At 41.7% G+C, this 144,179-nt stretch overlaps 2 protein-coding genes across 2 annotated transcripts; both read right to left on the reverse strand.

Moving 5' to 3' along the window:
* Positions 1-1,784: 1,784 nt before the first annotated feature.
* Positions 1,785-94,428, reverse strand: LOC149289489 (epidermal growth factor receptor substrate 15-like 1). Its single transcript, XM_089490542.1, has 24 exons — positions 94,348-94,428; positions 72,275-72,316; positions 71,651-71,740; positions 67,259-67,306; positions 67,064-67,159; positions 66,427-66,489; positions 65,719-65,844; positions 65,101-65,160; positions 63,909-64,145; positions 63,597-63,754; positions 62,774-62,930; positions 61,891-61,953; positions 54,395-54,480; positions 53,351-53,423; positions 45,532-45,693; positions 45,092-45,289; positions 40,986-41,150; positions 40,738-40,861; positions 40,512-40,678; positions 39,753-39,813; positions 37,872-37,954; positions 30,042-30,162; positions 11,051-11,256; positions 1,785-1,931 (listed from the first exon to the last, which is right to left on the reverse strand). Exons 1-24 carry the CDS (start codon positions 94,426-94,428, stop codon positions 1,785-1,787), a joined length of 2,814 nt encoding a protein of 937 aa, XP_089346668.1.
* Positions 94,429-100,278: 5,850 nt separating this feature from the next.
* On the reverse strand, positions 100,279-101,298 carry LOC149289490 (N-acetyllactosaminide beta-1,3-N-acetylglucosaminyltransferase 3-like). Its single transcript, XM_089490543.1, has one exon. It carries the CDS (start codon positions 101,296-101,298, stop codon positions 100,279-100,281), a length of 1,020 nt encoding a protein of 339 aa, XP_089346669.1.
* Positions 101,299-144,179: the final 42,881 nt, after the last annotated feature.

Genomic DNA, 144,179 nt, shown 5'->3' on the forward strand with positions numbered 1-144,179 from the left:
ATTTTAACTAGACTTTCATGTTTAGTCTTATAGCTTTCAAGCTGTACACTGAATGCCCATTTTTCCCCCAAGCGTTCGTAAAGAGCTACTGCTGTGGTGATTTATTAACGGCTTTAAGATAACATTCATGATGATTGGCGAAAGAGACAGTACCATTAAAAATTTTATGTTTCCTTGGTCTTTTTAATGTGTGTGTATACATATAATAGATATATTTTTTTTAAATGGACTGCTTACTAAAATACTTTGTTTTACTCATAGCCTGCATGCTGCCATTTTGATATATATTTTGGGGCATTAACTGCCCTTCACCCCCCAACATGACAGCACAGCACTTCCACCTTGCTATGGGATTAATCCACTAACGGAAGAGTTATCGGGAAAGTTGTGGTTTTACCTCCGTCACTTGACTATTATGAAGGATTGAATTAGTGCTATCAAATTGGAAGTGTCGATGCACACAAAGCTTCCTGGAACAATTTTAGCACAGTGTAAAAGCAGAATCAGTATACATTAAGTATACTGTATAACTTTTCATTAAGAGTCTATTATGACCTTAAGACATTCCCCTGCCACCACCCAACTAACTGGTTTTTAATTTCCGTTTTTTGGATTTAAACATGCTTGCATATAGAAACATAGTGGAGTTTAATTTCACGAGCGCTGTAAGAGCTTGCCAGCAATTTTACACAGCGTAATCATTTAATATGCTGGAGTATGGAATCTCATCTGCATATTTGTTGGGAGCAGCTTCTATTCACAGAGGTGTTACGCTCAAGATAACAAAGACTGACCCAGCTTTCAGATCCAGTTTCGCTGGGCCCTCATCCAAGCTTGTGATTCATGAGGGATGAAGTAGCTTGTTTAGTTTCCTAAATATTTGGGGCTTCACAGAACAATGATGACAAGCTAGCAAAATTATGACAGTTTATATTTGAAGTTGTTTAAGGGAACCACATTTACTTACTTTCCATTCCAAAGCATCCATCTGCTAAAAAAACATTAAAATAAAAAGGTGAAAGGGATCCCATATCTCAAATTTGCAGTGAAAGTGCATCTTCAAAATATTTTAAAACTTTAAATAGTTAAAAGAAATCCTATATTTTTACCACTACTATTAAGAAATAGATGGAACCATTGAATATCATCTGCAGAAAACATAAAATATATACTGATAATCACATTATCTGCTACCAATGAAGTCCTTCGTCTTAAGCACATCATAACAGATTATTTGCTAATATTTCTTTTTTTCCCCAAACTTGCGTGGTTTTCTGTTTGACTGTTGAATTAGCTGCCATTTGCTCTAAATGAAGTCCATGTGAATAAAGGAAAGTTAGACTAAAAAATCCAGATCCCATTACGAACGCTGAAAATGCAATGTTGAAAACGTCTAACAAAGAAACGCTGCTTTATGACACTTGTTTTTACTGGTGATCATGTGTGTAGCCGTCATACCTGGTGAACGCTTTGTACAAGCTGAGTGCAGCTGATGGGATAGGGGTTTGTAGGTTAAGGAAAGGACAATAAATGAATGGGGCTACCTCCCTGATATAAAACAATAGGATAAACATGAGATGATTCACTGAATAATTCCCATTGGGTAGTTTAAGAATGATATTGCAGCCACAGCTCCCCGGTAATTGGCTAATAGTTCAGACATAAAAGAAGGCTAGCTTAACATTGAGTCATTTTGGGGTTCCTCGCCCCTCTGCCCAACTTGTAACACAATTGCCGATGGGTCCCATGGACACAGGAAGTGGAGGAATTGGTGGATTTGATTTTCAAGAACTGGGCATCTCTGCTTTGCTGAGGGCAATTGCTAGCTCCAGGTCTTCTTGCTCTTGTCGTTTTAATCGGTCTAGTCTCTCCTTTTCAGCTCGCTGACTCTCCCGCTTGGCCCAGGCTAGTTGCTGCTCTTCGTTCCCAAACTGTGGGGCAGAAACATGGAGGCATGGGTAACTTGTCCCTTTAAAGCTGAATATTAAAATGTACAAATGTAACTGATGGGTGAAGACACTTACTTACCCAACACTAACATTTTGTCACTTGTTCTATAATTTAATTAGCCTTTAGGCTATGTCCTATTAGCTGTGCAATTATTCGCATTCATGACTTATTTCATCTTGATTACATTTTGACTAGTTAAATATTGCCTTGTCACCCATATCCTAAGAGATTGCCAATCCACTCTAATTACGGTATTTATCGGCGTATAACACGCACTGTTGTATAACACGCACCCTCATTTTAACAAGGAAATTTGAGTAAAAAAGTTTAAATAATAAAAAACTCAGACACACACACTAATTTTATATATTGCCAATATTGCCAGTATTTGAGAGGCCCATCAAGACTCCCTACCTTTTCGGAGATCTGGTATGGGTCCTCTTTTATCTTCCAGAGTTTTACTTTTTGTGCTCATGACGGGGCCGGAGTGACGTCATCACCCGGCTCCCGGCATCAGAGGGGGAGCGCAAGAGAGCTGTGCAGGGGAAGATTGTGCAGCGGAAGATTGTGCAGCTCTAGGATTTATCGGCGTATAACATGCAGGTAGGGGTTCAGCTTCATATTTTAGTTAAAAAAGTGCATGTTATACGCCGATAAATACGGTAGTCGTTTACCTTTTTTTATTGCCAAGAATTAAAAAGAAAAATTATATAATTTTCAGTTTAATCCCTAACAGATAATTCTTGTTCAGGAAAAGGATCAACAAATTCTAGCAAGGCAAGATCATACAAAAGTATCACTACCGCAAGGTCTTGTGATGAAGGTGTGCCCCTCCACATTGGTGTATAAGATCTTGTAACAGATCACATTTTCATGGGTTTCACTTTACTTTAAGGAACAGGCCCAGTAAAAAATGTTGGATCCCCTAGGAAGTCATTGGGATCAAAATGTGACCAGACCTTTATATTCACTTCAATCAATAGCAAAATGATTACAATTTCATATACACTTCCTAGATTGTATTAGGGGCAAGTCAAGGTATGACGCCAAGTACAGTTTCCTTCTTAATAGTCCTTAATGATGGTTAACACTTGGGCCAACACAGAAAGAAACCTCAGAGGTCTCTTCTTTAGATTAAATGGCAGCCTGAGGCTAGGTTTCCACTTGGTTTTTTTAGCTAAAAACGCCCATATAAACGCCAATAGCGCCACCTGGCGTTTTTTTTGTGAAAAAACGCAGCAGCCAGATGTTAGCTGTTCTTCAATAGGAAATCGCACAATGCCATATCCACTTGGCGTTTTTTTGTTTGGCGTTTTTTCAGTCCTCTTTGGCGTTTTTCTGCTTTTTTGGGCTCTGTGGCAGTTTTTCAAAATCGCAGCATGTTGACACTCTGGCGTTTTTTGCAAGGAAATCTTGGCGTTTTTCTCCAATAGAAGTCTATGGGAGAGAAAAAACGCCATGAAAAAGCCATGTGGGTTTATTGCCTTGGCGTTTTTTATGGCGTTTTTTCCACAGTTACAATGCAGAGGATGGACCCAGTATCTGTGTGTCCTACGAGAAATAGGCTGGAAACAAACAGTTTCACACAAAACAAAGTTCATATTGAATTCTACACCATTTGGAACAAACATGCCATTACAAACAAACATAAGCGACACATCAACTGGATCCTGCGTGCCAAAAGCAACAGCAAACAATTTGCACCATCATTTGGGGCCAATCTTCCTAGAGGAGCAGACATTCGGAATAAAGTATGCCTTACAAACCACAGAAAAGTGACAAAAGGGTCCGCCGGGGCGTTTGTGTAGAACTCTACCAAGTAAATGACATCAGGAGGGGGCAGATACGTGCCATTTATCCTAATCCCTTTTAGCTGGGTGAAACTTCTAACTTGTAAAGGCTGGAAAAACTGCCTAAGGTCAAAAAAAGCAATTTCCACAGAAAGGCTAAAACGCCAGAAAAAACTCCAGAAAAAACGCCAAAACGCAGAAAAATGCAGTGGCAGTTTTCTTGGCGTTTTTCATCAAGAAAAAAAACGCAGGACAAAAACCCAAGTGGAAACCTAGCCTAAGGACTAAGCAATGTTACACACATAGACATGCCCCAACAGTCATTACATAGTATATTAGACCAGTGTATCCTAAGCTATCATAAAACTGCAAAGGCATCTACAGAAAGCTGCTCTAACCCTTCTGCCTCAAACCAATTTTAATACAAAAAAAAAAAAAGATAACTGACATTTGTTACTACTTATGGTAGGTCCCATATTTTTGTTACATTTTTCTTTTTTGTAGATTATAGATTACTTCATTCCCTGCACACGTCTCTGTCTATCTTTCTCGCTCTTTCCTCTATTTCTGTATGTGTATGTATATCTATCTATAGATAGATATATATATATATATCTAACACCTATAAATACACAAACATAAACTTACACATCAAGTAGAATAGTAGCAATGGAATAGATAGTTTGCATTATTACATCAAAATGCCATGTTAAGATAAGAGTTAGATTGCATGTGTGGTTTTGTGGGTATAGTTGAATGGGTCACTTGTGATTAGTCAATCACAAGTGTCACTTAGGAAGAGCACGAATTATATTTTTGAGGGGGAAGCAAAAGCCAAGCAGGAAGCAGTTGTACAAATGCGGTTCAATGGTTAAAGCAAACTGCTTCCCTGCCCAATCTCCAAATTTAACATTGGATCTTTACATATAAAATTCCAATACATCTTTTATGATCAGTGATTCTGAAGACACCTGAAACTCTTTTCTTTTGACAGCTTTCTTTAACCTACCTGTCCACCTCTATTGGTTAATCTTATTTCTCCTTTTTAAGGTATAATCCTTCCTACTACACATAACCCTGTCTATAGGTTCTTTCATTGCTTCATGAAATCCTTTTCCCTAATTCTGTTTATAGGTTTGCATTATCTATTGACGGATTAGATGAACTTTGTCCCGTATTAGCACCTGCCACTTACTGGAAGATTTATGATGCATTTGCGATTTATACTTAAGGCGGACTTCAAAACAGATCAAGCGTTATTGATGCATTAAATTGTATAAATATTCTTTTTGCAGATCATGTTCACATGAAACATTTATATAAATGTGATATGCTACCCTTAGAGTGATTTAACACATTGATGGGGCCTATTTTTTCAATAATTATTTTAATAATTTTATTATAATTCTTAATTTATGATTATAATTCTTGTTTAGCCATTTCGATGTAGCCATATAGAAGACCTTATTGAATAACCTAGCGATATAATTCATACTGTGTTTGATCATTGCCTCTCATTGCTGCAGACATTTCGATAACATTTCCTTTCAACTCACTATAGCTTACCTCCATCTTTTTCCTGCTAGTCTCTGAAGCGACACATTCATTCTGATTTTAATTTAAGAAGATGACCCATTGCATTTTGTATCATTTCTGTCTTACCCAGGGTTCCCTGCACCACTGTTTAACAAAATACCCATTGGTAAAACATACATACATATACATTATATATATCACACATACACTCAATGTCACTTCAAACTGGGAAGTAAGCAGATTACTAAAGTAGCCATAAATACCACGAGCTATACCACATTGGAGAAATTAGGGGAAAACCTACATAAAAATTACCAAGCAAATACTTGTTAAAGATCTGTACTGACTGGACATAATACAGAATGGTAAACTAAAAGAAGACCAGAATGCTTATGTGGATAGATGGTACAAATACCAAATTCTAATACATATTTATATATCCTTTGCCAGTTCTTCCACCTGAAGTTGATCTTTGAGATTGAACAGAATGAATGTTTTAGCAGTACAGATTTCCATTTTAACTTTTTCTTGCATGTTGACCTCTAGTAAACTAGGGTCCAATATAAGAAAAACACCTTAGCCTGCAAGCGTTAGGACTAGGGTGAGGATGTGTAATAATGAGGTAAAAATGATTACCAAAGCAAGCACATAAAAATACTTGTTCACCTGAATGGGAGCATGACAAAGGATACAGACTCAAGGGGAAATTGTGCTGGATCAAAGTTGTCGGTAAGTCTTCCTGACGTCAAGCTATATAGGGAAGTCAGTGGGGTTTCACCATTAGAAGGCAATGTATACCGAGTTACCCTGGTCCAGCGAGATTCAGTCTTTGATATTCCAAGAGAGATTAAATTTAAAAATTTTAGCACAATTATTTTAGAGAACCTACCTGAGACAAGTTTACTGTAATTAGTCTTAGGCACATGATTTAATGTATCATTATATATATTCTATATATTAATACAGTCTTACTATTTTTTTTTTATTTTGAGGATTCTGGCAGGGTATCAGCAGCACCTAATAGAACTTTGCCGAGTATCACCTCTAACATATATTGATCATTCTTTATACTGTGTTAATTGAAACAATATATATATATTGTATATTAGTGATAACACTTCATCATACATGTTCCAAATGTCTCTCAAACTTTTCTCATATATAAAATATAAGGATATTTATATAAAATATATGTAAACCGAGCAGCCAATCAAGAAGCAAAGGATAGATGCATGCTGGTAAATATGTTCCAAGCACAAGAAAAGAAAGAAGGGGTGAAAAATATTTAGAAAGCAAAAGTATGTTAATTCATTTTCTCAGAGTTACCTAGACCTTACGTCTTGTGTTTTTAGTTCAATCAGTGTATGGAAACATCTGGTTAAAAATATAAATATATAAGCTGAGATAAGAGATGACCACATTAGGATATTGACTTCCTGTTTTTAAATAATCTGCTTTTCCCTTGCCTCATTCTATGTATGAAAGGGGAGTACTGACTTAGAAAGTGAATCTGCTTTCAGTGACAGATAAATCTCTGGACACAGAGAGTGACATCACATATACCGCATTACCTTAGGAAGAAAAAGTGGCATGTTTTATTAGGTAAATGGCTAGTATATAATACAGATTTTTCAATTTATGCTGATGAGAGGTTCTGGAAAGAACAGATGTTCACTTCTTTAGTAACAAATTATATATGCATTTAAAATTTACATATAAAAAAAAATCAATTTATTTTCAAACATATTTGTCGAGGCTAGAGAGGGCCTTCTCCCACACAATACCATTTTCTATTTAAGTATGTGTAACTTGTCCATGTAGATTTTTGTTTTACCTTTTCATGCCTGCAATATAACATTTATCAGGTTCCTGTGATTCTCGCTTCTGAGCTCATATAAACTCAAATCAAAGGGGACTGTGCTTCATTTGACAGATGGGACACAACTATCGTGGTTAGCCATGTTTACGGCAAGTTATTCTTTCAAATAAAACACGATTTACTGTGGTTATGTACAAAGAGAATAATTGCATAGCACCCAATGAAACATCCCTTAAATCTAGTACAATGGTAAAATGTTTAACCCCAAAAAATGTTTTGGCTCGGTTTACTGTTGTGTGCACATTTACACAGTAATAGCCTAGGTGGATGGACTTAAGAATTTAGTTTATGAGGGTAGTACTTTTTTTTCAATCATTAAGTAAACGGTACAGGCAAGGTTTGCGCAAAAATTTCCTTAAGGTTTTCAGAAGAAAAAAAAAAAGGAACTGGCAGCATGTTATGGGCTCTGACAGCACAGGTCGTCGTTGAGAGAGAAGACACTCGACTGAAAGGTACCTTAAACTGAATAAATGGGATATTGGGGGCTGATTTCTGGATGCTGCCACAAAAGATATGATACTGAAATCTCCATGTACATTATTCAAATGACAAGGTCATTTGAGGTACAGCCTGTTTTGAGGAAATCACGCAGTTGCTCCACAGGAGAGCTGAAGATTACAATGGAAACAGCAGCATGTTTTAGGGAGAATAGGCAGTCACTTCGAAAGTAAGTAATGTTAATATTTTAAAACAAAATCCTTTAATACAAAAAAGGATCCCTTATTAGGGATACTGAATTTCTGTATTGTGCTGCAAGAGAACTGATATGGTTGGGGTGCTGTGAGGTGCAACATGTTTTGAAGAGATCACTCACGCCACAACTATGGATTATAAGAAAATAACAGAATGCTACGGACAAGGACGGAACCTGTACTACCAATCACTCCTGACAGAGAAGACATTCAACTGGAAGATCGGCAATGGTTTTCATTTTTTTTTTATATTTTAATCCATGTAAGGTTCCCTTATTTGTTTTAGAAAGGGCTGGAAGAATATTGACACCTTAATCTGAAGAAGTAGGATATTGTGGGGTGGATTTCTGTATTGTGAGGAAACTCTTTACCCGCCCAAGTTCCTGCTTCCCTTTAGGTGGAAAAGAGTGTTTCCTCAAACAGCTTGTGGGTGCCAAAGCAGTAAGCTGCAGGCCTGCGTTAGGTGGCTGCCAGGCTGCATTGACATCTGCGTGGCCCCGGTGCGTGCCTCACCCCGGACCAGTAAAATCTACAAGTGAGGTAAGGGGGTGCAGGAGGGGGATTGAATGAGTGAATGCCCCCTGAACGTGTTTAGGGGCAGAAATGGGCCAAGCAGGATACCTAAGGGCCAGGTGTAGCACAGACAGGCTGCCTTCATGGCCAGGTGTAGCACAGACAGGCTGCCTTTAGGGGCAGAGGCGGCACAAGCAGGCTGCTTGAGTGGCAGAGGCGGCACAGGTAGGCTGCTTGAGTGGCAGAGGAGGCACAGGTAGGCTGCTTCAGGGGCAGAGGCGGCACAAGCAGGCTGCTTGAGTGGCAGAGGCGGCACAGGTAGGCTGCTTGAGTGGCAGAGGAGGCACAGGTAGGCTGCTTCAGGGGCAGAGGCGGCACAGGCAGGCTGCTTCTGGGGCAGAGGCGGCACAGGCAGGCTGCTTCAGGGGCAGAGGCGGCACAGGCAGGCTGCTTCAGGGGCAGAGGCGGCACAGGCAGGCTGCTTCAGGGGCAGAGGCGGCACAGGCAGGCCGCTTCAGGGGCAGAGGACCACTATGTCAATGTCTGGATTAGTATATAGTGATAGGGTGTTATGCTATACTACCGTCAATGTCTGGCTCAGTGTATAGTTATGGTACCAGCATCAATGTCTAGCCAAGTATATAGCGATAGGAGTTAGGCCATGCCATAATTGTTCAGTAAATGTTATATATTTAAATGTATTTCATTTATTTATGTAATTTTTTTTTTCAGATTTCTAGGTTTTTTTCCAGTTGACATACAGTTTACAAATTGGTGAAATAAATATTCTTGCCAACATAAATTTTTGTGGGTGTGTTTACATTTTAAAATGGGAGGGCGGTGCCACATACAGGATCCGCCTGGGGAGTCAAATAGGCCCCTGCTGTGAGGAGCAGCATTTTTTAAAGCTATGGACTATAAGGGCCAAACACAACAAACATCTTTTGCAAGAATAATTTAGCTGGTCGTATATAATTCACATATAATAAGCAAATTTTATAGTGGCTAAGTGGATTGCAAGTTTGAGACTACGTAAGTCTCTCCTTCTATTACACCCATTAATCAGTGAAGTTTCCCAAAAGATGCCTCACTGACTGAAATACACACTAGAAATAATATACAGGGCCAGCTCAGCTTCCACTTGAAATAGGTACTTGCCAGAGGTGGCCCAGAATAAGCATAACTCAATACTCTCCTGCTAATTGCATATTTAGTAAATAAACCCATGAGAACTTATCTTATGCAAAATGCCCCATGCAGCTAAATAGATTGATTGTTATTTACCAAAAACATAAAGAGAACCCACGTGATTTAAAAAAAAAATCTATGGATATATATGTTTGGGGTTGATTATCAACGAAAGCTTCTTAATGTTAACTACTGTTATAAAGCAGCAAAAGATGATAGCAGAGACATAAAAGGAAAAGACCCACAGAGAAATAAATAAAAGGAAGGGGAATGCTGGAAACGATTTTCATTTATTGGAAAAAACACACAAATTATTACTGTACACATAAGGAAAGTACAACATAGCAAGGCAGACAGTGCATGGAACATTAAACCAGAAGTAAAGATGAAGATTTAAATAGGCTACTAACAGCAGCACTGCCAGATGTGGTAACAGCAACACACCCAAAACAAGTTAAAAATTGTTTTGTGTACAGTTGAGATGGAGACAATCCTAGGTATCCCAAAGAACGCATGTCAACCTTGATCGTGAACATACTGCAGCTCTGCTGGAGGTAGACACGTGCATGTACATAATATTATGCTCAACACAATCAAAAATGGCCATGGCTAAGGAAAAAAAAACATCTTGCAGACAAACAAGGCATTCTAATTTCCTGATTTATTCAGGCCAGCATCATCTATAACTGTACCCTCCCTCCCACAAGACTTATTTGTGAAAAGCTAAAGGAGACCAACACAGAAGGGTCTTTATAAAATAAAGTACAATGAACTTGGAATGCTGACCTGTAATTAATATTTTTCACATTATAAACTACATGAAATTGGGTTTTACTAAGAACATTGAATGTCCCTTTTGAAGCATAGTGATATCTATGGCATATCTATGAATGAGTACCTGTCATGGCTAGGTTAGTTTAGAATGCTAAACATTACTTTCATCTTATAATAAAACAATTAGGCTTATTAAGGCTTTAATATCTGAAACCTTAAGTAGAACTTTAAAACTATCGTGTGTGAGTGTACACACATATGTATACACACTCTCATGCAGACTATGAAATATAAATTAAAAACACAGAATCACAATATCATTAGAATACAAACTTGAATAGGATCACAAGGAATGTGGCAAGACAGGCCTGATTTAGCTACCATGAACATGGCCAGTGCCTCTGGTGTATGGTTGCTTTCAATTAAGTGTAAAAGCAATATTAAACATGTTGATTGATACAGAAAAGCATAAAATTTGACTTGTTTTACTTCTGATACCACATCATTATTAAAGGTGTACACGGTAGTTAGTCAACTGCCAGATGCAAAATATAAAATGATTTGGGATCAGAAGTGGCTTAGAGCTCTTCAATGGAGTACATAGAGATCCAGCCAGGAAACCATCCAAGCATTCACTATTTTCATCCACTTCAGCAGAGAGGTAGCAGCATTTTATTGGGCTACAGGATCACAGGCCTCTATACAAGGGGAGGAGAGATTCAACTTACAGAGCCAAAGTTTGCAAACCCGGCAGATGTTCCCTTTGAGTGTTTTCCTGGCTGCGAGGAGGCGAAGGGGTCTTTGCCACTGAAGGGGTCTGCAAACGCCTTCCGACTCTGAAACGGGTCTCCAGGTTCTGTTCCAAATGGCTGAAAGGGATCATGGGTCTTTGGGAAATGAGATGATCCCAGATGGCTCACTGGTGTGCTTTTACCTGAGAATAGACAAGCAAGCAAAAAGAGTAAGGCAATTAGTGTTTTTCTTTACCTAAGCTAGCAATACTTGAATATACAGAAGCACCAAGAGTCATTTTTGAAATAATGAGCCATGTGTAGCATCATAAAATTAATAATAAATCATATTCCATTTTTCTTTGGTTAATTGACTTTCAATTTATTTGTCAGTTTTTCAGTTAATTGCCTCCACAGTACAGGATGAAGTATAAGAAAGAGATGTATGGTTTCATAAAATATAATAACTACTGACGTAGTTTGTAAAATATATACGGATCTTTTAACCACAGTCGAAGACTGTTTCATCATATCAGTATTTTAAGCCAATCCTCCAATTTCAAGCAATTGTTTCAAATAATTGTTGAAATTGCCAGTGTTAACATTCGTGGCAGACTAACCACACTTTGAGGTTCAAATGGTTTGGTTCCTTTGTGATAGGCAGACTTTTAATGATATAATGGAGCTTTGAGTGTTTGTTGGGTATGAGAGTATCACAGTCAGTATCACAGAGTTCTACTGACATGAGTCTTGTATCCTCATAAAGAGGAAAACTTGGAAGGTATGCCACAAAATACAAACAAAATTATTACTTATTGACTTATAGTGCCATCATATTTCACAATGTTGTAAATCAGCAGCTTAGCTCTGCCTCATAGTATTTAGACGTATTTTACCGACATTCTAGACATGGAGGGCTGACTAGAACAGAGTTGTTCAACTTCATTCCTTTTTCACTTTTCTCATGCTTTCATTTGAAGGCACTGAATTACCCCGATTACCAATTAGTTGCTACCTGATGACACACAGGCCTAGAGAACACGTGCCCTTAATGTGAAAACACTAAAATATGTTGATGCTAATGTTTCTCTGGCGATTGCTGCTATTCCCGTTGCATCGTCATTTTTCACAGGGGATGTAAACAAATACATACATAAATGAAAAACATTGTGAACTTGTGGCAGCGATGCACAAGCACGGAAATATGAGTTTCCTGGCCCTTCCATAAGTGTCCTTTCCAGAATGTATTTAGCATTTTATTTGTAAAACTCATATGCTGGCATACTATAAAACATGACATTGGAACAGTTCTAGGGCTGCAACTAACGATTATTTTAATAATCGATTAGTTGGCCGATTATTTTTTTGATTAATCGATTAATTGGATAAAAAAAACAATATGCACGTTTTTTGGTTATTTAAAATAATTTAATGAACTGGATGTTAAAAAACAACTTAAAATTTACATTAACATTCTTATTTTGTTATGATGTAATAAAAAACAATATTTTCAAAGTACAAGAACCCAAACACTATTTATCAAACTAGTTTTGTTGGGTTGCACACTTTTTTCAGCGGTTGCCTTGCCAGAACCCTCAGCCATTTTTATTATTATGTGCGGTGTTCTTTGCAGATAGAATACAAAAATAAGTTTGGTGTATTAATTATTGCAATGTAGTTTTCCCAGCACCCATATTTGCACCTGCCCCAGCGCTTTGCCCAAGCACTCTGGTCCCAGCACTTTGTTCAGCACCCACACTTAGCCCCAGCATCAGCACTTTGCCCCAGCCCTGGCACTTTGCCCCAGCACTCTGCCCTACACCCAGTCTCCCACTCTGCCTTGCACCCCCACTCTGCCCTGCACCCAGTCTCCCACTCTGCCCTGCACCCCCACTCACACCCAGCCCTGCCCTGCATCCCCACTCACACCCAGCCCTGCACCTGACACTCGCACATAGCCACTTGCACATAGCCACTCGCACATAGAGAATCACTTACCTCAGCTATGGACTCGTTCCACTTCCAACCTTCAAGAAGTTGAAAACTTTATTCGAACTTCAGACCAACACCCTTTTCTTAATTGAAGCGCGTAACATCCGAGGTCACGAAGGCGGAGACTGCAGAGCGAGTAGCAGAAGCGGGGAAACGCTCGTGGAGGAGGTAAAACGAGCCGAGTGCTCCAACAACGAATCGATCACTCGATTAATTGATAATGGAAATCGTCGACAACTATTTCCGTTATTGATTATTATCAATGTTATCGATTCGTTGTTTCGCCCCTAAACAGTTCATACGGCACGTAAAGTAAAATTTCAGGTGTTATTTTTATTGTGTTTTAAATAAAATGTATGCTTTATTTTAACTTAAGCTGCAGGAAAATCTCATATAGTGCATTTGGATTTGTACAAACAAATCTACAATAACGAGGAGGGTTCCTAATGAAATAAACGAAACTGCAAAACCTCCCAAATTTCACATAATAGCAGCAGAGCTATTTTTAAGCTACAGGAAAATGAGGGAAAAAAGGAAGGTCTACTCTTGAAGCAAGAGTGGACCTTAATCCGCCTTGTGTGGAAAAGGATATGGTCATGGAAAATGTTGATGATGATGACCTGGACTAAGATTATGAGCCAGAGTGAAGCCATCAAGCAACACACTGCTACCCAACCTGGTGGGCAATGTCTTAGTGAAAGGTGGGAGATGGATGCACCGTAAGGTTTAAGTTGTGTTGTAAGGAAGTGAGACGGGTAAGGTGTTAGGGAGATCCCACAACTTCTGGTGTGAACCAATACCTACGTACACATCACAGTGAAGCTTTGCTTCAGGGGTGAACTGGAAGCATTGGCACCAACAGCAAAGAAACAGATGCCACCAGCAGCAGCCGCCAGAATAAAAGTTGTGGTAAGACCTCAGCCTTTTCTAAGAGTGTGACAGGTGTGGCAAGGACATCTACTCAACTAGCCTATCCAAGAACATGTTGGTGCTTTCCATTCAAAGGGAATGTGAAAGCACTAGTCCAATAAATTGAGGGGAACGGGTATTACTGTAGTAGGAAGTGACAGTCCAAAAGCCTTTCAGAGATTTGACAGAATTTAAGCCAGGTCATACCCCTACTTACACAGCTGATCTTGACACTCCTGGAGGTGGAAACACTGATCTGTAGGCTAATAGAGGAGCTGACAGATCCCATGAAAGTTATCACGGAGATCCCAAAGTACAGGCTGGCCACCCTCTGTGACCCAGAGAGGAAGATCCATCCGGCGAACACTGCGCAATGCACACAGACAACCTCCGCCGCTGCTGGCCGGTACTTCCGCCGGGGCTTCTATGGTGGAGCACCGGAAGTAGAGCTGCACTGATATATCATTGGCCTAAATACAATCGGCCAAAAAGGGCATTATCGGCAAAATGCAGAAATAAAAAACGTCCGACAATAATCATCCGGAGGGGCCGGGATGCCTACCGGTGTGCTTGCCGTGAGGAGCGTCTCTTGTACCGGCCAGGAGAACAGGAACCCAGCAGAGTCACGTGAATGCTATAGTGGGAGTGTGGGAGCTGAAAAGGGTATTTCCTAGATCCTTTTATTAGCATTTAAGAAATTTAAATGAAACATTTTTTCTCATTCACTACAGTTGCCCTTTTAGGGGAGAAAAAATTGGACATAACTGCGTTAGAAACCTAGAAGCACTACCACATTTTTGTAAAGCTGACAACTAACTTACCATCTATAATACAATCATAGTATGGCAGGAAACCAGAGAGGGTTATTAAAAATGTAAACTTAAAATCTATTACTTCTTGGTTTTAAGTTTCTGACTGTACCGGTGCTTAACTGTCTTAACTTTGCTGGTGACTGGTAGCCCTTGTCTAGATGATGGGCTTTCTACCACAAACTGAAGTGCTGAAAATAGTGCCTCTCTGCAAAACAACATCTGAATTCCCGGCATTGAAGTATACATAACCTAGGATGTTTATTTGCCGATATTCATATTAACAAAAAAAAAAAAAAGCAATGCATGTTTCTTAAACCACAAGAGTTTCAGCACCTAGAAGAGCGGTACTGTTTAAAACCACAGTTTCCATCATTTTGATATTAAAACACTCGTACATACACAAGCATTAGCAAGGATGAGCTAACTGCCCATTCGATAAGCATTTTCTTGGAAAATGAATTGTCAAATGATGCCGACTGAATAGATAAACCTGTACAACAGACGGTGGTGTGCTAAGATATCAATTGTGGAGCTTAGTTATTATAGTGCAGATGGAACAGCACCTCAGCTCCCTGTTCTCCCCAGGAAAAATATCACTTTTGATATTCTACTTAAAAAGATTTTTTTAAAACCACTATTGGAGTCTAGTCCTGACATTACTACACATGAATGGCACCACAATATGCTAATTTGTTCATAGCCAAACTGGAGGAAAACTACATCTCCGCTTGCCCCACCGAACCACTGGTATATCTCCGCTACATAGACGATATCCTAATCTTCCACACTGGGTGCGAAGAGGAACTGCTCAGATTTCACGAAGAATATAATGCCTTCTATCCCGACCTGAAATTGAAACTGAGCTACTCCTACACAAACATCGACACTACCATTTACATTAAGAACTAGTCCATTCAGACTTTACTCTATCGTAAACCAACAGACAGGCCAACCTACCCAAAACACAACAGTTTCCAACCCAGACATACCAGAAACTCAATCATCTACAGTCAAGACATTAAAAAAAAAATCTGAATTTGTTTGGATTCTACAGACCAAGATAAACACCTCCAGAATCCCAGGAAGGAGTTCATCAACCATGGGCACACTATGAAAGCCAGAAAAAGTGAGCCAGGAATTTCTCCAGAGAAAAAAAAACCTGAGATATCAGCAGCCACAAAAGAGAGTTTGAGTGCCTTTAGTGGTAACCTACGATCCACAAATGGAAGCCCTATGCAAGATCAAGGGAACTACAAGCAATCCTGCACACTGATTAAAGACTTCAGACAATATTCCCACATCCCCCACTACTTTCATTCAAATAGCCTCCCAATCTCAAACAACAGATTGTGAGGAGCACCCAGCACGGACAAACAGTAAATGGAATCTCTCCCTGCCAACAAAAAAGATTTGAGAGCTGTTCACACATAAAATACTAAGACCAGGCTCACACTTGCACCACAAAATCAATGGCTGTTTTTAGGGCTGCAACTAACGATTATTTAAATAATCGATTAGTTGGCCGATTATTTTGTCGATTAATCGATTAATCGGATAAAAAAATACATTATTTTAAATTGAAGAAAAATTGCAATAAAAAACGTACAATTTACACTTTCATCTCTTTATTGCAATGTTCTCTCTCTATTCACCTTCTTATTTTACTGACATAATAATAAAAGCTACAAGAACCCAAACACAGTGTTTCTCAAACTAGGTTTTAATATAAAGTTATTAGTAAATATTAATACATATGTTAACTATTTTTCATATTTAATAAAAACTGAGAAAAAAGCCTTGTTTACATTTTTTTTTATTTACCAAACTGCCCCCAGTTATGCACATCTGACCCCCAGCTTGCCACTCTGCCCCCATATATGCCTTATACCTCTTATATGCCAGATTCCGCTGTGCCCCTGATATGCCTTATACTCCTTATATGCAACTGAGCCCTCTGATATACCTTTTACCCCCAGATTTGTTTTATACCCCCCTGATATGCCTAATATCGATATGCCTTATACCCCCTGTATGCCACTGAGCCCCCTGATACCTTTTACCCCAGATATGTTTATGCCCCCTGATATGCCTATATGCCCTGAAATTCATAATACCCCCCATACACCACTATAACTCACCCATACACCACACTGGCTCCTCCCCCTCCCATACACCACTCTGGCTCCTCCCCCTCCCATACATGACTTTGGCTCCTCCCCTCCCATACATCACTTTGCCTCCTCCCCCTCCCATATACCACTCTGCCTCCTCCCCCTCCCATACTCCACTCTGCCTCCTCCCCTCCCATACATCACTTTGGCTCCTCCCCCTCCCATACTCCACTCTGCCTCCTCCCATACACCACTCTGGCTCCTCCCCCTCCCATATACCACTCTGCCTCCTCCCCCCCTCCCATACTCCACTCTGCCTCCTGTGAACCTCCGTTGCTGACAAGACACCAGGGAGCCGCGTAGAGAGGCATAGTGGCGTATGGGAGGGTGGCTCCCATACACCCCTCTGACTCCTCCCCCCTCCCATACACCGCTCTGCCTCTCTACCCGGCTCCGTTACTGAAGGCACTTCAGGTGAGTAACGGAGTCTGTCTGTGCGATGCAGACCCTCACCGGCTGACAGAGAGGATGATTCTTTGTCAGCCGGTGGGGGTCTGCATCGCACAGACAGACTCCGTTACTGCCCTTCACTTACACTGAGGCTTCTATGAAGCTGCAGGGAAAGTGCCTGTCAGTAATGGAGCCGGGTAGAGAGGCAGAGTGATGTATGGGAGGGGGGAGGAGGCAGATGGGAGGGGGGAGACGGAAGTGAGAGACCGGCCGACAGTGAGGAGAATCCAGGTCCCCTGCAGCGTTGCGGGGGATCTGGATTCTAGTGTTATAATCCGATCTCTGTTTGAGGTCAGATTATATAAGGAGAGGAGTTTTTCAGAGCATTTGCTCTGAAAAAAACTTTTTTTAATCGATAAAAATCTATTCGATTAATCGATAATGAAAATCGTTGACAACGATTTTCATTATCGATTATTATCGATTTTATCGATTAGTTGTTTCAGCCCTAGCTGTTTTACATGCAAATCATCTAATGTGGTGTACCTCATTGTGTGTGTGTGAAATGCCCAACAGCAATGTGTGTGGGAGAAACAGGCCACGCATTACACAAACAGTTTAATTCCCACAGACATACCATCAACCAGAAAAAAATAGACCTATTGGAGAGCACTTCTGTCAACCTGGGCACAGCATACAGGATGTAAACTTTTTAGTACTGATGGGATTGTTTCGCGCCCAGAGGGAGAGAAAAATATGGGTGGTCAAACGGATATGTCGGTTTAATGCTCTACTCACCGGCCTAAATAAACACAGCGAATTCACCTCCAGATACAACCTTAGAAATTAATAATACTCTTACAAACAGTGTATTACTACAACCAACTTATTCCTGCTAACATTTGACTTTCTTTGATCTGGCATCTGTCAAATGGTTTTATAGCCCCTCTAACCAGGGAGTAAACTGACCAAAGATGCTAAACTTTTTAACTGTGCTTTTGTATGTAGGAAATTCTGTTTAAGCTTCATTAATACAAAAACCAAAAACTGTCTGTGCTTCTCACCCTAATAAAAATGGCAAAAAATATATAAACATAATATAAATGAGAGGTTTTGGTTATATGAATTGGCCAAAGCATAATTAAGCTCACCCGCCACATCAAGGCACACTCTCAATAGGGTGAGAACCCTCCGAGCTAACCCCCTGGTGTCTGGGATCTCTGTAGCGGGTGTTCATCACAAGGTGGCCCTGTATGCTGATGACATGTTGTGCTTTGTCACACAGCCCATGTCCTCCCTGCCCCATCTACTTTCGGAGCTGGACCTATTTGGCCGCCTCTCAAATTATAACATTAATGTCCAGAAGTCGGAACTCCTCTGTACCGGCATTCCTCCCTCTGATGTGCAGCAACTCGGCCGTGAGTTTTCCTTCCGTATCTGCGAAGGATCATTGACTTACCTGGGTCTTAAAATCTCCACTGATCCCACTCGGTTGTTGTCCCTTAACCTGTTGCCGCTCCTCGACACTGTTTCTGCGGACCTCCGCAGGTGGGCTTATTCGCATATTTCATGGTTTGGCAGGATTGCCGTTCTAAAGATGAATATCCTTCCGAGGTTTTTATATATATTCCAATCCTTGCCGATTTTTTTGTGCCAAAGACATTTTTCAAGAAGTGCGCTCGGGTCTTACATATGGTCCGCGAGGTCGCCAAGGCTGGCTCGCTCGCATTTAATTCGCCCTAAACTCAAGGGAGGCATGGGTGTCCCTGATCTAGAGCTTTATTGGAGAGCCTCCCACCTGCGGAGGATCGTGGAGTGGACTATAGGTGTTCCTAAGCAGTGGTTGGCGATAGAGGAGGCCCTTTTGTCTATACCCCTGAACGTCCTTCCCTGGATCCCTGGCCCGAGTCCTTGCCCGCATATAGGTTGCTTCACGACGATATCCCCTACGTTTCAGGTAATCAGACATGCCATGAGGGGTGGCGTAATATCACCCACGCCTTGCCCCATGTTCCCACTGGTTCCTAACCCGGCGTTTCCGCCAGGATGGAAATTGCACCGCTCGCTACCTCTTCGCTCGGTTACCCCTACGCTACCATCATGTCTTCTTGGGGACTCTCGCTGTCACTGCGGAGGTTGTTTTTGCCTCCTCTGATACGACTCAGGCCCAGCGTTTCTTTTTGCACCAGCTGCGACATTTTATTTCCTCTATTCCCCGGTCCACCCTTTTGACCAGACCGCTCTCCAATTTTGAGACCCTATGCACTTTGCCGGCCGAGCCACCGCACCTCCTTTCGGCACTATATGCTATAATACTGGATTCTGTTTCGGCTACCAAACCATTTTTCCTCAGCCTATGGGAGAGTGATCTGGGTATTTCCCCCTCTCCGCAGGAGTGGGACAAGGCACTACTGGCCATTCACAAGGGATCACTCTCTAGCAAACTGCAGGAGTGCTCCTACAAGGTCCTTACGCGATGGTACAAAGTCCCTGTGGACTTGCACAGGTTTATTCCTTCGGTCCCGGATGCCTGCTGGCGATGTGGAGCCGCGGGAGGTACGCTCCTCCACCTATGGTGGTCGTGCCCTCCGATCCGTTCCTTTTGGGACACGGTTTGGAGGGTCATTGAGTTAGTGTGTGCTCCTGACATTCAATTCGACCCGGCAACCATGCTCCTGCATTTAAACCCCCTTCCCCACGCTGCGTATAAATGCTCGTTAACAATACATTTACTTAACACTGCTAAATCAATTGTGCCGCGGTTCTGGAAGTCTCCCAATCCTCCTCTGTTGCAGGCTTGTCTTAAAAAAATAATGTATGTGGCTCAAATGGAGGATTTAATGTGGTCCGCTAGCGGTAAAGGTCACCAGAATGATCTCAGGTGGTTTTGGTGGCATTCGTTTATTTCGTCGCCTGATTTCCGTCTTATTTTTGGAACTCACTGTGATTCCCCATAGACAACTCCACCTTTTACGATGCTCCAATACACTAAGTTGGTGTCCCTAATGCGTGGTACATTGCTCTATCTCGCTCTCTCACACATACACCTTCACACGATTTTGATGGCATGGTATATATATATATATATATATATATATGTACTTTTTGTTTATGTTTTTATTCCTTATGGTGACCTATGCTCTTCACTACTATTATTTACGCTGCACATATACTCCCTGCGGAGCATTTTTTTCTTGGTTTCTGTTAATATACGTGGCGTCGTTTTGATTCTCTGACGCTCTCTGTGACATCGCCGTTTACCGTTTGCCCCGCGAGCTGATTGATATGCACTATGTATTCGGATGCTACTGAATTTTGTTCACTTTGTCTTTGTGACACTTCTGTCCTTTTTTACTGATGCCTGTATTACCGCTTCTCATTTGTACCTCTGAATACCAGTTTTGTACTCTCATTGTATTTTTGCAATGTGTATATCACTGTTCAAACCTGTTGTCTGATTGCTGTTTGAATAAACGGTGAATTGAAGAAAAAAACAAAAAAATAGGGTGAGAACCTACTCTCACCTCCTACATAGTGGGCACACAAAGCAGTTTATACTGCTACCAAAACCTTATTAACCCTTTTGGTACCTCAAGTCCCGGAGCAATTTTGCCATTTTTGCAATCGGTTCAGCGATTATTCTCTTTTCCTGTGAATAGTGTACCCATGTAAACTATATTTTTTTTTTAAGGAGAGATAGAGCTTTCTTTTGATACCATAGTTAGATGATTAGCTGAAAATTTAGAACGAACTAGCGAAAATTAAAAAAAAACCTAATTGTTTTACAATTTTCCCTCTAAATCCTCACAAAATTAGGTAAAGTGATGGAAAATCCCCTCCAAGTTTATCAATTCAGGTGTCCTGATTTCAGAAATACGTAATTTATATAGATTTTTCCATACTTTCCCAGCACCAGGGAAAATACTATAAGGTGTACATTTTTTGTAGAATTTTTATGCTTATGGCTCAACGGGTTTGGGCGTTTTGAACGGGGGCAGGAGGGTTATACTGGGTAGATGCAGTGGCGTATATAGGGTATGGCAGCCATGGCACGTGCCATGGGCGCCATCTCAAGGGGGGCGCCGGTGAGCAGCTTTTAAATGCCGCTCACCGGCATTTTTTATTTTTTTTTGATGCGGAGGAGAGAGAGGGGCGCCTAGCAACCGCTCGGCTCCCCTCATTCTCCTCCACGAGCCCTCTACCCCCATCCCGGTGCCGGCATTTCATGCAGAGCGCCGCAATATGCCGGCATATTGCGGCGCTCTGCATGAAATGCCGGCACCAGCGAGCGGCTTTTAAACACTGATGCGGAGGAGATAGAGGGGCGCCTGGCGTTCTCCCCCGCATCAAAAAAAAAGAAGACAGCGTTTAAAAGCCGCTCGCTGGTGCCCGCTGCTTCACTGCTGGGCGCCGAAATATGACGTCATATTACGGCGCTCAGCAGTGAAGCAGCGGGCACCAGCGAGCGGTGCAGGAAGACAGCAACATCGTGCTCCGGTCGCTGGACTTCAAGGTGAGAGAGGGGGGGGGGTTAAAAAGTGATAAGGAAGGAAGGGAGGGAGTTAAAAAGTGATAAGGAAGGGAGGGGGTTAAAAAGTGATAAGGGAGGGAGGGGGTGGGTTAAAAAGTGATGAGGGAGGGAGGGGGTTAAAAAGTGATAGGGGAGGGAGAGGGTGTAGATATAAGTAAAGAGTGTGCATTAATGTGTGGATGCATTGAGTGAATGAGAGAGAGCATGAGTTAATATGTGAATGTATTGTCTGAATGAGGGAGAGCATGAGTTAATGTGTGGATGAATTGTCTGAATGAGGGAGAGCATGAGTTAATGTGTGGATGCATTGAGTGAATGAGGGAGTGCATTAGTTAATGTGTGGATGAGTTCTCTGAATTAAAGTGTGAATTAGTGAGTGACTGTAAAAGTATTTGTGTATCATAGATGTATAATTGTGGAAGGGCAAAGATGGCACTAGCAGGAGGTTTGAGCCTTGGGGACCGAGATGGCACAGGCAGGGTGTATATGGGACAAAGATGGCACTGGCCGGACTGTTTGGGGACAAAGTTGACTTGTGGTGGGCTATTTGGGGACAAAGATGGCAAATCTTATGTGTGTAATCTGGGTGCTGGCCAGGTTCTATGTGGGCAGTGTGGACGCCAGGGCTGGCTTTGCGGCGTGCAACCTGTGATCTATGCCTGTAATTTAGGGGTTTTTAAATATACCTTTAATGCCGTGTTTTTATGTGAATTCCAATTGATCTTTACCTGCAAAGCTGGGTTTTTGTGTTATTCTGTAGATCCATATCTGCTATGCTATGTTTCCATACATTATTTATGTGTACCTGCAAATACAGGGTTAATATGTCTTATTCAGTTGATCTATACCTGCGATGCTACGTTTCATATATTATTATTGTATACCTGCAAATACAGGACTTGTATGTCTGATTCTGTTTATTTGATATATACCTTCAGTGCTGAGATCACAAGTGAATTTAAATTGATCTGGGTTTGCGTGTTGATCTATACCCGCTATCGGCAGCAGGGACTAATATATATTATATATATATATATATAGGCAGCAGGGGCTAGTAAATGGGTTTTTATTTGGACAGGGGCGCAATTTCAGTGCTTGCCATAGGCGCTATTTTCAGTAGATACGCCTCTGGGTAGATGTTATGCTAGGGCAATGGGATGCAAGGTTTTTTAATTTTATTATCTTTTTTATATATTTTATTTTTTATATATATATAAAAAATATAAGCTGTTACAGGAGATTGCCGGAAGCTGTTACAGGAGATCAGACAGCAGAAAGCCGGCTTCTGCTGTCAGGGTGGAGTCCCTGCCACTGCAAGAGGAGCTGTATGTACCAGTACGTCCATAGGGGATTGTTGGGATGCGTTTTTTGGACGTATCGGTACGTCCATAGGGGACTGAAGGGGTTAATGTGTAGGGGTGGTGCAATTAAACCTCCTCCCAATTAACCCCTGGACAGCAAGTTGCAACCAGACTGATGAGGGGCCAACAAGCTCAAATATGTGCAAACAGGGAAAAGAAAAAATGTTGGTGCGCTAAACTAGTCTCTGGCTCAAATAATACAAATGTGTAATATGAAGCCTACCTCTCATTTATGTTATGTTTATATATTTGTTGCCAACTTTAATAGGGTGAGAAGCACAGACAGTTTTTGTTTTTTGTATACATTGTACAGTTAAAACACTGTATTTGCAGCATGCTCACACCTGTTTGGTAGGCCTCATATTACACATTTGTATTATTTCAGCCTGAGACTAGATTAGTACACCAACATTTTTTCTTTTTCCCGTTAGCTTCATTAATGCCTGAGGAAGGAACCTAACAACTTGGTCTTGAAACCTTGCAATTAAACAGTCAGCCATGTTAACTATACGTTTCTCCTATCATTGCAACATGAAACATTATATTTCAGTTTTCAAAAATAAATTTCCCCATATATATTAAACATAAGTATGTATGAGGGGTATCCATATATACAGTTGTAAAATTTCATTTTCATAACAGTAGCAATACTTGATGACAAAACGTATACTCTATCACTTCGCTATAACGCTAAACCTTATTATCTGTGAAAAAAAACTTTTTTTTTTTTAACCAAATGATAATCACCACACTACTGATGGGTGATTGTGGCACATAGTTAACACTATCGTATATGCTTGAGAAAGAGAAAAAAAATCGTGAGAACGGAACTCAGAGGCTTAATTTGAAGGGAGAGGTGTTAACCACATAATGATGGCATAGTCTTGCTATGGTGGCAGATCTAAAGAATTAAATTAAGGAATAAAATGTTTATTTGATTACTCTAAAACAGGGTCATCTGGGTGAGCCTCTTGCTGGTTATACATTGGTCTGTTGTAAGCCTTTTACATTTTAGTCACTAATTTTATTAGAGTAAGAATCACCATTGTAATGCACCTTTTTTTTTCCCAGTAATTAAGCAAAGAATCATGGGTGAAATATTACACCTTTTCTGGCATGAGTTCATCAGTGCAAACTTAGAGGTCAATGTCATATAGCAAAAGTTCACAACCCAGGCCCTACACAGTTTCATAGGTGCTGATTGGACTTTCTTCTACTACTTTTAACATCTTCATCAGCCTACTTTCTGACCATCCTTCTTTTAGTTGCCATCCATTAATCACAACGTAAAAGCATTAAACATCTTTGTTTCTAGTTCAAATATCCGACCTGTGAAGATAAGTAAAGCCAAGGTCCCTTTTTCTACCTGGCTTTGATTTGTGGATCTATCTCTTGATAAATACATCATAATCTTTATACATATTTATAATGAACAGTCCAGTTTCCAGTTACTTGGCTTTCTATTTTCAAACAATCCCCTAAACCATTGTCCGATATGGGCTGCATCCACACAATTCGTTTCCAAATTTGTAATTTCCACATAAGTCTCTGAAGAAGAAATTCTTACATTTTTTGTCATCAAAGAAGTGAAAGAAGGATTAAGGGGAGGGGTAGAAGACACAGTAAAGACCTCCTATTGTCTTAACTCCCTTTCTTCTAAGTAGATGGAAAATGTCCCTGTTTTGATTTGTGAAAAGTGTTGTATTGGGTAAAATTGCACCACATTCAATGCCGTTTCTCAGTACAGATTAGGGCAAAGGGTTAGTTATTTTTTCTCTTACCGAAGTAAAGGTAAAAGTTTATAAACTCTGCATAAAAGGTTACAAGCTGGTCAAGATGGGTACGTGGCAACACGTTTCCCACAATTGCCTGACAGCGCTAGCTCTTGCAGAAAACGAAAAAAAACAAACAAAATGGGAAGTGGTCAGGGTGGGGCACTGCATCCTCCCATCTGCAACCAAAGCAGGGAGACCACGAGATGTTTGTATTAATCTCTGGCACCCACACACATGCTTCCGGAAAGCACAAAAAAAAATCTGTTCCTTTCTTTTGCTAGTCAACAACTCTTACCTCGAAATGTAATAGCAAAAGACTTTAATAGAAATATAAAATGCTATCACGGGTCAATCTCTGGAGCAAATGAGCAGCGCGCTCAATGAGAACAAGCAAATGCTAGAAATACATTAAACAAAAATACCAAAAGTGCCACTGAAATTGTATTTTCTGCTGACAAGCATGTTAAAATTAATATGCAGTGTGTTTAGAAATGCAACTGACACCTATATAGAATAATGTGGTGGGGTGCTTTGTTCTAACAAATATACCACTCATCAAAGGTATTAAAAATCCAGTTTCGGGGATTGCATGCTATGGGGGATTTTCATTTATCTGAGCTGGTAAAATACCTTTGAGATGAAAATCTTTATCTTAGGTTAGTCTGTAAAATCTCTGAAGGGTCAACTAGCCCATTCTCACTAGCTCAGCACCGGAGAGCTCCACTGAAATACACAAGTGTCCGGTCCGCACTAAAATAATCACTTCCTGAAATCTTTTAGAGGTTAAAGTATCTATCAATGAATCTCTGCCATATACCCCTACATTACACTATACATATGTAAAGATAGGCTTAGCATAACTACAGAAAGATTTATTTGGTTTTATCCAAAAGGCTTCAGGTTCACTCTGTAGGTAATATATGTCTAGTTTTACCTAACATATGTATTAGCAACCTGTACAAATGCGGATGAGCAATGTACTATCTTGAAAATCTGTTCCAGTCTTTCATGAGTGAGCTACATTTCGGAGGTCATTATTATTTTATATAGTGCCATCAATTTTCACAATGCTGTAAAATGTGCAGGCAAGACATAAGTAGTATATAACATACCGTATTTGCTTGATTATAAGACAAGGGTTTTTTCAGAGCAAATGTTCTGAAAAATACCCCTCGTCTTATAATCGGGGTCTGACTATGAGACTAAGACCCAGATCCCCGCAGCACTGCAGGGGACCTGGATCCCTCCTGTCTTATCCACCACATTTAACCACCCCCCCCCCCAAAAAAAACCAAAAACTTACCGGTGCTTCCGACTCCCTGCTGTGTAGTCGGGGCAGCGGGTAGACGGAGGTTCGGTTAGCAGCGGGGGCTGTCTGCGTCCATGGCGCAGACCTTCCCCGACTGTCATAGAGGAGAGTTCAGGTGCGTCTACCCGCTGCCCCGACTACACAGCAGGGAGTCGAAAGCACCGGTAAGTGTGTGTGTGGAGTGTTAAATGGGGGGCATAAGGCATTTCTGTAGGCAGAGTGCTCTATGAAATGCCTTTTAACCCCCTTAATGCCACCAGAAATGCCTTTTAACCCTCTATACGCCACTCTGCCTCCTGAAATACCTTATACCTCCCTATATACCACTCCTGGAGGCAGAGTGGCACATAGGGGGTCAAAATGCATAGCATGGGGCACAATGGCATTTTGTCACTGTTAGGGATGGACCAGCCATACTAGTATAAAGTAATCTTGGAAGCGCGCATGAGAACTAGAAAACAGAACAGATGGAGATCATCACATAAGTGGAGAGGCCGAGTAGGAGTGTACTTTGAGATGACTGAGGAGATGTAAGTTGTAGTATTTGGAACCGCGGTAAAGGACTGCAAAAATAAATCCTGAAGTGCACAGGCAGCCATTGAAGAGACTGACCCTGAGTGATGGTGGTCTTCAGTGTAAAAGTTTTTTTTTTCTTTAATACAAAGCTCACCAAGAAATTAACTAAAATTATATCACTTTGTAATTTGGGGCACCTGTTTTTGTTTTTTCCCAGACAATCAGTTTATACATACAGTAGGTTAAATTAACAACCAAAGCAAAAGGTTGTTATTTTTACAACAGGAATACTTTTTGAAAGAAAAGAAAAAACCAACAAAACAATGCTCTACATGTCAAGTATAGGACATTATGAATCCAGGTGAGAGTGCACCTGTTATATTGTAAATTGATGAAAACCTCTATTTCGAACAGCAAGGTTCTTCAACTGTTATTCTGATTTACACAGAACTTTGCAACTGAACTTTCGGTTTTACTCATTCCTTAACTTTTCAGGGTAACCACAGATTACCTGCAGGATGCTGTTTTTTTAACGCCCCGGCAAACTAGAAAGAGACCTGTTTTGTCAGTTAAGAAGATGAACACTGGCTTAGACTAGTGTTTTTATTTAAAATAATAGTATAATTCTGGTGTGTCCATGGTGTTTATTCACTAAAGTTTAAGTTGCAAGAGATGTTGAACAGTCCAGCTGCCTGATAGCACTGTGCATTGCAAAGGGCCAACACATGTCAGTTTCTCCTGCGAGACTGACAGATTGGTCTTGTATAATGCACAATCACTGAGAGTTCTTGAAAATAACCTTAGATAGGACTATGTATTATGGAGGGACAACCCAGCTCTTTTTCAAGGAGAAACATATTATTAAGGTTGACCCTTCATAAAGCGTAATGAAGTTGGTGAATTAAAAAAATATACATGCAAACTCCCTGCTTAGTAAATTGGGGGTTAATTTTAAAGAGCCATTCTGTGGCAGAATTTGTAGGAATTTGTGCCCATTCAGCCAAAAGAGCATTTGTAACTTCAGGCACTGATATTGGATGAGAAGGCCTTGCTCCCAATCAGGGTTGCAGTTCACCCTATAGGTGTTAAGTGGTGTTAAAGTCAGGGAACCGTGCAGGTCACTCGGGTAGCTTAGCATTGGTCCAATGGACCAGGGCAGATCCAGCGGACCAGGGCAGATCCAGCGGACCAGGGCAGATCCAGCGGACCAGGGCAGATCCAGCGGACCAGGGCAGATCCAGCGGACCAGGGCAGATCCAGCGGACCAGGGCAGATCCAGCGGACCAGGGCAGATCCAGCGGACCAGGGCAGATCCAGCGGACCAGGGCAGATCCAGCGGACCAGGGCAGATCCAGCAAGGCAGATCCAGCAAGGCAGACATTGGTGGCATTTCAGAAGTAGCTAAGTACTCTTCAGTACGACCCATTGTGCTGCCAGAGATGGTAGCTTACGTGCTTGATTTTATACACTGGTTAGTTATGAGTGTGGCTGAAACCCCTAAACGCGATAAATAGCAAGGGTGGCATACAGCGTATATGCATTTCTTCCACATGAAAATCAACAGCACTCCCCATTAAGTTACTTAAGCAACATCCAGTTCTACAAATAACCATCTGCTTTTGTAAATGATGGCAAATCTACTGCAAGACAGTGAAGAACAAAGCTGCATCAATTTGGTTGGTGCCAATGCATATAGGGAAGAAAGAGAGAATTTGTTAAAGATCTACCTCAATATACTAAGGGCTGTGAGGGAGGTTGCCACTGACATTTAAGCTTGTGCAAAGTAAAGTTTTGGACATCCTGCATCCACTACATATTTCTCTGAACCATTGGCAAATTATTATAATCTGCAAGCAAAATATCAGTGTTCAGATAGCATACATGTGATTGTCTGCTGCTATTACGTTGCTTTCAGTGTAGAATGGGAGTACCTCTGACCAAGTGCAATAAGCATACCAAGGTAAACTCCCCATCTTCAGGAGAGCCACCTGTAAAGAGCGAAAGATGTGTGTCATTTTCTAAAGAATGCCTGCACCAGTTGCATGCAGTGAAACGCCATGCAAAACATGCTCCAGTATAAACGCAACATGCAAAAAAGCCTGCTATACACATTTAGGTATTATGCAGGACAAGCGCCGTCTTTCCTTGCAGAAAATATGTACCTGTGAGGGCCCTTTAAAGGCACAGTCGAGTCAAAAATGTTTCATATGATAGATGCATTCCACAAATTATTTATAATTAGCTTATTTTGTTTCCTGAACTAAAATGTGAAAAACCTAATACTCAACAAACACTGCAAAACCATTGGTACAGAATTGATATAAATATTCATTTGCAGTTTTTTACTTTTAGTCTTTTATGCCTATTCATGAAATTTGCAAAATTCTAAAGACTACATTTAAATATTTTTATATATTTGCAATGTACTTTGTTTTCCCCCCACAATTTATTGTTTGTTTTTGTTATGTTGTGTGACATATGGATTTATTTATATATCGCCAGATGAAAAAAAACAATATAAAACTAGTGTTAAGAAACTTTACTTCAACTTCAGAACACTGTCAAGCTGCCCTTCTTCGGGTACAGTGATGTATCCAGCTGCTTTTCACACAAGTTCAGAGATCACAGAGGACTCTGAAAGTGAAGTGGTTTTCTTTTGTCTGATGCATTTCTAAATCAGATGAGATATGCATAGATGTCAAAGCTGAAACACTGAAAATAACGTGGGGTTGTTTTGCAAAAGGAAAAATGTGTTGCACACCAGAATACCAAAATTCCTATTAATTATACAATTAAAAAAAAATATTCAATATTCAGACTGTTATTTAAAATTTAGCTAGAATCTTGTGTTAAACAGACTTCATGTTTGCTGTTTATTAAGGATGATATAGTAATTGTAAAACCAGCTGATTACAAATGTTGTCTTCTGCAACATCTTTAGCATACCTCCCAACAGTCCCATGGGAACAGTCCCATTTTGGAACCCCTCTTTCCTTGGAGCTAGGCCAACTGGTAATTGCTGGTGGGCCTCTGGCAGAGAGCAGAACACACTCACCTTATCTGTCTCCTCCACTCCACAGCTAAATGCACTGAAGAAAATGTGTTTGTCCACACATCTGTCTGCATGCGATATACTCACCTCCAACTGTACCCAGTTTACTGGCTAGCAAATGTTTTAATATTACAACAAGTTACTGTTTTGTGTTATTTTAAGCAACTTACCACTCGGAGGTTTGGGTCGTGGTGGAACACTCCTTTTGGGGGGCAGTGCTGGGGTGTCATGTTTGCTTTTGAAAGGGTCTTCTGTGAATCCAGTGCCAGAAAATGGGTCTGATGTGTGAAGCTGCAAAAACAAGGTTATACAAAGATTATTCAAATGTCATAACATTTAAAAGCTATCAAAAGAATATCAAAGCATGTATATAGGAATATGCCTTAGAAATAAGCAGTAGCAGTAGCTTAATACTGTTAATATGTAGTGTCCCTCTACAAGCTATATGATGTACACCAGACATCCATTAGATGCCCTTCTTTTCATGTGTTTAATGTATGAATGGATATATAGCAGATACAGTATCAACAGAAAACTAATTCTTATTCTGAATTCTACACGGTGCTGATTAATCTAATTTTGACCCAAGGTCTAACTGCACTAGTCATATACAATTCCTGCAAAGTGAAGTATTTTTCTATTTCTTTCTAAATAAGGTTGTATTCAGATGATTGTTATATAAAAGAATAAACTGTACAGCATTCCTTTTTTTCCTATTTCCGACAAACTACACGCAAGTCAAATAATCCTCTTGGATCCTCCTGTGTAACTACAACATTCTGGATGGTATAATTTTTTTTTTTATTATGCATGTATTTGTGGGCAGGTAGAAATGTTTATCATGAACAGTAGCATTTTGATGATACTCTTATTTATAGATGCATGGCACAAATATAGAAATGGGTCTCCCAGCACCATGTTTTTTTGCCACGGTCTAAATGCCGTATAAGAGCAGAACATTTTAAACTTGATAATCTGGGTTCAGATCATCCATTCATCATATCAAAACCTTGTACTGTGGAATATGATGGAGCTAAATAAATCAATAATTCTCTTTCGCTTGAGGTAACCCAATATGCCCAGATAAAAAATCTTAGGGCGGCAGTGAATTGTAGTACTAGGCTGAGTGTAGGACGGATTTTTAGTGGTTTATTTGGTGATTAGTGGGAAAAGTAACAGGTAACCAGGCATATGGTGTTCACTGTTGCACTATAGCCCTCACTTGTGACAATGGTTGCAGCCTTATACAGAGGCTATCCTCGCCATGTCACATTTTGTGGCAATCACTATATAAGCCAGGTCTTGAAAATCTTTAAAGATATTTTTACCAAAAAAAATACAAAAACCTTGACAACTTCTTCATGCAAAACAGCTTGGCACCGACTTCAAAACATGTCCTGTTGAGTTTATCTGTCATCAGCAGAGCAGTATAATTGTGGTTGTGCTGCCAGTGATGAGAAAATTCTCACAAGACAGAAGTGAGCATCCTTCTTTTAAAGACCTTAAGCATTTAGAAACTTAAAGACTTATGTGTATCATAACATGGGGGGGGGGAGAAAATGTACTTGAAATATACTTATGTAATATGTTTAAAAGAAATAAAAATAAAATAGGGCTGAGTTAACAAGTACTTGTTGTCCCAATTTATTAATACAACAAAGTATTAAGAGGTGGACTTTTGCCAAGGCATTTTACGGTGGCCCGAATCGCAGCTACATAACTTGACTCTACAGCCACCTCAGTAGACCAGAGACCTCAGCATTGAAAATGCTAGTAAAAACATAGTTTCTGTCAAAAAACTAATGATAGGTGAGTGTGTAAGCTTGCGCGAGGAGACTGGGAGCTCCCACAAAAGTGCATGCAGGAGGTAGTCAACCAAAGCCGTGACCAAAGTCATGCGGCTAAGATGTATAGGACGTCTGAACAAAATCCTATTATATCAGAAAACCACTGTTTACATTAAAAAAATCTAGCTATGCTCCACACCTCTTGGGAAAACAGCAAGCACTTTATTTGTTCCCTCATGAATGATCACAACACACATGAAGGCAGAGGCGGTGGTTAAGGAAAGATGTACTATTGTAAAATGAAAAGTATAACACGCATCTTACTTTTCTTACAAAGATTCTGCTCTACACACAGCACATTTGCATGTGGTACTGCAGATGATATCTGGTTATAAAATAATCGCTTTAATCTGTTAAAATAACAGCTCCACAGAAAAACATGAACAGCATGAAACCATAACACTACTACCACTACAGAATTTAGTTATGAACCATTCAAATCCATATTGATACTTCTAAGAAGATGCTCTCAGCAGCTCACATGTAGTAACCACAGATAATAAGGGACTTATTTACCTAATTTAATTTCAGGTGTGCCATATGTGGGCGGGGTTTGCCGCAACACATTTTAAGATGCACATTTGCATTAGGGTATTTGCAATAATAGTGTTATTGGCGACATCATAGTTAAAAACAATCTCTAGCACTAGAAGCACAAGTGCCGTCTGTTAAAACAGATGCCCCCAAGGATACATTATCCTCCTCTGAATTATGTTTGTGACATACACTATATGGACAAATGTATTAGGACACCTGAGCATATACAAACAGGGACTTTCATGACATCACATTCTAAATACATAGTGTATATGATTAGTTCTTCATAAAAGGGCTTTATATTTTTTTGACCGTTTACTTTTACTATTCTTAGCAACATCTCGCTTAACGGGGAAAACTGTATACTACGTATGTTTGATTACTTTAAAGATATTCCCAGCAACTTGCTAATGTGTTTTGATTCAAGTGTTCCTATTTTTCCTTCTCTTTTATGGTAACACATACATTTAACAGCTCTTGCTCCATTATGTTCTTTGTATGTATTTACAATATAAAATCACAAACAGCTGTTCAATGTCCAATGTCTACATTTATAATCTCAACGTCTGTTTTAAATAATAACCCGCAAATAATTTGTCTCTTGTCCATATCAAATACATAATTTTAACATTCACTGTGGGGGGGTGAAAAAAAATGTACGTTAATGCCTAGGCTAATCACCTCAAAAAAGCTAATTGGAGCCAGGAGTTAGAAAACCTGGAGTCCACTCAATGAAACGGGCCTGGAGGTGCGTTTTAGAGCTACTCTGACAAAAAAAAAACATAAAACAGCTTGCAATTCTCAAGTAGCATCTTCTGATGTTAACCACGCATCACAAAAAAAGGAAAAGGGACATTTTTAGAAGACCTACAATCATGAATTGTTGATTATTATAAAGCTGGAAAGGGTTACAAAGAAATATGGAAACTCTTTAAGATTAATCAGTCCACAGTTAGACAAAGTGTTTAGAAATAGGGACTATTAAGTACTGTGGCTACTCTCTCTAGAAGTGGGCGCCCACGTCAAAGGCACAACACAGAATGCCCAATGCAGTAAAAAATAATCATAAAGTTACAGCAACAGGCTTGAAGGACTCATTTGAACTACTTAACAATTCAGTTCATGAGTCTACTAAAAACATTGAACAGCACGGAGTCCATGACAGAACACCAGAGAAGAAGCCATTGCTCTCTGATTTAACACCGCTGTTCGTCTGAACTTTGCCAAAGAACACTTACACTCCACAATGCTACTGAGAAAATATATTTTGTGAGAGGTAAACTAAGGTTCAATTGTTCAGGAAGAACATACAGCACTATATATATATATATATATATATATATATATATATATATATATATATATATATATATATATATATATATATATAAAGGGCACTGTATAGCCACATGGAAACATCATCACAATAGTGAAGTATGGTGGAGGGAGCACGTAGACAATGTTTAGATTAGAGTATAAATTTGAATAACTCACTTGAATAGTTATAAAGAAACCAAAAAGGACCTGCCCGGGAGAAACCTTAGTTCAAAAATCACTGAATCCAAATGCAACACGTTTCAGCCTTGCTGTACCTTTCTAAAGCTGGCACGTATGAAGATGAATAAAATAAATTTTATTAAAATATTTTTATCAAAATATTCAGTACCTGCATATTTGTTTTAAATATTTTATATTTAGTGTTGTCCATTTTTTTTTTTAAATAGGTATCCAGATAAGGCTTTAAAATTGGTTGAGTCTTATTTGGGTTAACTGCAATGCAGTCCCAGTGATTTAGCTCCTTCGTAAGCCATATATAGCCATGGAAAATTAGACAGGACTTTGCCGTAGTGGGGGTTTAAGCAATTTGTGGCCATATTCATGTGAGATATAGGTGTTTTTTTAACGGTATCCGCTAAGTATGCCCTAAATTCTTGCATTTGTTTTATCATACAGGATAATGTCAGGGTGGCTGTCCGCCAGCTGAAGCTCAGTAGAAAGTGTGTAACACAGGAGGACAACGACCCTAAGCATCAAAGTAAATCTACTACAGAATGGTTTCAAAAAAGAAAATCCACCTTTTGGAGTGGCCCAGTCAAAGTCCAGACCTTAACCCATCAGAGATGTTGTGGAATGACCTCAAGAGAGATGTTCACACCAGAATGTCAATTTCCACTCCCCTGGTAAAGTGTCTATACAAATTGTGTTCATTTCCAATAGTGTGTTTTCTTGCAACCCAGTCATGTCAATGGGTGTACATGAATACACTCTTGCACAACGCCTATTGTGTACACGCAAAAGAGAATAAACCTTGTACTTTTGGTTGCTATTTTTGCACTGTCCCAGTGCCCCCCCTCTTAACAATTAATGTATATGATAGTACTTTGTAAGTACTTTCATATACATTCATTAAACCTAATGCAGCCAACTAGTGGAAGGAATAAAGTCCCATTGAAATCAATGGGAGTCTGTAACAGATGCTGCCCCCCCCCCCCATTTTACAAAATGTGAGACTACAGTTATATATTAACTTGCAGGAGTTACATTGTAATATTTTGTGTTTTCACTCTGTGCATGTATTGAGAATGACTCACGTCTAGTCAAGTTTAAGTGTTACTTCCCTACTCTCTTCACCTCTGTTGTGTATTCGGCATTGTTGAATGTGAGGAATGTGGTTGAATGTTGCCAATGGTGTCTGCATAATCCCATGCTGCTGTGCTATGTGTTAATTATGTGAATCCTTTCCAGGTTCCTGTATATGTCCAAAAAAGACGTTACATTCCAAAGCAGGAGGGTTTTGTATCTCTTTTAGACATGAGCATCTCCTACACATGTTTTACTTCAACAAGTACTTTGTTCATATTCAATAAGGCTTACATACAAAAGTAAATCTAATGCCAGATTCTGGTCCAATCACAGAAACATTCCAGTGGCATCAACCACTGCACCTGTATCACTTATAAACCCCTTATATATCCCCTCCGTCTCATGCATACTCATAAAACCAATTTATTAACAGCAGTGAGTATGGGGTCTGTAAGTTTAGTAAAAAATGTAAAAAAATTTGAGGGTTGCTTTGTAGTGTAACTGCTGGGCAGACATCGCTTTGATGTGCAAGCAATATTACATTTCCTTCATAAACAGGTGCCTGTGTGCAATTTTTAAAAAAAAAAAAATCTAAGAATCAAAGCTGCTTGTAACAGCTACACCCTTTTTGATGTCTATCATTACCACAATACATGGCAAATAATAGTTTATCTTTCACTGTAAACAATTAACTCAGTTTTAGAGATATGCTTTACAAACCTTGAATGGTTTCCAGTTCCTAAATGCGTATGTTTGCAGGTGGGAAATACCTGGCTTAGGCCCTTCTCATAGCAACTGGTTACATAACTCAAGAGCAGAGAACAGACTTCTACCAGAAGCTTATATTTTATTGTAACCGCTCTTAGCTGTTAGCACTCCATTACAGGAAGCATTATTTGTCCATCGTTACATTTTGCACTGTGGCATTGCGTTTTGGATGCCCTTACAAGATGGCTTTATGTGGTTTATATATATATATATATATATATATATATATGCTGGAATTGAAGCACAAGGTTGGAAGCATAGTATTGTCTAAAATGTCTTGGTAAATCCCCTTCAGCATTCCAATATACCGTATTTGCTCGTTTATAAGACAAGGTTTTTTTCAGAGCAAATGCTCGTCTTATAATCGAGGTCGTCTTATAATCAGACCTCAAAATGTCCGCTGGGGCCAGGCTGCTTACCGGTGCTTTGGTCGCGAGCAGCAGGAGAACAGGAAGCTAGAAGAGTGTCACATAACTCTGCCTCCCCCCTCCTTCCTCTGGGGGCGGGGCCAAAGAAGTTGCTTGCACAGCCGGGCCCCTGCAGAAGTCTTCGAGTGAGAGATCTGCAGTTCAGGTAAGGGGGTGGGGGAGGGGGAGGGTTTTTGTGATTAATGTGTGTGTATGTGTGATTAATGGAATGAATGACTATTTAAATGTTTGTGAATGAGTGTGTGTTAGTATGGATGTGTAATCGGGGGTAGTGGTGGTAGCATGGCATAGGGAGGCTTTACTCACACTCCTATCATCCCTAGGTTCCAGCATGTACTGGCTGCCTTGGCTTGATAGGAGTGTGATTGCTGTTAGCAGTTATATATATATATATATATATATCTCTCCAGAAATGCCTTTTAACCCCCTATATGCCACTCTGCCCCATGATATGCCTTTTAACCCCCTATATGCCAGAGTGGCATATAGGGGGTTAAAAGGCATATCATGGGGCAGAGTGGCATATAGGAGGGTAAAAGACATTTCTGGGGCAGAGTGGCAACCCTGGGGGCAGATGTGCATAACTGGATGGGCAGGTTGGCAAATAAAAGGAAATAAAAAAATATATATATTTTTCTCAATCATAGCTTTTATTAAATATGAAAATATTGTTTACATGAATTAATATTTACTGGTAAAACTTTTTTTCCTATAGGGTCGTCTTATATTCAGGCTTTTTGTTTTTTTTCCTAAATTAATATTTAGATTTTGGGGGGTCGTCTTAAAATCGAGCAAATACGGTATTTTGGATAATGCTGTGCTAAATACAGTTTAGAGAAAGCCTTTTTCCATTTCAGCATGACTGCGTCCCAGTGCACAAAGCAAGGTCCATAAAGCATGGAATAACTTGACTGGTCTGCACAGAGCCCATGTCTTTGTATTTAGTCATAAATGTCCCTGTTGGTGTAATAGTCAAGTGTCCCAATACTTTTGTCCATATAGTGTATATATACAGCTAAAATGGCATAGGGGTCTATTCACCGAAGACTTCACCTTACACTATAAAGGTCCAGCAGCTTCTCCTACAGGAAATGCTTGATTTGCCCAGCATAATGAATAGTTCAATCAGTGATACACTGCATAAAAATGTCTTCACCTTTTACACTACATATGGCCAGCTTGGACCTTCTTAATGGAGAAAATTGCCAGCTTCATAATGAATTGTGAAGCAAGGGAGCTGATACCACAATTTTTCTTCAAACACTCATTACAACTCTCCTGTTAACGTATAGAACCCATTACCTCAAAATAGACAATAGGAGCCTACCCCCTAAATGAAGAAAGCCCCTGTGACAGTTATGTACAAATTTGTTTGACATGAACAAATTGAACATACACTATTCTTTCAACAGGCAATATAAAATTAATTTTTATCTTTAATGTTTCTTAAAAAACATTAAAAAGGCTGAATGGAACAAGATGATCATAGAAACCTATTTTTTTTTTACTTTGTAAACGCTAAAATCTTTGTGAACACAAAGTAGGATCCAAAGGTTAAATGGGGAACAAAAAGGTTAAATGAAAATCTATGTGGCTTGTTTATTTCACCTTACACTTGTGGCTTTGAAGTGGTGGTTTGGATACTAGAGAGCTGCTAGTTTTGTTATGAGGTATAAGTAGGTGCACCACATGTTTACCCTGACCCCTTTCGGGGACAGTGCAACATTACAAGCAGCCCTAGTAAAGATTCTGTAAGGCTTTTTATGTTGTTTCATGCGTGCCTATGAAGAAATCAAACAGTAGAAAATAAAACCAACACAGCATTACTTGTAATTACCTTAGACATGTGGCTGAAGTCTGCAAAACTTTCATTGCTGCTGAATGCACTGCTCCCAAATGGGTCTAAAGTACCAAACAGATCTGAAAAGAGAACAGCAAAATCTGTTAACTTTTTAAGTCACGCCAGTGTAAGGTCACTCCAACTACCACATTACCAAGGGATGGGTTCCAGAGCACTATGCTGCCTCATCAACAAAAAAATGCTTATTAAAGTACTTTGTAAGTAACCTGTTAAAATAATAAAATTACTTACCTGCACCCCACATTCTTTCATTTTTGTGCAACTGTTGGCTGCTAAAAGCGTTTGTTTTTGGTCAGGTCGTCTGACGCTCTGAGCCAAAACTTTATGGACTAAAGACCAAAAACAAACGCACGGAGACAGCCGGAGATATCCGAAGACGTCCGAGGGTGACCGCATTGGAGACGTCAGAGTATGCGACGATACAAATATACGAGGGATATAAAAAGAACAGCGATACCGAACACGAACGAATACCGACCAAAACCTTTTCTCTTGAGGAAGCCTATACGGCGAAACGCGTCAGAAGGATCACACGGGACACCCCTTTGATTGAGTTTTTTGGCGGACTTTAACACATCGCTTTTATATGCACCTAGTGCATGGATGAAACGTGAGTGCATTTCTATTAGCCACATGCACCATGTTCAGTTTTATTTTTTAGATTCTGTATGAAGACTCATTAAAGATATTTTTCAACACATTTTGAAGGGCCTGAAGCATCTTATCCGTTTGTGAGTGCAACCACATCACTACTTATTTTTTCAATATTTATACTTTTTACACTATATATTTATTTTCTTCCCTTACATGTACCTGCGCCCCAACCATTTGCTTATGTGTATATTTGGACCCTGAGGAAGAGTGCCTTTTGGGCTGCCGCGGTCATTAGGGAAGTATAGCACAATTTTATCACTTTTTATTCATTTCTTAACACACGGGAATTAGGCATACTGTATTTTGTCTAAAATTGTTTTTGTATCTTAATTGAATTGGCCAGCTTCAAAGATGTCCCAAGTAGCTACTAATTAATTAATGAATGTTGCATGCAATGTTCCATCTAAATTTTCTTAGTTGGTGTGCGCAGAAAATTTCTCTTGTGCAAAAATTTTCACAGAGCAAAGATTTTCTGCGCACAAAGTTTCAAAAAAATTATTATTTTTTTCTTTTTTGGGGGAAAAACTGTTGTGCGCACAATTTTTGGACATGTGCGCTCTCTTAAAAAGCTATGTGCGCGCGCACAAGCGCACAGCTTAGAGGGAACACTGGTTGCATGTTGCATTTAGTTACAAGTGTTAAATTGGGTGTAAATTTTTTAAAATCTATTTCTACATTGTTTTTACCAAAGTATCAAGATTTTGATGATGAACAATGAATAGTGTTCACCAAGACACAATATAATTCAATATTCTGTATGCATTCTTTTATCAACCAGACTTGCGTTAAGAGCCTGATTTAAGATAACAGAGAAAATATCGTTTGAGAAGCCGGTCTTCTGTTTCTACTTTTCACTCACTTAGAGTGGCAGATATGAAAGTGAGATTTTGGCAATGCGCAAGTATGTAATTATTCAATAATGAGACACAATCACCGAGCAGGTACACTGCAGTATAGCTGTATCATAATACAAGCCACTGCGCTAGGTCTGACCCAGGGCAGCAACCCCAGTTGCCTCCCAGGAGTCACATCAAACAGCGACTCCTTTTCTCACATCCTTTCTGCTAAGCACCATATCATATCCCAAAGTATCAGCTCAGGACGTGTGGCACAATGGAGGGGATACTACAAAGGCTAAACATGGTTGGCACAGACCAATGTAGTGTAAACAGTTAAGTTACAAGAGACATTTTCTTTACTCACCTGGCTCTTTTCTAGGCAACGTGGAAGAGGAAAAAGGATCGCTGCTCTCAAAGGGATCAGACTGATGAGAAAAAAAATGAAAATAAAATGTGTGTTCTACAAGAGGGTCCCGATTGTTCAATCTAATTTGGTCATGGTCAGCCTTAAATGTTTAGTTATCAGTGTTAAATAACAATTGCTGTATTGTATTTTTTTAGATATCTAATAACTAATCAACAATGCCAACTAGTTAAATAACCAAATAATGCTTTTGGTGATAAATATTGGACTGGGGGAGACAGAGAATCAATAGGGTAAACTGGTTTCAGAGCTTCACATATAAAGTAATAGAAGAAATTAGAGCAATATTGGGAAAATACAGATCAATGGCGTATGTAAGACACTCATGCAGCGACAGGCATTAGTAGCTCCAAGAAAGAGGAAGATGAATATAAGATACCAAAAGGCACCAGCAGTGTATCTTTAGGATACATTAAACCTTGCACTTGAGATTTGTCTGGCTCTGTAAAAGAGGCTGAGCTTTATGGTAGAGGTGTGCCCTGAATCAGCAGAGTAAAAGTTCATCTTATTAATTTAGCTTCTTTCTAGGTGGCAAGTCCCTTCTTCCCTTCTTAACAGTCATCATTTCTATAACACTGACATGACTAAAACAGAATATTTTACAACATAGCCAGTGACTCTAGTACCGTAGAAACATGAACAGTAGCTGTATTTCAAGAACACACACCACACACTATTAGTCACCAATATATATCTCACCTTTAGAGGTAGGGTCATTGAGTGGACATTGTTTTTAGTGAAGGGATCAGAGGAAAAAGGGTCACTTTTTGAAGGCTTCTGAAATGGGTCATCTGATGTGTGTGCGTGAAAGGGATCATTTTCTTTAAAAGGGTCATCTCCAAAAGGATCTACGGAGCAAAAATCTGCTTGTAAAATCTTAACAGTTCATCTGGCAGACATAATGACATCACTTGCATCGACTTACTGCTTTTAAAAGGGTCAGCTCCTTTGAAAGGATCAGATGTAAAGGGGTCTTCAGTCTGGAATGGGTCAGAGTACGGTTCCTGACTGTTGTTACTGAAAAGAGTTTTGTTCTTGAAAGGATCATCCTAAACAAACAAAAGTAGGTCTCATTTACATAATATGTACAGATTGTATCTATTTCAGAAACGGACATGATTATTTGGACGATCACGCAAGCATTCTTGCAAAATACCAAGTCTTGCTTCTCACCGTTTTTTTGGAAGGATCCATCCTCTCTCTTGCAGGAAAGGCCTCAACCTCGGAAAAACTATTGAGGCTGTTCCCATGGTCTCCGTTTAGTGTGCTGTTGTATTGCTCTATGCATTTGTTCATTTCCTGCTGACTTTCTTGCAGCTGTGACAGTTTGCTTCGGGCCTGAGCGGGGAAGAATAAAAAAGGGAATATAGAGATATTGTGAATTCAATAGGCGCACTTTATGCAAGTAAGCACATGGGGTATCATTAGACTTTAACCACCACCAACCCTGGAACTCTTACTGAGCAATCACAGATTGACTGGCAGTAGGCAAGTTCATATATAGGATTCTGTAGACGCTAAGGGGACGCTTAGCGCTCATATGCTTTAAAGGTTATAACTGTCGCTGGGTGCACATTACTGCTTAAACCGGGAAGGTAAACCTTAAAGGGAGGTGCAGACAGCTAAATGGATTTACCCTGATTCCCATTCAATCATGCAACATGACTTAAAGGGACTCACGATTTAAATGAATGATATTTTTTGTTCCAATGTTTTGCCCTGCAATGCATTTGTCAGAGGAAAAAAAAATCTTACAGCCATTTGTAGAAATGGACCTACCTTCTATTTATACAGTCTGGATGTATATTCATACACAATCAATTAAAAATAATAGAAAGACATCTCAGAGCAATACCATTTCCAGAAATAAATTGATATATATGTTTCCATGGTAACTCATAAGATGTAATTCCAGTTAGTAAACGCATCATTTATATGTTATAGTCCAATTTAACTAGTTTCTACAAATCTATTATCCACTCAATACTCTTCTATAAACGTATAATTCAATTGATATTTACCATGGTGACTCATTTTGTGCCAAGCAATAAATACAGTGAATTCCTTACCATTCATAAACAGCTTCACTTAATTTTTACCAGTTCGAAACAGTGTGAAAAAAACTACCTTCTACAATGCAATATGTTTAATGTTCAATCTCTTACATTCTAGCCTGTGTTGAAAATTCTTAATATGTAAGATTTATTCCAAAACCCCAATCTCAAATATCCATTTATAAGGAAACAGCCTCGGAACCCTCAATATGAAAGAGGAGGATATGCGTGAGGATTCTGAATTCGTTAACGTGTATGAGAACATTGTTGGGAAACCGGTCACTTAGGCAAGGGACAACTGCAAATAAAAATTAACCCCTTCAGTACCGGGACGTACCTGGTACTTCCTGGTTAACAGTCACTGGTAGACCGGGACGTACCAGGTACGTCTCCTCCAAAAAACGCCCCCACATCACCACAATCGCGGTGATCGTGGGGGCGCTGCAATCGCGGTTTCAGCTGCCACAGGCAGCTTCAGGGAAGGGGAGGGGGGTGTTGAATGGGTCACCACACAAGTGTGGGGACCTGATCCAACACCCCCCTGCTGCCTGATCGCTCCATGAGAGCGTCAGTGCAGCGTTAACCCCTTCAATGCCGCGATCGCGGCATTGAAGGGGTTAATTCCCGTTTTGTAGGGGGCTCTGCTGCTGGTGGTCTGCCTGGAAGCCCAGGCAGACCAGCAACAGCAAAAACGACCCCCCAGAAGTCCTCTGATCAGTCCTGTAGGACTGATCAGAGAGACTCCTCCCCTACAATCTCCAGTCTATTGGAGATTGTGTCCCAGCTGCCAGAGGCAGCTTCAGGGACAGGGAGACAGGGTTCTTTGGTCTCATGTGGAGACCAGACCCCCCCACCCTTCCTCAGTTAACCCCTACCCCACCGCTTCCTCAATTAACCCCTTCAATGCTGCGATTGTGTATGACCCCCATCGCAGCACTGCAGGGGTTAATATTAGTCCCCACAAGCTTGTGGGGACTAAATATCAGTCAATGCTGTGCTTCAATGGAGCATCAGCATTGAAAGAGTTAAAAAAAAATGTAAAAAAATTTAATTAAAAAAATAAATTAAAAAAATTAATAAAATAATAATAATAATAATAATAAAAAAATAACAGCACTGACCTGAAAGTCCAGGGTGCTTCCAGGTCAAATGCTGGGCTGGGCTGATCAGATCGCTCCTGGCCAATAGGAGTGATCGGATCATTATGGCAGCCCACGGATGACCCTGCTCTACAAAGAGAGAGGGGTCATCTAGGGTAATAATGAAAAAACACAAATTATTAATAAATGAAATAATCATAATTATTACCTGATCACTTGTCGGTGACATTTTAAGTCGCTGATTATTGATCGGTCTCCCTGATTGATGTCAGCGGCCTAAACCTGTCACTTACAAGTAATCTGATGAAAAAAAATATTTAAAAAAATGTAAATGCACATGTTCCAGTTTTGCCCTGATAGCTTCCTCAAAAAGTGCTTGAACCATGGTCTTGTTGGAATCAGGGGATCTTGGTGAACAAAATGTGGTGTTTTCTTCCACTGTTGCACTTATGGTGTGCAAGAAATTCAGTGTAACGTTGAAATGTATGCGTTAAAAACGCAATAAAATAATTTCCCTGTGAAGTTTGGCAGACGTAAGTGAAGAAATGGCTAGCTGAAAACTGTCAAAACTACCCTAGTTGAACACCTTGACTTGTCTACTGTTCATAAATATATACTTTTATGGGGTAATTTACAGTGGGGGGCTTCCAAAATGTCCCAAATGGGATATGGGCCCAGGAAACCAATTTCTGAAAATTCCAAATGTGAAAACGAAAATGCGCATGTTCCAGTTTTGCCCTCATAGCTTCCTCAAAAAATGCATGAACCATGCATGTGAGGCCTTGTTGGAACCGGGGGATGTTGGTGAACACAATTTGGTGTTTTTTTCTGCAGTTGCACATATTCTATACAAAATATAATATGAAATCTAAAGCAACATATGCAAAAAAACCAAAAAAATATAAAAATACCTCAAAATTTGGCAGCAATTGGCGATAAAATCCCTGTTTGAAAAGTGTCAAAATGACCCTAGTTGTACACCTTGACTTATCTACTTTTCATAAACATATAATTTTGGGGGGATAATAACTATCTGTGACAACTATTGCAGTTATTAGACTACCATGCCAAATTTGAAAAAATTACATTTCAAAAACGTGATGCATGCCTTGCAATATTTGCCCTATACTGGTCAAAATAGATAAAAATCCTGGCCATGTTGGGTGGTTTCCAAATCAGGACAACTTAATGAATATATTTGGGATAATTTTTTCCCATTGGTTCAATGTGTGTACAATTTGTATGTATACAAAACTGTAAAAAAATGCGTTTTTTTCATTTTTTCCCCACTTTTTCCAGTTTATTTCAAACAAAACAATGTACTACCCAGCTTAATATGGTTTCAAATGAAAGCCCTACTTGTGCTGAAAAAAACAATATATGATTTGTGTGGGTGCACCAATTGATAAGAGAGAAATTACAGTTGAAGAAAGACATGGCAAAAACACAAAAACGGCTCCGGTCCTTTAGCGACACATTAGTATCAAAATCCCGGTCCTGAAGGGGTTAAAAGATCAATGTAGTTTTAGGAAAATTTAATTATATTCCAGAAAAGAACAATATCGCACCATGCCCTACCAAGCGGAAGTACTACCAAACCAAAAGACATTACACGGAAAAAAACATAATATGGGCTAACGTATATAGAGTATGTCCGTTCTTATAACAGGGGACTAAGCAGAGAGATATTTCTACTAACGAAGGAACAGAAAGAATGTTTCCATTTCCTGATGGCTTTAATGATGGCTATAGCTTCTCTTGTTTTCTAGAAGATCGTTAATGCATCTACCCCTCCTTTTGTCGTTGCCTCTTTTGTGCAGCCATATATTGCTTCCACTTTGTGAGACATGGCGTAATATTGTCCATTTCTGGATTATAATTAACTCTTCCTAAAACTATTTTTTTTTTATGTTTATTTGCAGTTCTCCCTTGCATGGCAGAAATGCTGGCAGAATAAATATAACAATTACTTAATTTAAATCTTGAGAGTGCATGGTATTTCTCTTTAAATCTTGGTATGCATTAATGCGGTGTAGGAATACTTGTATATACACACACACATACACATTATATATATATATATATGTATATATTATTTGGTATCAATCTCTCGCTTTATTTGCACCTGGTTAATTTCTTCCTGGGTGGATTTCAATGATTTTAAAATGGTTTCCAGCTGAACTCTGCCCGCCTGGATGCTCTGTTCCAGCTGATTCTCCTCTTGCTGCAGTCTGTTGAGCTCTGATTTGGCTCGGTTCAGTTCCTCCTCCTGCGCTTGGACATCTGACTCCTGAGACTGAATCTGTATTTTCAGTGAGGAGATCTGCAAAAGAGAAAGAGGACATTGGGGAATTACATCCTCTGCTAAGGAAGTAACCGCTTTTTGTTTAGCCTGTTGTCTACAAGAAGATGCGTGCATCCAGACACCGATGTATCCTTGTTGCTTTCCGTCAAGTTCTCGAATCTTATGGTTGTATTTGCTACACATAAAATAAGATGACAACAAATTGGCCATGTTTGGTCTACAGGTGAAAATATCAGGAGCAGGATGATTTTCACACTCACCATTTGCCCCTCCTCCTGACATTTCTGCCTTACATCAGTTAACATATCCTTTAGCTTTGCTTTCTGCTGGTCCATTTCATCCAAACGGTCTTGGGCATCTTGCTTCTGGGCTTCCAATTCTTGAAGTGTAGAGGCCTCTCGGTCTAGGTCATTTTGTAGTTCCTGAAAAGAGAGAATCCATATTAGTCACAAGTAAAAGGGTTCTAAAAAAAAAAACAAAACTCCAAACACGTCAATCTTGCGCAAGGATGGTACCATCACTGCACCATCAGACTCTTGGAAAGTATGCATGAATCACTAGAAGTACCAAGTAAGTGATATTATTATTATTATTATTATTATTAAAGCAAGAAATACTTTAAGAGGCCAACAAACTGAGCTATAAGACATATAAAACCGTGCACACAAAGTCCAGTCAAATGTACCTGGGTGGAGTACAGCAAAAGTGTGAGATGCGATAAAATGAAATGTTGAGTTTTCCATCTGTATCATGATACTATAGCATTATTGCATGTTTAAAGCTCTCAGTATGCCGCCTTTCTAGTTCTGTCTATAAATGGAAAGTACCGTATTTGCTCGATTATAAGACGACCCTGATTATAAGACGACCCCCCAAAATCTGAATATTAACTTAGGAAAAAAAGAAAAAGCCTGAATATAAGACGACCCTAAAGGAAAAAAGTTTTACCAGTAAATGTTAATTCATGTAAACTATTTTTTTTAATAAAAGCTATGATTGAGAAAAATATTTTTTTTGTTTTTATTTCTTGTATTTTCCAACCTGTCCCCCAGTTACGCACATCTGCCCCCAGGCTTGCCACTCCAATATGGCACTGTGGCCCATGATATGCCTTTTAACCCTCTATATGCCACTGTGCCCCATGGTATGCCTTTTGACCCCCTATGTGCCACTCTGCCTCCAGAAATGCCTTATACCCCTATATGCCACTCTGCCTCCAGAAATGCCTTATACCCCTATATCCCATTCTGGCATTTAGGGGGTTAAAATGCATATTATGGGGCAGAGTGGCATATAGGGAGGTATAAGGCATTTCAGGAGGCAGAGTGCTCTATTAAATGCCCCCTTAACGCCACTCCAGAAATGCCCTATGCCCCCATTTAACACACACACACACACACACACCCTATACCCCCATTTAACTAACACACACACACACACACACACACTCTCCCCTCCCCTCCCCTCTCAGCCCTCTCTTACCGGTGCTTCCAGCCGGGGCAGCGGGTTGACGTCGCCTTCTGCTGCAGCCGGAAGGAGGTGGAGTTGGCAGCGGGGGTTTGTATCCGTCCGTCGCGTATACTTTCCCCGGCTGTCAGAGATCAGAGTTCCCCGCACCGGTGCGGGGAACTCTGATCTCTGACAGTCGGGGAAGGTTTGCGCGACGGACGCAGACAACCCCCGCTGCTAGCCACACCTCCTTCCGGCTGCAGCGGACGTTGTCTACGCGGATCGCGTAGACGTCAACCCGCTGCCCCGGCAATACAGCAGGAAGCACCGGTAAGTGTGTGTATGATGGGGGGGGGGGGGGGAAGACAGGAGGATCCAGGTCCCCTGCAGCGGTGCGGGGGATCTGGATCTTAGTCTCCTAATCAGACTCTATTTGAGGTCTGATTAGAAGACGACCCCGATTAGAAGACGAGGGGTATTTTTCAGAGCATTTGCTCTGAAAAAAACCTCGTCTTATAATCGAGCAAATACGGTATTTAGCACTCTTCCTACTCTGCCTAGGAGTTGGCTTCTCGCAAAAATAACTGCAAAAGTACAGTGCAGAATGCTCCATGAAGTTAAGAAGAATCCTGGGAGACAGTTGAAGACTTGCATACATTTCTGGAATATGCTAACATCTCTGGTGACAAATCCACTATAATATATCACGGGAGGACACCATGCAAGAAAGCCACAGCTGTCCAAAAAATGTCTTAACCCCTTAATGACAATTGCCGGTCCTGGCACGGCACGGAAAAGCATGTGCTTTACGACAATTGACGTGCCAGGACCGGCACGTCTTTAAACGGGTGCAGAAAGCGATCTACTATCGCTTTCTGCACCCAAAAAGCGTTGCTGAATGCCTTGACCTCGAGGCATTCAGCAACGCCGCGATCGGCACGAAGGGGCCATCTCTGGCCCCTCCACGGGGCGTCAACATCCGCCATACTTTGTATGGCGGCGGACGCCCGTTTTAAAAGCGTTTAGGAGGCGATCGACGATCGCCTCCTAAACTTAAATGGTGTCGCTGGAATGCCTCGATCAGGAGGCATCCAGCGACACCAAACACTAACCTTTTGATGGGCTGTGACCGCTCCGGAGAGCGGTCACAGCCGCAGCTGCCGGCAATCTTCGCCATCAAGGAAGATGGCCGCCGTCCTGTAACAGGAACCACAAATTTTAAAAGTTCGCTAGATGGTCCAGACCATCTAGAGAACTTTGGCTCCACTTGCAGGTTGAATACAGGTACTGCATTCACCATGCAAGTCAATGGAGCCCAGCTTTCTAATCACAGTGTGATTAGTAAAAATAAATTAAAAAATAAAATAAAATTAATAATAATTAGAAAAAAAATAGTAAAAAACAGTAAAATGTAAAAATCATTTCCCACTGATGTCACTATCAGGGGAACCTCCAAGTTGAAAAAAAATGTTAAATTTTTTTTAAAAAAAAATAATAAAAAAAAAATATATATATATATAAAAAATATATTTTTGTGAGCAAGTCCTAAAATTAGCATATTAGCTTAAAACAATTCTCGCATGGAAAGAGTTAAAATACTGGCATATTAAATGCCCGTGGGGTGTCTACTTTTAAAAAATGTATGATTTGATGGGGTAAATTGAATGGGCCAGGTTCAACAACGTCCCAATTAACACGGGGGGAAGGATGGCCACACATCTAATTTCCAATTAGAAAAATGCACACGTACCAAATGTGGCCTTTTAGTTCCCCCAAAAAATGACACACCCATGCATGTGGGGTATCACTGCACTCAGGAGATGTTGCTGAACACATTATGGGGTGTCGTGTGACAGCGGCATATACCAGGAGCTGTAAATTCATACATAAAGTAGGTGTGTGTGGGAAAAATACACACAAAAATATTACTGCAAACTTTGAAAAAATGCTGGTGGTAAAATATGTGCATGCAAAGAGTTAAAATACCAGCATTTAAAATACCCTGTGGTGTCTAGTTTTGAAAAATATATGGTTTTGTTGGGCACACTGAAATGGCCTGGCTCAAAGATGTACCAAATAGGGCATGGGCAGTGGATCCCAAATGCCAAAGTTCAACATTGAAAAAAGCGCATGCCCCAAATGTGGCCCTTTTGCCCCAAAACAGCCAGGCAAAATCATTCATGTGAGGTATCGCTGTACTCAGGAGATGTTGCTGAACACATATTGGGGTGTTTTGTGATAGTGACATATACGAGAACATTTTAATTCATACCTGAATTAAAATGTGTGTGGAAAACCAAATGCAAAAAAATGACTACCACAAAGTTTGACAAAGACTGGTGGTAGATATGGTGCATGGAAAGAGTTAAAATACTAGCATTTGAAATACCCTGGGGTGTCTAGTTTTCAAAAATATATGGGTTTATTGGGCACACTGAAATGGCTCGGCTCAAAGATGTACCAAATAGGGCATGGGCAGTGGATCCCCAAATGCCAAAGTTCAAAATTGAAAAATGCGCATGCCCCAAATGTGGCCCTTTTGCCCCCAAACAGCCAGGCAAAATCATTCATGTGGGGTATCGCTGCGCTCAGGAGATGTTGCTGAACACATATTGGGGTGTTTTGTGATAGTGACATAAACTTGAACATTTTAATTCATACCTGAAGTAAAATGTGTATGACAAAACAAATGCAAAAAAATGACTACCATAAAGTTTGACAAAGACTGGTGGTAGATATGGTGCATGGAAAGAGTTAAAATACTAGCATTTGGAATACCCTGGGCTGTCTAGTTTTCAAAAATATATGACTTGATGGGGTAAATTGCATTGGCCGGGTTCAAAGATACCCGAAATGGCACATGGGGGGAAGAATTACCAGATTTGGAAAAAATGGCTTTGAAATAGCAAAACGCTACCTGTACTTATTGCCCCATAATGGGTAGAAAAAAGCAAAAAAACATAAAAACATTGGGTATTTCTAAACTCAGGACAAATAGTAGAATCTATTTAGCAGGTTTTTTCATTACCTTTTATAGATGAGTAAAAGATTTTTCAACTAAAAGTTAGAAACAGTCATTTTTTTCTAAATTTTTCACCATATTTTATAATTTTTTTAATAGTAAATAATATGATACAATCAAAACAATGTCATCTAAAGAAAGCCCTTCTTGTCCTGAAAAAAACAATATCTAATGTGTGTGGGTTCAGTAAACGGGAAAGAAGAAAATTACAGCTAAACACAAGCAGCGCAGAAATGTTAAAAAGGCCATTGTCACAAAGGGTACAAAAAGTAAAATCAGCCTTTGTCTCGAAGGGGTTAAAGAGCACAGCGCTACTGTGGACAGATGAGCTGTTTGGAAAGAACACACAAGGATGTGTATGGAGAAAAAGAAAAAAAAGGCACAGCACACAAACATCAAAAGCTCGTCCCAACTGTAAAGTATGGTGAAGGGTCCATTTTGGTTTGTGGCTGGGTTTTCCTTTTTTTTTTTTTTCTTAAGCCACTTTGCAGAACAATATAAGGCCATCTTTGCCTCTTGAAGCTCAAAATAAGTTAGAGGACATGAAAGGTCAGTGACTCAGTACACAGGAGTAAATCAACAAACTGTTTTCAACAGAAGAAAGTACGCCTTCTGGGGTGGCACAGTCAGAGCCCTCTTTACTACTTGATCGAGATGCTGTGGAGGGCAATTCACGCCAGACAGCTTAAGAATATTGCTGATTTGAAACAGTTTTGTAAAAGCAAATTGTCCAAACTTTCTCCAAAACCTTGTGTAGGTCTGATCCATAAATACAGGAAATGTTTGCTTGAGGTTGTTGCTGCCAAAAGAGGGTCTAGAAGTTAGGCAGTTATCAAGTCCAAGGCCTCACGTATGTTTTCCACCCTGCACTGTAAATTTTTGGACAGTCTGTTTGATAAAGACATAAAAATGTTTAATTCTTTGAGTGTGGCTGTCTATTGTTGTGGCTTAGTTGAAGATCAGATCAAATTAAATGACCAACATTTGCACAAACCCAGGTAAATTCAAAAGGTTTATATAGTTGTTTTTTTTCACGACAATTGCTTATAATTTACACGGCTGCAGTCATATTTAGAATACTTTTCATATTTTAAAGACAAATGTTAGGTTTTTTTTGTTATTTTGTGTTATGTAAATTATATTTAAATAAAGGAAGTACTTTTTATTTTAAGGTTTTGACAGATGTGCTAACTAGGCATGCAGAAATAGCATTTGGTTTCGGGGGGCTGGGGAGGGTCATTCATTTTCCAGTTGACTAATCTCTCAAGAAAATCTTTCAACTCAACAATGCGTTGCATACATTTCTTCTTTGTAGAGCTATTATTATTATTTATTGTTTTATATAGCGCCATCAAATTCCGTAGCGCTGTACAATGGGTAGACAGAACATAAGTAGTATGTAACATAACAAATTGACTAACAGAGACAACAGGTGAGGAGGGCCCTGCTCAAACGAGCTCACAAGCTATGAACTGACTAACTGGTGAGCCACACAGCACGAGCAGGAACTGTACTTACCGTATATTCCGGCGTATAAGACGACTTTTTAACCCGAGAAAATCTTCTCAAAAGTCGGGGGTCGTCTTATACGCCGGGTAGTAACCGAGTACCGGGTACTTACCGAGCCGGAGATTCCCACGAAGCCACGAATCTCTAGGGGAGGGGCGAGTGGAGAAGCCGCCTCCCCTGGGTCTTCAGGGCCGCACTGAGGTAGGTGCAAGATCGTGATCTCCCCAACTAGCCCTGATCAGCAGGGCTGGTTGGGGAGATCACGGCCTCCCTCTAACTAGCCCGACATTAGGGAGCTCGAGGTCTGGCATGTCAGACCTCGGCTTCCCTGCTCCCTAATCACTACGCGTCGGCTATTGATGCCGAGCGTGGGGATAACGTCATGTCCCGGCGCTCGGCATCAATTGCCGGCGCGTAGTGATGAGGGAGCAGTAAAGCAGAGGTCTGACATGACAGACCTCGCGCTCCCACGACTGGATGGAAGAAGATGAGAAAGGTAAGAGATGGGGAGAAAGGGGTGTGAGTGCAGTGTATGTGTATATGTGTTAGTGTGAGATGGTCAGTGTATGTGTATGGTCAGGTGTGTGTAAGAGCAGTGTAGGTATTTGTGTGTTTGTGTATATATATATATATTTATATACACGCACACACACATGTATGTATATATATATATATATATATATATATAATATGTGTGTAAAGGCAGGGGTGTGTGGTGAGGGCAGTGTATAAATGTGTATGTATGGACAGGCGTATGTTAGTATGTGTAGTTATGTGTAGTATGTTGTACGCCCAGTCGTCTTATACGCCGGAATATACGGTAAGTAAGCTTCCTACTTTGTGTAGGGATGCCAGTATCCAATTTAATATATTGAGTGGAGTGGTCATGAAGTTGAACCGACTTATGGAAAGTAATAGCAATTTTGGCAGAAACTTCTCTGACTTGGTATGTAGCTTTTGTATCTTTATCGGATTCATGGGCCTTTGAGAACATGTATATGAATTGTTATTGAAAAATTACTTTGAATAAAAATTCACCTGTACTAACCACATTACTCTGTGTATTAAACACAAGGCATTAATTATGCAGAGCATTGTCACCCACAAATGCCGATTTATATATGCAATACGCAATGGATTGATACAAAAAGCAAAGTAATTCCCTTGACTGGAGTGTATGAAATGCAGCGAAAGGAAATACACCTTACCATAAAAGCTGTATCAATCAAGTAGTAATAGTTTATCTTATACACAGATATACAGTACCGCCCACTAATATTGGCACCCTTGGTAAATATGAGCAAAGATGGCTGTGAAAATTGTCTATTCTTTAACTGTTTGATGTTTTCTTCAACAATACACAAAAATACTGTTCTTATAGATATAAAACAATTTCAAACACAACACTGGTTTATTAAAAACATGTTGAAAGTGTGGCACAATTATTGACGCTCCTATGAATTTATATGAGAAAAATATATTTAAAGTATATTCCCATTCATATTTTACACTTTTTAGTACCCCTGGGTGACTATGAACAGGACACTGTTCAACATAACTTCCTGTTTCACAGGGGTATAAGTATTCGGTAATATATGAGCCAAGTTCCCTAATTCATTCATCACAATGGGTAAGAGAGTAATATATCTGTGATGTGCGGCAAAAGGTTGTTGAGCGTTCAGTAACGGTCAGATGAAACCAAAATAGAGCCTATTGGCAATAAACACCAGAAGTGGGTTTGGCGTACACAGTGATGTAAGTCCACTGAAGTCGACCTGGAAATTTGAAAGATCCAGAGAGATTGTGCATGGTGGAATGCCTTGCCATGTATTCTCCAATCTCAACAAGCATTATAGGAGAAGAATCAGAAGTTATTTTGGCAAAGGGACGTAACACAAAGTATTGTTCCACACATTTTTAACAATGTTTGTTTTTTTGGATAGACCTGTGTTGTGTTTGCAATTGTTTGATATCCATTAGAGCAGAGTACTTTTGAAGAAAAGATTTAAAGGTTAAACAAATAGACATATTTACTATGGCTGCCAATATTAGTGGAGGCCACTGTAACAAGCACCTGGTCACATATTAAATGCACATACTTGAACTTCTGTAGTCTTGTGCCTTATGGAGTCTTCTTTGTCTCGGATGTCCTGCTCAAGAGCATATTTCTCCCTAGTGGGAAAGGGAAATCACATTATTGAGAGTTCAGTTAGCAGGCTTTAACTGCAGGTAAGGACATAGTGGGAAAATCTGTTAATATCACACATTCATTTACAAGAGTTGTCTGCTCAACAAATTACATACTAATTAGTCAAATTGGAAACACACAAGAAAATACATATTTTTCCCTTATATATACATGAATGGCTCCATATATATTTAAACCACAGGTAAACACAGCCTGTAATGTTTAACACAAGGGTATATGTACTTTAGGGTATAGGGTCAAAAAGTGACAGTCTCTTACTATGTTTGTGTACGATTATACTTAAAAAGAATACAATAGTAGTAATTAATAATAGTTAATAGATAAAATTGCATTACTATATAAAAAAGGCTTTATACTGCACATATATAACACACAAATGTTGATTGTTCTTATATATAATTTATATTTTGCTAGAATTGGCAAACGTATTTAATGTATTACAAAAAGAACGCAAGTGCGCTAATCCATGCAAGGTTTTCCATGCAATCAATGAAAAACTAACCTTTGATTGGGGGTAAAGGAATTTGGAAATTAAAATCAGTTGATAAAATATATGAGAAAGAGCAGGAGACTGCTTTTGGTTAACCAATGTACTTATACATGTAGCAATTAACCATATTTAGAGAAGTGATATCTTCCATTAACTGTGATGCATATATTTCTACTCTCCTATACATGCTCAAAGCATTATGTTAACATGTACATCTTTGGGCAGGTCATCAAGTCGCTTGATCAGGACCCTCCTTATCTTTTGTTTCTGTAAGTCAAAATTGTTATGGTTATTCACTACTTGTATATCCTGTTGTACAGTGCTGCAGAATAGCAATAATAGTAATACGTTTTACAAAAACATTCACTATTTTGCTGAACAGAATAATTTGTTCTCATGGAACGCCCAGGCAATCCTAATGGGTTACAAAAATGTCCCAAATACCTCTGCAGCTGTGCAATTTCCTGACTGATTTCATCCAGTTCTTTCACACCAGTAAATTCTCCAGATCCAACAGAGCTGGAGCTATCCTGAGAGAAGAGCATAACGGAGGGTTAATTACCAATAAACTAAGAATGGACCATTTTGGAACACAGGTTTAAGATGGGATCTGTACATTGGGATAGTTTCTAAGCATCAAACATAGTGGGTATGTGCATGCATGAGTGTTGTTTTAGGGTGGTTTATAGAGATATTACAAGTGCCTAATTTAAATCCTAAAACCACTTGTGGCATAATAATACAGGTATATCACATTACCAACATTTCTAAATGCTTTTTGTCTCAGGTACAATACTGACATGACAGATAAGGGTGTTTATTTTTTTTTTGTAAAACCACAGTTTTTATGGTATGATTGTGAGCTTCATCTTATTTTGGTCTCTCACGTTTTGGAAAATCATGAATTAAAAAAAAATCCTCCTTTATCGACCACCTACTTTGTCCCTTATTACTTATCTCATTACCTTGTCGAACGTAATAACATCTTTCACATCATAATTTTGTCCTGTGGATCATTTTCATCACAATGCCTATTTCTTATGCTTTGCAATAAGTGACAGTAAACTACTAGTAAGACTTGATTTCTGCAATCCATCACAATATAAATGATGGTGGATTTGTCCTCAATTGGATGGGTGGCAGTAACAAAACAAGACAAGCACTTAACCCCTTCGTGACAAAGGCTGATTTTACTTTTTGTACCCTTCGTGACAATGGCCGTTTTAACATTTCTGCGCTGCTCGTGTTTAGCTGTAATTTTCTTCTTTCCCGTTTACTGAACCCACACACATTAGATATTGTTTTGGACAAGAAGGGCTTTCTTTAGATGACATTGTTTTGATTGTATCATATTATTTACAAAGCCATTTTTTCCAAATCTGGTAATTCTTCCCCCCCTGTGCCATTTCGGGTATCTTTGAAGCCGGCCAATGCAATTTACCCCATCAAGTCATATCTTTTTGAAAACTAGACAGCCCAGGGTATTCCAAATGCTAGTATTTTAACTCTTTCCATGCACCATATCTACCACCAGTCTTTGTCAAACGTTGTGGTAGTCATTTTTTTGCATTTGTTTTGTCACACACATTTTACTTCAGGTATGAATTAAAAAGTTCTCGTATATGTCACTATCACAAAACACCCCAATATGTGTTTACCAACATATCCTGAGTACAGCGATACGTCACATGAATGATTTTGCCTGGCTGTTTGGGGGCAAAAGGGCCACATTTGGGGCATGCGCATTTTCAATGTTGAACTTTGGCATTTGGGGATCCACTGCCCATGCCCTATTTGGTACATCTTTGAGCTGGGCCATTTCAGTATGCCCAACAAAACCATATATTTTCGAAAACTAGACACCATAGGGTATTTTAAATGCTGGTATTTTAACTCTTTCCATGCACACATTTTACCACCAGCATTTTTTCAAAGTTTGCAGTAGTATTTTTGTGTGTGTATTTTTCCCACACACACACCTACTTTATGTATGAATTTACAGCTCCTGGTATATGCCGCTGTCACACGACACCCTAATATGTCTTCAGCAACATCTCCTGAGTACAGTGATACCCCACATGCATGGGTTTGTCATTTTTGGGGGGAACTAAAAGGCCACATTTGGTATGTGTGCATTTTTCTAATTGGAAATTAGATGTGTGGCCATCCTTCCCCCCCGTGTTAATTGGGACATTGTTGAATCCGGCCAATTCAATTTACCCCATCAAATCATACATTTTTTAAAAGTAGACACCCCATGGGCATTTAATATGCCAGTATTTTAACTCTTTCCATGCGAGAATTGTTTTAAGCTAATGTGCTAATTTTAGGACTTGCTCACAAAAATATATTTTTTAATATATATATTTTAATTTTTTTTTGCCTTTTTTAAAACATTTTTAACATTTTTTTTCAACTTGAAGGTTCCCCTGACATCAGAGGGAAATAATTTTTACATTTTACTGGTTTTTTACAATTTTTTTCTAATTATTATTAATTTTATTTTATTTTTAATTTATTTTTTCTAATCACACTGTGATTAGAAAGCTGGGCTCCATTAACTTGCATGGTTGAATGCAGTACCTGTATTCAACCTGCAAGTGGAGCCAGAGTTCTCTAGAGGGTCTGGAGACCTTCTAGCGAACATTTTCATCTTTATTATTTTTTTTACTGGGCCGCCGCAGCCCAGGCAGCTGCGGCTGTGACCGCTCTCCGGAGCGGTCACAGTCCATCAAGAGGTAAGTGTTTGGTGTCGCTGGATGCCTCCTGATCGAGGCATTCCAGCGACACCATTTAAGTTTAGGAGGTGATCGTTGAACGCCTCCTAAACGCTTTTAAAACGGGCGTCCGCCGCCATACATTGTATGGCGGATGTTGACGCCCCGGGGAGGGGCCAGACATGGCCCCTGATTCCGAGCATGGCGTTGCTGAATGCCTCGAGGTCGAGGCATTACAGCAACGCCGTTTGGGTAAAAAAAAAAAAAAAAAAAACGATCACGGATCAATTTTTTTTACCCAGTTTAACAAATGACGGTCCTGGCACGTCATTTGTCGTTAACGACATGTTTTTCCGTGACGTGCCCGGACCGGCAATTGTCATCAAGGGGTTAAAATACAAAGAAGGAAATGTGTAAATATATCTGGGGAGCTGGAACTGGCTCATAAATAGAGGTCTAGTAAGCAACCTCGAACCACGCTGGCTGGAACTCCTCCTCTCACTTAGTACCGTATTGGCTCGGATATAGGCCGCACCCTAAAAGTTAGGTGCTTTTTTAAAGAAAAAAAATTCTTAGTAAAAAAAAAACACTTACATATGCTGCCACCCTGCCCCCGCGAAATATGCTGCTACTCTGCCCTCCCCAGATATGCTGCCACTCTGCCCCGCCGAGATATGTTGCCACTCTATCCCCCCCTGAGATATGCACTCTGCCCCCGAGATGTGCTGCCACTCTGCCCCCAAGAGGTCCCCCCCCCCCCTAGACTTACCGGTGCAGACTCCCCGAGGTCTTGCAGGGCCGGCGGGGGACAGCTATGCAGTACGCGTACTCAACTTCCGGTGATGGCGCTTCCGCCGTGGGAAGGCCCGGCAAGGAAGATTGTTGGCGTACATCGCGCAGACGTTCACCGGCTGCGGCGATGCAAGCGTTAACAACCTCCGCTGCCGGCACGTCTGCACAATGTGCTTTAACAAACTCCCTTGCCGGGACTCCCCCAGTGGGAATTCCCGGCAAGGGAGATTGTTAAAGCACATCGTGCAGACGTGCCGGCAGCGGAGGTTGTTTATGCTCGCATCGCCACTGCCAGTGAACGTCTGCGCGATGCGCTTAAACAATCTCCCATGCCCGCACTCCCCCCGTGGGAAGTGCTGGCAGGGGAGGCTGTCTGAGCACATCCGAGAGTAGGATACAGGTCCCCCTGCACCGCTGCGGGGGATCTGTATCCTAACCCCGCTGCCTACCCGGCGCCCGGGCGCTAGACCCCGAATATAGGCCGCACCCCCACTTTAAGTCTTTAAAGTGGGGGTGCGGCCTATATTCGGGGTCTAGCGCCCGGGCGCCGGGTAGGAAAAAAGTGCAGCCTATATTCGAGCCAATACTGTATTTAGTTCTTGGGAGTGCCCATGTCTTTCACATAGATCAAGAACACATATGGGGAATGTTATTGAAAGTTACCTTGAAGACGATAAAAAATTCACCTGTATTAACCACTATACTCTGTATGTAAAAACAAATGCCATTTTTCCCAGTAGTCTGTTTATATCTTATGTTACCAGCATAGTGCTGTGAATAAATGTATTAGCCCATTCATGATTGCTTGTATTTTTACATATTTGTCACACTTAAATGTTTATATATGTTAATATTAGTATTAGAATTAGACAAATATAACCTAAGTAAACACAGCATTCAGGTTTTAAATGACGATTCCATGTATAGAAGGAAAGGGTTATCCAACCCTACCAGGCCTAAACATCAATCAAATAGAACACATCTTGAAATGTAAAAGTAGGAAAAAGGTCACAAAAAAGCAGCACACGATGCCGCGATCTAAAGAAATTTAAGAACAGACAAGAAAAAGTCAAAAGACATCTTTCAGTCTGGAAAGTGTTACAAAGCCACCTCTAAGGGACCAGGCCTCCAGAGAACCTCCAAAAAAGTGATCCAGGAGGTCCTAGACTAACATGTAAAGAACTGCAGGTCTCACCTACCTCAGTTAAGGTCAGTGTTCACAATTCTACAATAAAAAGGACTGCGCAAAAAGAAAAAAAAAAAAGGCATCCATAGGAGAGTTGCAAGGCTAAAACAACTGCTGACCATCTGACCAAAAAGAACAGCAAGGCTTGTCTCAGATTTGCCAAAAAACAAACATTGATGACCTCTAAGACTTTTGGGATAATATTCTGTGGACTAATGAGTCAAAAGCGGAACTTTATGGAAGACATGGGTTCTCTAACATCTGACATGAAACTTGTGACGGGACAGAGCTCTCCAGGGGCCCCAGTGATGGAGGGTTCTGTCACAAAACTAACACAGCATTCCATAATAAGAACATGATACATCAAACATGGTGGTGGTGTGATGGTCTGGGGCTGCTTTGCTGCTTCAAGACCTGTGCAACCTTTCATAATTGAAGCCACCATGAATTCTGTTCTCTACCAGAAAATCCCGAAGAAGAATGTCTGGCCATTAGTTTGTGACCTAAAGCTCATGGCAGGAACAATATGAATGTTTAGGAGTGGCCTGGTTAAAATACCGACTTGAATCTAATTGAGGTACTGTGGCGTGACTTTTCATACTTGAAAACCCTTCAATGTGGCAAAATTCTACTAAGAAGAGTTTGACAAAATTCCTCCACAGCAATGTAAAAGTCTTCTTGCCAGTTATCACAAACATTTGACTGCAGTTGTTGGCAACCAGTTATTAAGTTTAGGGAGCAATTACCGTATTTTCCGGCGTATAAGACGACTGGGCGTATAAGACGACCCCCAACTTTTCCAGTTAAAATATAGAGTTTGGGCTATACTCGCCGTGTAAGACTACCCCTCTACCCAGTATACAGCCAGCCAATCACGGCAAGCAATGTACCTTACCAGTGATTGGCTGGTTGTTGTATACAAAGCCTGCTTGGATGGGTGGGTCAGCTCTCCCTAACATATGCCTGTCCACACACACACATGTATAGACATACACTGCCCTCACACAACCCTTCCTTTACACACATAATACACGTACACACCAGCTTACAAACACCGATATACACATACACTGCCCTTACACACACCTGTCCATACACATACACATACACTGCCCTTACACACACACATATCTACACATACTAACATACGCCTGTCCATACATACACATTTATACACTGCCCTAACCACACCCCTGCCTTTACACACACACACACGTATATATATCTACACATACTAACATACGCATTTATACACTGCCCTCACCACACCCCTGCCTTTACACACACACACACATATATATATCTACACATACTAACATACGCCTGTCCATACATACACATTTATACACTGCCCTCACCACACCCCTGCCTTTACACACACACACACATATACATGTGTATATATAATACCTACACTGCTCTTACACACACATACACTGACCTTACACGCACACATATATACACATACACTGCACTTACACCCCTTTCTCCGCATCTCTTACCTTTCTCATCTTCTATCTTCCATCCAGTTGTGGGAGTGTGAGGTCTGTCATTTCAGACCTCTGCTTCACTGCTCCCTCATCACTACGAGCCGACAATTGTTGCCAAGTGCCGGGATATGACGTCATCCCCGCGCTCTGCATCAATAGCCGGCGCATAGTGATTAGGGAGCACGGAAGCCGAGGTCTGAAGTGCCTCCCTAATGTTGGGCTAGTTAGAGGGAGGTCGTGATCTCCCCAACCAGCCCTGCTCATCGGGCGCCCGCTGATCAGGGCTAGTTGGGGAGATCACGATCTTGCACCTACCTCGGCGCGGCCCTGAAGACTGGCCCAGGGGAGGCGGCTTCTCCGCTCGCCCCTCCCCTAGAGATACGCTACAGTTTTAAGGGCTTCATGGGGAATCGTGATTCTCCGGCTCGGTAAGTTTTAGCACCCGGCGTATAAGACGACCTCCGACTTTTGAGAAGATTTTCATGGGTTAAAAAGTCGTCTTATACGCCGGAAAATACGGTACTTTCTCACATGGGTGATAAAAGTTTTGATTAACTCTTTACCTTTAACATTTCAAATAATGTAAAAGCTGAATTTTGTGTTTACGTACGTCTTTGCCTCATTAAATGTTTTAAATCTGACAAAATAAGCAAACATAGAAGAAACTGGAAAGAGGGCAAATCCTTTTTTACAGCACTGTCCCAACTTTGCCAGTACACATGCATACAATGATTGCAAGAATCTTTTATCTTATCTTCCCTCCTATCTTTGTCTGCATTTCCAGGGACATAACCTTGCATGAACTTCCGCCAAAATGGTTGTGCTTCCGATGACCAAAAGAGCCACCATTCTGCCCGAAAGATGAACTTTCAACAAAATCGCAGCACATTTGACGATGGCCTATGCCTTGATCCTCCAGGATCCGGGAAGAGAACATCAACGAAAGCACAGCCATTTTGGCGAAAGTTCACACCAGGTTATTGATAGAAGAACAAGAAGATGCAGAAGTGGTCGGCAGAAAGAGTCCCTGCCTACATCTAGAGAGCGTGGACCAGAATGAGAGTGTGAGTGAAAGGACTGGTCGTCTGTTTGTGAGGGGTCTGGTCTAATTTTCGTGGCTTCGTACAAATCGACAAATTTGCCAGAATTCTGTAAAATACTACTAAAAAGGTAAATATTTGTAAGACTAAAAACTTACTTGGTTTGTGAATATTGAGTCTGTTTCTCTTATGCATAATTAACTTTAGAATTTTAATACAGCTATAATACAGGCTTAATCTGTGCAATGAATGTTAAAACAAAAGAAAATACCCAGCAATTTACAAGCGTGAAAAATTCAGTCATGCTAACTGTTGTTTTTAAATAAAGAGACACTTCATGCGGGATATTCTCATAAAGAGCTGCATGCCATTTTTCTTTGGTGCTGCAAAACCTATAGTTTGGACAACAGCAAAATGTATGGCCATGGCAAAAGCCAGAGGCATTTGGAGATTTTATCAGGAAAGGGTAAACACTATAGGATGAGTAAAACCATGAGTGAAATAATTTTACTGTTACATTTAAATAGATATTCAAACTCCTAATTTGGTTTACTGTCCAGCTGGTTAAAAGCAACCTGAAGCAGGGATACATAAAAAATAAACTAAACTTATTGGCGTGCCATGTGAAAGCGTGCATGGGTGCCAGAAGTGTCAGCATGCCATGCCAAAGGTGGAGGACAAAAGTGAGGAGCTCCAATAACAAGGTTCTACTCACACGGCGCATTTCTGTTAGGCTTGCCATTTCATTTCCTACTGGGTTCATGTAACCCGAGATGGTCTGGAGAGGAGGAGAAAACCCAGGCAGAGGAGCCACAGACTGAACATAATGTAACACAGCAAAAGTCAAAAGTTACTATGGTGTTTTGTTGGACTACATCTCCCATAGCCCAGTTGCAGTATGAGAAATAGTAGTGCATTAGATCCATTGAACTTCAAACACAGGTTTCAGTGACAAATTCATGAGCAAGCTTCTATATGTGCCTCAATATTTCCCCCAATCTAGTACCACTAATAATAGACCGTTCCAATAGGGTCGACATTTTTTACTTTAGAAATATATTTATAACCACTAATTTGAAAATCAGAAGTAATCATACATCATCTGGCTTGGACCACCTCCCCTAATATGTCATCTTCTGATGAGTTACCCAAGCTCATAAAACAAGGAGGACTGGAAAAGCATTTAGGGGATACAAGGACCTGTTTTGCTAGGTGGTCTTCGGTATAGTTCAATTTAGAATGTTTCATTTAACTGTTTCTGGAAATTTCTTTTAAAAGATCAAGGAAAATCATCTACTGAACTGAAGCAATGGTGTTGAATTTCATCCTTGAATGGCCACATTCTAGACAGCACACTATCTTTAAATGAAACCATTAACAATGTGCAATGAGTGGAGCGATAATTCTTAAAGTCTGCTGTTTTTGCACCCCTGATAGAATGTAGGGGGGATACCTTTTCTCACACTAAATCAACACAGTCCTTGAAAAGATTTAATTAACCAAGCTATTTAACAAACGTGTGCTTCGGTCTTACATGCTGTACTATATTCATTAAATTTTCAGTTAAGTATAATATATATATCTCCATATATATATACCTGTAGGGGTGGGTTCCTTTCTGATGGGGGTACCATGTCAGGTGACAAGACCTGTGGGGGATCAATCCCTTTGCTGACCTTCTGTTGTATGAGATACATTGCCAATGCAAATTGATCTTTGCTAAGTTTTCCAATCTGCCTTGTGTCAGCGAGAGCCCTACAAAAGATTCATTTAGTTAGACAGATCTCCTCTGCATTGTCACCTCCCAGGCATGGGGGCCGTTTTATTATATTCAGAATATGTTCACATATCAGTAATCCACACAACATGTCAGTAATCCACACAATACCAGTTAAAGCGCTAAAATATGGGACCAAACTATAATGTCAAAAGTGGCCTAATCCTTGGCAAGGTGCCCAATTTGGAGCAGTCACTGAGGAAACCAATGAAACAATCCTGCTGGTTACTCTACTTTAGGAATTAATTTCAGAATTGATCCAGGTTTACAACTGTACATATAGACTTACTTTAAATACATACTTTGTTTACCTTTAAACTGTATGCATTTTCCAATACACAGTGCACACAATAAAAAGTGTTTGCAAGAGGTGTAAAAAAAATAATAAATTAAGATTGAATGTGATATTAATAAGGCTATTGTAAGATTACCATTGTCATCCTGAAACATTTAAAAAAAAAAAAGTGAAACAGTTCGTTAACATTACATGACATATGCAATGCAACGGTACAAGTAAGTAATGCGTCAGAAAAACAAAAAGTATTTGTTTAATGGTTAGATTGGAGGATCATGGTTTCACTCTAACATACTGGCTTGCTAATAGAACACCAGGATAGATTTGTGGTTGCACTGTTCTCTCTTACCATATGTGCGCAAGTATACTTTGAGGCAATCCAGACTGCATAAAGATGTCTTTTACTTCCAGCCCACTCACATATCCATCCATGTCCAGGTCCGTCTGCAGAAAGATGTCATCATAGCGCATCTTCTCGCTCAGGGGAACCACCCAATTTACTGTAGGCTTTAATAAAAAAAAAAAAAACAATTGCATTTGACACTGTTGGGTTCAGTGGTTTCTCGTTCAGTCTTTTACAATGTTTTGTGATATCTGCAAGCCATCTTGTAAACTGCCCACGTAAAATCCCATTTTTCTTTTCTCAAGGCACAATAAATACCTGTGTTGGTTTGGAGGAGTGCTTTGGAGACAAGCTGCCGGCACTATTTAAACTACTCATGCTGCCATGAGACGGGGTAGAACGTAAACTGTCCTTAGGTGGAGGACTGGCAGGAAGTACAGGGACGGCTCCTGGAAACGTTGGAGTCTTCTTCCTCTTACTTGGCGGGATCAGAGACTGAGGTAATACGGATGGCACAGGCTCCTTTTCAAGAGCTCTATATACAAGATGCATGGCCTGTAATGTACACAGACATCATGTCAGTTAATAAACCTCACACTGGGCAACAGTGAGCCAACACACAAGCACACGTAACGTGGCACATTCTGGTTTAGACCAAATGTGCCTAAGACTGCAGGTTGGTGGCAAAAGGGCAGATCGCAAATTCAGTAAAGATAATCACTTTATTGGCTAACTGAAGTATAATGGATTGCAAGTTTTAAGACTATCTAGGTCTCTCCTTCAGGCATATTATACATTTGAAGCAGAAATTGATCGTACATTTATACATTAACATACAGTCACAGCAAAATACAAAGATTGTGAATTGAGATTACATTGGCACAGTGATGTCAAAAGGAAATGCTAATTTATGTCTTGCTTATTTATTATTTATCTTGCTAATTTATGTCTCTTCTGGTGTTGTAGACTGTAGATTGATTGTGCGGATAGTGTGACAAATTTATCTCAAAATTTACACCCTTAAATAAGCCTAAATCATGATAAAGAATGTCACACTATCCACAAAAATCAATTTTGTACACAGAAATACAGAAATATAGCATGTGGCACTTTACAACACCAAAAGTGACTTCTTAGGCCAAATGCTGCAATTCACACTAACGACATTTTACACAAATGTAATATCAATTCACAATCTCTATATCTTGTCGTGGCCATCTCTATGTTACTGTATAAAGCAAATCTGTGAGCAAATTCTGCTTCAAAAGTATAATACGCCTGAAGAAGAGAAAGCTTGCACTCCAATAAAGGTTTCATATTTTATGACACACAGACATGCACAAAATTCCTAAAAGTCATATGCTGCTCATTGCACACTTCCTGCAACAACGTCAATCGGCTGCTTGGTTTTAAAGAGACTTGTGGATTGTTAATTTTAGAACATTCTTCAATGCAGTGTGGAAACATCATTGGCATTTATAAAAAAAAAATAAAAAAAAATTGAACTTACCACTGCAAACTCATCCCTGTCCAAATGTCCATCCTTGTCTATGTCACTCAGCTCCCACACCTAGGTTTAAAGGACCATTTTTAATACACCAAAATCCTCAAACTATTGATTGTTACTGTTAAAAGGATAGTAAGTCTGGTGTACACTACACAATAATGGAGTGTCTTCTATACTATATAAAACAGCACAACTTTTTTCAGATGCTCTCAGTCTCCAGCAGTTATTTGACTCATAAAGTTCAGGCATGTTGAAATAATGAATGGGATGCCTTTTCCAGTAATAACACATACATCAGAACATTTAACTATTTAATTCTAGTCCCAATAACAAAGTTAGTAAATACATCCAAAAGGCAAGTTATGTTTATACAATTCTTGTTTAGTGGGAGGTGTCATGTATTCTTAATTAGATTCCGTTTAAAGTATTAGTGGCAGATCCATACCAATACTGCTTACAGACAACCACAGCATTTGGGGCTAAGATTGCATCACAGGAAATAAGTATCTTACACTGCAGGGGTGTAGAAGTTGGATTCTGTATCAGTTAGAAATTATGAGTAATATCAAGCAAGTGCTGACCATTTGTGATTTCCAAAGAATACAGACAAAGCACACTTACCCTTCCCAGGATGTCCAGAGGTAGCTTAGAGTTAATAAGCACTGGTTTCACCTTGTCTCCAGAAAGTAAGCCATTGACTGGCAATAAACTGTCAAAAATACCATCAAATATTGATTTCTCTTCTGTCTGGATAAAATAAATATGATTCTAGTTAACTTAGAATAATGATATTTGAAGCATATAATAAAATGTAGTCTTAGCTTAAATCAGGAATGCCACACACAAGAAGCTTTTTACAGGCTAGAAATAAGTTTAGAAATGAAAGGTCAAAGTAGTAACATTTTGAAAATGCAAAAAGTTATTTTAAAATGAACACTCTTCAAAAGTATTTTTTAAGTTTACAGTAAAAGGATTTCGCTAATAAGCCATAATGTACACCTAAATTTGAAGATGACAGGAAAATTGTTAGGATTACTATACATATCACAAATGTCCTGATTTTAGGACAATTACTAAATAACATCTACATAGAATAGAAAAATGTTACTAAAATATATATATATATATATATATATATATATATATATATATAAATTATTTATAGTATTTATTTTTAGGCTTTCCTGCAGTTCCTTATGCTTTTGCCACTGCAGAGATTTTACAAAGTATTTTAAACATATTGATTTATGACATATTTTGATTTTAAAATAGTCCTCAGCTGCTTACTGCATATATTTTGCACGTATTTTTTTTAAATAAAACTCTTACCCGAACTGACCAATGTCCATCGGCAGGTGGAGGAGTAATTAAAAGCGGACTGCTGGTGTCATGCTAAAACGTAATACAATGTAGGCATTTTAGGAACAGGAAATACAGAACATTGATTGAATAACAAATAGCAAAACAGCAGTTATAAGGTGAGAAATTAATGCAACAATGATATTGACTCAAATAATAATCAAATAATTCCCCAATAGAGGTAGAAAAAGCAAATTAAAATATGATTCAAAAAAACGAAGTGTAAACGTATTCGAACACCAATGCAAAAATCACCAATGCAAAAATCACCAATGCATGTAGGTATTACGCTTTACTGAGTGTTGCAATCTCGCATTACTACACAGTGCACACCTCAGCCCTATTTTCCATGGCTGGATACTCCATGACAAGCAAGTTTATCTATCTTCTTAAGTGTATCTACAAAAGCTATGTCTTTAAGGGCTGGAGATTATATTTTAAACATGACCTATTAGACGCAGTTCTAGATAAAGTGATTAAAGTGCCAGTGCAGAAACAAGGGTGGCTTCATACAAACAATGAGGATGGACAAAAAAAAAAATGCATTTGACACCACAAAAAAAAAAAAAAAAAAAAAGGGAGATGCCATTTCATATAAGACACTTACAAACTTAGGAGGCGGCACAGGGACGTTTAAACTGGCCAAGTTCACTTCATGCCCACTCTGTGCACAGGCAACTAGCCTAAGAGCTACATAAAACCCCTGGGAAAAGAACATAAGGTGAATTAAAAATGTTATCAAGGAAAGGCAAGCACAAGGCTGTTCACTGATAACTATCCCTGAATGTTGTGTTCTATATACCTGCTTATCCAAATAGCCTTTCCCTTCTGGATCAGCAAGGTCCCAAATCTGTTGAAAAACAAACACACTATAGCGGAACACAACTCCAAAAATAAAGCAATACGCCACAAGTAAAAGTTTACATAATAAGCTGCTCTCTAAACATGTTGTTTAATCGAGTATGTTCAAATAAAAGATTTAAACAAAGAATTGCTCTGATTTACTTATTCCTCAAATAACGTATTACGGTAAAATGCCAGCCGGTGGGGAGGATATGTGTTATGTGGAAATATTACTTCTACAGCGTTATGCTACTATTTGCACTATTTCCAGAAAGCTGTCACTATATAGACTTTTTTGACTTGTTAGTACCGTATTTGCTCGATTATAAGACGACCCTGATTATAAGACGACCCCCCCCAATCTGAATATTAATTTATGGGGGGGGGGGGGAAGCCTGTATATAAGACGACCCTATAGGAAAAAAGTTTTACCAGTAAATGTTAATTCATGTAAACTATGTGAACAATTTTTTTTAATAAAAGCTATGATTGAGAAAAATATTTTGTTTTTATTTCCTTTTTTTTCAACCTGCCTCCCCAGTTATGCACATCTGTCCCCTGGCTTGCCACTCTGCCCCAGAAATGCATTTTAACCCTCTAAATGCCACTGTGCCCCATGATATGCCTTTTAACCCTCTAAATGCCACTGTGCCCCATGATATGCCTTTTGATCCCCTATGTGCCACTCTGCCTCCAGAATTGCCTTATACCCCTATACGCCACTCTGGCATTTAGGGGGTTAAAAGGCATATTATGGGGCAAAGTGGCATATAGGGAGGTATAAGGCATTTCAGGAGGCAGAGTGGCGTATAGAGGGTTAAAAGGCATTTCTGGAGGCAGAGTGGCATTAAGGGGGTGAAAAGGCATTTCACAGAGCACTCTGCCTCCAGAAATGCTTTATGCCCCCCATTTAACACTCCCTCCCCCTCCCTCCTCCAAACTTACTGGAGCTTCTGAGTCCCCGGTGCGTGGTCCATGCAGTGTGTGTGAAATGCCTTTTCACCCCCTTAATGCCACTCTGCCTCCAGAAATGCCTTTTAACCCTCTATACGCCACTCTGCCTCCTGAAATGCCTTATACCTCCCTATATGCCACTCTGCCCCATAATATGCCTTTTAACCCCCTAAATGCCAGAGTGGCATATAGGGGTATAAGGCATTTCTGGAGGCAGAGTGGCACATAGTGGGTTAAAAGGCATATAATGGGGCACAGTGGCATATAGAGGGTTAAAAGGCATATCATGGGCCACAGTGCCATATTGGAGTGGCAAGCCTGGGGGCAGATGTGCGTAACTGGGGGGCAGGTTGGAAAATACAAGGAAATAAAACCAAAAAAATCATAGCTTTTATTAAAAAATGTAATAGTTTACATGAATTAACATTTACTGGTAAAACTTTTTTCCCTATAGGGTTGACTTATATTCAGGCTTTTTCTTTTTTCCTAAATTAATATTCAGATTTTGGGGGGTCGTCTTATAATCAGGGTCGTCTTATAATCAAATACGGTAATCTTAAGGAAGAATAATAAAAAAAAAAATGATATGCACATGTATAAAGAAAATTCTAGGTCAAGATATTACCGTATTTGCTCGATTATAAGACGAGGTTTTTTTCAGAGCAAATGCTCTGAAAAATACCCCTCGTCTTCTAATCGGGGTCGTCTTCTAATCAGACCTCAAATAGAGTCTGATTAGGAGACTAAGATCCAGATCCCCCGCACCGCTGCAGGGGACCTGGATCCTCCTGTCTCACCCCCCACACACACACACTTACCGGTGCTTCCTGCTGTATTGCCGGGGCAGCGGGTTGACGTCTACGCGATCCGCGTAGACAACGTCCGCTGCAGCCGGAAGGAGGTGTGGCTAGCAGCGGGGGTTGTCTGCGTCCGTCGCGCAAACCTTCCCCGACTGTCAGAGATCAGAGTTCCCCGCACCGGTGCGGGGAACTCTGATCTCTGACAGCCGGGGAAAGTATACGCGACGGACGCAGACAACCCCCGCTGCCAACTCCACCTCCTTCCGGCTGCAGCAGAAGGCGACGTCAACCCGCTGCCCCGGCTGGAAGCACCGGTAAGAGAGGGCTGGGAGGGGAGGGGAGGGGAGGGGAGAGTGTGTGTGTGTGTGTGTGTTAGTTAAATGGGGGTATAGGGTGTGTGTGTGTGTGTGTTAAATGGGGGCATAGGGCATTTCTGGAGTGGCGTTAAGGGGGCATTTAATAGAGCACTCTGCCTCCTGAAATGCCTTATACACCTATATGCCACTCTGCCCCATAATATGCATTTTAACCCCCTAAATGCCAGAGTGGCATATAGGGGTATAAGGCATTTCTGGAGGCAGAGTGCTCTATACAATGCCTTTTAACTCCCTTAATGCCACTCTGCCTCCTGAAATGCCTTATACCTCCCTATATGCCACTCTGCCCCATAATATGCATTTTAACCCCCTAAATGCCAGAATGGGATATAGGGGTATAAGGCATTTCTGGAGGCAGAGTGGCATATAGGGGTATAAGGCATTTCTGGAGGCAGAGTGGCACATAGGGGGTCAAAAGGCATACCATGGGGCACAGTGGCATATAGAGGGTTAAAAGGCATATCATGGGCCACAGTGCCATATTGGAGTGGCAAGCCTGGGGGCAGATGTGCGTAACTGGGGGACAGGTTGGAAAATACAAGAAATAAAAACAAAAAAAATATTTTTCTCAATCATAGCTTTTATTAAAAAAAATAGTTTACATGAATTAACATTTACTGGTAAAACTTTTTTCCTTTAGGGTCGTCTTATATTCAGGCTTTTTCTTTTTTTCCTAAGTTAATATTCAGATTTTGGGGGGTCGTCTTATAATCAGGGTCGTCTTATAATCGAGCAAATACGGTAAGTGGTACTGTAATGCAGGCTGCTATGTCTAGCACTTTCCTCCATTGTTCTTTATACCTTTTAGAAAATCTGACCAACTGCTTCCTCAGATTTTAAGTAAAAGAGCAAAAAATGAAACTCAAAGTTGCATATTAAATTGAGGAGGATTGCCTTATTTGATAAAAAAAAAATGAAAGACATTGTCTCTTCATGATGTACAACATTTATGAGGTTTTAATACGAATTGCATGGTTTTATACAAAATATAAAAAATGTGAAGCACAAGTAGTGAGTTTTTTTTAGTTGCTTGGTACTAGAGGACTGCATTGGGGGCACGGGCGGTCAGACACTGTACCTGTGGGTCCCGGTAATCCCGCAAGGCTGCCTTCGAGTTGCTCCCTCACAGAGTCTCTTCTCTTGCTCCACCCAGGAACACAGCAGAGTCACGTGATTTTACGTCACTTCCTGTGACTCCGCTGTGTTCCTTGGCGGAACAAGAGAAGAGACGCTGTGAGGGAGCAGCGCGAAGGCAGCCTTGCAGTTCAGGTAGGCGGGATTCGACACACATGTGGCGGGAGCGGGCGGGATTGGACACGCATGTTGCAGGAGCAGGCGGGAGTGGAACACACACGTTGCGGGAGTGGAACACACACGTTGCGGGAGTGGAACACACACGTTGCGGGAGTGGAACACACACGTTGCGGGAGTGGAACACACACGTTGCGGGAGTGGAACACACACGTTGCGGGAGTGGAACACACACGTTGCGGGAGTGGAACACACACGTTGGGAGCGGGCGGGAGCAGGATTAAAAAAGTAGTCCTGTGCAGGTCTCTACTTGGCACCTTTCCTACAAGAGTTTGTAAAGCTTTGTTTTAGGCATAGGCATGACAAATCATTACAGGTCCCATGTGACCTCTTGTCCACCCCTTTAATGCCGTTAGGTGCGGGTATCACCTGCAGGTAGTGGCATGGAAAATAAAAGGATCATGCATGATGAATCAGTCTCCGCATAGAGACATCACTCCTGCAGTTAAGTGGTGCAAGCAGGAGGGGGGGGCTGGTTGGGGGAAGAGATGGCACGGCAGTCTGGGAATACTGACAAGCTGTTTGAGGGCAAAGGATGGCATAGGAAAACTATTTGGGGGCAAAAGATGGCACAGGCAGACTATTTGGGGGCAAAAGATGGCACAGGCAAGCTGGGGGCCCTGGGGCAATTTTCAGGTATGATCTAAAGAAGAGTATTTAAAGTTGTCCCAGGTTCAGTGGTATTATCAACTCCAGTGAGTTTCTCAAATGAGGCTGTCAGGCCTTACCTGTCAGAGCCCGGACTATAATCACCAGAAACATAATTTATCATATACATAAATTCCCACACATTTGTGTATAAATCATATTACCATTACCACAAACTCTTGGTCTAAACACAGCTCTGAATACATTTCTTTTGTGTTTCATAAAGGGAGAGGGTTAACAGTTTATAAGAAAAATATATACCTTCCCGAGAATATTATCTGAAAGAGAAGACTTTTTGAGGAAGAGAGCAGCTTCTGCTGGTCCTACTCTTCCAGTATGGGAAGGATCGACCTGCAAGGTAAGTATAATATACCATCAATTAAGACTATGGCTGGTTGCGTCTGTCTTCAGCCCTTTGTTCATACCAAAAAAATATGTGCACTTGTTTATGGTGAACAAAAAAATACAAAAAAACCAAAACACAGGTTTAGTACTACACATTAAAAAATGCTGCAAACTTGTAATTCTGAATGTGGTAGTGACTTTTTTTCTTAGCTTTGCTATAGCTAGATTTAGGTAAAAAAAAACATGTTTACAGACCACAACAATCAAGCCAGACCTCTGTTTCATTGCTCCTCGCAAAGCATGACAGCTATTGATGCTCCGCACTGAAGCCGCGCACACCGCAATGGAACGCTGAAGCAGAGCTCCCATCAAAGGAATTTAAAAAAGGCATGGGGGAAAAGGGGAAGAGATTGTGATAAAGAGGGGAGAAATTAAGGAAATGGAGAGATAGTGGCAGCAGCACATGGGTTCGATCCAAGAAGCCACCAAACACCTTGTACCTCTCTTTGTTTAATCTAAATATATTTTCATTAATCTTACCTGCTTGTAATATGCTTCATATAATGGATTGCCACTTGAAAGCTGGAGAAAAAAAAAAAAAAGAGAGAAAAGTGAAACCTATGAATATGTTTGGAAATTTATTCTTTTGGTTTTCTTTTGGGGTTTTTCTCCCATGCCAGAGATGTGTTCAGCAGAACACATCTTTACACATGTTTACTTACCACCAGTCAGTTCAAAGTGAATGCTCTTCCTATTTAAAGCAGCCAATTAGTGGTGCAAGTAGTCAGGAGGCTGTGAGCTGCAGCTTCTCCCAAAGTTTTTTCCAGGTTTAACTTTTTTCTCTTGGGAGACAAGGCCCATTTTAAAAGGTAGTTAAATTTACATACAAACAGTTTTAAGCTTTAACTATGGAAACCTATACAATATTTAATTCGGAACAAGTTACGCTATTCATATATATGTAGTTTAGGGCAACCCATCAATAGGAGCACTTTCCACATACACGTAACATTTGCTGAGCCAATGCACACGGAAAACAGCTGGGGGTTGGAAGATGTGACAAATTCTGTCGCATCTGGAAGGACACCACGTAACGCAGACCACAGTCTCAGTACACAATATATTGTAGGGCAAGCACATAAAGTAAAGGGTAAAATTGAGTAATTGTTTATAGAATATACATATGCCTGAAAGCATGGCAACATCATCATTCCAGGGCATGGTCATGCATGGTAGCATTAGCCAGTTGCGCGTCAGAAACATGATTACAGATCCCTTACAGAGAGCACAAGAATCTTTCTTATGACAGATCACCTTTTAATGATGTCATGACATTGCAGAGGTCTCTTTAAATGAATTACATTTCCTTAATTCATTTTTATTTATTTTTTTGAAGAGGAAGCTCGTACTCAATGTAGAGGATGTAATATGACATCCCTGTAATAAAGGATACATTTTTAAACACCCAGGTATCCCTATGAAGGATCACACCAACAAGAGAGCTTCTACTGTAAGAAAGGTTAGGCCAGGGCTCGCCTAGGTGTTTGTCAGCCTGTTATATCCACAAAAAAATTGCCCCCGCGTCACTATGCGGGGCGCTGCTGCTGTCTGCCCAGGAGTCCGTGCAGACAGCACAGCCACTCCGAACCCGCCCCCAAGCCTGTGATCACTCCCACGGAGTGATCCTGTAGGCTGAAAACGCGGTTGCAAGAAAACCAGCAATCGCGTTTTCAGCTGCCATAGGCAGCTTCAAGGAAGGGGGTTGAGTGTTGATTGGGTCCCCACACAAATGTGGGGGACCTGACCCAACACCCCCCAGCGGCCTGATCGCTCCCTGAGAGCGTCAGTGCAGCGTTAACCCCTTCAATGCCGCGGCATTTTAGGGGTTAATTCCCGTTTTGTAAGGGGCTCTGCTGCTGGTGGTCTGCCTGCCCCCACAACACAAGCCCTTTGATGACTCCTGTAGGCAAGGAAGCTTACAGCAGTCATCAGAGACTCCCCCCCCCCCCCCCCCCCGCAATGGCTGGTCTATAGACAAGCAATTGCGTCCCAGCTGCCAGAGGCAGCTTCAGGGACAGGGGGAGAGGGTTCTTTGGTCTCCACATGAGTGTGGAGACCAGCCCCAACCCTCCCCTGCCGCCCGATTGCTCCATGAGAGCGTTAACCCCTTCAATGCCACAATTGTGTATGACACATTCGTGGCATTGCAGAGGTTAACATTTGTCCCCACAAGCTTGTGGGGACTAAATACCAGTCAATGCTGTGCTCAAATGGAACATCAGCATTGAAACAGTAAAAAAAAAATATAATAATAATAATAATAATAAAAAAAAACAGCACTGACCTGAAAGTCCAGGGTGCTTCCAGGTCAAATGCTGTGATTTTAGTAAGTGGGCTGATGATGATCAGATCACTCCTGACCAACGGTTAGTTTAAAAAAAAAAATCCTGGCTCCTAACTTTTTTTAGCTGGCGCCTAGATTCACAACAAATTTGTCAAGCCCTGGGTTAGGCTATTTCAAAGTTCCATCAATAAGGTTACTTGAACATTAACTCTATAATTTAACTATGTGTTATGTCAATTCAGCTTTTCGTGCAGGTGAACCTCACCAGGACCAGTTACTTGATAGATTAATCTCATCTCTACTCACAGCTTATTGAATAAACACCAATGTCAATCTGTGATTTTGTCAGAGGCATATCTTGGTTGGGAGCCGTTCGAGACCAGACCAAGGGCAGAGCCCCAGCCTCCCTGTACCACTTATCCCACACGCTGTCAACCATGCTAAGCTCTGGGTTATAGACATATGTTGGTTCACTGTATGGGTAGTGTGGTAGTAGCACGATGGTGAGCCTGATCACCTAGTGCATCACAAACAGTGGCATCGCTACAGGGGGGAATTATCCCCCCCAGGTTATTCCTTGCCCCCCCCTGTTGCCCCCCCGCCGAATTTCTAACTGCCAACTGCCTACCGGGAAGCTGGGAGATTTCCCGGTGGACCGCCTGATCTGGGGACCGGTGGATGCCTACAGTACTACATACTGAAACAACACACACAGATAATGGAAGCAAACCATGCAACAAAGCCAGATGCAAACTTTGCCAACACATCTGTACCAGCAACACAGCCACCCACAACAACAAGACATACAATATTAAATAAAGGATCATACTCATGCACTTCACAAAATGTTGTATACATGATTCAATGCACCAAATGTACTATAGGGTGTTACATCGGTGAAACCTGCCAGCAACTCAATAAAAGGATGAATCTGCACAGATACTCCATCAACCATCATGATGAAGAAAACGTTTGCACTCCAGTTGGGCACCACTTCACCCAAAAAGGTCACTCCATACATGACCTTAAAATCAAAACACTGAGAGGTCATTTCAAAAACACCCAGGAAAGAAAGACATTTGAAGCCAAAATGATACATTTTTATGATTGTAAAGACAGAGGACTTAATGTGGATTTGAGCTTCTTAGCACACTATCAAAACTTCCTATAACCTGTGTTTTTTTTTTTTCTCTTCTTCTCTCTCTCCTACACGCTTACCCCTGCTCCCCCCCTAGCCTTATCTGTGCAGTATATGCCACTATTTACTATTTACGACCCTCTTCTCTACCGTGTTGTTTTAACCCTGTATCAGAACATGTACTGGTCAGTTTTAAACTGTGTTTTTCACTTGCTTGGTCAGAAATGCTTTTGACTTGATAAAGGGAGGACTCAGGAAAGCTTGTCTATTATTTTAAATACTGTTAGTCCAATAAAAAAGGTATTACAAGATTCTGCAACATTCTGTTTTTTTGCATTCTTATACACTGGACTAATACGGCTACCGCAAACTACAGTACGGTATTAATAAGATTGTTGCTCTGTGGGACTCTAATCAATGTGGAGTGGACATATATTAAATCTAAATAACATACTAAAGGGGGCTGGCTGGGGGGGCATAAGGGCGCAAGGCAGTGGGGGTAACAGTAAACAAGAGAGGGCTGGGTGGGGCATCATATATAAAGGAATACTAAAGGGCTTCCTGGCTAGCTAGGGGCATAAACACAATTGTGTGGGGGCACAACTACACAATGGAGGCAACATACAAGTGTGTGGGAGAATTAAAACATAATGAGGGGTTGGGAGGGGCATCACATAAATCAAAACATAATTGGGGCATAAACAATGTGGGGCTGGCTGGATGGCACAAATACAAGGGGGTGTGACAGTGTGGGCATCAATAAACAAGTAGGGGCTGGCTGGTGACATCACATAATCAATACTAAAGGGTGGCTGGCAGGGACATCAATACACAAGTGGGCAACTGGGGCTATCACATAAATCAATACTAAAGGGAGGGGCAGGCCGGGGGCATAAATACATATAGCACTGGCTGGAGGCCTTTGGCCTTTATACAAGGGTGTGGGGGCACCACATTAATCAATACTAAAGGGGCAAAAACACAGAAGTGGAGATCAATGAAAAAGCAGTGCGTAAAATCCATTCTGTTGTAGGTGTCTGTGTGGTAGAGCCTGTCCTGGTGTGTGTGTTTGGGTGTTGGTGTGACAGAGCCTGTCCGGTTGTGTGTGTGTATGTGTCAGTGTGGCACAGCCTGTCCGGGTGTGTGTTTTTGGGTGTCGGTGTGGCAGAGCCTGTCCTGATATGTGCATTTGCGCATGTTTCCTGGCACTTAACTTACAGTAGGAACTATTTCATTTTTACTTATCCAGAGACAAAACCACTTCAGAGGACAAAACTTTCTAGGCCCAGAAATCAGTGAGAGGAAAAGTTAAGGTATTGTGTTATTTACTCTATAATATTTCAAGGATTAGTCGTACTAAATTGTTGTTTCAGGCTTCCCATGTTGATTGACTGTTGTTTTTAGTGGACTGATTACCCCCAATCCCACCTCATACTATCTGCCTCGCACTGATCTCATCTTTATCCAGTACACATGGATGCCATTGAGTTAAGATTCTGTCTGTTGCTCAGTATTTTAACACTTTTGTGTCCTAAGGATTTTAATATCAACGTGGTATTCTGTTATCATTAAGAAACTATTTAATATATATTTTAAAAATAATTATTCATAGCTATTTGAATGGCAATTAGCGTGACTTCAAAAAAGGTATGTGTAAGGGTAGTGGCATGTGCTAACATATATGGGGCTGGTGTCCCAATATTTCCAGGTCTGCTTTTCATTCTCAAAACAAACCTGTGTAGAGTAATGCAGTAAGGCATAGTATTTTTTTTTTGGCTGGAGTGGCACTTTCAATGAGCACAGGTCAAAGGTGTCTAAAATGTCACATTTCTATTTGTATTCAACTGACTTTAGCGTCACTGATGCTAATTAATGTGGTAGATGCAAAGCTAGGTCTGGACTAGAAGACTGCATTGTGAGGCGGGTCCCACGGGACCTGCCAAAAAACTTGCGGGCGGTCTTTCTGGGGCTGCGGGCGGGAGCGGGCGGTCAGGCACTGTACCTGCGGGTCCCGGTAATCCCGCAAGGATGCCTTCTCGCTGCTCCATTACAGTGTCTCCTATCTTGCTCCACCCATGAACAAGGCGGAGTCACGTGATGTGATGTCACTTCCTGTGACTCCGCCTTGTTCCTGGGCGGAGCAAGAGAAGAGACGCTGTGAGGGAACAACTCGAGGGCAGCCTTGCGGGACTGTGCGGGAAATCAGGTAAGGTGGCGGGCGTGATCGGCCACAAATGTGGCGGGAGCGGGATTCAAAACAGCGGGAGCGGAATTCAAAAAGCAGTCCCGCGCAGGGCTCTAGTCTGGACGTCCATTAATACCGGTATTTTCGTAGCTTTGAAATATAAAATACAACTTATAAACATGTTTTAAACATTGCAATGCTTGATACGCATATAACAGGCCTGGTGAAAGATTTTGGTTACTAGTGTGTAGTTTTTTTAAAAATGTCTTGTTAAACTGAATTGAGCTTCCCAGGTGCCTGTCCTAAGCGCTATTGTGCCTCTGCGTGTTTTTTACTATGAGCTTACCCTCTGACACCAAAAGCGTTGTATCAGATACATCAATATACTACTCAAACTTTGAAACTAACATTTAATCTTACACGTCTTTGGGCCTTATTTGTCTGCTTTCCGCAGGAGGCACCTAGGTACACCATGGCAAAAAAGCAAGCTCTGCTTCTTATGCTCTCAGTTACTGCTAAGAAGGCAACGCTGTCCCAGTGGGTACATAATACCCCCCTTCATTGGATTTGGCTCTTACTAGATATCTCATTTTCATTTTGAAGTAGGAAGTGGCTGGCTGTGTAAAATTGGTACATAGTACTTAGTATTAGATTAGTAACACACACAAAGACTCAGGGTCTGTTCATTGGTCTTCATTAGTGACGTATTTAAAGTAGGTGAATATTCAATGGTGAAAATTGCAGTTTTTCCAAGGGCGACAAACTTCACAAAAGACATATCAGGGACGGGGAGCTTTACTGATGAATCATCTCCTGGCATGATTTAATGGTGGAAAATATTGGTGCCCCCCCCAGTTTTGACTGTTGTATCTTATGTGCCCCCCCTATATTTTGTTCCTAGAGTCGCCACTGATCACAAAGTAAGCTTAGGCACAATGCTCCTTAGTGGGCCAGCTACAACCAAGATCTTTAACCTCATCGACCGGCCCAAGCAGAAGTAGCATCTCAGGAAGCTCAATATGTACCTTGTTATGCAGTAGATTAAAACAATGACCTAGACTGCAATCTATTCCCTGAATCAAGAGAAGCCTGAGGATAATGTAGCTACAGCTGAACCCACTATAGTAAGGGTAATTATTTTATCACTGCCACGGTGACTTCCAAAAATGTCCTAACCAATTTTATCATTATTAACTATAACATTAGAATTGTGTTCAGTAAATTTTATTTCAAAACAGTGAAACTCCAAATTAATTAAACAATATTAAACGCTCGTCTTCATTCACCAGAAAAGCCAGAAATTTAGTCCTACCACCACTGCAATGTATTATGGGTAGGCATATGCAAACAAGGTTATTTTTTTAATATTCACTTTTTATACACAGATTCATTTAGGGAAGTGTCCGCTGTGCTAGAGAGAGCCTTTACAAAAAGCCCAGGAAAGGGTTTCAGTAGCCAGATCACCCAAATTTCATACATAACAAAAGTATAATTTCTAATTTGATAACAATGTGTAAAAATATTATTGTGTCGGTAAAAGTGTGATATACAACTTTCAATTACATAAATGCTTTGGTAGAAGACCATCCGCAAGGAGATGCATTGGCAAAAGAGAAGATTCCTATCTGCGTGGCCAGAGCTTCACACATCACAGGAATGTGGAACCAGCTAAATTTGCAGTTTCTATGAAGTTCCCAACACCCACAGGAAGGAATCCTCAGATTTGCTGACAAAAAAAGGGTTCTACCATAGCAAAAGACCTGAGGAAAAAATGAAAAAGGAAGACTATCCTAAAAAGCAGAACATCCATAAAACTGCTGAGGCATCAGAATGAACAATGCTTGCATGTTATCCCACCATTTCCTCTGGGATCACTAAACTGTATGCTGTATCTTTTTCCTTGTGCACAGGTGGATCCATTCTACTTAATAAGGAGTTGAGCTTGAAGGTCTAACACCAAATAATGTCAGGTGTCCCTGAGGATTACATTGATGAATTAGGTATATCGATGACATACTTTCAGAAAATAAAGATCAACTATATATTTTCTAGTTCTTAAACAAAAATCAAAGACTTCTATACTTTGGGCGTAGGAGACACTGAACTGTACCAATTATTGACAAATAGATTCATTTCTTTCTATATGGATACAGGGATAGTGCAGTAGCAATTATCCTTAATATAGCAGATCAATATTACCCTGGTGCCTAATGGAATGAAAACTGTGTGCGGAAAAAGGCTAATTGAATACCGCATGGTCCATACATAATAGAAGTAGGAGATCATTTGAGGGCTTCCTAGCCCGATCCCAAATATCTATAGCATCCTATATCATATATCAGGTAAATACAAATTTACATATACAATTATAAAGCTGCAAAAAAAGGTTTTCTGTCAGCAGCATTCTTGGAATTCTCATCTGTGATCTTATTGGCTGAAAATAAAACACAAGACACTAAGAGTACAGTAAGTGTGAAGGTCTGCTTTATTTCTGCTGTGTCCTCCCCCTAGCCTAATGACAAATACAACATGAGGTGCATAGATAACTTTGGTTTAAGTACACCTTTTAAAGTACTTGATGTTTTTATTAATTTATTTTTTTTTATTTAGGAAGGAACTTACTTTGAATGGACACTTAAAGGGATGGTATATTGTACCTGAAAGCTTCACCAAAAAAATAATGCATATTAAAGGGCCGGGCCATTTTACACTACAGAGCATTTTCATGTCTTTTTCAACTGTATCCGTGCATTTAATTGGCTGTACCAGCTATTACATGCATGTAAGCGCAGGGTATCTACTGTATACTAACCACATGGAACATCATTGGTCACGAAGGTGTTAAGAGAAAAATTGGGTATTTATATTAGTACAGCTACCATCTTGCTCCGTGGTGAGCCAATTCTCCCCACTGTTTGGTTTCTTGAAGCAATAGCAGGTAAGCGTTACATTGAAATAAAGGGACCGCTTTCTGCGCATGCTGGGTCTCATAAGCTGTGACTGATTTGCGGTAAGTCTATCGTATGGCAGGAGATGTGGTCGGGCAGACATCTCCTGCAAGGAAAAAATGGGTAAATGCATAGGCACATCACAATATCAGGGGACTTCTCAGCTATTATATGCATTAAAGTACCCCCTTTAAGCATACCACAGACTGATTAGGATGCTGGTGTCTATAGGCCTGCATTCCTAGTTGTAGTACACGTGATCAGTCAGCGTGAGGGTATAAGAGAGAAACTGTTGATTAATATCAAAACACTATCCTATAAACTATACCACTGTAACTGCTACTATTGTGAAGAGGAAGCATCTAGGAATAACAGCTCAGCTACAAAGCGGTAGACCACGCACAATGAGCAGGGTTGCAGAGTGCTGAAGCTCGTAGCACCTTCCCTCTGTAGCATCACTCATTACATCATCAAACTGCCTTTGGAAGCAACATCGGCACAAGCAATTTGTGTCAGGACCTGCATGAAATGGGTTTCCCTGGCCAAGTAGCTGCACACAAGCCGGAGCAATGCGTAGCATCGGCTGTAGTATAAAGCCATTGGACTCTAAAGCAGTGGAAGCGTGTTCTCTCGAGTGATGAATCATGCTTTACTTTCTGGAATTCTGATGGATGAGTTTGGCAGATCCCAAGAAAGCACTTCCTAACAGAATGAATATTGTTTACTACAAAGTTTAGTGAAGAAGGGATAATGGTCTGGGGTCGTTGTTCAGGGTCTGGGCTATGTCCTTTACGTCCAGTAAAGGGTAATGTTAATGCTATAGAATACAAAGTAATCTTAAACAATTGTATGCTTCCAACTTTATGGCAGGCTCTTTCCTGATCCAGCATTAATGTGCCTAGTGCACAAAGCAAGGGCCATAGAGACATGTTTTCACGTGTTTGTGGTAGAGGAAGTCAAGTGCTCTGACCACCTTTTGGATGATTTGGAATGCAAATTGCAATCTAGGCCTCGTTTAACATCAGTGCCTGACTCCACAAATGCCCTTTTAGCTGAATAGGTGCAAATTCCCACAGACACTCCTGAATCTTGTGGAAAGCCTTCCCAGTAGAGTGGAGGCTGTTAAACTGACAAAGGGTAGAAGCAACATCATATAAACGCCCATGGTTTTGGAATTAGATTTTAGACAAGTTCATACAGCTGTGATGACCAGGTACCCACATACTTTGGGTCATATAGCGTACCTCCATGTAAGGCATCACCTAACTACTTTGAGAGAACGAAACAATTGCATTTAATAATAACTTACTAAACTTCAACCATGTAATTATGTCAATTATATAACATAATCAAATAACTTGGAATACTTAGTAACTAGTATCTGTGAAACCCATGACTCCAACCAATGACCAGTGTGTCAACATCCAAAAAATAAAACAATCATTTGTAACCCTAAACAGGTTCTGCAGCCCTATCAGCTTTCAGATGACAGCACTGGCAAGGTGGAGGTTATTCAGCACAGGCATTATAATCAACCACGTAAGAGCCCAGGAGATGTGGGTGGGGACTGAAACAGAACAGTGCAAAGAAATACAATGAGAATTAAAGTTCTAACCTTTTTCTTCATGGCACCGAATCATGTCGTGACTCATATGTGCCAATGACACACTAGCATGCTAACATGGCTGGCAAGCCACATCATGGAAGATGGAAAGGATCAACATTCTACAGAGCAGAGACACTGCAGGGACTTTCATAACAAAAGTAGAGAACATAACAATTGTTTTTATGAAATTGCCTTTAATAAAACTGGGGATATTTTCATTCTGTAAGTTAGCATGCTTGCAATGGGTATAAACATCCAATTCCAAAAAAGCAATACTGCTCAGATTGCAATGAACTCAGTTTCTCTGATCACGGAAATAAAGACCAAACTGGGCACAACAACCCCTGTATCACATATCAGGATTTGATAACACTCAGGCGGATGTGGTCCCCCAAAAGAATAATGGTATTTAACACATTTTCTAGTTAGTCCAAAGATGTACATGGATGCACCTCTCCTGGCTCCTAAGAAAATCATGTTAGTTCCTTTACCTAATAACTAAGCATCATGCGAGTAATTCAACCCCTGACATCTGTTCGTAACTATAACATCCACAAATTCACTTTACAAATCAATTTTAATTCAAATGTATTAGTGAGCACTCTCAACAGGAAATGGACATAACATGAATTTATTACCGGGCTGACATCTCCATACAGGAAGGAAAGAATGCCTATTCCTTAACTAACACAAACCTCCACTCAAATCACCCACATGGGATTTCCCAATGGAAATAAAAACCAATATGAAACATTCACATAACGACTATAATTTGGATTACAATTACAGCATTCGATTAGTACAGAACATTTAACATGGCTACTCAGTGGCCTGCTCTAGACTATCAAGGGTAATTTACAATTCATGGACATTTCTTTGTTTTAACATACATTGACATGGTACACTTGTTTGCAGGAAACCTTTGCAGCCAAAAAACTAACCCAAGGAAACAGTTATGTTCTGGAACGGAAATAGAATATATCAGTTTAGTGCCATCACAAGCAAGGGTTCCCATAACCCTGAAAATCAAAGCAATTCGCCATTTTTACAATCTGTTACATCATGATTCTTTTCCGAGCTTGCTGCACTCACACCAACAATATTTTCTTCAGGACAAGTAAACCATGTTGGTACATAAAATGTAATAATTATTAGTGCTAACATGTATTAAAAGATCTATGCTAATATTTATTTTATTAGGTTTTATATTCATGTTCTGTGGTTAAACGTTGATCACTTACAAAGTACCCTATATGTTGTAGTTTCTTTTTGTTGCACTTTTTTAAGAATAGCCTGCAAGTGGTAGATGTACAAGGTCTCAGTCCTTTCTCTGTTTTGTTTTTGGGGTTTGTTTGTGCTGTTCACAGGGCATGCTGGGGATTTTAATATGTTTGGATTTTTTTCTTGCCCCTTTTTTTTGGAATAAGGAAAATGTTCCCCTCCAATGATCCCTCACTCAATGATCTTCTCTCAGGGGAAGTGAGAAGAGATGGAAGCAGGATGTAGACAGACCCTCCAGAGTCTCTACTAGTCTGCTCAGTCCATTCAGTGCGTTTCATCAGAGCATTTTGCATTTATGGTTTGCCTTTCTTCAATCATTATTTCCCTCTATGATATAAAAGTGAACCCACACAAAATATATTTTTTCAGGACAAGCAGGGCCGTTTCTCTTTAAACCATATTGACATAAGATCTTACTTCTTATAAATAAAATAAAATTAAAAAAACAGCTAGGTGGTGGGAAAAAGGCAAAAGTATTTCAGGAGGGATATTCTGCAAAATCGCTCCATACATCTGTAAGAAGGGCACTATAACTTTAAAGGGAACACTCTGCTATCATATGAAAGTTAAATAAAAGTGCATATAATAGCTGGAATGTCCCTAAAGTGGGCACTTTTTTTCATTTTATTTATGTATTTATTTTTTTTAAAGGGACACGTCAGCCATCATTTGCACTTAAATGCATAAGGTAGCAGAGTAGTGTCTATTGCAAATGCATGGAAGATTCTGTAGAACCCCCCACATTTACTCCATGTGCTATACTTGGAGAGGGTTCTGTGTGGTCTAATAAGACCCCTGTGCGCATTTGTAGAAAATGTTCCCATTTACTATAATAATAATGTATGTATATATATTGGCATCAATTTACACAATGCATGATGTGTGACAAAATGGATTACAGACAATTAGATGCCCAATACGAAGATGTGTATACACTAACAAAAAGAAATAAGAATAAATAGTTATTCTAATGCAAGTTGCTGCTGGCCACTGAGAAAAGTACCACTAGAATGAAGTACCTACATACAAAACAAAAATCAACTTTTACTGTGATTGTCATTTAATGTAAGTTTTTGTGGTCACAATCTATAGTGCAAAACATCCATGCTACCTACGAACCAAAAATAAAATGTAATACTGAATTTTACAGAGCCTCATGGGTTACAGTAGTGCTGTACAGAACATTTTTTATGGGGATAGTTATAGAGCCTTAGACTACAAGTATATATTAGGATCCAATTAAAATGCACTGTACTGGCCTTACCAGAAGTCTAGTTTAACCAAAGTGTATGTTTTTTTTCTTCAATTGTCCGTTTCTTAAGCAAAAAACAAGAAATGTAGGTACACATACATGCACGGTTCTGGTTACACATGGCAATACATTATTAAATTATAGTACTCAATTACATACGATACAAAATCTTTGGCTGCATCGCTTTACAACTAAGTGTGGAGAGCAAAAGGTTGAAAGAGCAAGAATGAGAAACAGAAAAAAAAAATATAAATACATATGTATATTATTTAAACTTTTCCAGCATGTATCATATACCGTCACTTATGTCAATAATAAAAAAGTCATACCATGAGTCTGAGTAATTTTGGTACCTCTACCTAAGCTAGAGAGTCTATAACACCTCTTTGCGAGAACCAAAATATATGTTAATCAGATGTGTATTCCTAAATACAAGGTATGCTTACCAGGGCAAGAGTAATACGGTATATGAAAACTCAAGCCTAAAAACGTTTATTCACAGCACATTTCTCCAACATAAAGGGTCATGTAATGCATTGTCTATGTGATCAATTTGTTCCTCTCAACTGCAATGCTTTTGTTAGGATGACAAATCAAAGTGCATCCGTGGATAGCTATTTGGACATCACTGTCCTGTAACATACATCAACTTCTTGCAGCAAACATCAAAATATTGCAGTATTTGTTGGCTCGTGCTAAGCTGCACATAATGGGCTGTTTCATTGCAAAAATTAACTTCAAAACAAGAAGATAAAGGGAATAAACTTTCTTCTGCCTCCCTGTTAAAGGGACACACCAGTCATCATAGGTATGTACTTTAATGAATGTTAGGCGTGTCCCTTTAATATTTTTTTTTCTTCTTTCAAATGCAGGGAGGGGTTCATTAGAATCCCCTCCCCATGGATTGGCACCATCTCCCCACACTCCATGCCCCTTGGCATGCCAAATACACCACCAGCTTATACTCACCAACGGCCATCTTCAGTGCTGGCTCTCATTACAAGTCCCTTAAAGTATAATAGGACTCCTGGGCACAAGCTCAGAAAGTTATCCATTCATTTCAACACGAGCGCTTTCTTGCCAGTGACTGGTTGCTTCAACAACCAAAACTGGCACAAAAATTAGACAATGTAATCTTTTTTTCCTCCCTCCGGTAATGTATATATATATTAAAGAACTCGCAAGGGCCTTAACGTTAGTTACACAATTTAATTAACAAAAATACAATATTCATATTCTATACACCTTATTCATTTACATAGCAACAGTGGTAGCCACTGTGGCCACCCCACAGCAACACCTATAAAGTGTGCAGCTGTCTCGAAGTCATCAAACTCAGAGCCTTACAAGTCTCTGGTTTAAAGAAAAACCGTGGATACAGTTCTTTGAATGAAGGGTTTTCATCTCAATTTGCAGCTTAGTGAATAAGCCCCTTACAATTTACAACAACAGTCAACAGAACAACTATTCTATGCATTTTTACACCAATGGCATGAGAAACTCTGAAGGATTGCATATTACAATAAACCAGCAAAGCGGTATTGATTTACGCGTCATGACTGCAGACCACGTACACAGCATCTACTCAAGTGCAAGCCATCGCTGTACTTGCTAACTGCTGAGGGCTAGATAAAGCATCCTGTGGTTTTATGCAATGCTACTAAATGCCAGGAAAGCTTGCATTCTGATTCCACAATCCATTATCTAACGTACCCCAGCATCTCAGCAAAGTGAAATCAGTACAATATAGGTTATATAGAAAGAATCAGCGCTGCACTTCCGAAATGACAGCACAGAGCATGACGTGTCGAGACGCACAGAACCACACTATGTCATCAGGTTTTATAAGTGACAGGCAGTGAAAGCCCTATATTTGATGTAATGTTAAACAGCCAATTTATTATTGGGTGTAGAGCTTTTGCTGCAGTCACGATGAGTTATGCAAACTCAAAGTTGCCCGTTCGTGTGCTACAAAGTCAGTATGTTAAGTGTATTAATCCTAAACACGCAACGTCCTAACCTAGATGGCTGTGGTGCTGCATGTATGCAAATACATAAAACATCAGGGTGTATGAATGAAAGGAAGCAGGTCTGAATGTCAATGCTATAGGGTCAAGATGATTAGAGCAACTTGTGATTTTCTATTAGTCATATGCAAGTGCACATATGCGAATACATGATCTATTTAAATACGCAGCTGTATACTAAGAAAACCATATGTATCCAACTTGAACAGTGCTGTGAAGCCAAGATGTGTACAAAGTGACTATACTGGACGGGTATTGTGTAAGAATGAACTTTTAAGTGACAGTGCAATCTAGATGTATACCTAAAGTGCTTCTATATGATGCATTATGTTGTAAAGCGTTCTCCTTTCTATCTGACAGTAACTATCCCAGGCCTCAGCCTCACCCCATCAAATCTCGACAGAGACCCAGAACCAAAACAATTGGTCGCATGCTCCTCTAGTGTTAAATACGCAAACATCTCCAAGTCGCCTCATTCCCAGAGCCCGTTCCGGTCACGGGTTCCCTCCCAGCCCCGCAATGTCACTGAGCAGACAGTTGTTACCTGTGTGAGAGGGATGAGCGCCGCCATCTTTCCAGCCACTCGCGGGAGCGCGCACATCGTCAGCCAGTCACAGGGAGCGCGCCCAAGAGGGGCGTGGTCATTGAAATTAAGACCGGCGAAGGGAGTTCTGGAAGGCAGTGGTGTCGTAACTAAAGATAAAAGGCGCGGCCTCCTCTACAGGGTCGTATGCTTACATAGGCAGATATGGCCGTATTGACTGAGAGCGAGCTGCTTTCTTTAAAGGGTGTATGAACGACTTAACAACTATATGGGCATCATAGGAACTAACGGAATTAGTGGCCAAAGAAAGTGTTGGTTTCCTTATTATACAAACCATATATAGCTGCCATCTGTCCAGCGTTTGCTCCGACAGCATTACTAACCGGGCTTGTGTCCCAGATGTTGTTCGTTCTTGCATGCCCTGTTTTGTTGTGGCTGCTGGCTGCATTTGCATGTACAATGCTTAGTTTCAGTATTGTGAATGCAGAAAAAAGTGGTACGCTCCATAAGATGAGCAATTTGTGGCATCACAGTGCTGTCTGAATGGAGTTGCGTGGACATTGCAGTCTTTCTGATGTATTGTGGGTCAGTGGCGACTCTAGGAACAATATATAGGGGGCACATAAGATAGCACAGTCAAAACTGGGGGGCACTAATTAATTGCACCGCTGCTAAAATATTCCACTGAGAAAACTAAATACAGTGAAGGAAAAAATGATTTGATCCCCCACTGGTTTTGTAGGTTTGCCCACTGACAAAGACATGATCAGTATATAACTTTAATGGTATGTTTATTTGAACAGTGAAAGAATAACAACAAAAAAATCCAGAAATTATAAATTGGTTTGCATTTTACTCAGTGAAATAAGTATTTGACCCATTTGCAAAACACGACTTGTGCTTAGTGGCAAACCCATATTGGCAATCACAGAGGTCAGACATTTCTTGTAGTTGGCCACCAGGTTTGCACGCATCTCAGGAGGGATTTTGTCCCACTTTGCAGATCCTTTCCAAGTCATTAAGTTTTCGAGGCGGATGTTTGGCAAGTCGAACCTTCAGCTCCCTCCACAGATTTTCTATGAGATTAAGGTCTGGAGACTGGACCACTCCAGGACCTTAATGTGCTTCTTGAGCCACTCCTTTGTTGCCTTGGCCGTGTGTTTTGGATCATTGTCATGCTGGAATACCCATCCACGACCCATTTTCAATGTCCTGGCTGAGGGAAGGAGGTTCTCACCCAAGATTTGACGATACATGGCCCTATCCATCGTCCCTTTGATTTGGTGAAGTTGTCCTGTGCCCTTAGCAGAAAAACACCCCCAAAGCATAATTTTTCCACCTACATATTTGACGGTGGGGATGGTGTTCTTGGGGTCATAGGCAGTGTTCCTCTTCCTCCAAACACGGCGAGTTGAGTTAATGCCAAATATCTTGATTTTGGTCTCATCTGACCACAACACTTTCGCCCAGTCCCCTCTGAATCAATCAGATGTTCATTGGCAAACTTCAGACGGCCCTGTACGTGTGCTTTCTTCCGCAGTCCTTCACGCCGTAGTGTGTTACCAATTGTTTTCTTGGTGACTATGGTCCCAGTTGCCTTGAGATCATTAACAAGATCCTCCTGTGTAGTTCTGGGCTGATCTCATGATCAGTGAAACTCCACGAGATGAGATCTTGCATGGAGCCCCAGACCAAGAGAGATTGAAAGTTATTTTGTGTTTCTTCCATTTGCGAATAATCACACCAACTGTCACCTTTTCACCAAGCTGCTTGGCGATGGCTTTGAAGCCCATTCCTGCCTTCTGTAGGTCTACAATCTTGTCCCTGACATCCTTGGACAGCTCTTTGGTCTTGGCCATGGTGGAGAGATTGGAATCTGATTGATTTGCTTCCGTGGACAGATGTCTTTTATGCTGGTAACAAGCTGAGATTAGGAGCTCTCCCTTTAAGAGAATGCTCCTAATGTCAACTAGTTACCTGTAGACACCTGGGAACCAGACATCTTGCTGATTGATAGGGGATCAAATACTTATTTCACTGAGTAAAAGGCAAATCAATTTTAACTTATTTGAAAAGCGTTATTCTGGATTTTTTGTTATTCTGTCTCTTACTGTTCAAATAAAATTATAGACTGATTATGTCTTTGTCACTGGGCAAACGTACAAAATCAGCAGGGGATCAAATAATTTTTTCCTTCACTGTAAATATATATACCGTATTTGCTCACATATAAGACAAGGCAAATTCTCTGAAAAATATCCTTTGTCTTATATTGGAGGTCATCTTATAATCAGACTAGAGCCCTGCGCGGGACTGTTTTCTTAATGCTGCTCCAGACGAATTTCTGACCATTAACGCCCGCTCCCGCAACATATGTGTCCAATCCCGCCCGCTCCCGCAACATATGTGTCCAATACTGCCTGCTACCGCCAACATTATGTCACAGCTTTTAGAGATAGTGAAGACTTTCATTCCCTCATTCACAGATACTAATCATTCATAGATACTCATTAAAAATCCCCCACCCCCTTACCAGAACTGCAGATTTCCTGCACACTTCTGCAAGGCTGCCTTCACGTTGCTCGCACACAGCGTCTCTTCTCTTGTCCTGCCCCGGAAGCAGGAATGGAGCAGAGTTGTGACGTAAATTCAAGTGACTCCACTGGGTTCCTGGGCTGAACAAGAGAAGAGACACCGTGTGCGAGCAACGCGAAGGCAGCCCTGCGGGATTACTGGGACCCACAGGTACATTGTCTTAACGCCCGCTCCCGCCCGCAACACCCGAAAAAACGCCTGCAACGCTGCAGGGGACCTGGATCCACCTCTCTGGTAGCGGGTCGACGTCTGCACCATACCCACAGACAACCTCTTCTTGCCAGGGCTTCTATGACGGAGTGCCGGACTGACATGACCTTCCGGCACTCCGCAGTAGAAGCCCCAGCAGAAGTGTCAGGTAGCAGCGGAGGTTGCGAGTAGACATTCATGGGAGAGAAGGATCCCTGCAGTGCTGCAGAGGACCTGGATCCTCCTCTCCGGCAGCCGTTGGACATCTGCGCACAACATCCTCTGCTACCCGACACTTACATCGCGGCTTCTCGACGGACCCCATGACCTTCCGATGCTCAGTCATAGAAGCCCCAGTGGAAGTGGCAGCATCACGCAGATGTTCACCAGCTGCCCCGACTAGATGCCAGGGGGACAAGTCTGGGGTTGCAGAGTGGCATATAGGGGGGTATAAGGCATATCAGGGAGACAGATTGGCAAATAGGGGAGTATAAGCCGAACTAGGGAGGCAGAGTAGCAAATAGGGGGTATAAGGCACATCAGGGAGGCAGAGTGGCAAATAGGGGGGTATAAGGCATATCAGTGAGGCAGATTAGGAAATGGGGTATAAGGCATATCGGGGGAGCAGAGTGGTATATAGGGGGCAGGTTGGCGAATAAAAGGAAATAAAAACAAGAAATGCATTTCATAGTTTTTATTAAATAATTATAATATGTATATATAATTATAATTTTATTAAATAATAAAAAAATAGTTTACATGTAAATTAATATTTACTAGTAAAAACCTTTTTCTTTTTTTCCTAAATTAATATTCAAATTTTGGGGGTCATTGTATAATCAGGGTCGAGCAAATACGATAAATAAGATTGCAGTATGCAGTGATACCTTTTTTATTTAATAACTTAATAATTAAAATACAAGTTTTCTGTCTTCCTAACGTATTGCTTTAGACCTGAGAAAGAGAGGACAGCTATTGAACATTTTTCTTTATAGTATACATAAGTGCAGAGACAGAGCGACAGTCTCTTGCTTTGCCTGGTTGTTGTGAGCAGAGCTGTAGCTAGCTCCTTTTGCGCCCAACGCAAGAATGGAAAATTGTTCCCCCTTCTCACTATTTTTTTTACAGAAGTTATTTTACACTTTACACATACCTGCCCATGAACACACATACACTGCCCCTAAACACATCTGCCCATAAACACACATATACACATACACTGCCCTTACACACACCTATCCATTAACACATATATACATATACAGCCCTTACACACACCTACCCATGAACACATATATACATACACAGCCCTTTCACACGACTGCCCACACATATATACACATACACTGCCCTAACATATGCCTGTCCATACATACATATGTAGACACATACACTGCCCTCACACACCCCTGCCTTTACACACACATATACACATACACACACCAGCTTACAAACACACATTTACCTACACTGCTCCTATACACACCTGCCCATACACATACATCTGCCCATACACACACACTGACCCTATACACTCCAGCTTACAAACACACATATTGTCAGGCATCACCCAGAGTCCCACAGACCGCAAGGCGTGGCCGCCCCTTTAAGAGGCCTGGCTGGACTTAAACTCACTGTGTTATTGCCTAGTTCTGTTATGGACTGAACCCCGCCTCTCTCACCTGGCCTCGTCATCAAGTTTTAAAAGATCAGCCTCACCTCCAGCCCAGGATCTGGTTGTTGTTTTTGCTTTTGGATGTGCTGTGATTATATGCCTGATTTCCGGGACTTTGACCTCTGCTTTGATACACTGTTTGTGAAACCTGTCTGCCAGTGGGCTTCCAGCCGTCTGCCCTTCTAAGAGGGCTCCCTGCCTGTTATGACTTTTTCACAGTTCCATAGCTTCTGTGTTCCACAACCAACCCAGTGTGTTCCTGTCTGGAGGTCTCCTTGTGGCAGAGTACCTTCGCCTGGACCTGAAAGTCCGCTAGAGACAGCTCCTTCATTCCCGTTCAGATATGCTGACTTCTGTTTCGGATGAGAGTTTGCATGAGGCGGCTTCCTCATTCCTGGTCAGATATGCTGATTCCTGTTCTGGAGGAAGTTGGTGTCACAGGAGCATCTGTAGCAAGGTTGTAGGGGTCTGCTAGGTAGGCACCTTCCCTATTGGTTGCTACAGCCACACCCCTGGAAATTCATATATGGTAGGGAAGGTATAAAGAGCAACTTTGTTTCAGGGGCAAATTGGCAGCACAGATGCCAGCAGCAAACCCACAAAAGCCACCACCAGCAACAGCACTGTCCAACGCAAATGGCACCAACCAACCCTTAAACACTTTGGGGATTTCCATTTATGGTCATGTGGAAGCACCAGTCAAATAAATTGACATGGCTGCTTGGACATCTTATTGCTGTGGAAAGGCTTCATTCTCCATGATTGAAGTATGCCTTTAGGCAGCTGCTAGAGTCCCTTGATCCCTTCTACAGCCTCTCCTCTTGCAGCATTTTCAGCAGAAATATAGTTCCCTCCCTTTGTGTGTGTTGTTAAATGGTTAGCTGTCCAAAGCAGCTGGCAAGACCATCTATTTCACCTTCAACATATGGAGTGGCACTACTGCACAACATGCCTTTCATTCACAGATGGCACACTAGTGGCACAAAAGTTGGAGGAACGTGCTACTGCAGCTGCTATAGGCACATGAGGTGACAACAGGAGGCAGAACTGGGTCAGAAGGGCAGAGGGCTATAGTTTCTTTTTAATCCATGCTGAGGTTATGGTGTTCTCCTGGCTTTCTGACTGGTCCATACCTCTCACCTGTCCATTCTCAGCATGCAGTGTAAGTGAGGAAGGATGACTGCTGAATGTTGCAGGACCTGATCAGATCATGGCTCAGTGAGGGAGCTACAGGCCAGAAGGAATAGACAGGAGGGTAGTAGAGAATGTGCTATGTGCACGCATGTATATACACAGCTGTGCTGTGGCATCAGTCACCAAGACATTAGCCGCAGATCCTTTGCTTGTGTTCTCCAGATAAGCGACGCATACTTACCCGGCCAGCCACGTAATGTAAAAGAAAGCGTGATTCATCAGACCACGCCAGCTTCTTCCATTGTTCTGTGGTCCAGTTTTTATGCTCACGTGGCCATTGTAGGTGCTTTTGACAGTGAACAGGGTTAGCATAGGCACCCTGACTGGTCAGTGGCTATGCAGCCCCATACACAACAAACTGCAATGTACAATGTGTTCTGAAACCCTTCTATCAGAACCAGCATTCACTTTTTCATCAATTTGAGCTACAGTAGTCTGATGGATTAGACCACACAGGCCAGGCTTCATTCCCCATGTGCATCAATTAGACCTGACCGCCATGACCTTCTCAATGGTTGACCGGTTTGCTTTCCATGGACCACTTTTGATAGGTACTGACCCCTGCAGACTGGGAACACCCCACAAGTACTGCAGTTTTGGAGATGTTCTGACCCAGTGATCTAGCCATCATAATTTGGCCCTTATCAAAGTTGCCCAGATCCTTACAATTACCCATTTTTCTGTTTTCTAACACATCAACATTGAGGACAAAATATTCCATTACTGCCTAATATATCCCATCCACTGACAGGTGCCATGATAACAAGATTATCAGTGTTATTCACTTCACCTGTTAGTGGTCATAATGTTATGGCTGATTGGTGTATAAAACTATACAGTACCCTCAACTAATATTGGCACCCTTGGTAAAGATGAGCAAACAATGCTGTGAAAAAAGTATCTGGATATTTAACAATTGCAAATACAACACAGGTTTCTAAAAAAAAAAATATATATATATATATATATATATATATATATATATATATATATGTGTGTGTGTGGCACAATTATTGGCACTCTTCTAGACAATACTTTGTGCTACATCCCTTTGCCAAATTTCAATGTCAATGCTGGTGGGCTCTCCATTTCACCCCACAGGTTTTCTATGGGGCTCAAGTCAGGGGACTGGAATGGCCATAGTAGAACCTTGATTTTGAGGTCAGTAAACCATTTTTGTGTTGATTTTGATGTATGTTGTGGATCATTGTCCTGCTGGAAGATCCAACCATTGCCTATTGTAAGCTTTCTGGCAGAAAAACAGCCCCAAAACATTAAAGAACCATACCAATTACCCAGACACATATTTTCACTATCATACACAAACACACATGCTAACATACCCAAAGACACATGTTAAAATACTAAAATACCCACACACATAGCCATAACCAAAAACACATGTTAACTCAATACTAAAATACACACAATTACAATGCTAACATGTCATGAAAAAGACATGTTCACAAACTAACATACTCCCCCACACACGCTAACATACCACGACACACACTGTAACATATCCACAAATGTTTTCACACTAAAATGCACATGCAAACATACCCAGACACACATACAGAAACATAGCCAGACACACACTAATATAACCAAGGACACATGTTTACACATACATACCCAGGCACACAACTCAGTTTCTTCAGCTGGTTGCTGCGCTACTCCTGCTGGGTCATGAAATGCAATGTTAAGTGACCCCATGGCATCGGCAGGGGGGGCCAGAGGGGCCATGCCCCCCCCACAGCATGCTGTGCCCCCCAATTGAAATGCCGTCTTTTTTTTTTTTGTAATAGACATGGAGGAGAGAGAGGCGCCAAACGGTCGCTAAGGAAGTTTTCAGCAACTATTCGGCGCCTCTCACTCTTCTCCACGAGGCCTCTGTCTTGGTTGCGGTGCTGGCATTTCAGGCTGAGCGCTGGTATATGACGTCAAATTCCGGCGCTCAGCAGTGAAGCCGTGCACACAGCAGCAGAACAGGGAGACAGAGGCCTCGTGATCCCACTGCTGGACTTCTACAAGGTAAGTGAACTTCAAAGGGGGGGAAGGGTAGAAAATGAGGAGGGGGTAGATAGGGAGTGAAAAGAGGTAGATAGGGAGTGAGAAGAGGTAGATAGGGCAGAAGGGAGTGAGAAGGGGTAGATAGGGAGTGAGAGTGGGTAGATAGGGAGTGAGAGTGGGTAGATAGTGAAGGAGAGGGTGTAGATTAGGTAGATAGGGAGGGAGAGGGGGTAGATAGGGAGAAGGGAGGGAGAAAGGAGGGTGGCAAGAATATTGAAATAAAGAGTCAGAATGAGAGAGAGAGTGAATGAATGGATTAATGTGTGGATGCATTAATTAATATGTGTAAATAATTTGTGTGAAAGAACAAATGATTGTGTGAATGAAAATGAATTAGTGAGTGACTGTAAAAGTGTTCGTGTGAATCATAGGTGTATTATTGATTTGTCAAAAACAGCAAATATGGTATAAGCAGAGTGTTTAAGCACTGGGGACAAAGATGGCACAGGTAGCGTTTTTATGGGACAAAGATGGCGTACGCTCAGCTGTTTGGGGACAAAGTTGACTCATTGGGTGCTGGTCAGGTTCTATGTGGGCAATGTGGACGCCAGGGTTGGCTTTGGGGTGTGCGACCTGTGATCTAAGCCTGTAATTTAGGGGGTTTTATCTATACCTTTAATGCAGCGTTTATATGTAATTTCCAATTGATATATATATCTGCAAAGCTGGGTTTTGTATTATTCTGTTGATCTGTATCTGCTATGTTTCCATACATTATTTATGTTTACTTTCAAATTTAGGATTTGTATGTCTTTTTCAGTTGATCAATACCTGGAGTGCTGTTTCCATGTGTTGTTTATTTGATCTATACCTTCAGTGCCGAGTTTACATGTGATTTCCAGTTGATCTATACCTGCAATGCTGGGTTTGTGTATTCTGTTGGTTTATACCTGCAATGTTATGTTTCCATACATTATTTATGTATAACTGCAAAAACAAGGTTTTTTTTGTCTTATTCAGTTGATCAATACCTGGAGTGCTGTTTCCATGTGTTGTTTATTTGATCTATACCTTCAGTGCTGAGTTTACATGTGATTTCCAGTTAATCTATACCTGCAATGCTGGGTTTGTGCGTTCTGTTGGTTTATACCTGCAAAGCTATGTTTCCATACATTATTTATGTATACCTGCAAATACAAGTTTTTTTTGTCTTATTCAGTTGCATGTGCTGTTTCCATGTGTTATTTATTTGATCTATACCTGAACTACAGGGTGTAAGTAAAAGAGCCGTATGGTTTAGTGAATGAGGGGACAAAGGGACTCTGGGGAGGATTACAGGGGAGAGGAACTCTCAATGTCACGGTGCAGTCAGAAGGAGGGAAGACTGTACTGACTCTCACTGTCTTCCCCAGATATGCCACATACCCCCAGATATGCCACACTGCCTCCCAGACATGCCACACTGCCTCCCAGACATGCCACACCGCCCTCCCCACATATGCCTTATATACCCATTATGCCTTATACCCCCAGATATGTCACTCCGTCCTCCCCAGGTATAACGTATGCCCCCCTGATATGCCATAGTGCCCTCATAGGTTTGCAGACTCGTTCACAGACTCCTTCACAGACACAATACTTTTATAAATAAATACAGGGTTATTCTTCACTGCCCCCAGGATTTAGATTCCCCTTAGTTTGCCCCCCTTTACCTCTAACTGCACCTTAAATTAACCTTATTAAATTAACCCTCAGTGCTCAGCATCACATTAATCCTGAAGATTAATGCCCCTAAATTAACCCTAAACACCCTATTAACCATAACTGCCCCTAAATTAACCCTAAACCCCATTAACTATAACTGCCCCTAAATTAACCCCCACCTCCCTTAACTTTCAACAGCCCAAATATTAATTTTATACTCACAGTTAGATGAGTTCCTAAGCCATGTGTACGCTATAGGAAATGGGCGGGGCCAATCATCAGTTTGACACCGCCCCTTTCTCCCTTTCCCTCCCCGCAGTCACTGCCCATTGGCTCCACCCCTTTCTTTCTCCCTGTCCCTCCTTGCAGCCAATCGGCTGTGACTGCAGGGAGGGACTGGTAAGTAATAACTGCTGTGAGTCACAAACGGATTATAAAACGAGAGGTATTTTTCAGAGCGTTTGCTCTGAAAAAAACCCTAATTTTTGAATAGTTAAAAATCGATTTAACTAATCGATAATGAAATTTGTTGGATCAGCCAATGTCATGATGCCATGAATTCTAATAATTCAAGAACAGATGAGAAACAAAGCCAATAAAAGAAATTGGCAAAGATGGAAGAAAGAACAAAAGGGGAAAAGATTGCAAGAGGTAGAAAGCAGAAAAAACAGTGGGGAAAAGCTTGCTAAAGGCTGTGACTCTAGAGAAGGGACCCTACTTGTATAATTGCTTTTGAGCCCAAAGCTCCTTATCTCCTTATGTGCTGGGAACAGCACATACAATATACTGCATCTGGTGAACATGAACATGATGGAGTGGATTCTAGAGCTGTAGTGAGATCTTCACTAAGTGTTCTCTGAATACAATATCGAGGAGTCCAGCTCATTGGGAACAGGGGTGTCACAATATGGACTTTTTGTATATGTTCATGAGTTATTTTGTAACAGACACTGTGGCATTACTTTTAAATAACAGAATTATAATTTAATCACTCCCTGATTTTCTTATTTTTTTTAAATATGCTTATCCTTTTGTGTGTGTATACAATTCCTTGAAAGTGGTCCATCCTTTGGAAGACAAATCCTGTCTACTTTCTTGTGGACTGATAAGCCAAGTGCTATCTGCCTGCACCTTATGCATATCCTAAAGTGGCTCTACCTGTAAGATGGTATGGCCCCACAATACTAACATTTGAAGGCTTATCCCTGGTGGTATCTTTATAGCTGGTTTCCCTGAGGCCTTGTTTTTTAAAAGGGAGAATATACATTAACATACCTGGCAACGGTCTGGGTTTGGGTTACAGGAGAGGGGTCTTGACACGCCCCATTCCCTGCTCATTTCCCCTTTAAATGGGAATGTTTTCAGAACACCCACTGACATCAGCAGGAACGCCACAGTCCACCAAGGTCAGCGGGACCTTCCACCAACGTGGGTACAGGGGGTCAATTGGGATTACGTCTTTGGGGCCCCTGCATTTTGGGAGGGGGTTTATGTGTGGTGTAACTCTCCATCTGTTGAGGACTTTCAGGACAAAGACCTCCACGCCTAGTATTTGCACTAAGATCTGATATCCAGCAGGTTTCAGCCAGAAGTCAGGGAACTGCCTGTGTTTAAAATCTTCCCCACAGGCTACAATAGCGACCCCCTACTGGGCTGAGGTGGGTTGAGCCATGTGCAAAGGAGGCCTGTGTGTGGTTTGCTGTGTCTATTGTATGTACATTATTTCCTTGTACTGTTGAAATGAGTTACTGTTTCACTCTACATTGGTGTTGCCTGATGAATGAGTGAATTGCCAACACTCCTTGCTCTGGGTGTTGTTCTTCTTGTTCTTCACTCTACAGTTGTGGCCAAAGGTTTTGAGAATGGCACAAGTATTGGTCTTCACAAAGTTTGCTGCTTTAGTGTACTTAGATATTTTTGTCAGATATCACTATGGTATACTGAAGTATAATTACAAGCATTTCATGTGTCAAAGGCTTTTATTGACAATTACATTAAGTTTATGCAAAGAGTCAATATTTGCAGTGTTGACCCTTATTTTCCAAGACCTCTACAATCTGCGCTGGCATTTTGTCAACTTCTGGGCCACATCCTGACTGATCAATGCTTGGAGTTTGTCAGACTTTGTGGGTTTTTGTTTGTCCATCTGCCTCTTGAGGATTGACCACAACATTGTGAGTGAGCCCACTCCTTTGGCTGAGAAGCAAACCCACCCATGAATGGTCTCAGGATACTTTACAGTTGGCATGACACAGGACCGATGATAGCACCCGCCTTGTCTTCTCTGGATAAGCTTCTTTCTGGATGCCCCAAACCATCGGAAAGCGGATTCATCAGAGAAAATGACTCCGCCCCAGGCCTCAGCAGTCCAATCCCCGTACCTTTTGCAGAATATCAAATATCAAATCATGGCAAAGAGGGACTTTGCAACTGATTGAAATTCATTTTATCACTCTTCATAATATTCTGAAGTATATGCAAATTGCCATCATCTAAACTGAGGCAGCAGACTGTCTAATATTTGTGTAATTCCCAAAACTTTTGCCCACACTTGTACACTAAGCTTCGGCTAGTGGTTTGGGTGAATGGTGGCAGCAAATATTATGTTCCTCAGCTCTTTTGAGAGCTGGAATGCGAGGAAGCAAGGTTCTGACGGAGGTAAGGAGGTTCCATCACAATGAGTTTGTCAGGTTATTTGGGGACTAAAAGGCCACATTTGGGACATGCACAATTTAGCTTTTCAACTTAGAATTTTGACGTCTGGTCCTACTGCCCCCGTGTCCTATTAAGGACATCTTTAAGCTGACCAATTCAATTTACCCCATCAAATCATATATTTTTGAAAACAAGGCATTCCAGGGTATTTCAAATAGTTGTATTTTAATACTTTCCATGTACTAATTCTACCACAAGCCTTTGACAAAATGTTATACTAGTCACTTTTTGTGGGGGTTTTTTTTTGCACAAAATGTATTTCAAATATAACTTTACAGCTTCTGGTATATATCACTGCCAAAGAACACCCCAATATGTGTTCAGCAACATTTTCCGAGTACAGTGATATCACCCATGCCTGGGTTTGACAGGTTGGTTGTGGGCTAAAATATTACTTTTGGGAGGTGTGCATTTTTTAATTAAGAATTTTACTAGCTGATGATCCTGCCTTCCCATGTCCTATTTGGGACATCTTTGAACCTGGCAAATTCAATTATTATTATTTTTATTATAAGGCCAAATTATTTAACTGTGACATTTTTTGTCTCTCTTTAAATAAATTGAATGACTGTTAAACATAGCAATTACTTGAATCTATTCTAACTTATTGTAAAGATTCAAATCACTTGAGCTCTAGGAACAATTACTTAACATTTTTTACTTAACAAATTTATATACACTTGTTATGTCCTGTTCACCCATTGTACAGTGCTGTGCAATATGATTGTGCTATATAAAACAATAGGTGCTGACTACCTTTGTACTACTTTAATCACACTAGTCAGCATAATTATACTTTAAACAGTCTATTTATTCTTTGTGCAATTAGTCTGTTACTGAAGTAGGTTCTGGTTATAACGTTGCTAACTTAAGCAGATCCACTATGTATTTTTACGGCTTAATTAATCAATTGGAATTTAATTTTTTAATTGTTTTTGCTGCATTTGGATGCACCAGATGATCTTTGGTCTTATTTAGAATCACCTGTGATTATTAGACCAACTCACCAATGTATACTTTGCTTTGAGCAGTTAGTGGCCATATATTGAATTTGTTCCCTGAGTTGATTTGCTTACTGGGGAGTTTACATTCAGGCTCTAGATTTTAAAAAGTTCATAGAATTGTGCCCATTGTCTACGACTGCTGATACTGTTTCTGTTTATTTAGTTTCTGTGAATTTGTATTTCTTTTGCATCCGAACCTTTTGATCTGTAAGGCATTCCACATAACTAGCATCTCGTATGGCAAAAACCGGTGCACCATTAACATGTACTGGTAATAGCAAGGATCAAATGAGTCCACCGATGCTGACAGTGAGATTCCATATGTCTTCATTCCTTCATGGTTATCTGGCTTCAGTCCAGCCTGGTCTAAGCACATCCCTAAGTAGGCATCATCAATGGGAAACAATGGGATCTTCTTTGATGCCTTAAAAATAGATTGGGCCGTAAAACCAGACATGATAATGCCACCACCTCCACAGTAGGGCAAAAATAGTTTTCCTGAAAACAGCTCTTCTGGAACATAGTACTTGCTGTATGATTCCCGGACAGGGGGCATGCCTATATTTAACTGTCCGACAAAGAGGTGGTTAGTCCTTCCATTCTTTCCTAGGCTATACAAATATGTGAGTACATTAAATGTGTTGACAAACACATCATCATCTCCATTGAAGATGAACTGAACTTCAGGGCACCAAGTCTGCAGCCACTGATGAAACATAATCTGCTTCAGGGTAAGATTATAAAACGTATCTTGAAAGTTCCATTGCAGGATGTCTCCATATGTATGGCTCTCAATCTCCAGTAATTTATTCAAATGCTTCTCTTCCTTTTGTGACTTTGGAATCCCAGTTAGAAATAATCTTCTCACTTGGACATTCCTATAAATCTCTTCTGCCCCCCATGTCTTTCGGATTGCTTCTCGACGCTCATAATTGGCTGGGGAAGATTTAATAGCTAATAATAGGAAGATGTCCTTGGATTTATTTTGACCTCCACACTTCATGGTGGATTTTATAAGTTGTGGAAAGCTCTTGCAATGGCGATAAGTCAGAAAGTCTTTCATGGCTTGAGGCTGATCATCAAATTTAGGGAACTTTTGCACTGAAGTGTTTTCTTTGCATTGAAGAGGTGGCTGTGTTGTCAAGGCCATATCAATGCCAGAAAGAGTATCCCTTATATCTTTTTTCTTGGGAAGAACAGGAATTTTAAACATTTTGTAGATGGTAAAATGAAAAGCAAAGACTGTCACCACTATTCCAATCAAGACCTTGAGAAAATGCCTTTTCTTGATAACCCTGGAAATAATAGATAAATATGTTAAATGAGATACTGCTTTTAAAAAGCCTATTATTCTTTATGCTACCATGTGTGACACAGAAACTAATCCTATACTGTAGCACATACAAAGAAAGGAATATCTTACTTTTATGCATGTATATCTGTAAAATTCAATGTATTGTGCTTGTATTTCATAATATACACTCTCACTTCAGTGAAAGAATTGCTTCATAATTCTGTCAGGGACATACACATATAATATATATATATAATACACAAAATACACAAAAAATATAGAATGCATTCAGAAAGGAATCCATTAACTAATGGTGGTCTCATAGCTACTATTATGATTGATTAGTTGATTCTTTATTGTTAACATATACATTCCATAAATTCTCATGCAACTCTTTACATGTGCCAGTAATAGCCTGTAAAATGTATGTATGTGTCTTTTGGAAGAACTGGTTGAGGTAGCAACTCTAACTCACAATAATACACACCTTTTTTTTTTTCTTATTTTCTCTTATTGCAATCCTACAGAATAAAAAAATCCTACAGAATAAGACAGCAAAGGGAGAACACTACAGAAATAGAAGCATTTAATTAATATTAAGATATGCAGGCAATGCAATAAAGTGGATCTCAATGTGTATAGCTCAGGATACACAAAATAAAGGGACACTAACATACTTCCCAAAATGTCAAATGACTAAGGACAGAAACTTTATTTTAGGGGGTGTGGTTAGAGGCGTGGTTAGGGGTTTGACTTTACAGAGTGTTGTTTGACAACTTGTCACCTAAGCTATTTTACCCCTTAATGACAATTGCCGGTTCTGGCACGGCACGGAAAAACAAGTCGATTATGACAAATGACGTGCCAGAACCGGCACGCCTTTAAGCGGGTGCAGAAAGCGATCTACGTTCGCTTTCTGCACCCAAACGGCGTTGCTGTAATGCCTCGACCTCGAGGCATTCAGCAACGCCACGATCGGCACCAGGGGCCATGTCTGTCGTTTTAAAAGCGTTTAGGAGGCGATCAACGATCACCTCCTAAACCTAAATGGTGTCGCTGGAATGCCTCGATCAGGAGGCATCCAGCGACACCAAACACTTACCTTTGGATGGGCTGTGACCGCTCCAGAGAGCGGTCACAGCCGCAGCTGCCGGTGATCTTCGCCATCAGCAAAATGGCGGCGGCCCGGGAAAAAAACCAATAAAGGTGAAAAAGTTCGCTAGACGGTCTCCTGACCCTCTAGAGAACTCTGGCTCCACTTGCAGGTTGAATACAGGTACTGCATTCAACCATGCAAGTCAATGGAGCCCAGCTTTCTAATCACAGTGTGATTAGTAAAAATAAATTAAAAAATAAAATACAATTAATAATAATTAGAAAAAAATAGTTAAAAAAACAGTAAAATGTAACCTTGAAGTTGAAATTTTTTTTTTTTTAAAAAGGCAAAAAAAATAAAATATATATATAAAAAAATATATTTTTGTGAGCAAGTCCTAAAATTAGCACATTAGCTTAAAACAATTCTCGCATGGAAAGAATTTAAATACTGGCATATTAAATGCCCATGGGGTGTCTACTTTAAAAAAATGTATGATTTGATGGGGTAAATTGAATTGGCCGGGTTCAACAATGTCCCAAATAACACGGGGGGAAGGATGGCCACACATCTAATTTCCAATTAGAAAAATGCACACGTACCAAATGTGGCCTTTTAGTTCCCCCAAAAATGACAAACCCATGCATGTGGGGTATCACTGCGCTCAGGAGATGTTGCTGAACACATATTGGGGTGTCATGTGACAGCGGCATAAACCAGGAGCTGTAAATTCATACATAAAGTAGGTGTGTGGGGGAAAAATACACACAAAAAAATATTACTGCAAACTTTGAAAAAATTCTGGTGGTAAAATGTGTGCATGCAAAGAGTTAAAATACCAGCATTTAAAATACCCTGGGGTGTCTAGTTTTCAAAAATATATGGCTTTATTGGCCACACTGAAATGGCCCGGCTCAAAGATGTACCAAATAGGGCATGGGCAGTGGATCCCCAAATGCCAAAGTCCAACATTGAAAAATGCGCATGTCCCAAATGTGGCCCTTTTGCCCCCAAACAGCCAGGCAAAATCATTCATGTGAGGTATCGCTGTACTCAGGAGATGTTGCTGAACACATATTGGGGTGTTTTGTGATATTGACATATACCAGAACCTTTTAATTCATACCTGAAGTAAAATGTGTGTGGAAAAACAAATGCAAAAAAATGACTACCACAAAGTTTGACAAAGGCTGGTGGTAGATATGGTGCATGGAAAGAGTTAAAATACTAGCATTTGAAATACCCTGGGGTGTCTAGTTTTCAAAAATATATGGCTTTATTGGGCACACTGAAATGGCCCGGCTCAAAGATGTACCAAATAGGGCATGAGCAGTGGATCCCCAAATGCCAAAGTCCAACATTGAAAAATGCGCATGCCCCAAATGTGGCCCTTTTGCCCCCAGTCAGGCAAAATCATTCATGTGAGGTATCGCTGTACTCAGGAGATGTTGCTAAACACATATTGGGGTGTTTTATGATAGTGACATATACCAGAACCTGTTTATTCATACCTAAAGTAAAATGTGTGTGAAAAAACAAATGCAAAAAAAATTACTACCATAAAGTTTGACAAAGGCTGATGGTAGAATTAGTGCTTGAAAAGGGTTAAAATACTAGCATTTGGAATACCCTGGGCTGTCTAGTTTTCAAAAATATATGACTTGATGGGGTAAATTGCATTGGCCGGCTTCAAAGATACCCGAAATGGCACATGGGGGGCAGAATTACCAGATTTGGAAAAAATGGCTTTGAAATAGCAAAACGCTACCTGTACATATTGCCCCATAATGTGTAGAAAAAAGCAAAAAAACATAAAAACATTGGGTATTTCTAAACTCAGGACAAATAGTAGAATCTATTTAGCAGGTTTTTTCATTACCTTTTATAGATGAGTAAAAGCTTTTTCAACTAAAAGTTAGTTAGTTTTCAAAAATTTTCACCATATTTTATACTTTTTTAATAGTAAATAATATGATACAATCAAAACAATGTCATCTAAAGAAACCCCTTCTTGTCCTGAAAAAAACAATATCTAATGTGTGTGGGTTCAGTAAACGGGAAAGAAGAAAATTACAGCTAAACACGAGCAGCGCAGAAATGTTAAAACGGCCATTGTCACGAAGGGTACAAAAAGTAAAATCAGCCTTTGTCACGAAGGGGTTAACTGAGGTAGAAATTTAGAAGAACAATAATGCATTTTATTTACTACGCTCGGGGCCAGGCTGGAAATCAAAAGCAGCCCTGGAAATATATGGACACCAGCTCCAGTTTGGTGGAGCAGAGCAGAGTGGGCAGAGAAGAGAAGAATGCAACAGAGGGATTGGACAGTCCAAAGACAGCCAAGGTAAATGGGAGATGAGAAATACACGAAAATCGCTTGTCACCATGGGAATTGAAATGGTGACAGGGAACTTTTTCACTCTGATTGGTCCTTACTTTATGCCCTGCTCAATGTGAGAGACTATTCCCACACTGATAAGTCTATTAAATATATTAAAAAATACTGACTGAGATGAACAAAAGTAAAGCTCAGAGGTAGGTGTGACGGACTGACCAGGGACCTCAGGTTGTCCCTCTCTGCCAAGACTTCTACCGCTAGGACGACAAACCACCGGAATCCATCTGCAATATCCCCAAGCAAAGTAAAGGGATATCGCTATCCAGTACCCAAATAACCAGGCAAGACTAGTCTTTAGGTACAACAAGAGGGGAACTGATTTATTTTAGACACACAGGGCTGGATATATCCAGCAAAACACATATTAACATAAAACAAGATATTGGGATACAAACCGCCCCCTTAATCTGCCTCCCAGAGACAACAGGGGCAGTAAAGGGATTAACAATACAATAGAGTTCCAAACTCCACTGCCTATTACTGGCCCAAATCAGTTCCAGGGATGGCCAGGGTAAATGTCTGTAGTGGTGGAACTGGGGAAGGGGGGGGGGTGACTGACTTATACAACATTAAACTAAAACAATGGTATCACTCCCTGGTTGCAGACCCTGGCTGTCTGCCAGAGATAATTCTTTCAGCAAGTGAGAGGATGATATACTGCTGGGGGTAGCCACAGAAGTCTTTGCAAAGTCAGGGCCCATAGTCAATAGGGAGGAGGCTGGCTCCCAGGCCTCTCCAGTGGCCCCAGTGATGGAGGGATCTGTCACATTTCTCTCCCTTCCAATGGGACTGACCCAGGAGGAGAACCCGCCTGACCTCTGCCTCTCCCGAAAAATAGAGAGAATTGCCAACTGCACCTTCTCTCTGGAATCTTCTTAGCCGCTGGGGAGACGACAGGGTGGCGGGGGCTACTTCAATCCAGGGTTGGGTATCCAAGCCAGCTGCCCAGCTTTTCTGGGGAATACAGGTGGCGACCACAGTCTAATCCACCTGTATGGGATACATGTCCCCCAGTGCTGGTTTTGTACCATCCTCTGGTGGAGGGATGTCTGGTGAGGGAGGGCAGAGGCCAGCTGCGCTCTGACCTGAAGAAAGATCTTCTATAGGCTTTGCGGGCACCTCCAGTGCTGGTAGAGAGGGGCCATCCTGCCTCTCTCCTGTTGCCAGTATTTCGGCTGGGGTGGTCTGAGCGGGCACTGCGGGAGCGTCATGGTCAGACTCAGGAACAAGGGGGAGGGGTGGGCAGAAACTGAATAGTGAACAGGACCTTCAAGGGAGCCGTGTTCAATCTCACAATGTACTTGTAGGAACAATTTGCAAGTTACTCCAACAAAGGGCAATGAAGAAATTGCAGCCTGCTATTATAGTAAAGTCTGATGTAAACAGGGTCAACCCCAAATCAGGAGCTTCCTTTAAGGACATGATGTCACAATATGGGAGCCTAGCAGAACAAGTAAACATGTCCGCTGTGCAGCAACGTGACCATGCTACTCAAGGAAGGCCTGGATCCGAATCTACAAACCTGCAAATAGTAATTCCTGGCAAATACAGTGACTCCAAGAATCTCAGACCAGTTGTCCTTATGGTCAATGATAAAAGCCCTAAAGGTATTGTTCCAAACTTTAATTGGTAAGTTTAGCTGGTCCATTCCTTTGTGAATGGTACGCAGTGGAGAACTTTAGTGAGATTCCCAAAGTTGATGAATTGTATGCCACAATCAGAGATGATCTGTTTAGTGAGACCATGTAGCTGTACCACTTCTTTGGAGTAGGGTTACATTTTTTGCTCACCATAGGCTTGTGAGGACCCAGTGAATTTTCTCTTCTCCGTGTGCTTTGGCAGCTCTTATACCTTACCAATAATAGCTGACTAAATGCTAATATTTTGCTTCTCACTATTATGGCCACTTTAGAGTGGTTTCTTTCATTTTTTTGCTCTTAGTGACAAGCCTAATGCAATTTTCTGTTTCCTTCAATAATTCAGCTTCTAAATAATCCCATTTCTCCTGGACCATATTTAAATGGCCCCAGTGTGATAATGACTCCTTGACACATTTCCTCATTTTAGAAAAGTTAACATTTCTAAAATCTAAAATGTTTGTTTTTGCATGGCATGGCTCAGTCACTGTCCATATAATAATGATCACTAGGTTCCAAAGTTTCATCTACAGTAATATCTGATACGAAATTTCCATTTGTGAAGACTAAATCGAATATGGCCTCCTTATGATTTGGCTCATGAACTACTTTTAATCTCAGTAGGGAATTTAGAATGCGTGTACTCTGTGAACAAGCAGCTACCTTGGTTTTCCAGTGCACAGCAGGAAGTAGCTCATGATTATAAATTCTCTCTTCAATGTCATTTTAGCTATTTCCTCAATTAGTAGATTATGTAATTTATCTACTTCTTGGGGGGGGTCTATAAATTACACCTACACGAGTTACTGTAATTTTACCAAATTGTAATGTAACCCAAACTGACTCCTGACTAACAGTTTATCAATTCTAATAAACCCTGGGTAGTTGATCTGATTCAATGCGCATGTGGGATTAAATATTTAAATCAGACCAGTAGACCATTGAAAGACACAGTTTAGAATACAGTTTAACATCTGTGCTCAAGAAAAATACTTTATCTTCCTAGGTATTGATAAAATAATCCCCAGTTGGAAAGGAGGAAATAAGATAAGAAAGCCTTGCCAATGGGAGACAAAATGGATATTTGACCTGAAAATCCTGACCCCTAGTGGCCTAAATATAGATTTTGAAATCTCAGACTTTTTACGAAAAATACTTTTTTTTTATATGCATTGTTTTTCTATATCTTTTAATTTCTATATATAGATGTGTATATGCATTTTTAATGCATTGGTATATTATTTGCATTCATATATTTCCATATACACATTTATATATTGATTTTCAAACAATCCAGACATACCTTCCAACAGCAACTCAACTCAGAGAGCCCTCAATACATGTTCCTGAGGTATACAACCTGAAACATACATATGGGCATCCTACATACATATATTTAGGACATATATACACATATTTTGGACTTTTGCTCATGTATCTTTGTCTCTGAATTATGCTGTATCCAATATTCTCTGATTTGTAATTGTTTGAAATGTTCCTCTGTTAACTAACTACTTTTAATTATCTCTGTCTCCTTCTATTTGCTTAAAACTCCTCCTCACAGACATCAATCCAGACACATCTTCCCCCAGCAACTCAACTAAGACTGTCTATTCAAACTGGGGGTGAATTCTACGGGGTACAGCACATATGTGCTGTACAAGGAATGTGGAACTGGGAAGGCCTATACTTCACTGTAATTGCATTAGAAAATACTGAAGGATAACCTCTCTGAGGATGCCACCCCAAATGTGTAAGACGAAGAAAGATGCCGAATCTTCTACAATAAGGGTATTAGGATGGACTCCAGGTACCACTGTCCCTCCTGTTCCTCTCAGCCAGGACTCAATGATTACTTTATGGTCTACCATACCAGGGCAGATTTTGTTTTATACATATTTCATATTTTACGTTGAGGGAGGTATTTTCAATAGTAACAAATGCATATGTTTTTTCCCTACAAATTCAAAATTAAAACAAAAAAACTTTAAAAATCTATGCATGTGGGGTATTTCTGTAATCTGTAGATGCAGCTGGACAACTCTGTCATAACATATTACCTGTGCGAAAAATCCTAAGCAACACAGATATGTGAAAAAAGCACAGAAAATTATTGCTATCATTGATATAACTACAGGGCCCTGTGCCTCTAGGGCCCGGTGCGACCTTTGCGACCCCTTGTTCCTGTCTTCCCGTGCCAGTTCAAAATAGTTTAGAAAGGGGCCTTCGGACCTGGACCGCACCTGGACGGGAGGGTACTTTCTAAACTATTTTGAACCGGCATGGGGAGACAGGAATATATCGGGGTCACGTTACGTCCCGCGACCCTGAGGTGATACAGAGACTGCTCACGCAGATCAGCCAGAAAGAAAGCTGCAGGACCATTGAGAGGTATGCATACCTGGGAACTCTCCGGGTTTGCCCAGAGATTGCCGGGTGAAGCACCACTTCTCCAGTTCTCCGGGTCAAGACCCGAATCCTCCGGGTCTCGGGAGCGGGGTTTGAAATTTTTCATTTACATGGGGGTGTTTCCCCGCTGATGTAGGCGGGAACACCCCTGACCAATGTTCCCTCTAATTTTTCTTAGGTGGTGTGAGCAGAAAATTTATCTTGTGCAAAAATTTTCCCAGAGCCAAAATTTTGTGCGCACAATATGCTTCTGCAAATGTTAAATTGTTATTCTATATTTTTGGTACAGCTCGCTCATGGTTAATAACACTACGTTATAGTGTGATAATGTAGTATTAGTTACACAACAGTATTACTTACTGTAATGTTTTTTTTAAAGGTGAAATTCTCACTGCATAAATAAATTATGAGGGAATCACGAGCAGAGGCTCCAGGCCGCATAAAGTAAAAAAAAAAAAATTGGGAAAAACTGTGCATTTGGCACCTGGGGCGGATCCTGTTTGTGGGACCCCCCCCCCACACACAGGTGCAAAGAAGCTAGGACTAGTTTAGTGCCTAGTATTGTAACTAAAAATTAGAAAACTACTACTGAAAGAATCCTTTAAAGTCTTCTATATGATCCTGGTATCTAAAGCCATTTTGGAAACTGAGCACCAAAGGAGTCATTTGATATGCTGATACTCTCTGAGGTACATATGTTATTACCAGAGCCGGCCTTAGGTGTTCCGGCGCCCTGTGCGAACTACTCCTCTGGCGCCCCCCCTCTGCCCCTTCAAACTACCCCCCCCTCTGCCCCTTCAAACTACCCCCCCCTCTGCCCCTTCAAACTACCCCCCCCTCTGCCCCTTCAAACTACCCCCCCTCTGCCCCTTCAAACTTGATATATTGGTTTTACCGCTAGAGGTATTAATAAAGTATATCATTATATATCATAACATCTGTTATTATTCATCTTTGCACTGTATTCCTGAATCAAATTTATTGTTGTATTGTTAGATGTGTTTTGTCTAAATTGTGTATTTAAATATTAGCATAATTTTGCATAAAACAGGCCACGACCACAACATTGGTGTTAGCAATCATTTATATATTAATATTGTTATAAAATTTTTCTGTCCAATTTTGGTGTGTTACTTACTTTTAATAAAGGTGTGGTTAACACACACACAATTGGACAAAAAATATATAATTGCTAACAGCAATCACACTCCTATCATGCCAAGTACATGCTGGAACCTGGGCATGATAGGAATATGAATACCGCCTCCCTATGCCATGTTATCCCCCCCACTTACACATCCATGCTATCACACACACACTCATTCACAAACATTCAGCATAAACTACAACATAACACCCATCACTCTCATACACTTACTAATCCACTCTCATGGAATGTTTTCCTATCTTTTCTCTGTCACTTTTCCTTCTCCTCTTCGTTCTTCCTCTTCTGTGTCCTGTCCTTCCAGTGCAGTGAAGGTGGTGGGCGTGGCTTCAGTGTCGTGCGCCGGGATATGACATCAAATCCCGATGCACAGCATCAGTTGCCGCGCGCATCGCAAGGGAGCAGAATCGCTCCCTTGATTTTTTTTTAAGACTTGCTCCTCTAGCAGCGGACATTACTGTCCTTCTCTGGAGAGGTGCCGTGCACACAACCAGTAGCGGACCGCACCCCCCCCTTCGGTACGCTACTGGTTGTGTGCACAATTTTTGGACGTGTGCGCTCCCTCTGAAAGCTATGTGCGCGCACACAAGCGCACAGCTTAGAGGGAACACTGCCCCTGACATCAGCGGGGCCTCCCACCAATGTCAGGGGGACCTCCCACTGACATCAGGGGGACCTCCCACCGATGTCACAGGACCGCCCACTGATGTCAGTGGGCAGTGCTGACCGCGTCCAGCAAGGGAAGGCTCCGTGTAGCCGGAACCCAGAAGTTCTCAGCTTTGGATGTATGTATATGTGTTTGTATATATGTATGTATGTGAGCATGGGTGTGTGTGTGAGCATGGATGTGCACTTATGAGTGTAAGCATGGATGTGTACTTGTGTGACCATGGATATGTAATTATGTGTGTGAGCATGGATGTGTAATTGTAACTCTTGGGTAGAGATGAGGATCCTCGCTGCAGCAAAATTAAAAAGGATGTCCTCTACAAGCCAACAGGAGTCACCTCTTCAGATTGTCAGATATTTTATCATAGAAAACATGTATTTCATGTATTCTGTATTTTACATGAAATCAAAATGGAGTCAGATCCATTTTATTTTACTTAATCATGTAGTGATGATTTATTTTTGTCCTTAATAGAGAACAAAGGAGTATTCATGTATAATGATGTTTCAGCGTATATATGATACAATTAATGTTATCTTCCATGAGAAAGTTAAGGAGTAGACGCTGCATATCTTTAGAAATGTAACTTGGAATGGGGGATACATGGTAAGACTACCAAGGCCTGAGTTACTATCTAGGAGGTAACACCTGGCGATTAGGGTGACCAAGGATAAATTCCAAACACATATGTAATGGTTTTAAGTTAATTCTTAGACCAGAGCGTCTCTCACAGGTAAATTAAGAAATTACAACGGTGTAAATATGAGTAGAAATCCTAATTTTAATGGGTAAAACCCACCGTTATGATTGGAGAATTCCAATCAAGAGGTGGAGGCTATGATAATAAGCTCTGTTTTTAAGCTTATGTCTTGGATAATTAAAAAAAAAAAAAAAAAGAGGAAAAGGACGGACTTATTCACCAAATTTACCCCAGAGAATTGGAATCTTAAGATTCTGGCACCATATTTCACTCTTGGAGTTACTTTGAGTTCTAACCTATATAACTGGTAGAAAGTTATATTATTTTCCACTTAATTTCTTGCCAATGAACCTGGATTAATTTCCACAAGGACCGGTGGGACAACAGCAACAAGTGGTGGTAATTATAATTGTTTTATTATTCTGAATAGAGATGAATTTTGTCTTCCTCATATAGAATTCCCTGTTTCTGGGAAATAATATATTGCATTATTGTATATGACGGCTTGTGAGACTGCAGCTTATAACCCGTGATAATAACAATAATGAAAAGGTATTTTTACCTGTAGATGAAGTTTGACATCATTTGCATCTATTAGAAATTTCACTAATACTCGTAGACATTATTAAATTACTTTTTAATTTGTCATATTAGTTAAACTAATATAAGAGAAATAGTGATATTTTTATTACTGCCCTGATTATTATCAATTTTTGGTTGCTGAGTGGACTGGAAATTAATTGTGTGTTAGACTCATAAAATACTAATTCATATTGATAACTATCGATAATATATTGTATTTGTATTGATTCAATTTTGACATGTTTTAAGAACGTTGTGTTTTATATTATGCACTGTGTGACTCATACATAGATTTTAGAAATTGTATTCACAATAAATAAATATTTTTGATTGACTATCGTGGCGATATCTATCTAATTTGAATTATAATTTTCGGCGATCTGAAAGAATTTAGGATCGGAGATAAAATATAGGGTATCTCCTTAAATTCATATTGTGGATGTGGTACTACAATATTTGATAGCGTCGTTATTTTGCGTATGTGATAAAATATTGGTTTTGCTTATTTTGTCTCATTAATATCCCTAACAAGATGGAGTAGACTAATTGTACACGGGCACAACAAGAGCAGATAAAGCACACTGGCACGGTACAGTAGAGCCAGAACCAACCAGTGGTCAGGAGGGAGGCCAACGTTAGGAATCACAGAACACAATTCAGGGCAGTAAGCAATCAGCGATTGTCAAGAATCAAGCAAGAGTCAAAGCTCTTCTAAATATAAGAGTTCCAAATATAATCAAAAACGCTAGTGAAGTAGGTCCAAAACAGTGACACTTGGGAAGTGTGTCAAAATTATTTCAAGGGGAGACACGAGGCGTGATGACGTGAGACGCGCTCAAGGGGAGGAGAGTTGAAGTGCGCAAGATGAAGTCTATGTGATGGTGTCCATATGACTTACGATTTGCCCTTGCCTGAATTCTACCTGCGCGGTTAGCCTGGTCAAGGTCTAAAATAACTTCTACCCGGCAGTTCGGACTCAGATTCGGGAGCGGCAACCCCAGGAGAGTATCCTGAGGAACGGCTGCGTCTGTTTGGAGTGTTCCGTCTGGTGGTGTTGGCTAGGCTGTTGTTACGCCTGATGCTGCGGCCTACGAGGCCTGGAGACATGACCCAAGGAAGTATCGCATTTAGACGCCCAGCTCCATCGGCGGGAAAGTTAGCCGCGGTGCTTGGCCTCGCAGCTGACAGAGCACATAAAGCGTAACAAATGCTAACTAACGATCGGTACAACATCGTGTTGAATCTAAAGGATATCCTAACCCGACGAAAAAGTATTTGATTAAGTTTCTTTATTTATTTCTAATCATGCTTATAAATTAATCTGGGACTTTAAAATGTGATTGTATTATAATCATACTGGAAGAGGACGTTCTAATTCAGACACTCAAAATCGCTCTATATAATAGCTATATTATGAATTAATATCCTGATTGATCTAATAGACATTTTAATAGACATTCTAATTTATAATCACGTTGAAAATAATCATGTGAAAAAGGACTACTTCGTTTTATCTAATTATCATGATGAGAGATCAATATTATTGATCCGGGAAGAGGACATTATGCTTCAATTAATTGCTTAACCCGAACTAATTCTTGGATCAATTCAATGCTAATCTAATCTGCTATCATGCTATAAGAAGACACATTATTTTTGCTCAATCATGAATCATAACTGTGATTAATAATATAATTATTTATTGGACATCTATATCTATAAATCAGGAATAACAAATCTATTAATGAATTCAGTTTTTTTGATTCTAACAGATTTTTTGTATAGTTTATTTTATGCACGCGGTGGACAAGCGCTGTGACTTACTGAAATTCTTCTAAAATTCCACTAAAGTTTATTTACCTATCAAATGTTACTTTAGAACAGGGGCGTCCAACATGCGGCCCGCGAGACCTCGAGGTGCGGCCCGCGTAAGATCGGCAGTCAGGGCAACCGATCTTACGCGGTCCGCACGTCGAGCCCTGCTACAACAAGAGCCCTGCTACTTACTTGTGGGAGGGTCTTTTGTACTGCACAGAGGAAGCGGATCCTGGCAGAGTTCACGTGACATCACATGACTCTGCTCCAGTCCTGCTTCCTCTGTGCAGTACCAGAGAATGCAGAGGGAGGCCGCGCCCCCTGCTGAAGCCTGTGAGCGGCATCGAGGAGCTGCAGTGCAGGTAAGGGGGTGGGGAGGGTGTTTGAATGAGTATGCGTGAATGAGGGAATGAATCTGTGAATGAATGAGTATATGAATGAATGAGTGTGTGTGTGATAGCATGGATGTGTAAGTGCTGGAACCTAGGCATGATGGGACTGTGATTGCTGTTAGCAATCACACTCCTATCATGCCAAGTCAGCCAGTACATGCTGAAACCTGGCTAGCTGCCCCCCTTGTGTATTGATGCTGCCAGCAGTATGGGGTCTGCACATCACTTACAGCCACCCCGTACCAGCATGTGTGATTGCTAACAGCAATCACAGTCCCATCATGCCTAGGTACCAGCATTTACTGGTTGCCTGGGTATGATAGGAGTGTGATTGCTGTTAGCAATCACACTCCTATCATGCCAAGTCATATTGCAATTTTTTTTTGTCCAATTGTGGTGTGTTACCTACTTTTATTACAAATGTGAGTTTTTATTATTATTTTTAAAGGTGGGGGGGTCATTTTCAGTTTTGGCTAAGTGAACCGTGAAGGTTTTGGTCCAGAATTTTCATTTTGGTGCATCCCTAGAATAAATAGAACTATTTCATTTTTAATGATCCTGAATCCTGAATTTGTAGTCACAAAACTTTCTAGGCCCAGAAATTAGTGAGAGGAAAAGTAATGTAATTTACTTTATTTTATTAAAGGCCATATTTTCTCACAGTGAGAAATGAGTGCGGCCCGCGCATGTATACAATTCTGATGAAGTGGCCCACTGCAGAAAAAACTTGGACACCCCTGCTTTAGAAGAAACTGAAAGACATTCCCTAAGCCCAGGGGCGCAGTATACTCAAATGATTACCAAAGATTACTTACAACAATTTATGGAAGCTCAGCTTAGCTCATTTAAAGACAAACTTATGAAACTCCATACGGATTGGAAAACTGAATTTAAAATTTGAAATTTGGAACAAAAACTGAATGACGCGGAAAACCGTGAAAAACTTGCAGGAAGAATTTAAGGATACGAGGCATACCAGAAGATATAAAACAGGATTCCATCAGATCTTTTTTGAAAGATTTATTTTTAGATATAAGCATTCCAGGAGCCGACAGAGATGATATAATTGAACGCGTACACAGAACTGTAAAACCGAATAATATAGCTGAAGGACAAAATATTTTGGTTTTTTTCTTATTTTATGCAGCAGAAAATATTAACGGCATCGAGTAATTACGTCTGGAAAGCGGATAAATTCCAAAATCTAATGTTCTTTCAAAATTTATCTTCATACACCAGACAAAAGAGATTTGAATTTAAGGAAGTGACTGTCAGGAAACTGGGTCCATACGGACGACTGTAATGACCCAGCACGCCCAAAGATGGAGTTCAGGAGTTCAGTATGCAGCAGCGGAGTCTAAGGACAGGGCCTGGTGCGGGACGACTGCACTCACACGGGTGATGAGCATCTAGGGTTGTGCAGCCACACACCAGCGCCCAGATATAGAAGCGGATGTAGTCCAGACGAAGTTAAATCCTGCAGGCTCCCTGAAACAGGCATGAGACATTACACAAGACTCATGTGCAGGATGCTGCAGGCTGGGAGTGTGGAAGCTAAGCAGAGGTTATAGAAGAAACATAACAAGCAAGGGATAGGGAGACCAGGCACGAAACATAACCAGACAAGACATACATGTTACAGGGCACGACAGTGAACAAGACAAGGAATAAACATAACCAGACAAGATATTCATAACACAGGGCACAACAGGGAACAAGACAGGACACCCCATTGCCGGGGATACAGGACAGGACACCCCGCTGCCGGGGATACAGGACAGGACACCCCGCTGTCGGGGATACAGGACAGACTGACACACATAAATACAGAAACTAGCCTAGGACTGTATGATAACTATTGGAGATTCCGTCACATCTTATGGCCATAGTATGCTTAGCCCACCACTACGCCAAAGTACTCCAATGACGGTGGGTCCTAACGCTAATCCCTGCTGACAGTGGTACGAAACAAACCAAACACATAGCACTGAGACATACCCGAAGACTGAGACAAACAGAACACGCGGGTGGGGCACACCTTATAAAGGAAACAGAGTTGAAGCAAAGAGCTGAAGCAGCAGCAAGGAATGGAAGATCAGAACAGAGCAAAAGGAAATCCAGGAATGGATTGAAGCAAAACAGGGAAACTGAAACAAGAGCGAGATATGCAGCTCCGCAGCCTGGGTAGGACGTGACAGTGACTAAGATAATGAGAGAGTGAAATATTAGGTATTCTTGGGGATTTCCGGTTAAACCGATCATCATGTTTGCTCATCATCAACCAATTCGGCTATCAACCGTGGAAGAAGCTAGAAGCTGGCTAACGGAAAAACCAGCATTAGATCTGGAACCAGGGCCGGCCTTAGGGGTGTGCGACCTGTGCGACCGCACAGGGCGCCATGGTAGCAGGGGCGCCTGCACGGGACTCAGCAACCGCTCAGCGCCTCTTACTCTAAGTGACTACGTCGCGGTGCCGGCATCTCATGTTGAGCGCCGGACTATTCCGGCGCTCAACATGAAATGCCGGCAGAGCGAGAAGACAGCAGGACTCCGGCAACAAGGTAAGTGTGGGGGGGGTGTAGTTTGAAGGGGCAGAGGGGGGGTGTAGTTTGAAGGGGCAGAGGGGGGGTGTAGTTTGAAGGGGCAGAGGGGGGGTGTAGTTTGAAGGGGCAGAGGGGGGGGTAGTTTGAAGGGGCAGAGGGGAGGGGTAGTTTGAAGGGGCAGAGGGGAGGGGTAGTTTGAGGGGGGTAGTTTGAAGGGGCAGAGAGGGCAGGTAGTTTGAAGGGGCAGAGAGGGGGGTAGTGAGGGGGGGGCGCCAGAGGAGTAGTCCGCACAGGGCGCCACAACGCCTAAGGCCGGCTCTGTCTGGAACACTAATTTCATGGTTGTCCATTTAGTTTGAAGGAAGCAGGGGTTCTTTTTTTTGTATATGTATTGTACTTTTGGAATTGGGCCTGTCGCCCGACACAGGTTAAGCACGTAAAGGTATTATTGTACTAAAGTCTTATTAGTTCACTATGAAGCATTTCTGGGAATATATATTATATATGCACCGATATTCCAATGATAATTGTCTAGTTATAATGATTATAGCTAATGATTTTTTGATTATGGTAGAATGATACCGAGTGTACAATCATAGGCCTTACTTTTTTACTTGCTGGAATTATGTCAGAAGATTAGCTGCATCTGATTAGTATTAGATCTGACCATCAAGCACTATGTAAATTTTTATTGATAATGGATCTATGTAATTTTTTAACACTTCTTGGCCCTTGGAATTGGGTTTAAGACTGTCACAGGTGATGCACGTAAAGTTACCACTGTTCTGAAGTCTTATTCGTCCACTATAAATGAATGCACTTACTGGAATACACATGTATCGTTGTTTTAATAGTTCACTATAATGCAAAATTTTTAAGGATTTTTTTGGACATATACTTAGTTATTGGAATAATGACATTGAGTACATATTCGCAGGTCTCAAATTTCATTTGTTGGAATAATGTTTGGTGACCTATACATATATAGTTTAATTTTTTAATCTACACTACACTTGACCCCTTGTGAAGGGGTCTTATTTAGATTTTGGACTTTCAGCCTGTCATAGGCGAAGCACGTAAAGTTATTATGGCACTGAAGTCTTATTAGCTCATTATAAAGTAATACACTCATTGGAACACGTTTAATAGCTCACTACATTACATTAAGGATTTTTGGGGTATTTTATTATTGGTAAAATGACATCGAACTTATACTCATAGGTCTTAAACTTTTATATGATAGAATTATATCTGCTGACCGGCCACAGCTGATTATTGAAAAGATTTACACATATTGCTTGCATCTTCGACTGGCTTTGCAATGGTATTACATTTATCTAAATTACATCCAATGGCATATTCAAAGTTTTTAGCGGTTTTGGACATATACTTAGTTATTGGAAAAATGACATTGACTATATATTCGCAGGTCACAAATTTCATTTGTTGGAATAATGTTTGGTGACTTACATACCGTATTGGCTCGGATATAGGCCGCCCCCGTATATAGGCCGCACCCTAAAAGTTTGGTGCTTTTTTAAAGAAAAAGTTTTTTTCTTTAAAAAAGCACCAAAAAAAACATGCTGCCACTCTGTCTCCCCCCCCCCGAGATATGCTGCCACTGTCCTCCCCCCCCCGAGATATTCTGCCACTGTCCTCCTCCTCCCCCCCAAGATATTCTGCCACTGTCCTCCTCCGCCCCCCCCCCCGAGATATGCTGCCACTCTGCCCCCCCCGACTTACCAGAGCAGACTCCCGGCGGGGGACATCTACGCAATACGCGTATACAACTTCCGGTGCCGGGACTCAGCGGATGTGCCGGCACCGGAAGTTGTATACGCGTATTGCGTAGGTGTCCCCCACCGGCCCCGCAAGACACCCGGGAGTCTGCTCTGGTAAGTCTTGGGGGCAGAGGTAAAACGCATCGTGCGGACGGTCACCGGCTGCGGCGATGCCGGTAAACAACCTCCGCAGCCGGTGACCGTCCGCACAATGCGCTTAGACAACCTCCCATGGAAAGTGCTGGCAGGGGAGGCTGTCTGAGCGTATCGGAGAGTAGGATGCGGGGGATCGGTATCCTAACCCCGCTGCCTGCCCGGCGCTAGACCCCGAATATAGGCCGCACCCCCACTTTAAAGACTTAAAGTGGGGGGGAAAAGTACGGCCTATATTCGAGCCAATACGGTATATAGTTTAATGTTTTAATTTATACTACACTTGACTGGCAGTGTGAAGGGGTCTTATTTAGATTTTGGACTTTCAGCCTGTTATAGGCAAAGCATGTAAAGTTATTATGGCACTGAAGTCTTATTAGTTTACTATAAAGCAGGGGCGTCCAAGTTTTTTCTGCAGTGGGCCACTTCATCAGAATTGTATACGTGCGCGGGCCGCACTCATTTTTCACTGTGACAAAAAATATGGCCTTTAATAAAATATGCAGATTAAAATAAAGTAAAATGACACAAAACCTTTACTCTTCCTCTCACTGATTTCTGGGCCTTGAAAGTTTTGCGACTACAAATTCAGGATTCCCTAGATTTATTCTAGGGATGAACTAAAATGAAAATTCTGGACCAAAACATTCAGGGTTCACTTAGCCAAAACCAAAAATGACCCCCACCTTTAAAAATAATAATAAAAACTCACATGTTTAATAAAAGTAGGTAACACACAATTGGACAAAATTAGCAATATGACTTGGCATGATAGGAGTGTGATTGCTAACAGCAATCACACTCCTATCATACCCAGGCAACCAGTAAATGCTGGTACCTAGGCATGATGGGACTGTGCTCGCTGTGATTGCTGTTAGCAATCACACTCCTATCATGCCAAGTCAGCCAGTACATGCTGGTACAGGGTGGCTGTAAGTGATGTGCAGACCCCATACTGCTGGCAGCATCACTTCACAAGGGGGGCAGCTAGCTAGGTTTCAGCATGTACTGGCTGACTTGGCATGATAGGAGTGTGATTGCTAACAGTAGTCACAGTCCCATCATGCCTAGGTTCCAGCACTTACACATCCATCCAGTAAATGCTGCAACCTAGGCATGATGGGACTGTGATTGCTGTTAGCAATCACACTCCTATCATGCCAAGTCAGCCAATACACGCTGGTACAGGGTGGCTGTAAGTGATGTGCAGACCCCATACTGCTGGCAGCATCAATCACAAGGGGGGCAGCTAGCCAGGTTTCAGCATGTACTGGCTGACTTGGCATGATAGGAGTGTGATTGCTAACAGCAATCACAGTCCCATCATGCCTAGGTTCCAGCACTTACACATCCATCCAGTAAATGCTGGAACCTAGGCATTATGGGACTGTGATTGCTGTTAGCAATCACACTCCTATCATGCCAAGTCAGCCAGTACATGCTGGTACAGGGTGGCTGTAAGTGCAGACCCCATACTGCTGGCAGCACCCCCTACACAAGGGGGGCAGCTGGCCAGGTTTCAGCATGTACTGGCTGACTTGGCATGATAGGAGTGTGATTGCTAACAGCAATCACAGTCCCATAATGCCTAGGTTCCAGCATTTACACATCCATGCTATCACACACACACTCATTTATTCATATAATCATTCATTCACAGATTCATTCCCTCAATCACACACACTCATTAGAACACCCTCCCCACCCCCTTACCTGCACTGCAGCTCCTCGATGCCGCTCACAGACTTCAGCAGGGGGCGCGGCCTCCCTCTGCCTTCTCTGCTAAAGCACAGAGGAAGTAGGATGTCACCTGAACTCCACTTCCTCTGTGCAGTCCAGAAGACCCTCCCACAAGTAAGTAGCAGGGCTTGAGGTGCGGCTCGCGTAAGATCGGTTGCCCTGGCTGCCGATCTTACGCAGGCTGCACCTCGAGGTCTCGCGGGCCGCATTTGGCCCGCGGGTCGCATGTTGGACGCCCCTGCTATAAAGTAATACACACATATGCACTGTTTTAATAGCTCACTACAATATATTAATGATTTTTTGGGTATATATTTGACTATTGGTAAAATGACATCGAACTTATACTCATAGATCTTAACCTTTTATATGATGGAATTATATCCGCTGACCAGCCGTATTGAATAGATTTACATATATTGCTTGTATATTTGACTGGCTTTGTGATGGTATTACATTTATCTAAATTATATCCAATGAGATGCTATTCAAAGCTTTTCATTGGTTAAGGTGTCTACAATTAACTATAACTATATCTAAATGATTTCTTGGGTACATATTTATTTATCGGTATAAGGCATTGTGATAAAATTTCTAAATGTTGGAATAATGCCTGTGGCTTAGATGTACCTGTCCACATACCCATTTAATGAACATGTACTGAAGGTATAGCACATATATGATATTAATCTGTATATTACTAAGAAAATCATGAAGGTGATATCTCTATATGCTCTAAAGACAGTTGTGATTTTTTTCCCCCTCTTCATATTTATTTTCGTTCTATATAAATATAAAGATCTCACATAGCTCCTCAATAATGTGGATGTACTATGACCCCGGAGAGATTCCAAGCCAAGGGATGTAGTAATTAGCTTTTCTACTTTCAGTGCACGTCAAAAAATCATGGAGGCCTCTAGAGAATTCGCCCCCAAAGATGAAAAGTTTAAAAACCTATTATTCTTTCAGGATCTGTCTTTGGCTACCCGACTGAAAAGGAAAGAATTTAAAAATGTGACTTTAGCCATGATATCCTGCCGCATTAGATATGCATGGGGGTTCCCGGTCAAACTAATCGTTTGGACAGGAAAGCAATCGTTGAGCTTGTCCACAGTGGATACAGCCTGGAAATGGTTAAATGATAATGCAGATGGCCAGGAGCAGACGTAAATGGACTTTTTTTTTAGCACAATATATATAACTAAAGCTTACATAATGACATAGAAACTTGCACAATTTTAAAATGTATTAGCAAGAACACCTAGTGGTGAATATAGTATAATTACTTTTTTTTTCCTCTCTCTAAAAATGCCCAGTTCTATCTTATGAACAGGAATTAAGATGAATGCAATATTTAAGATGTATTATGAATTAAGGAACTACAATGCATTTGAATCACTTTGTACTATTCAAAACGCACTATGAATTAGGGAGTGGTTTACTTAAGCACAATTTAGTAATTAGAATTTATATTTATACACTCTTACATAAATGCATCTGGGTTAAGTGGATAACCTAGTTCTATAGATTAATGATAGACAAACTATTCTGCACAATATATATAATAAAAAAAAATAAAATGTAAAAACCAGAATATTTAAAATCATAGACGGGAATAAACACCTATCTAGTCCAGAAGATATTGGGAGGGCTTTTGACGCGTTCTACTCAGCTCTTTATAACATTGAAGACCAAGTTCAAGATAAGCAGCAGATTAGAGAATATTTGATAGATTCCAGATTGCCAAAACTACCTGAAACTGTGGTGGAACAATTGGACATTCCATTTTCGGAGAGAGAAGTGTGGGGCGATAAAAAAAATATGTAAAGCCCCAGGTCCTGACGGATATACTGCTATGTTTTACAAAGAACTGTCTAAACAGGTAGCACCGTATCTAATTTATACGTAATTTATATTTCCCTAATGGTATGTTGGAAGCTATCATTCTCCCTATACCCAAGGTAGGGAAAGATTGTACAAAAGTATACGATTACAGACCAATTTCTTTGATAAACTTGGACACAAAAATGTATTCTTCTATACTAGCAGACCACCTGAAACCTTTATGCCCACAATTAATCCATAGAGATCAGACCGGGTTTGTTAAAGGAAGACAATCCAACGATAATGTTGGGAAAATTGTCAACCTAGTAGAATATGTTTCAACTCATGAAAGAAGATTTTGAACTTGTAACAGCTCTAAAATTTAAACAAGGTTATTTATTTGCATATCTATGCTGGAAGCAGCCAGTACCTGTTGGTGAGTTTTCAGAAATATTTTAACTCAACCTCTGCATTTTCTCAATTCTTTCCAGAGTTTTGGTACATCTTACATTCATATATAAAAAAATTGGTACTCACATGTTCTGGGATAGACAATAAGAGATGAGATGTCCCACAGCACTTTGTGGACACCACTTATCCTATAAAATAGCTGAACAACCTCTCTAGATATTTATATCACCTTCTATTGAGGGTGTGTACAAAGTATCATCAGGTAGCTCCCATCTATCCATTAGATTACAATATGTGTTTTATTTCCTTAAGCAGCTGTCTTAAATTGCTGCTTGTTTTTTTTTTGTTTTTTTTGTTTCTTCCTGTTGTCAGCTTTGTCTCCAGCAAGTGAATTAATTATCATTTGGGTCAGCCATTGAAGCTCCTTTGTTGCTGTACTGTGAAGCACCTATAAGTTTTTCAGTACTTGGCTAAATCTGAGCTGCTAATATAGTCCTATACACTTTATAATTAATCCTTTTTCTTCTGTCAGCAGTCATATTATCAATAAACACTAGTGACCCAGTTCCACCAACAGCCATATATGTCTATGTCATAGCACTGCCTCCACCATGTTTCACAGATGATGTAGAATGCTTTGGGACAGGAACCTTCGTTTCACCTCCTATCATTCTGGCATAGTTTATCTTTTCCTGAACTGGGAAGGTATTGTTAAATGTTTTCTGGCAAAGTCTAATCTGGCCTTTCTACTCTTGAGGCTTACCATTGGTTTGCACCTTGTGGTAAACCCTCTGTATTTACATTCATGAAGTCTTCTCTTTATTGTATACACAGAAACAAAGGTTGGAATACAGCACTCAGTTGTGAGATGGTGCCAGGGTACCACCAAGTCCTTCAATAAATCCAAAATAAAGAAGCAGAGGCTCAGCACTCAAATGGTAAGGTGAGTTCATTTCACACAGGCAACGATTCGACACAGGGGTCTTTCTCAAGCCTTGAGACCCCTGTGTCGAATCGTTGCCTGTGTGAAATGAACTCACCTTACCATTTGAGTGCTGAGCCTCTGCTTCTTTATTTTGGATTCTCTTTATTGTAGACCTTGACAATGATACGCCCAACTCCTGGAGAGTGTTCTTGAGATGGCTAGGTGTTATGAAGATGGTTTTCTTCACAAAGGAAATAATTCTTCCATCATCCGTGTTGTCCAGGCCTTTTGGTGTGGATGAGCTTACCAGTGCTTTCCATCTTTTTCAGAATATTGTTTCTGCAACCTCCCTGATCGTTTTTTTGCAGCCTAATCATTGCCTGATTTATTTCCACTGACATCTCTTTGGACCTCATACTGAGAGTCCACAGCAACAGCTTCCAATTGCAAATTCCACATCTGGAATCAACCCCAGATCTTTTAACCTCTTAATTGTTAATAAATTAATGAGGTAACAGCACACACCTGGCCATGAAACAGCTTCGTACTCAACTGTCCAATTACTTTTGGTCCCTTGACAAAGAGGGGACTTCATTCAGATGTGTGAAAAATAAAGTACACCTTCTTTCAATTCTATGGTTTTACACATCAGGAAATAACACTCTTCTGTTCCTTAGCAGGTCTAAAAATTAGGCAAATACAACCTCAGATAAACAACAACACATGACATATTACACCAAATTAAGACCCTAAGTAGCAGACAGGTGCTGCTAATAAAATGACTATACATACTAGACATGTGCAAATGGGCCACAAATTATTAGGACAAATTTTTATGTTAGTTTTTTGGCCCATTCCTTTTCGGGCAAATAATTAAGTTCCCTGCTAATTCAGTTTGGCAGAAAATTCAGGGAGTATTTGAAATTTGGGAATGAAATTTGATGCCTGGTGCCCACATTCACTCTCTCACTGTCACAAGCCACAACGCAGCTCCTCTCCTGAGTACCTGTGTCTAGCAGGTACCCGCACTTCTGAGCACCCGCGTGTAGCAGGGGCTCACGATGCCTTCCCCGTCTTCCAGAGGGAGGGCGGCACTGTCACGGCTAGAGGACCAGCAGTGCAGGAACCTGGTATCATCCACCGGTACGGGAGCAGAGCAGTATATTGGTTGCAGCAGGCAAAAGAGTAGTCGTTACACGGAGCCGAGGTCGGGAGTAGGCAAGGACAGGATAATCAAAAACAAGCCGGGTCAAACACAGGAGATAGACAGGAACGTCAAAAACAAGCCAAGGTCAGAAGCCAAAATCACGAAGTATTTAATAAGCACAGCCAACATGCACAAGGCGCTATCACAGGCAATGAGCTAGTGCAACAGCCAGGTTTAAATAGACCTACTAATTGTATTTCCCGCCCTGCATGAAACGGAGGCTTGGAACGCATAGGTGTAGTGTCTATAAGAGGCCACACGGTGGTGCGCGTGTGTACAGAGCCAGAGTTCATGCAGTCTGCGTTCAGGAAACCTGCCAGCGGCTACAGGCGACGAGGGGCTTCAGTAGAACGGCGGTTCGGGGGAACGGAAGGTAAGTACCCCGTAGTTACAGGCACACATGCGCGCTCACCACACACCCCCCCTTTTATCCTCTGCTTCCATGGAGACAGATGGACGCTCACAGAGTGAGTCAGAGGCTGGGGGCTGGATGGGAGAGCGTGGTAAGTTCAAAACCGAGCACTGACTCTCATTCAGTGCTTGGTTGCCGTGTCAGCCTGATGCTCAGTGCCTGCAGCAGGATACGTTACGTCAGTGCCCTATCGCCTAAGTGACTCCTGCAATTCTTTTCCTGTTTTCATATGGACTTTGCCAGTTCCAGTGTCTTATTGCGTAAGCAAGGTTCTACATTTCTGTTCCTGTTACTATATGGACTTTGCGTGCTCCAGTACCTTATTGCCTAAGTGAGGCTCAGCATTTCTGTTTGGATCGACTTGCTGATTAAAGTCTGTTCGCTATCAAACTCCAGTTGTGCCTGTCCTGTTTCTCGTCTGCTGATCCATGCATACTGGGTTCCTTACCTCACTTTTTTACACTCTCATTCACTCTCTCTTAACTCATGGGAGTTCGGAATGTGAGACAATCACAGTAGCAGTGTTGGGGCTGGGATTGAGGCTCATCTAAGATACTGCCAGTGGCAAACAATTGCAGAAAACTTATGGTGGTGGGGTGGATTAGGAAAGCAACTCTACTTCCTTTTTCAGAATTTCTCCCCCTTTTTATGTAGTAATTGATTTTTTTCTGGGCTGTTTTTAAAGTAAGGGACAGACTAAGCAGGGCACGTGACTGTGGATGTGCAGAGTGTGTTTTAGTTCTTCAAATACTGTTCCTGAAATAGGTTTCAGGAACAAGAATTGTCAAGAGCTCTCGATTACCGACATCATAGTTATGTTCAGCGGGGGTAAAACACTTGGAAAAGAAGGAACAGGGATGTACCCGATTGGAGATTTAGCCTCACTGTGGCAATATCTCCCTGGTCCCGAAGGGGCTAGCCGACGAAGTCCACAAAGGAGGTAATTGTTGTACATAGTGGTCTACCGCAGGTACTGGGGAATTATCAAATTAATCAGGCAGTATAGTAGGGTGATAGCCATAGTTACAAAAGAATGGAGAGTTTTTAGAAGCCTCATGGACCAAGTTGTTTCTGGCAAAATCAGCCCAAGGTAAAAGGTGAGTCCAGTCATCTTGATGGTCCCCCACAAACAACCTGAGAAACTGTTCCAGGGATTGATTAGTTCTCTCAGAGATGCCATTGGTCTGAGGGTGGTAAGCAGAAGAGAAAGCCAAGGATATTTTTAAAGACTTACAGAAGGTTCTCCAAAATAGAGCGGTAAATTGTACTCCTCTGTCCGGTACGATTTCTTGAGGGATGCCATGGAGACGAATAATTTCCTTTACAAATACGGGCACCAGTTCAGGGGTGGAAGGCAACTTGGTAAGCGGAATAAAGTGAGCCATTTTAGAGAATCGATCAACGACGACCAGAATGACAGTGTTGCCCTCCGACGGTGGAAGTTCCACAATAAAATCCATGGCAAGGTGAGTCCATGGGCGTGATGGAATGGGTAATGGTTGTAGCAATCCCATAGGTTTGGTATGTGAAACTTTAGCGGTGGCACAAGAAATGCATGCCGCAACAAACTGTTTGCAGTCCTTATCCAAGGTAGGCCACCAAAACTTCCTCCCAACAATCTCTTTAGTACGGTGAGCACTGGGATGTCCAGAAGGTAGAGACGCATGAGCCCAGCGCAACACCTCCTCCCTATCGGCTTCGGGAACCAAAAGGGTACCAATTGGCCACTTGCTATGTACCGGACCCCTGGATTGTAACTTGAGAGTACGAGAAACCAGTGGTGATGACACTTGCGTAGCAACGGAAGCAATAATCTGGGAAGGGGTTTTGCATTAGTAGCATTGTCGAATTGTCTGGACAGAGCATCAGCTTTAATGTTCTTAGAACCGGGCCGATATGAAATAATAAACTGAAATCTGGAAAGAAATAACGACCATCTGGCTTGCCGAGGATTGAGTCTCTTGGCCCGACTTAAATACTCCAAATTTTTGTGGTATGTTAGAATAGTAATAGGATTTCTGGCTCCCTCAAGTAGATGCCTCCATTCTTGAAGAGCCATAATGATGCCTAAAAGTTCACGATTTCCCACATCATAATTAGATTCTGTCGAAGAGAATTTATTAGAAAAATATGCGCAAGGGTGAAGTTTATCATTAAATTCTTTTCTTTGGGATAGTACAGCCCCAACCCCTACTTCAGAGGCGTCCACTTCAACCACAAACGGCTTGGTAACATCCGGATGCGTTAATACTGGAGCGGAAGCGAACGCATGTTTCAACTGAGAAAATGTTTGGATAGCCTCCTTTGACCAGTTACGACAGTCAGCGCCTTTCTTAGTCATATTAGTGAGGGGTGCTACTATTTTAGAGAAATCTCGAATAAACTTTCTGTAGTAATTAGCAAACCCCAGGAATCTTTGTAACGGTTTTAATGCTTGTGGCTGGGGCCAATCTGAAATAGCAGAGAGCTTCTTAGGATCCATTTCAAAACCGGAGGCCAATATGACAAGGCCCAGAAAAGATACTTTAGCAGCTTCAAATACACATTTCTCCAGTTTAGCATACAAATGATTCTGGCGTAAACGTTGGAGCACAATGCGAACATGTCTGCGGTGAGATGGTAAGTCAGGTGAGTGTATCAAAATGTCACCTAAATAAACTATGACGAATTGCAATGAGATATCCCGGAAAATATCATTAATGAATTCTTGAAAGACCGCAGGAGCATTACAAAGCCCGAAGGGCATCACAGTGTATTCATAGTGTCCCAATGCGAGTGTTAAATGCGGTCTTCCACTCATCTCCTTCTCGAATTCGTATCAAATTATATGCGCCTCTGAGATCCAATTTAGTGAAAATAGTAGAACCCTGAAGGCGATCGAATAATTTCGGGATGAGGGGTAGCAGATATTTGCACGAAGGGTGAAGAGGTCTGCCATCAATCGCCGTAATCGCAATAGAGATACTGGCAGGAACGGGATCCGATGCACAAGGGCAAAAGTATGGTCGATGAAGGAGCCAGCAGCCCCAGAGTCAATCATGGCCATAGTGGAGATCTCCACCTCTCTCCATTCTAAGGAAATAGGAATGAGAAAACAGTCCTTGTTAGGAGCTATATTCGCCTCACCCAGACAAGGCTCCCTTACTTCAACAGCGTGCGGAAGTTTTTCCGGCCTCTTAGAACAAGAACGAACAAAATGACCCCTCTGTCCAAAATAAAGACAGAGTCCCTCAGTTCGTCGTCCAGACTTTTCAGCTGGAGTCAATTCAGTGGCCCCTAGTTGCATTGGTTCTTCATCTGGGGTTACAGAGATAGCAGACCCCGGAGTGGACACAGCTGGGGGAGAGCGGTAGTAGACATGTTCAAATTTCTTAGCCTTCTGTGATTGTCTTTCTCGAATTCTATTGTCCAGTCTCAGGGCTAAAGATACAAATTCCTCCAATTCATTAGGCTGGTCTCTAGTGGAAAGTTCATCCTTCAATCTTTCAGACAGACCATCATAAAAGGCCGCAATAAGAGCTTCACTAGACCAGTTCACCTCGGCTGCTATAGTTTTAAATTCTATAGCGTAGTCTGCCACAGATCGCGATCCCTGAGAAACGTGTAGCAGAGAGAGAGAAGCTGTAGCAGCCTTGCCTGGGACGTCAAAGGTCTTGCGAAATGCAGCCATAAACGAGCTGCAGTTGTAAATCAAATGAGAATCCCTTTCCCATAGTGGAGAAGCCCAGGCCAGGGCTTTACCCGCTAGCAAAGATATCAAATATCCCACTTTAGCTTTTTTCAGATGGAAACATGTGTGGGGCAAGTTCAAATTGGATGGAACACGGATTCAAAAAAACCCCGAGAGGATTCAGGATCTCCATTGTAACGGATAGGGGCTGGTAATTTCACAGGTACTGTAGAGGAGGAGGAGGCAGTGAGAGGCGTCGGAGCTTCCGCCATAGCCGCAGAGCTGGACGGCGAGGCGGCCCCTCCTGAACCAGGATCCGACCGAGCGACCAAAACCTGCATGGCACGAGCCATCTGCTCCAGGGAGTCTTTCATGCTCTTAAACCGAGTTTCATGGGATTCCAAAAGCTGACCGTCAGCCGATAGAACCTTGCTCAACTCAGAGGGATCCCTGACCCTGTTGTACTGTCACGACCGCTGACACCACAGCACTCACTGCAGAAGTTCTTCCACCTGGAGTACCTTTCCCAAAGGAGACCCTCATGAGCAGCAACCAGGACTTAGATGATCCCAACAGTGAGGAGGCCCGGTGTAGCAGATATAGTAGATATGAGTTGAGAATGCAAGGTGTAGAAGTCAGCATAGAACAGGATACACAGATGAACTCAGCAATGCCAGGGTTAACACAATCAGGATGGTCAGGATAGCCAGTTCGGTACACAAATCAGGTAGTCGTACGAGCCGGGGATCAAAACCAGAGCGGGTAGTCAGACGAGCCAAATAAAAACCCGGATATCACAGGCAGAGGTACAAAATCGATAAGCAGAAGGGAAGTCAGGCAAGCAAATGGTCAAAATCTCAGGAAACAAACTCACAGCAGAACTGAAGCACGAAGACCACAACAGGGTAACTAGAGAGAGCACTTTAAATTCACTGCCTTCCCAAAGCTCAGCCCCTCAGATGACATCACTGCAGCAAGCCCTGTCTAGCCACGCCCCCTATGATGTCAGCAGGACCAGAGGAGGACCGTGATCTGGTAAGTATAGGTTTCTGAGACTGGCGGGTGCGAGCAGACGTCCGTCCGCACCTTTCCGGTACTGAAGGAGTAACACATACATCTTACATTCAAGTAAGTAGTAATTTTCACACCACTCCAGCCTGAAGAGGCCACCTGCATAGCAGAGCCGCTAGGATCCAACAGGAAAAGCTGGGAGGTGTGTGCAGAGTTATAAAAGAGAAAAACACCTGACCGGGCAAACTGCAGATTCCGGGATCAGAATGTTCGTCTTGGATTGGCTAATTTAAAAACAAATTGAGAGAGCCTCGAGAAATACATCACCAAAAAGGATACCTCCTGGTCTGTTCTTGCTAGGGTATACTAATTCCCCCACCTTCACTTCAAAATCAAACGTTCATTCTTGAAGTAAAATATGAGAGTCCACAGACTTTAAACATCTTTTGATGTTGCAGCTAACCCTTCTTCAAACTCTTAGCCGCTGCCACATTTGCACGAAGACCTAGGAGCTTATCAAGCATAAGATAACATTCCATGGTAATCTAATCAATGTAGGTTCCTAGAAAATTGACATGTGCTAAGACTCTCAGTCTTTCAGGTGCCAGCAGATCCCAAGAGACAGAGTAACCACTTAGACAGAACTAAGATGATGACAACATATGTTGGAATCAGCAGGTTCATAAGAAGTCATCTAGGTAGTGCATGATGAAGTTACAGCAAGACTCCTCCTGTATCACCCATTCCAGAAAGGTGCTAAAACAATCAAAGTAAAAGCAAGAGATCTTTTTACTAAGTAGCCCTTAGGGAGGTTCTAATCTACATAAAATCTACCTTCATAGAAACCCCCTAATAAGATGACAATCCGGGTGCACCGGTAGCAGCCCAAAGGCCGATTCAACATTGATTTTAGCCATCAACGCACATGGACCTTCAGCCCAGACCATCTGGACTGCTGAATCAAACAAGGCATATAAAACCTTGCAAAGCTCCTCCGCAATGTCATCATTAACCGAATCCCGAAACGGGTAAGAAACCTCCCCCGACTCCTTCTGGGGGATAAAACCCAGAGGGGATACCCACAAAATGTTGCTAAATGGTGGTTCTATAAAAGGCCCAGCCAACCTTCCCAATGCTATTTCTTTACCCAACTTTTACATGAACACCCCAAGGTGGTCCTGAACCGAACGAAGATTACATAACACAACACATGCTTCCTGTTTCCGAAAAAGGGATCCAAAAAACATCCTGGAAACCCACAAGCAACAGTTCTGCCAATTTCCTGTTTCTATAACGGTTTAGCCAGGGGTGGAAAGTATTGATGTCCACTGGTGTCATCGCTCTTTGCTCCCAGAATACCCTTCTCTTCTTGTTTTTGAAGCACCAAGAGGCTGAGTGGAAACCCTCACACCCTGAGCACTCATGCCTGAACCTGAAGCTAATACCCCATTTACACTGCAGTAACCCAAGCGACCTTGCCTGGCCAGCAAAGAGGCGGGACCTCCTGCACCCACTGAGAAAGGTCGAGAAACCGACTTTGTGTGTAGCTGGATGCATCATGATCGCCAGCCACAAACCAATATCCATTTGATCCCAACCCATTGCCAGGCGGACCACTTACTGGTGGCAGAATTGCTCTTCATACCCCCACCATCCTAAACCACCATAAACCCTACAGACGTTCCATATAAGATCCTGGTAATAAAAAAGGGCAGAGCATTTTTCTGGAGATTTCTCCCCAATTACAGTGGGCAGTATGAAAAAATCCTGTATACAATTTCCAAAAGCGGTAACGTTCCCTCTCCTTTTCTTTTTCGGACTCCTTCCTGTCCTTCTCAGGAGGAGGCAAATCCTCCAAAGGAAGAAGGGAAAAAAATTGCCACAAACTCCATCTTCCAGATTTTGTCCTTCTTGCTTCAAATGCAGGCCCAGTAGTCTGGACCAGCACATACATGCCGCCCTGTGAGTTGTTAAGGCAACTGTGGCCAAGGGCTCAGATAGAGCAGCCACAACCAACTCCTTATCTACAACCTCACTGTCATCCAAATGGGGTGACAATGGAGGTAAGACTGCAGGAATCTGTGATAAAACCGCACAGGCCCGGACTGGGACAAAAAATAGGCCCGGGCATTTCAGACTGAGCAGCCCATTTTTATGAAAAAACATATATGTACATACATATACATAATACTTGAAGCCACAATTTAGTGCGACTAATCCTTGAAATAAATATTATAGAGTAAATAACACAATACCTTATCTTTTCCACTATTTCAGGGTGATTTCAGGGCCTTGAATGTTTTGTCCCCTGAAGTCACTACAAATTCAGGAGAGCATTTTATCTCTGGATAAGTTAAAAAGAAATAGTTCCCTCTGTAAATTAAGGAAACAGATAACCAAACACACACACCAGGACAGGCTTTTCCCACACCGACGCCCAGACACACACACCAGGACAGGCTCTGCCACACCGACACCCAAACACACACCAGAACAGGCTCTGCCACACCGACATCCAAACACACACACACACACACACACCAGGACAGTTAAAGAAAGAAGAAATGTTTCAGCACTCAACTACCAGGAAGCTGGGAGCTAGCAGGAAAAAGGGCAAAACAAAAACAGAAAGCATAACAAAAATAGCAAAGTTTCGGCCAAACAGGGCCGTTTGAGCTTGACAAAGACCCTGTTTGGCCGGAATGTTGCTTTTTTGTTTTGCTTTCTTTGAGTAAAGTAACCTAAGGATTGGAAGCTGATTGGAGTGCTGGGGTTATTTTCTGTGTTCGTACACACACCAGGACAGGCTCTGCCACACCAACACCCAAACACACGCACACACACCAGGACAGGCTCTGCCACACAGACACCCGAACACACACATCATGACAGGCTCTGCCACACTGACACCCAGACACACACATCAGGACAGGCTCTGCCACACTGACACCCAGACACACACACCAGGACAGGCACACCGACACCCAAACACACACACACACCAGGACAGGCTCTGTCACACCGACACCCAAACACACACACACACACAACAGGACAGGCTCTGTCACACCAACACCCATACACAAACACACACCAGGACAGGCTCTGCCACACCGACACCCACACACACACCAGGACAGGCTCTGCCACACCGACACACACACATACACACACACACACACCAGGACAGGCTCTGCCACACCGACACCCAAACACACACACAACAGGACAGGCTTTGCCACACTGACACCCGCATCCGGAGGGTTTCCACAGACGGTTTCACTCAGCTTGCCTGTGGCATCTTTGCCCCCATAACAGCCTGCCTGTGGCAACTTTGCCACCAAAACAGCCTGCCTGTGGCAACTTTGCCACCAAAACAGCCTGCCTGTGGCAACTTTGCCACCAAAACAGCCTGCCTGTGGCAACTTTGCCACCAAAACAGCCTGCCTGTGGCAACTTTGCCACCAAAACAGCCTGCCTGTGGCAACTTTGCCACCAAAACAGCCTGCCTGTGGCAACTTTGCCACCAAAACAGCCTGCCTGTGGCAACTTTGCCACCAAAACAGCCTGCCTGTGGCAACTTTGCCACCAAAACAGCCTGCCTGTGGCAACTTTGCCACCATAACATCCTGCCTGTGGCATCTTTGCCCCCCCTTACACATCCATGCTATCACACACACATATTCATTCACAAATATTTATTCACTAATTCACAGATAATCATTCACTCATTCAAATATTCATTCATATATTGATACTCATTAATTCCCTCATTCAGATACTGATTTACATATACTCATTCACAAACATTCATTCACTCACTCCTTCACAGATACTCATTAATTCACTCTTTCATTCAATCTCACATACACCATACAGCCTCCCTCACCCCCTTACCTGAACCGATGATGCACGAGCCGCTCGGATTCCGCGGATCTGCACAGGGGAAGCAGACGCACAGCAAGGTCATGTGACGTACGTCACGTACGTCACATGGCTCTGTTGGATTCCTGCGTCCCCCTGGCCGTGGAAGGGACGCTGCTCGCGCGTCTGCCGGTAAGTAGCGGGCCCGGTCGTAGTTGCTGCAGGCTTAAGGGGCAGGTGCCCCTTTTGCCCTGCGTTAAGGACGACCGCATAGGCCCAGTCAGTCCGGTCCTGACTGGGCCTATTTTAAGGTAGGGGCCTGGAGCTGCAGCTCCATTAGCCCCTAAGTCAATTAGGCCCTGCTCCGGCCCGGCCCACCGGGCAAATGCCCGGTGTGCCCGATGGCCAGTCCGGGCCTGAAACCGCATGGACCTGTGATAAAAACGTAGTGGCCTGTGACACTGACATAGGGACTGACGGTTCTTCTGTGAAAATACCCCTTCAGTGATTACACCTTGCCATGGAGCTCAAACCTGACTATCCACAGAGAGAGAGGCAGCTAGGGAGTGTGTACCCCCGAGCTGCGCTCCCATAAATCAAAGAACCCCTTCATGGTCGTTGTAAGAGTGCCCAACTTGCCCCCTAGGAACCAGTTAGACCCCCATAGTGCTCACAGCTCGTTCAGAAGAAGGGCCAGGCAATACTGGGTAGACTGAGACAGGATAAGCTTGATCACCTTGAGAAGAAACTGCAGCAGGCAGAGCAAGGAGCCGAGCATCTAGCACATTCTGGGAAGACACCCGGAAGCCTGACGAGTGCTCCATCTAGCAGAAGAATGAGTGACACACTGTGATGCAGGAGTAAAAGAGGAAGCTACCATTGATCCCCTGTAGCCCTCGTGGAGGTAGGAACTGGGGGAGGTGCCATTGGTGCACTCGTGGGTGCAGACCACCGATCCCGCGAGCAGACATTGGGATTCTGGGTACGATACAAGGTCCCCACTCCCAATGATAGGCTTAAATGAGCCCATGGCACCTGGAACTACCGTGACATCTGTTGTGACAGTAACTGCAGAGGCAGCCTGCAAGCATGACATCTGAACCTGTAGGTGCCTGCCTACCTTCCCCTTCCATTCCCCCCCACACTCACACATGCTCCTTGTCGGCTTAGCTGCACCCTATAACCGAGCACTGAATGGCAGTCAGTGCTCAGCTTTTGAATCTGCCGCCTTCCCCAAGCTCCGCCCCCAACGGATGACGTAACGTTATCCACGTTACATTGCCTCCAGGGAGGCGTACTATAAAAGAGGGGGCGTGGTTCGCCCGTGCTCGTACCACCCATCACTCCTAAGGACCTGCCGCGAGTGTCAGCTGGATGCTGGCACCTCGAAGAAAGGTCCAGAGCCGGACGAACATGGCACTGTGAGGGTACCCGGGTGAAGTGCTGAGTTGCGTGACGCGAACTGTGACAGATATGGACAGTGTGTCTTCAGACGCTTCTGTTGCTGATATAACGGACACACCCGCAATTGATAACCCCACGGTTGTTTGGGCAGTTGGGACGACCACTCCCATCACTCCCAGGAATAAGAATCGTAGATCTCAAACAGCAAAACACTCCCTAGGGGCTCCTGGTTACATCCTAGCATCTGATGGGACAATTGTGCATAGGAAAGAACTTAACCGTTACGAGCAACAGCTGCGTGAACAGAAGTCTGTTAAGCCTGCCACTCCAGCCTTGAACCAGTGCAGTTCTGGTACTACCCCCCAGTCCCCAGAGGTGGCTTCGTGACCCCTGGTGCATGGAAACCCAAGAAAGAGAGAGTACGGAACAGTGCCATCTTGTCTATGTATCCAGCATCCAATACAACGATGTCTTACAACTGCACTGCAGATGACCTTTCCTCAGACTGTGTCATTGCCTTAAATGTAATGTCTTAAAAAGAGGTTATTCTCCACCCTAAGTGATAAGTTACCAAATTTCAGTTTTATACATGTGGATAGGTCTCACATTCAATAGATGAAATCGTGAGCACAATTATAAGAAAGGACTGAGAATTCAAAATAGTAATTATTTATTTAAAAATAATAAAAATTACAGAAATCCAAAATTAAAACAGAGTATAACATAGAATGCCTATTAAAGCTTATATTCATAAAAAATAAAAATAAACATACCAGTCAGTCTCGATATGAAGTCTAGGTTCAGTCTCTCGGTCTGCCCCAGAGTATAAACAAAGGTCTGCATATATATATAAGGTTTTGTAACTAGACCTGCGTATAGCTACCTCAAAAAGAGTACTAACGGTCAGAAAAAAAACTCAGGAGAGAATCAGGAGAGGAAAATCACCAAGGCCAAGCTGTTGATCATTTTTACAGAATAACAAAAACATTCTAATCTTAAAACATTAAAAAAATCTTATGTAACAGAAACTACTAGTACTGCGTAGTTAAATGCTTAACCATAACTTCTACTGAGACCTGTAACAGTCATTAACCTTAACATCTACTGAGGCCTGTAACAGTAGTAAGAAAGGAGGACCTGCATGTATTTGAAAAAGAGTTCTTACCACAGGTTTTGATACTGCCTCTCTACAGTCCCAGGAGCACCCGGAGGCCTCTCCTTGGGGAGGGGGTACTGTCAGGAACCACTTTTTCACTGCCTGAACCATGGCTTTTTCATACCTGTGGTATATAAATCTGCTACCACTAGTGGCCACCCTCTGCCCTCTGGAGCACTCAGAACTCAATTACTAGGATCAGGTGTGCCTTGTTACCTGGGTTGAGCCCTAGTCAATACATCCAGCTGGGCCTTGTTACCTGGATTACCCTGCCTTTATGAACCTGCCCTGCCCCTCAGTCAGGGCCTTTGTATTGAAGTCTGTGGACCTTTCTGCTGTGGCTCTGCACCTGTACCGTTCCTGGTTACCTGCTTTGTGTCCTTCCAAGTGGATTCGCTGCTTTGTGTCCTTCCAAGTGGATTCCCTGCTTTGTGCCCTTCCAAGCGGGCTGTGTGCCTTTCGTGCCCTTCCAAGCGGGCTGTGTGCCTTTCGTGCCTTTCCAAGCTGGCTGTCTGCCTTTCTCCTACCCGACCTGATCACCCGAGTCCTGACATAAACAAAAAAATTTTGCTCTCATAGATATCAAGCAATTGCAAATGCAACACAGGTTTATCAAAAACACATTGTTAAATATTGTATTTGCTCAATTATAAGATGACCCTGATTATAAGACGACCCCCCAAAATGTGAATATTAGTTTAGAAAAAAAAAAGAAAGCCTGAATATAAGACTACACTTATAAGAAAAAAAGTTTTACTAGTAAATATTAATTCACATGTAAACTATTTTTTCATATTTAATATTAACCCCTTTGTTCCCCTATAGACGTACCGGGATGTCCAAAAAACGCCCACAAAGAAACCCCTATGGACGCCCCGGTACGTCCAGTCCTTCGTGCAGCGTCAGGGACACATCCCTGCCACTGCACGGGAGACCAGGCTGTTTGACAGCCTGGACTCCCCACTGACAGCAGAAGCCGGCTTTGCCGGCCTTCTGCTGTCCGATCGCCTGTAACAGCTTCCGGCATGAAAGCCGGTAAGCTGTTACACTGTAAACTGCCCTTCCGGGTTGCGTCACTACTGACGTAACCCGGAAGGTCATCGGAGGACAGGATATCCCCTGTGGGGATATCCTGCCCTCCGATGAGGCACAGAGATGCTACGATCTCTATGCAGGTTTGGATGTCCCGTTTCGAAGGAAACATCCCGCCGCTTGCCACCAATGTGACGGGACCGACCTGTACCCCGACTGGGTACTCCCGCCAAACGTTGATTCCTCCTGACGGGACACCAACAAGTAACCCCTTCAGCGCCGGGCAGAACCAGCGTTGTAGATAGAAGGGGGGACGCTGCTGCACCGTAGCTGCATTGGCACTGTGTGTCACAATCCCGGCCGGAGTACGGTCCGGGGGGACTCACCGCGTCGCGCTCCCGTGCGGAGTGCGTCGCCCGAGTACCCGCGGCGTCACAGCCCCGTCCGGGACGCGTCGCCCGGGTGCTCGTGGCGTCGCGCTCCGGTGCGGAGTGCATCTCCCGAGTACCCCCGAGTGGCGGGTACTCGGTACTTACCCCTCCCGGGACAATCCAGCCACACAGGGTCCTCTTCCGCGGCGGTTCACAAGAATGAACCGCCGCACAGTGATGGACACCCACGGTGTCACAGGACACGCCCCCCTGCCGATCTCTTACCCCTATGGAGGAGAAACACGTCCATTGGACGTCATCATAGTTGGGGGCGGGATCTGGAAGGGCGGCAGGTTTAAAAGCAGAGCACTGATGCCAGTTCAGTGCTCAGTTGTTTTTGCAACTAGCTGCCGTACTTACCTGGTGCTTACCTGTTTATGTTGATTCCTGTTACCGACCTTGGCTTGATTCCTGACCACGTTAACCTCTCAGCTCCTGACCCGGATTGTTTGACCATTCTCTGCCTGCTGCCTGTTACCGACCTTGGCTTGATTCCTGACCACGTTAACCTCTCAGCTCCTGACCCGGATTGTTTGACTATTCTCTGCCTGCTGCCTGTTACCGACCTTGGCTTGATTTCTGACCACGTTAACCTCTCGGCTCCTGACCCGGCTTGTTTTGACCATTCTCTGCCTGATACCTGGTAGCGACCTCGGCTTGATTCCTGACCTCGTTAACTTCTCTGCTCCTGACCTGGACTATCTGACCAATAAGAGACTGGTCCATTTGTTTCCTGCATCCTGGTTTCCACACCTTTGCAAACGTAACACTGTGGCTATCCGAAGCTTAGCTACACAGCGAGGCTACAGCCCACCCCAAACATCAGGCAACACTCGTGTTGAGGTTAAAACAGGACTCATTTATTAAAGCCAAATAGAGAGTTATATATACACAAGTAGAAAAGGGGCAAGACAAATATCACATGATCTAATTACCATGTCAGGAAGGAAGTAATTAGATCAAATCCTGCAACACAATATCCGGGGGAAGGACAGAATGACACGAGACATAAATAATTACATTAATTGGGGACGTAGACGTGGAATGACGATAGACATATAATTGGCTTGAGACAGACAATGGCCAGGACACAGGGATAACAGGAGCTCACAGGATTAACAGCTACCTGTTATGTAATTGATAATTAGGTGTGCAGCAGTGACACCTAGTCCTTGTCTTAAGACAAGGGCTAACTCACACAATAACAGGGGAAACACTTCACACCTATACAATTAACAATCCTAAAACAATCAGCCTTCTTCCTACCACAGGATGTCCAGCTGATGTTAAAGTTTTGAGACTCTGGGTGCTAAAACATGGGGAACATCAGCAGAAACTGAACCCCTGTATCCACACACAGAAGTCTCTACAAGGCCTGGGCCCATAGTCGATAGGGAGGAGGCCGGCTCTCAGGCCTCTCCAGGGAACCCAGTGATTGAGGGTTCTGTCACACAGACACCCATGTCATCAGGCAACACTGTGATGTGAATGGCTTCACAGAGCTTTCACTAATAGCAGTGCTGACTGTTCGTTTACAGAGGTGAGGCCGGGCCCAGCTAGCTGCATGGCCGTTTAGGTCCTGCGCGCTGTGCTCGTTCCTCCCTTATGTCGCGATCCCCTATCACAATCGATGTGTTTATGGTTCTGTGCCAGCACTCCACTCTGGCCTACCGTTACGACACGTCCCAACACATCGATACACTCATACATGCTTTCTATGCACACCTACACATTCACACACATCCCAGCACGATTTCCTCGGTCGGCGATTGGGGTGATGGTTGCTGTTTGCCTCATGGGCCTCACAGCTCGGGGTTGCGGGTCGGATCCTGCTGTACCCCGTCCATTCGTTTCCTTTTATTTTATTTCAAATGTGGGGGGCCCTGCATATGCGGGAAGCAATGTCGACGGAGTCTTACTTTTCCCTTCTCACAAGAGCGCTCTATGGTTATTGAGTGACTGTTATTATAGGGCCGCATGTGTTACCGGGCTCATTGTATTATTTTCTTTTTTCTGTTTTGGATTATTTCATATTAGGCATTTACGTACACAGAAGTCTTTGCGCGGCTTCCTTCCCACACGCACCCCCCAGAGCTCTCCTACTTACCTCCTACCCGGGAGGGAGGTATTGGTTTTGGACCTAATGTTAGGTCCCTTAGCTCATTACTTGATGCCATGGCATCCAGGGTCCTCTGCGCTCCCACTTGAGTATGCCGAGGACTTCCAGTTTTTTTGTTGTTGTTGTTTTCGTTTTATGATGTTTTCCCCCTGCTGCTACTCTGCTTACGGCTCCTTTGGTTTCTCCAGACACCCTCTAGATCAGGGGTGTCCAAGTTTTTTCTGCAGTGGGCCACTTCATCAGAATTGTATACGTGCGCGGGCCGCACTCATTTTTCACTGTGACAAAAAATATGGCCTTTAATAAAATATGCAGATTAAAATAAAGTAAAATGACACAAAACCTTTACTCTTCCTCTCACTGATTTCTGGGCCTTGAAAGTTTTGCGACTACAAATTCAGGATTCCCTAGATTTATTCTAGGGATGAACTAAAATGAAAATTCTGGACCAAAACATTCAGGGTTCACTTAGCCAAAACTGAAAATGACCCCCACCTTTAAAAATAATAATAAAAACTCACATGTTTAATAAAAGTAGGTAACACACAATTGGACAAAATTAGCAATATGACTTGGCATGATAGGAGTGTGATTGCTAACAGCAATCACACTCCTATCATACCCAGGCAACCAGTAAATGCTGGTACCTAGGCATGATGGGACTGTGCTCGCTGTGATTGCTGTTAGCAATCACACTCCTATCATGCCAAGTCAGCCAGTACATGCTGGTACAGGGTGGCTGTAAGTGATGTGCAGACCCCATACTGCTGGCAGTATCACTACACAAGGGGGGCAGCTAGCTAGGTTTCAGCATGTACTAGCTGACTTGGCATGATAGGAGTGTGATTGCTAACAGTAGTCACAGTCCCATCATGCCTAGGTTCCAGCACTTACACATCCATCCAGTAAATGCTGGAACCTAGGCATGATGGGACTCTGATTGCTATTAGCAATCACACTCCTATCATGCCAAGTCAGCCAATACACGCTGGTACAGGATGGCTGTAAGTGATGTGCAGACCCCATACTGCTGGCAGCATCAATACACAAGGGGGGCAGCTAGCCAGGTTTCAGCATGTTCTGGCTGACTTGGCATGATAGGAGTGTGATTGCTAACAGCAATCACAGTCCCATCATGCCTAGGTTCCAGCACTTACACATCCATCCAGTAAATGCTGGAACCTAGGCATTATGGGACTGTGATTGCTGTTAGCAATCACACTCCTATCATGCCAAGTCAACCAGTACATGCTGGTACAGGGTGGCTGTAAGTGCAGACCCCATACTGCTGGCAGCATCACTACACAAGGGGGGCAGCTGGCCAGGTTTCAGCATGTACTGGCTGACTTGGCATGATAGGAGTGTGATTGCTAACAGCAATCACAGTCCCATCATGCCTAGGTTCCAGCACTTACACATCCATGCTAACACACACACACACACACACACTCATTTATTCATATAATCATTAATTCACAGATTCATTCCCTCAATCACACACACTCATTCAAACACCCTCCCCACCCCCTTACCTGCACTGCATCTCCCTTCGATGCCGCTCACAGACTTCAGCAGGGGGCGCGGCCTCCCTCTGCCTTCTCTGCTAAAGCACAGAGGAAGTAGGATGTCACGTGAACTCCGCTTCCTCTGTGCTGTCCAGAAGACCCTCCCACAAGTAAGTAGCAGGGCTTGAGGTGCGGCTCGTGTAAGATCGGTTGCCCTGGCTGCCCCTGCTCTAGATGATACCTGACATTGTTAAATTTACCTCTCTCAATGTGAGAGGGCTGAATAAGCCCCAGAAGAGGTCTCAATTATTGCATATTTTGAATTCCTTTAAGACTCACGTAGCGTTCCTCCAGGAGACGCATTTTAAATTACCTAAAGAATTTAAATTTACCAATCACCTTTATTCTCAAGCATTTTTCTCTAGCACCCCCGACTCCAAAACCAAAGGGATGGCAATTATTAGCCACACACTGATCCCTTTTCGAATGCTGGAGGTCTGGAGGGACCCGGAGGGCAGAACCATTTTTCTTAAAGGTTTTTTATATAATCAAAAGGTCACACACGCAAACGTTTACGCCCCTAATCACGGCCAGCCACTCTTTCTGAGTCGCCTGCTATCCAAGCTCGGCGATTTTCAGGAGGGCCTCACCATTTTCGGTGGCGATCTAAACATGACACTAGACCCGCGGAGAGGTTCCTCTGCTCAGTACTCTCACATCCAGTTTAACCACATTAAAAGAGTCAGGAGGGCGTTACACCTCAATCAGTTGGTAGATGTTTGGAGGGCTCAGCACCCGAATGTAAAAGATTACACCTTTTATTCTCCACCACATGATCGATATACCAGAATTGATGTGTTCTTCCTGTCCCACCATCACTTACTACAATTATATTCTTATAGCATCGGTATACAGTCGATTAGTGACCATGCTCCCATACAGTTCTCTATTAAGCTGCTGCGGTCCCCACCCAGACAATGGAACTGGCGCATCAATGACAATCTCCTTGACAACCCTGCTTCATTCTCAGACTTATCAGATCACTTGAAAAACTACTTCGCGGATAATATTTCCGCAGACCTTTCCCTACTATCTGGGAAGCACACAAAACCGTAATCAGGGGGCATTTGATTCAGTTAGGCTCTACTATTAAAAAGTTAAAGATGGTAACGATGTTGTCACTCACGAAGCAACTGTATCGCTTAGAACAATCCCACAAAGCATCGTTAAACCCCTCTATTTTACCGCAATTACAGGCCCTTCGAACACAACTGGCCTCCCTCTTGGACGAGAGAACAAGGCGCTCCTTTCTACTAGCTAGGAAACCCTTTTACGAGCTGGGTGACAAACCAGGCAAACTTCTCGTTAGGGCGCTTAGAGCCCGTAAAGCAGCTGTATATATTCCTAAAATCAGGAACTGTGCTGGTTCTCTTATACATGACTCCCCTGGGATCGCTAAATGTTTCCACGCCTATTATAAATCCCTCTATAACCTCCCTTCACTGACGCAATCGACTCCCCAATACGTAGAATCGATTAAATCGTACATAGCTAAACACCTGCCACGGCGTCTAGAGGGCGCGGCTAAAGCGGCTCTACACGCACCGATAACGTGCAACAAAATTAAGACGGCCTTGAAACTGACCCCCAAGAACAAAAGCCTGGGTCCGGACGGTTTTACCACTCGTTACTACTCTCGTTTTTTCCCAGTCCGAGGGCCACATTTGAGCACTTTATTTAATTCTTTTGCTAAGGGTCACATCCCTGAAACTCAGACCAACTTGGCGCATATTGCGGTCATCCCCAAACCGGGCAGGGACGTGGAGCATTGCTCCAATTACCACCCTATTTCGTTGATCAATACAGACCTCAAACTGCTAGCTAAAGTTATGGCCATACGACTGCAACTCCATATCCCATCTTTGATCCACGGGGACCAGGTTGGCTTTGTTCCTGGGAGGGAGGCCAGGGATAATACCATTCGGGTCTTAAACTTATTGACGTATGCCCAGGAGTATCGACTTCCCTATGCCCTTGTGTCTATGGACGCTGAAAAAGCGTTTGATAGGGTAGCCTGGCCCTTCCTATTCCAGACGTTGGAGTCACTTGGCATGGAAGGGAACTTCTTAAACCAAATCAGAGCATTATATTCGAATCCCTCTGCTCAAATTAAAATTAACGGTATCGTCTCCGAATGACTCCCCATAACCAACGGTACCTGACAGGGCTGCCCCCTTTCCCCATTACTTTTCTTGCTAGTGATGGAGCTTGCGAACGCTATCTGGAGCAATGATCAGATTACAGGGCTCACTATAGGAGGCCACACACATAAACTTGCCATCTATGCGGACGATATGCTTTGCATGATTACAGACCCGGAAAACTCCCTCCCGCATATAGTTGACGAATTGGACTCCTTCAAAACTCTCTCAAACTATAAAATCCAAGATCTTGGGGATTAATATATCTCCTACACTTAAATCTGCGATAACTGGCTCATTTCCCTTCAAATGGACTGACACGGCCATCAAATACCTGGGGATCTGGATCCCGGCTGACCTTTTCGCAAATTGTGCGTCTAAATTATGATGTCTTGCTGTCCTCGGTGGTCACTGATCTCCGTAGATGGTCAGCCCCCCATATCTCGTGGTTTGGCCGTGTGGGGGTGTTTAAAATGACTGTATT

Source organism: Sceloporus occidentalis, unplaced genomic scaffold (genome assembly GCF_023333645.1).
Source record: "Sceloporus occidentalis isolate IW3139 unplaced genomic scaffold, rSceOcc1.0.p SCAF_45, whole genome shotgun sequence".
NCBI classification, from domain to species: domain Eukaryota; kingdom Metazoa; phylum Chordata; class Lepidosauria; order Squamata; family Phrynosomatidae; genus Sceloporus; species Sceloporus occidentalis.

Bases quoted from the DNA above. Each gene is read 5' to 3' on its own strand.
- LOC149289489 (XM_089490542.1), bottom strand. From the start codon at position 94,428: ATGGGGTCACTTAACATTGCATTTCATGACCCAGCAGGAGTAGCGCAG. The intron at 45,694-53,350 runs GTATGTGCATTT...CTCTCTTTTCAG, and splicing joins ACAAGACTACAGAAGTTCAA to GAACTACAAAATGACCTAGA. The intron at 45,290-45,531 runs GTGAGTGTGAAA...TCTCTTTTGCAG, and splicing joins GTCAGGAGGAGGGGCAAATG to ATCTCCTCACTGAAAATACA.
- LOC149289490 (XM_089490543.1), bottom strand. From the start codon at position 101,298: ATGGCCTTGACAACACAGCCACCTCTTCAATGCAAAGAAAACACTTCA.